The sequence below is a fragment of the Pygocentrus nattereri genome, chromosome 11 (assembly GCF_015220715.1).
Source record: "Pygocentrus nattereri isolate fPygNat1 chromosome 11, fPygNat1.pri, whole genome shotgun sequence".
NCBI classification, from domain to species: Eukaryota; Metazoa; Chordata; class Actinopteri; order Characiformes; family Serrasalmidae; genus Pygocentrus; species Pygocentrus nattereri.
The window spans coordinates 32233005-32354338 of NC_051221.1; the positions used below are offsets into that span (position 1 = coordinate 32233005).

The 121334-nt window shown below is 39.9% G+C and overlaps 4 protein-coding genes across 6 annotated transcripts; all 4 read right to left on the reverse strand.

Moving 5' to 3' along the window:
* Window positions 1–19390: 19390 nt before the first annotated feature.
* On the reverse strand, window positions 19391–27801 carry LOC108432637 (mucin-5B-like). Its single transcript, XM_037543067.1, has 5 exons — window positions 27763–27801; window positions 26822–26936; window positions 19956–20009; window positions 19768–19821; window positions 19391–19656 (listed from the first exon to the last, which is right to left on the reverse strand). The coding sequence occupies exons 1-5, from the start codon at window positions 27799–27801 to the stop codon at window positions 19391–19393; spliced, it is 528 nt and encodes a 175-aa protein (XP_037398964.1).
* A 17483-nt stretch (window positions 27802–45284) lies between these two features.
* Window positions 45285–69211, reverse strand: LOC108432664 (mucin-2-like). Of its 3 annotated transcripts, none has more exons than XM_037542949.1 (19): window positions 68083–69211; window positions 64569–67947; window positions 61169–61319; window positions 60761–61002; window positions 58458–58641; window positions 57949–58153; window positions 56553–56728; window positions 56406–56475; window positions 56178–56299; window positions 55953–55984; window positions 50611–50770; window positions 49656–49760; window positions 49481–49521; window positions 49033–49155; window positions 48637–48735; window positions 48410–48538; window positions 48231–48270; window positions 47024–47141; window positions 45285–45651 (listed from the first exon to the last, which is right to left on the reverse strand). In XM_037542949.1, the coding sequence occupies exons 1-19, from the start codon at window positions 69087–69089 to the stop codon at window positions 45471–45473; spliced, it is 6564 nt and encodes a 2187-aa protein (XP_037398846.1). In that variant the 5' UTR covers window positions 69090–69211; the 3' UTR covers window positions 45285–45470. The 3 variants fall into 3 exon arrangements, with proteins under 3 accessions (XP_037398846.1, XP_037398847.1, XP_017562145.2); XM_037542950.1 differs by having other exon boundaries at window positions 64569–65673; window positions 65809–69211; XM_017706656.2 differs by having other exon boundaries at window positions 64569–69211.
* A 63-nt stretch (window positions 69212–69274) lies between these two features.
* LOC119264432 (salivary glue protein Sgs-3-like) lies at window positions 69275–70458 on the reverse strand. The gene is made up of 3 exons (XM_037543068.1): window positions 70428–70458; window positions 69389–70150; window positions 69275–69282 (listed from the first exon to the last, which is right to left on the reverse strand). The coding sequence occupies exons 1-3, from the start codon at window positions 70456–70458 to the stop codon at window positions 69275–69277; spliced, it is 801 nt and encodes a 266-aa protein (XP_037398965.1).
* A 4218-nt stretch (window positions 70459–74676) lies between these two features.
* Window positions 74677–107445, reverse strand: LOC108432638 (mucin-2-like). The gene is made up of 30 exons (XM_037543069.1): window positions 107416–107445; window positions 107043–107304; window positions 106233–106350; window positions 103990–104077; window positions 103771–103874; window positions 103134–103347; window positions 102306–102431; window positions 99789–99906; window positions 99348–99486; window positions 99045–99149; window positions 98679–98745; window positions 97995–98129; window positions 97744–97908; window positions 97511–97605; window positions 97095–97221; window positions 91295–91550; window positions 90169–90218; window positions 89976–90079; window positions 87058–87209; window positions 86769–86907; window positions 86372–86479; window positions 86059–86232; window positions 85638–85877; window positions 85076–85232; window positions 83360–83482; window positions 77670–77817; window positions 77468–77508; window positions 77205–77348; window positions 74886–77101; window positions 74677–74787 (listed from the first exon to the last, which is right to left on the reverse strand). Exons 2-30 carry the CDS (start codon window positions 107282–107284, stop codon window positions 74677–74679), a joined length of 6006 nt encoding a protein of 2001 aa, XP_037398966.1. The 5' UTR covers window positions 107285–107304; window positions 107416–107445.
* Between the last annotated feature and the right edge of the window lie 13889 nt (window positions 107446–121334).

A 121334-nucleotide genomic window follows, 5' to 3' on the forward strand; every position in this document is an offset into this window, starting at 1 on the left:
GGATAAGCACAAGAATTAGGGGCTAAATTGAAGAGTTAAGATGAATTTACACTCAAATTTCCTGTTCATCTTCCCTTCAGCTTTAATCTTAGTGCACAGTAAATGCAGTATGAAATGAAAAGCTTAGTTGAACCATACAATTTCTAATATGTCTAAATTGAGAAAAATCACCCAGGTAACAAATCCAATTTGAAAAATCAGCTGTGTGGTTTTCTGTTATTACATGGTAACAAATTTAGCGACATGCACTAATAGAAAAATAAAAAAATACTTCAGACTAAACACATGTAAAGCAAAGTGACAATAAAAAATCTACAATTTTTACAGTTCTTTTACGTGTATAAGTCAATCATGGCTTTTTCACCTGTTTGCTGTGCTGAAGCTCCATTTAGTAATGCAGCCATGCTCAGAACCCACACTTGCAGCATGGTTAGGGTCCCCATGGGTGCAAGGCTGTATGTGAGAGGCTGCTGTTCTCTCTCTCTCTCTGTGCTTTCTTCCTCCAGAGATATGAAGCTCATGAATATTGAACAGTGATCTCAGGGTGGAGCTTTCTTGAGATTCTTGAGTGTATTGAACTTCTAGCTGTAAGTAAACAGAACAATATTGCATTTTATATTCTTTTAAGTTATAATCTTCTAAGCTGCTTCTCCCTCAGGGTCGCAGGTTCATCAGTAACAATTCAGAATCATTAAAATATTGAATGTACAGAAATTTGTGTTTGAGATCAAACAGGTTCTAAGCTTTCAATATGTGTTTCATTCCGAAAGGTCACAGATCATCAGATAACAATGTATGTCTTAAGTCAGAGTTAAACAAATATAGAATGCACATGTTTAAGATCAAACATAATCTAGGGAAACTCTATTACTCAATGTGTGACAAATGTTACATTTATCCATAGTTGGACAATCGCAGCTATAGAATGCATTGGTCTAAGATGATAAGTCAACAATTTCCTAATAATATATTATATTATTATATATATAAAACAATAAGCAATAAGAGCCCTAGGCATTCCATTATTAACTACTGATCTCAGGTAACAAGCAAACTGAGCAAAACAGAAACCAAGTTTATATGTTCAATATGAAATATACTGTACTGTGCAGATATTTTTTGCTAAAAATGCAATCCCAATTCCAATGAAGTTGTGATGCTGTGTTAAATGTAAATGAATGTAAAGAAAAACAGAATACGATGATTTGCAAATCCTTTTCAATCTATATTCAATTGAATACACTACAGAGACAAGATATTTAATGTTTAATGTTTGCAAATATTCATTCATTTTGAATTTGATGCCTGCAACACGTTCCAAAGAAGTTGGGACAGGGGCATGTTTACCACCGTGTTACATCACCTTTCCTTTTAACAACACTCAATAAGCGTTTGGGAACTGAGGACACTAATTGTTGAAGCTTTGTTGGTGGAATTCTTTCCCATTTGCGCTTCATAATGTGCCACCCATTTTCAATGGGAGACAGGTCTGGACTGCAGACAGGCCAGTCTAGTACCTGCACTCTTTTATTTACGAAGCCACGTGCAGAATGTGGCTTGGCATTGTCTTGCTGAAATAAGCAGGGACGTCCCTGAAAAAGACGTTGCTTGGATGGCAGCATATGTTGCTCCAAAACCTGTTTGTACCTTTCAGCATTAATGGTTACTTCACAGATGTGCAAGTTACCCATGCCATGGGCACTAATACACCCCCACACCATCAGAGATGCTTTTTTCCCCTCTTTGGCCTGGAGGACACAATGTCCATGATTTCCAAAAACAATTTGAAATGTGGACAGACCACAGGACACTTTTCCACTTTGCATCAGTCCATCTCAGATGAGCTCGGGCCCAGAGAAGCCAGCGGCGTTTCTGGGTGTTGTTGATATATGGCTTTTGCTTTGCATGGCAGAGTTTTAACTTGCACTTGTAGATGGAGCGACGAACTGTGTTCACTGACAGTGGTTTTCTGAAGTGTTCCTGAGCCATGTGGTAATATCCGTTATAGAATGATGTGGGTTTTTAATGCAATGCCTCCTGAGGGATCGAAGGTCACGGGCTTTCATGTTGGTTTTCTGGCTTGTCGCTTACTTGCAGAGATTTCTCCAGATTCTCTGAATCTTTTGATGATATTATGGACTGTAGATGATGAAATCCCTTTTTCTTGGTCTTCTTTTGATGTGCGTTTTATATTATAAAAAAGTACTTTAAAATATAAAGTAGTTGATTAACCTGGACATGAACCATATCTATGATGCTAAAGGAACTTCTTTCACTTAATATAACTCCTAAGAATTATTATGAAATCTTCTCAAGCAGGGATCACAGGAATAGAGTCATTTAAAAGGTCACAAACAAAAAAGTATGTAGGTGTAGTAGTTTGCATGGTGTTTGTTAAGGGAGCCAATTTCAGCAATTCTTGACCTTAGCCTTAGGGGCTATTAGCATGTTTCAAAATAAACATGCAAAGAAAAAAAATGTGAAACAGCATCTCCGACTGACTTTTTGGTGTGTAAATTTGTGTGTCATATTCTCAGAAATCTGAACTGTTAATTTCAAGCTTTAATTAATTAAAGTACTCAACAAATTATACCAACAAATCTAGAGACAATAAAGTATCACACATTTTCCTTAATATCACATGCCAGTAAAATTATGCTTAAGATAGAGAGAGGAACAAGAGATATTATTGAGGATATTCAATAAAAATATAAAAAGCTAAAGATATAAAAAGCCAAAGGAGTTCAAGACAGAAGTCAACATGTGTTTCATTGACTACAAATTCCAGAGCATCTCAACCCCTCTAATGATCAGCAAGCCACAGTCATGACAGAAAATAGACAAACATAATGGTTCAATATTGGAAAAGTGGTCAGACAAGGCTGCACACTTTGACCGTACCTGTTCAACTTGTATGCAGAATCAACAGAGAAGCAGGACTAGAGGACAATGATCAAGGCCTTAGACTGGTGGAAGAAATATCAATACTCTTCAATATGTGGATGACACCACACTAATAGCAGAAAATCTGGAAGTCCTGAAGGCCTTCATAAGGAAGGTTAAAGAACAAAGGGACTTCAGAGGGACTTCAGCTCATATGAAGAAGACTAAGGTTATGGCAACCAGAAAGACTTCTAAGGTTTTCAATGATGCAAAACATGGAAATGGTGGGCAGGTTTTGCCTACCTGGCTCAATGAATAAGAATTTCATATATATTTAATATAAGAATAATGAATTTTGAACACAGAACACAGCTGAAGGAGCTTGAAAAGATCTTCAAATGGATAGATGTGTCTCTACAAACAAAGATCAGAATTGCCCAGGCTAGGTTCTTCTCTGTGGTGCTTTATTGATGTGAAAGCTTGAGTAATTCATTCTCTCCATTGTTGATTTGAAGACATTTAATACATTTATGGTTACAAAAAGGTTCAACTTCCTAGCAGCAACAATAGCTGGTTTACTTTGTCGGCTAGTGGGAAAAACATCTCAGAAAAATCCTCAAAACAGTTATTGTTTTTCAGAAATTCTCATACTGAAGATCTTGGTGAATAATGGATAATATTACTGAATGAATAAGTGAATAATAATACTGAATGAAGCGAGTAGGCATATTTACAAAAAATGAAGTGATGGTTACATTTTTCATTTTGGCTGGAGTGTCTGTTTGAGGACACAGAAAGGAAGTCCCCTAGGGCACAACACATGACAAATGTTGTGTTTTTATTTTCTGTTTCACTCGTGTTTTCACCTTGTGGTGTTTCACCTTGTGGTGTTTATTTGCTGTTGCATTTTTTGTTTTCTGTCGTGCTTTTGATCTACTCTTCTATTTTCACATTTGTTTTAGTGAATTTGCTGTTGCGTTTTAGATATTTCTGCTGTTCTGTTCACTGATTTATTTCTTTTTTTGGTCACGTCAGGCCAGTTAATCTAGGCCCTATTCAGTCTATTCACACATTTCAATGAAATAATTCTAGCAAAATTTCCATTTTAAAGCTGTCCCCAGTTCTTTGTTTTGTTCTGAATTAGTATTCTAGAAAAACTGAATTATTAATTTCTGAATGCAACATGTACAGGTATTACAGTTACACTCATTATTACACACATTACCATTAAACCTTAACAGAGAACAATTCCTTTTTTACTAAACACACACACACACACACACACACACACACACACACACACACACACACACACACACACTGTATACACTATATTTCCAAAAGTATTCACTGGTCTGCCTTCACATGTATATGAACTTGAGTGAGATCCCATTCTTAATCCATAGGGTTTAATATGTTGGCCCACCCTTTGCAGCTATATGAGCTTCAACTCTTCTGGGAAGGCTTTCCACAAGGTTTAGGAGCGTGTTTATGGGAATTTTTGACTGTTCTTCCAGAAGCGCATTTGTGAGGTCAGAAGCTGATGTTGGACAAGAAGGCCTGGCTCTTTATGTCTCCACTCTAATTCATCCCAAAGGTGTTCTATCAGGTTGAGGTCAGGACTCTGTGCAGGGCAGGAAGTTCTTCCACACCAAACTCGTTCATCCATGTCTTTATGGACCTTGCTTTTTGTACTGGTACGTAGTCCAGGACTTTCAACTCCATCCATCCATCCATTTTCTAAGCCGCTTCTCCGTCAGGGTCGCGGGGGGGAGCTGGAGCCTATCCCAGCAGTCTTCGGGCGGAAGGCAGGATACACCCTGGACAGGTCGCCGGTCTATCGCAGGACTTTCAACTCCCTCCACAAATTTTCTATGGAGTTGAGGTCTGGAGACTGGCTAGGCCACTCCAGGACCTTGAAATGCTTTTTACAGAGCCACTCCTTTGTTGCCCGAGCGGTGTGTTTGGGATCATTGTCATGCTGGAAGACCCAGCCACGTTCCATCTTCAATGCTCTCACTGATGGAAGGAGGTTTTGGCTTAAAATCTCAAGATACATGGCCCCGTTCATTCTTCCCTTAACACGGATCAGTCGTCCTGTGCCCTTTGCAGAAAAACAGCCCCAAAGCATGATGTTTCCACCCCCATGCTTCACAGTAGGTATGGTGTTCTTGGGATGCAACTCAGCATTCTTCTTCCTCCAAACACGACAAGTTTAGTTTTTACCAAAAAGTTCTATTTTGGTTTCATCTGACCACATGATATTCTCGCAGTCCTCTTCTGGATCATCCATGCACTCACTGGCAAACTACGATGGGCCTGGATATGAACTGGCTTAAGCAGGGGGACACGCCTGGCACTGCAGGATTTGAGTCCCTCTCGCCGTAGTGTATTACTGAGGATAGCCTTTGTTACTTTTGTCCCAGCTCTCTGCAGGTCATTCATCAGGTCCCTCCGTGTAGTTCTGGGATTTTTGTTCACCGTTCTCATGATCATTTTGACCCCACGGGATGGGATCTTGCGTGCGGCCCCAGATCGAGGGAGATTACTTGTATGTCTTCTAGTTTCTTACAATTGCTACCTCAATTGATTAATTCCCACCAACCTGCTTGCCTATTGTAGATTCACTCTTCCCAGCCTGGGGCAAGTTTACAATTTTCTTCCTGGTGTCCTTCGACAGCTCTTTGGTCTTGGCCATGGTTAAGTCTGGAGTCTGACTGTTTGAGGCTGTGGACAGGTGTCTTTTATACAGATAACGGGTCAAACAGGTGCCATTAATACAGGTAATGAGTGGAGGACAGAAGAGCTTCTTAAAGAAGAAGTTACAGGTCTGTGAGAGCCAGAAATCTTGCTTGCTTGTGGGTGACCAAATACTTATTTTCCACCATAATTTACAAATAAATTCTTTAAAAATCCTACAACGTGATTTCCTGGATTTTCTTTTCTCATTTTGTCTCTCATAGTTGAAGTGTATCTATGATGAAAATGACAGACGCCTCTCATCTTTCTAAGTAGAAGAACTTGCACAATCAGTGGCTGACTAAATACTTTTTTTGCCCCACTGTACAAGCAAATTTCTTACTTGATTTTCTTCATGTAAATCCAGAACGTGACTGGACAGTCTGAGTTGAGTTGGAATCACCTATTTGCTGTCAGTTATTTGATTTTGCTGTTGTGTTCTCTGTAGTGTTTGTGAATTTGCTGTTTCTGTTTTGACATCTATCTATGTGTCAAATGTTTTCATGATGTCTGCATCATAACACTATCATGTTATGAATCTGGAAAAGAAACTGTTGACCGTCTTCTACCGCTGCTCCATTGAGAGCGTTTGGACGTACTGTATCTCTGTGTGGTTCTCCAGTTGTACCATAGCACACAAAAAGGCCATACAAAGGGTCATCAACATGGCACAGAAGGTTATTGGACACTCTCTCCCCTCCCTGGAAGACCTCTACAGAACTCACTGTCCCAGGAGCGCTTGCATAATCATCAAGGACGGTACACACCCAGGACATAGGATGTTTGAACTGCTGCCCTCAGGAAGACGTTACCGACACCTCAAAACAAGGACAAACCGTTTGAGGGACAGTTTTTATAACAGGGCCATATCCCTGTTAAACAAAAACTATACAGTTCACCGGTGGGCAGATGTTTCTGTCTGCCTACAGGGATAAGTGCAATGACCCATGCTGCTAAAAAACAAAATATAATGTGCAATAATTGATGCTGCAAATGTCGATTTCTTCACTGTGTATATAGGAAATCACTTGTGTATATAGGAAAGCTTAGTGTGTAAATAGGAGAGCTTAGTTAATTTATGCTTATGCCTGTATAGTTAACCGTAGCTCTAATCTGTTATTTAATTTGTTTATATTTTAAAACTTTTAAAAACTATTGCACCAAGAGGGGAGGTGGGGGGTGTAAACCAATTTCATTGCGCAAATGTACAAGTACAATTTTCTGTTCTTTGTCACTTAGTTTGTTTTCATTGACACCCCTTTTTCCTTCCATTTCTGCCTGCTCATGAGGTCCCCTTGGCTTCAGGCCCAGCATTCGAGTAGTTGGAACTTGCTACTGCCCAGTGCATGGCAGATTGCCGTGAGTGTATGTGCTGTGGAAAGACAGAAAAACAACTAATAGGAAACAGCACATTGTAACAGTTATGCTGATCTGTGTTTATTTACAGATATATTACACCAGGAATTATGTATTATTGCCTTAAGAGCGGCAGGTGGTCTCACAACTGCTCAGGCTCTAGTAGTATTTCATATTGCCTGGTCAATCTGCAGAGAACCTACCTGCATGAGACAAACATGAGAAAATAGTAGGAAATATCCTTCAATACTTCAATTACTGCTTTATGTGAAGATGAAACACTAATGAAAATGCAACAAAATGTGTTTCATCAACAAGTAAACGTGGTTTAAACCAGGATTAAAACCAAATGTACTGTTCAGTTAAACAGGTGACTGTTCTCTACTGTTTTAATCCAATTGTTATGGGATTGGAAAGGGTGCTAAAGAAAGAAGAAGAATTGTTTTATTTAAAAAAGTACATTAATGAATTCATAAATGAATGTAACTGAACTTCCAGCTCCACCCTCTCAAGATGTGTATGTTGTGTAAATCCACCTTGTAATTACTGTTGTTCTGTATTATTGTGTTTCTTTGGTCTTTGTCTTAATCTTATTCTTTGCCAAAATTGCTCATTTTTGTACCACTTCTTTTCTGTTCTTTGTTACTTAGTTTGTTTTCATTGACACCCCTTTTTCCTTCCATTTCTGCCTGCTCATTCTGCCAACTCAAGTCCCACTTGAGTTGGACTTACACATGCATTTTATCTCAAAGCCTTAATAAACATATTAAAAGTAACTAAAAGTCACTGAGTTGTCTTTAGTTTCCAGAAAAATTCAAACAAGATGATTCAGCTTTGTGTGAATAGGTCATCATAACAAATCCCTCGATTTTTCAAACTGTAGATAGAAATTAAGAGCCAGGACCTCGATCAAAGGCCAGTCAGATGAGATTTTTACCAGTTAATATAAAAACAACAAAAAAAATCGATTCATTTTTATTTCTTTGAATTCTTGTAAATCTGAGTTTAATAAAATTTGCATATTACTAAACACAAGAAGAGAGGGAGAAACAAGGCAAAAGGCTTTTGCCATTCCATCTACGTACAATTGCACAGTGGAGTGAAATTACATTCCTCCAGGAGCAACACGGTGCAACATGGAACAAAAAAAGTGCAAATGTGCAGACGTAAGTGTGCAAACAAACAATGAAACTAGGAACAATATAATAAATACAACAAATTAAACAGACATTGGACACAGTAAACAGACAGGACAGTGCAGCACCAGCACAGCAATGAGCACTGAGGTACTGAGGTAGTGAGAATAAGGTGCAAAGATAATTTAAATGCTGTGATCTGTGAGTAAATGCAGATTATGACACACATGACCACAGCAGTTACTGAGGTAGGATATTCACAGTACTTCAGGAAAACACAGTTTAAACACAGTCTTTGCAGCAATATTCCAGTGCAAGTAAAGCATCAAAAGAGGAGAGTGTGTGTGTGTGTGTGTGTGTGTGTGTGTGTGTGAGTGAGATTTCAGTTCAGTCCTTTTGAAAACCTGATTGCTTGAGGAACAAAGCTGTTGCAGAGTCTGGCAGTGATGGCACAGATGCACCAGTACCCTCTACCAAAAAGTCTGTGCGATGGATGGATGGATGGGGTCGTCCACAATGTTGGTGGATTTGCAGATGTAGCACATGGTGTAGATGTCCATGATGGAGGGGAGAGACACCCGGATGATCTTCTGTGCTGTCCTCACTATTCGCTGTGGTGTCTTGCGGTTAGAGGCGGTGCAATTCCCAAACCAGGGGATGATGTGGCTGCTCAGGATGCTCTCCACAGTGCCCCTGTAGAACACCATGAGGATGGGAGCGGTAGATGAGCTTTCTTCAGTCTCCACAGGAAATAGAGGCACTGCTGTGCTCTCTTAGCTATGGAATTAGTGTTAAGAGACCAGGGGAGAGTAAGAAGCTGAAGGAGACTGACAGGACTGAAGGAGCAGACGAATATAGTGTTTGTTACACCAGCTCTGTGCTTAATACAAACTATGAGGAGACAGATCTACTGTGTTCCAATTTGACCAAATAACCATTTGTTGATATGCTCAACACGGCATATATCATACTTACCATTTTCTGGTTGCTACTCTAAAAGTGCATAATAAGCATTTTGTGGCCATTACAAAAAAATTCTTTGGGGACCATTGTTACAGACCCCCATCCCCCTGTACAGGCTTAGCCCCCATCCATGAAACTTTAGCGACACCCCTGTCCTTTCTCTTACCAGTAGATATGCACGACATCCTCCAGAAACTAGAGCTTGTGCTTTATAATACAACTGTGCCGATAGGTCCAGGTACAAAATGACCAATGGAAATCTGTGTTGATAAACCAATTAACTCAAGAAAAAAGTACAAACAGTACCATATAGCTAGCCCTACTATAAAGCATGTTAATGAACTGTGTACATTCCGAAAGCCCACTTAGACCACATGCTCTGGCCAGTCAAACTACTCTCACTGTGAAATTACTGTCAGTATCTTGTAAGACATGTCAATTCTGACAGCTGGGTCAACTGAGCAAAACCATGTCTTGTATAAAACACATGTTTTATATTTATGTATTTCAGCTGTTTGTGGGTGAAGTTTACCTGTTGGGCAGAAGCAGCTATCACTGCAGACTAGGCTACCCTCTTGGTTAGAACAGGTGTCTATGCATTCCTACATTTCTTGTGCTCCAGGTTAAATGGACACTCTTTTCCTGTACAGGAGAAACACATTTTATTCTATTCTTTGGCATTGATGCTGATTTTTTTAAAGAGATTTTCTTCTCTTTAATCAAATAACTCGATAATGATTTTATACTGTGTTTCCTCCAGGTACTTCAGTTTCCCCCCACAGTCCAAAGACATACAGTCAGGGCAATTGGACATGGTAAATTACCTCTAGGTGTGAGTGTGTGAGTGAATGTGTATGTCTGTCTGTCTGCCTTGCGATGGACTGGTGACCTGTCCAGGGTGTATCCTGCTTTCTGCCCGCTTTCTGGTGACCTGTCCAGGGTGTATCCTGCTTTCTGCCCGAAGTGTGTGTTTGTGGGTGTGTGTGTGTGTGTGTGTGTGTGTGTGTGTGTGTGATTTTATACTGGTTGTACCCTTCATGGTAAAGACCACCTGTACAAACTTACATTTATTCTAATTTTATTCTAAATTTATTCTAATTATCTAATTAAATATAAGTATTTTCTACTTTAGACTTTACTGCTGTTATTAGCACATTAAATCTTTGACTTGCTGCTCTATCTGCAACACCAAACCCTGAGACCACTTTTTGTGACAGGGACATTTTTTCAGCAAGATATTATGTGTTATTTGTTAGGAAAAAACCTTCACAATACAAATCATGAGATGTTGAATAAGACAGAGTTCTTGTCACAGTTTGCCCCTCCTGGTGATCAGCAGTCTGTGCTCCTAAACCTGCTCCTGATCACTCTCACAGAGGCTTTCCCTCTTCTCATTACTCGATTGCTTAGACACATTTTTGTGCAATGTCCTCACAGAGACTTCTGCATAACTATGGGGCAGAAAGCAATAGAATGCAGCACCGTTCATGTAAGAAAGGAACAATGAAAAGTTGTTAGTTAGGTGACCCTTATTAGTCCTACGGGGAAATTCCACCTTCACATTTACCTAGTCGTGCAAAGAAACACCACATACACAATAGTGAATGCACACACTAGGGGGAAGTGAGCACACCTGCCTGGAGCGGTGGGCATTCCTATCCAGTTGTGGGTTAGGTGCCTTTCTCAAGGGCACTTCAGTCATGTACCGTCAGCTCAAGGGATCGACTCAGAAACCTTCCAGTCACAGGTCTGGTGCCGTATCCTCCAGGCCGGGCCTGCCCCCTCCAGCCGATGAATGTTCAGCTCCAAGTAATTTCTAACCATCACTGAGAACTAATTTATTGAGGTAACTGGCATGCTACCTATAGGCTTTCAGTGTGCCAGCTGTTTCCTCACTGTCCCAGACCTAGCAAGCTTGTAAACTGCGCTCAAACAGCCAATAAAGTCGCATTTACAAGTGGTAAACTTGGGATTCCTGATGATACACGAGTTTACGAGAACATCACTGTTAACCTTTTACATGAGTAAAACTTTCAGTGAATGTTCAGTGAAAAAATCTATAACTGGTTCGCTTCTGTTAGATCAATGTGCTTTTAAACACAGCAAAGTTAAAGAAGGATTGCTTTCTCCTGACCTCCATGCTGTGTTTCTCAGTGTGATGGGTGTATCTATGAACAGGTGTGTGAAAGCATGTGCAGCTCAACTGCACCCTCTACCCTCCTAACCCCTTTGCGCTGTGTTACCCGGTGAAGACTGGACACACTCTGACATAAGACTGGGAATCTTTTCTCTTGCTCACTTTCTCTCTGAAGACGAGACTACACGTCTGGCAAATGGTATTCGGTTCATTTCAGGCTGATTCCACTTGGTTTAGCTGTTCTTCTGTCACAGCTGTGACTGAAAAGCTGCTCAGTGGTGATGACAGTTTAGGAACTTAGTGCAATCTCATCTTCAGAGTCTGACCAAATCGACGGTCATTCAAATGTGATCTTAAAAGTATCCATTTTCTGTTTGTTCACAAAGTAAGAAGTAAAAACGTTCAAAGGGCTTGAGCATCTCCTACAGTTGTCAAACTTGTTGCTTAGCAACGACATCTATGCGGAGTGATCGGTGTTTGTGAAAAATCTGTCTTAGAACGGCTCTCAACCAATAAGCTTGCGTGGCCAGAACTAACTGTTGTATAAATACTAGCCAATCATCTGGTATAGACAACCTTCGCTTGACCACTGGAACACAGCATTAGCTTAGAGACACTGATGGTACCTCTATGCTCCTGACATTGTCAAATAAGGACAAAGGACAGACAGGCTCAACAAACTACAAAACCAAATTTACAGGATATGTAAGTTTTTGTGATTTGGATAGCTGCTATTAGCTAAACATTTCGTAAACAGCAAACTGGGTGGGGTGCTCACAGAGACATGATGATACTGACAGTCATCTATTGTGAGCTAAGGTCTTACATAATGTTATTAATATGCAAATGAAAGACAAACAGAGAGATCCAACTCTGGCTAAGTTACTAAAGCGGTTTTGCTCCCTGGATGCATGCTCACCTAGTAATGTTTGTAATCAGGAAAACTCATCTTAAAGACACTAGATGTGTGGCCTAATGCAGCGTTTGACATAGGCGATGACCCGGGGCCAGTAAAATTACGTCTGACGGATTGATTGGCCAGTTGCTGGTCTGGGCCAGTGACGGTTGGTCTGGCTAATTTTTGCCAGGTATAATGTATCATCAGCAGTAATGGTCTCTGGAGAAGCCTCCTCTTCAGCTAGAGCAACAAGATTTGGCATGTCAGGATTCTGAACTCCAAAAGCACCATAAATCCTGACATCTGTGAGGCCAAAGTTTTAGATGAGCAATGCAGCTGTCAAAGTAAATAAATAGAGGGGGCATAGAAACTGATATTAGATGAATTACACAAGACTTGCAGCTTGCAGTTTTGTTGCAGTTGTGGAGAGATTTAATACAAACATTGCTCCTGACCGCGAAACCACAGCTTTAGTTGAACTATTAGCACACATATTGGTGATGTCTCTGCCCCATCTACCGCCGCTTTGTTCTGTAGCTTTGGCTCATAACGTTAGCCTTATTTCACCTGTTTTATTTTAATTAAGAGCTCTGTTTGGTTCAGCTGTAAGTTAACATTGCCTCCCTCACTGTTCACCAGCTTTGCTAAGCTAACCCTTGATTCACTGACAAGTTTTTTACTTGTGGTCAGTATTTCCACCTCAGTCAGTGGTTCGACATCCATGTCAAAGGAAGCATATGAGAAGGAACTCTCAGTGAAAGATCAACAGTTGTCACCACATGTATTAACATTGAGACATTTAGGTTCTCAGGAGAAACTTAGACAACTCAAGGTTATGGTCTATAACAAGTAATTAGCAATTTGCTAATGAAGAATTTGCCAGAGAGCACAGGAAAAACAAAAGAACAGGGGCGCACTTAGGCCTCCCTTAGCTAGAAACTAAAAACACAGCAAGTGTTCTTCCCCCACAACATGTCAGTGCCCTTCAAAATAAAAGTCCTTGTGCAAACCAATTTAAATAACCAATAAACATTTCTCTCTCTTTGTTTAATTGACCTACGTACATCAGCATGGCAATGCCACTATATGAATGAGTACAAAAAATAAAATAATTGCATATTCAATCAAAACTGTTCTCAAAAATTCTTTATAATGTTCTAACAAGGGCGGCACGGTGGCGCGGTGGGTAGCGCTGTCGCATCACAGCGAGGAGGGCCTAGATTTGATTCCCCGACTGGATGACTGGGGTCCTCTCTGTGTGGAGTTTTGATATTCTCCCCGTGTCTGCGTGGGTTTCCTCTGGGTTCTCCGGTTTCCTCCCACAGTCCAAAGACATGCAGTCAGGCCGATTGGACATGCTAAATTGCCCCTGGGTGTGAGTGTGTGAGTGGCTGTCTGTCTACAATGGACTGGCGACCTGTACAGGGTGTATCCTGCCTTCTGCCCAATGACCGCTGGGATAGGCTCCAGCACCCCCCCCCAGTCAATTCTTTGGGGTGGGGAGGCAGTGGGAGAAAAATGTTACAGTGCCTAATGCCTTCCCATGTCTGCTGCCTTATCAGCTTCCTTGTAGATTTGTTAATTTCCTGTTTTTCTGTCTTAATCTAGCTTTTACTACTTAGCTTAATCTAGTTTGCCTACTCTTAGCACTTTTCTTGCCTGGACATAGATTATTCTCTTGCCTAGCCATACCTTATTATTATTGCCCATCTTTGCTTTATTTGTTAGATGCGTTTGTGTTCATGTTTTACATTTTTCCATGTCTTGCTACTAGACTAATCCTTAGCATTAGGTTTCTGTTAATCTTACTTTTCTTACCTGTCCTCCTGGAGCATTTGTATTAGCTCAGCCTGGCCTAGCCAGGCTTACATGTCTAGATTGTCTCTTACTTCGTCTTGTGATTTCCACTTGTATGTTGATCATTAAACTCTACTGCATTAGTGTCCATTTTCCTATCCAGTCTTGTTTGTTACAGTTCTTCGTCCCCTTGGACATAGCGTTTTATGTCAGATTTCAATGCTTTGCCGATGACACCAGATTTATTCAAATAATTACATACCACACTCATTTTTAGTCCTCCATCTCTGTGGCAGCTGCTGAAGGCAGGATCAACAGACAGCTGTTCACATAAACTACTATGAGAAGGACGATAAAAATAAGATGAGAACTGTTGGAATATTCTCTACAAAGTTTAACAAAATCAAATTGAAGTGTAATTTAATACTTTTTGTACAGGTATTTCAAAAGGCCAGACTCCAGGCTTATTATTAATGTGTCTCAAGGCTTATTGGAAAGGTCTCCTGTTTGGTCTCTAATATAAATTAATTGATAGAGTGCAGCAACAACAAAACTCAGCAGTCAGAGTTTTACCTCACAATCCCATTCTTTTCCATCTCCACTGGCTCTCTGTTAAACAGCTCATAATCTTCTAAATACTTCACTTTCATTTTCAGGCCCTAAACGGATCGGCATCTGGTTTTCACTCTGACCTGCTTGACCTTCACAGGCCTGTCTGTCTGTAAGATGTGTTTGTTCCATTAGTGACCAGGATTTCAACTGTGCTGCCCCATGGTTGTGGAATGCCCTTCCTCAAACCATCAGAGACTCAGATACTGTTAATGTTTTTAAATCTAAACTTGTTATGTTTAAATTTAAACTTAATATGGTTAATCAATGCTTATCTCTCTGATCAGTTTCACCTACACAGGCATGCTCATGCGCTCTGTGCTGCCCATGTGCTCTGTCCTTCAGACTCTGTTGTCCTCACTATTCCTCTCACTAACTTGTGTTGCGTTTGTGACCGGGATTTCAACAGTGCTGCCCCACGGCTGTGGAATGTCCTTCTTCAAACTATCAGAGACTCAGATACTGTTAATGTTTTTAAATCTAAACATGGCCAAACATTGGATATAATGACTTGCTGTAAGGATCAATCCAAAGTTCTCCATGCATATCGTGCACAAAAAATTGTGTGCCCTGCCCGGGAAAGGGTCACCGGGACCTACCCCTGAAGCCAGGACTGTGGGTAGTGTTCCACGGCAAGTGCCTGGTGGCCGGGCAGCCCACGTAACCCGGCCAGGCTCAGCCCGAAGAGGCAACGTGGGGAGGCCATGTGGGCCCACCACCCGCAAGATCCAGCAGGGGGGAGCGGTGCAGTGCCATTTTGGCAGATTGCGGGGAGGCACTAGGTGGCCTAGGCCCCTGCAGGAGAAACTAGCTCTTGGTACATGGAATGTAACCTCACTGGGGGGAAGGAGCCGGAACTTGTGCAGGAGGTTGAGAGGTACCAACTAGATATAGTTGGGCTCACCTCCACCCACAGTGTCGGCTCTGGAACCAAACTCCTGGATAGGGTTGGTCTCTCTCCTACTCAGGGGTTGTACAGGGTGAGAGGCGCCGGGCAGGTGTGGGGACACTCACAAGTCCCCGGCTGGTGACCATGCAGTTGGAGTTTGTCCTGGTGGATGAGAGGGTCACCTCAATGCGAATTAAAATCTGTGCTTATGCACCAAATAACAGGTCAGAGTATTCGGCCTTCTTGGAGCGAGTGGGCGGGGTTCTGGAAAGGGTCGGCCTACAGACTCCATAGTCCTACTGGGAGACTTCAATGCTCACATTGGCAATGACTGGGAGACCTGGAGAGGCGTGATTGGGAAGAACGGCCTGCCCGATCTAAACCCGTATGGTGAATTGTTATTGGACTTCTGTGCGAGGCATGGATTGTCCATAACGAACACCAAGTTTGAACACAAGGATGTTCATAAGTGTACATGGTACCAGAGCTCCTTGGGTCAAAGGTCAATGATCGACTTTGTTGTCGTTTCATCTGACTTGGGACCATATGTTCTGGACACTAGGGTGAAGAGAGGTGCTGAGCTGTCAACTGATCACCATCTGGCGGTGAGTTGGATCAGATGGCAGGGAAGACTGATGGTCAGATGTGGTAGGCCCAAGCAAATAGTGAGTGTGTGCTGGGAACGACTGTCGGAGGCCCCTGTTCGGAATGGTTTCAACTCCCACCTCCGGGAGAGCTTTTCTCATGTCCCGGAGAAGGTAGGGGACATGGAGTCTGAGTGGACCCAGTTCAAAACCTCCATTGTGGAAGCTGCCAGGCGTAGCTGTGGCCAAAAGCTTGTGGGTGCCTGCCGGGGCGGTAACCCAAGAACCTCCTGGTGGACACCGGTGGTGAGGGAGGCCGTCAAGCTGAAGAAAGAGGCCTATAGGGACTGGTTGGCCCGAAGGGCTCCCGATTCAGCAGGCTAAAAAGGTGGCAGCTGCAGTGGTGGCAGAAGCAAAATCCAGGGCATGGGAGGAGTTTGGTGAGGCCTTGGAAAAAGACTTTTGTTCGGCCTCAAAGAGGTTCTGGACAACTGTCCGGCGACTCAGGAGGGGTCAGGGTGGCTGCGCCCAAGCTGTATTCGGCAAGGGTGGAGAAACTCTGACTTTGAATGAGGATATTGTCGGTCGGTTGGTAAAAAAGTTGGTAAGCTCCTCAGTGGCAAGGCACCGGGGTGGATGAGATTCATCCAGAAATGCTTAAGGCTCTGGATATTGTGGGGCTGTCATGGCTAACACAGAACAGTACCCTTGGACTGGCAGACTGGGGTGGTGGTCCCGATTTTTAAAAAGGGGGACTGGAGGGTATGTGCCAATTATCAGGGTATCTCACTGCTCAGCCTCCTTGGGAAAGTCTATGCAAAGGTGCTGGAAAGGAGACTCTGACCGATAGTTGAACCTCAGATTGAGGAGGAACAATGTGGATTCTGTCCCGGCTGTGGAACAATGGATCAGCTGTTCACCCTCTCACAGATTGTTGAGGGGGCATGGGAGTTTGCCAACCCAGTCTACATGTGTTTTGTGGACTTGGAGAAGGCTTATGAGCGTGTTCCTCGAGATATCTTGTGGGAGGTCCTCCGGGAGTATGGGGTGCCGGGGCTATCAAATCTCCCGGAGTGAGAACTGTGTCCGTATACTCGGCATTAAGTCAGACCCTTTCAGTGTTAGCGTTGGACTCCGCCAGGGTTGTGCTGTCTCCACTCTTGTTTGTCAGGAGGGTATTATGTTTGGAGGCCGGAGGGTGGCGTCTCTGCTATTTGCAGATGATTTTGTTCTTTTGGCGGAATCACATGGATGCCTCCAGTGCTCGCTGGAGCGGTTTGCAGCTGAGTGTGAAGCGGTTGGTATGCGGATCAGCACCTCCAAGTCTGAGTCCATGGTCTTGGCCCGGAAAAGGATGGCATGCCCACTTCAGGTAAGGGGAAAGGACCTGCCTCAGGTGGAGGAGTTTAAGTATCTTGGGATCTTGTTCACGAGTGACGAGAAGAGAGATCGTGAGATCGGCCATAGGCTGGGACAGGCAGCAGCAGTAATGCGGTCACTGTACTGGACTGTAGTGGTGAAGAGGGAGTTGAGCCAAAAGGCGAAGCTCTCTGTTTACCGGTCGATCTACATCCCAGCCCTCACCTATGGTCATGAGCTGTGGGTAATGACCAAAAGAACAAGATCGCGAATACAATTGCCAGAAATTAGCTTTCTTCGTCAGGTGGCAGGCTACACGCTATGCGATAGAGTGAGGAGCTCGGTCATCCGGAGCTCAGAGTAGAGCCGCTACTCCTCCGCATTGAGAGGAGCCAGCTGAGGTCGTTCGGGCATCTGATCCGGATGCCCCCTGGACGCCTCCCGGTGGGGGTATTCCAGGCATGGCCTCCCTGGACAAGACCCCGGAGTCATCCTAGGACCCACTGGAGGGATTATGTCTCCAAGTTGGCCTGGGAGCGGCTTGGGGTCGCCGGGAATGAGCTGATTCTCTGCTCTCCCAACTGCTACCGTGACCCTGTCTGGAATAGCGGTCAACGATGATGGATGATGGTGGATGGACTTGCTGTAAGTATGATTACAGGTGCTTTTATTAAAACAACAGTTAACATAAAATCCGAGTAGCTGCTATAGAAGCAGTGGCAGTGCTAGTAAATTATTTAGAGAACAAATCATAGAATCATTACTTTATGGTTCTTTGCCAAACGTGACTTTCTCTACAGGAATTAATTGATGAGGTGCGAATGAGTTCTACGTGGAGCTGCTGGAATGGAAAAAAAGAGAGGATAAAAAAAGGAAGTGCTTGTGGAGGAGTTGTCAGACATTTCAAACTTCCCTTTTGCATTTCCCTGCATTTATCGCACATGTAAGTTCCATAACCTGTTCAGTATTTATCTTTCCTGCTCAACTTTTTATGTAAACACTCTTAACGTGATGATGTGCTGTTTGTGTTTTATCTCTGAGACTCTTAGTAAACCACAATACAGCTTTCTGTCTCGCTTAACAAGGAAGTTCTGATACTGAGCAGTCAAATGATTTTTGCTGGAGATTGAATCTTACAGTGCACCAGGTATACATTATGTACTGAAATAGAATGAAAACATAGTTCAACTGTACCAAGAGAAAGTTGTGCTGATCCCAAAGGATTTCAACTTCCAGTTTACTGGAGCTGATCTTAACGTAACTTGTTATTTTTTCAATCCGAACTCCATACTGATAACTTGGGATGGTCACTCTAAAAAGAAAACAGGAAAATATTAGAAACACCACATTCTCAAATGACAAGAAGCTTTAATTTAAGTAACAATGACATTATGGCAGCATGAAATATGATTGAGGTTTTTGTGATGAAATGAATACAAATCAATGCAACCTTTAAATGAGCATCATGTCACAAATATCTTGTTACTAGTTGCATTAATTTCATAGTAATTTGCTGTAACATTAACTGTAAATAATGACAAAATAGCAACTTGGCAATAATACAGCAACAGTAGCAGAGTCATCTGGAGCTCAAAAGGATGACAACTTGACAGGAGAAGGAAAAATATACTTTACTTTTAATGTAAGTCAATGGAACTAGACTTTTTTATAAGTAATTTTGGGCTATTTGTCATTCGTCCATTTATCATGAAGTTTACACAGAATTTAAATGCAAGATTATGTCAAAAATCTAAAAACGGCAAAAATGGAGATGGATTTTACCAGATACATAACTATTACTTTTTCTTGAAAAATGTAAAAAGTAAAAGCTAAACTAAACTAAACCAAAAAACAGTATCAGTGAACTTATTCACCATGTTTTGCAGTGTATATACACAAAATATTTCAAAAGTTGTCATTTTAAAAGTAATTTATTGTTTTATTACAAAAATGACTTAAGATGAGTTGATTTCACAATAAAATGATGAATACAGCTTTTTTGTTGAAAAATGAGTGTCATACATAATGAAATTCTGGCACTCATGCCTGGTCATTCATTGTAATGTTGCCATCAAGAAGCTTGACTACAACCCCGTCTATCTTTATGGTGAAGGAGCGGATGGTGGGGAGATTGTTGATATACTGCCTCCTCATTTGGACATTAAAGTCAGTCTTGGTGCTGTCACACAGGGTGGTCAGTATGTAGTTGCAGGTATAGGGCAGCTGGAAGAACTGTCCATCAAATGTGCTGAAGTGGAAGTTTCCCCATGTGCTGCACACCTGCATGTTGTGATTCACGTTGATTCCTGATGAAACAGTAACACATTCTCTTAAATGCTGCCATCAACAATCAATAATGTAATGGAGATTAATATGAATTCATATGACTTGGAATAATATTGTAGGAATATGTTTACCGTAAAGACTCTCATAGCTATCGGCGATGATTCCTGTTGTCGGCAGAATAGACACTTGGTGGGAGACAAAATGAAACGGCACACTGATAAAATAATAATTTGCACTTTCCTTAATGTGATCTTATCTTTGTTAAAAGCATTATTTGATTAGTTCAGGTAATTAATAACACATACACTGGAATACATACCTGTTGTTGGTGTTATCATCTCTGTTGCAGTTGCGTCCAGAAGAAAGTCATAATCTGGTCAAAATAATAAGAATAATAACAATAATTAACTTAATTTAAAATGTGGCTCAACATTGCTTTTCCAAAGAAAAGAAAAGAGTATATCAACAAAAACCATCTCTCAGAATTAGGAATCACCTATTCTGATGAGCCTAAATTGAGATAAAACCACTATGACCAACAAATCAGCGACATGGTTTGTATTATTCCATGTTAAATAATTGAATAATTCTAAAAGTTCTGAAAAGTTCTTTGATATTTTACAGTTGCAATGCACATTATAATCAACAGTTCTATCACAACCTTCTAACCTGTTTCTTGTGCTGAGAGTCCATTTAGTAATGCAGCCACGCTCAGAACCCACACTCGTAGCATGGTTAAGGTAACCATGGGTGCCAGGCTGTATGTGAGAGGCTGCTGTTCCCTCTCTCTGTGCTTTCTTTCTCCAGACACATGGAGCTTATATGATTGAGGTGAACCATGATAATGATCTTAGGGCAGAACTCATGACTTATGACTTATTGACTTATGATGCACATTGTTACCTGATCTTTGTCATTTCTGACTCAAATAAATATTGAACATACAGACATTTGTGTTTAAGATTAAACATAGTTCAGTTTACTCCTCAGTGTGTGACAAAAGTTCCATTCATTCATGATCTTCCTGGTGTTTGAGACCATCACAGACACGGGGTGTGTTGATCCACCAAGTCACCAGTTTCAATATAAAAAATAAAGCTATCCAAGGCAAGTACGGCTATATAATCCATTTTACAAATACTTTTTATGACAAAGAATACATAAAAACACTACATATCTGAGCATCATGTTTGGTGATCATTTAAAAACATTTAAAATCTAGATGTAACAAACTGAAGAGGATGTACACAAAGACTACTTTGTAGAATTGAGTTTCTAATTTTTTTATCTTGATATGTGTTTCATTTTATGTGAAATGTGTGTAAAAGAAATTCTTGTTAGCAGGGATCTACAGGCCTCCTACTGCTCCCTTTTGTGCAGTTAATGTACTTAGCTGAGCTTGTATCTCTATAAACTCGGAAATGATGATCCTTTTATTTTAGTCTTTTTTTTAGTCTTAGTTTTTAGTCTTTTTTTTTTTAGTCTTAGCTGGTTGACCAGTGCATCCAGTTACCACTTCAAATGGGCTACATATCTTTTAATTGTTTGTGACTATGTGAAAGATTATTTTTGTCATCACTGCTTGGGAAGCTCTCATAGAAATGTATCTTCTGTGAGGGCAGTTTATTTGGATTTCATACATGTGGCTTATTTCCAGGTTAATCAACCACTTTATATTTTCAATCAATCAATAGATGTTTATTTAAACGTATTAAATATATTAAACTTATCCATCCATCCATCCATCCATCCATCCATCCATCCATCCATCATCTTCCGCTTCTCCGGGGTTCGGGTCACGGGGGCAGCATCCTGAGCAATGAAGCCCAGACCTCCCTTTCCCCAGCCACTTCCACTAGCTCCCTGGGAGGGATTCCGAGGCGCTCCCAGGCCAGCTGGGCGATATAGTCACGTCAGCGTGTCCTGGGTCTTCCCCGGGGTCTCCTCCCCGGTGAACTTGCCTGTGACACCTCCCAAGGGAGGCGTCCAGGAGGCATCCTAACAAGATGCCCGAACCACCTCAACTAGCTCCTCTCGACATGAAGAAGCAGCGGCTCTACTCCAGGTCCCTCCCGGATGACCGAACTTCTCACCCTATCTCTAAGGGAGAGTCCAGCCACCCTGCGGAGCAAACTCATTTCGGCCGCTTGTATTCGCAATCTCGTTCTTTCGGTCATTACCCAAAGCTCATGACCATAGGTGAGGGTGGGAACGTAGATCGACCAGTAAATCGAGAGCCTTGCCTTATGGCTCAGCTCTTTCTTTACCACAACAGACTGGTAAAGAGCCCGCATCACTGCTGACCCAGCACCAACCGCCTGTCAATCTCCTGCTCCCTTGTACCATCACTCGTGAACAAGACCCCGAGATACTTAAACTCCTCCACTTGAGGCAAGAGCTCATCCCCGACCCAGAGAGGGCTCTCCACCCTTTCCTGCGTGAGAACCATGGCCTCGGATTTGGAGGTACTGATCCTCATCCCGGCCGCTTCACACTCGGCTGCAAACTGATCCAGTGAAAGCTGAAGTTCACGGCCTGATGTCCCCAATAGGACCACATCATCTGCAAACAGCAGCAATGTGACCCTGAGGTCACCAAACCGGACACCCTCCATCCCCTGACTGCGCCTAGAAATTCTATCCATAAAAATTATGAATAGAATCGGTGACAAAGGGCAGCCCTGACGGGGTCCAACTCTCACTGGGAAAAAGTCTGACTTACTGCCGGCCATGCGAACCAAACTCCTGCTTTGATTGTACAGGGCCTGAATGGCTCGTAGCAAAGAGCCATGTACCCTGTACTCCCGAAGCACCTCCCACAGAATACCCCGGGGAGCACAGTCGAATGCCTTCTCCAAAACCACAAAGCACATGTGGACTGGTTGGGCAAACTCCCATGAACCCTCCAGAATCCTGGAGTGGGTAATGAGTTGGTCCAGTGTTCCATGACCAGGGCGGAACCCGCACTGCTCCTCCTGAATCCGAGGTTCGACTATAAGCCGGACTCTCTTCTCCAGCACCCTTGCATAGACTTTACCAGGGAGGCTGAGGAGTGTGATTCCCCTGTAGTTGGAACACATCCTCCGGTCCCCCTTTTTAAAAAGAGGCACCACCACCCCAGTCTGCCAATCCAGTGGCACCACCCCCGATGTCCACGCAATGTTGAAAAGGCGTGTCAGCAAAGACAGCCCCACAACATCCAGAGCCTTGAGGAACTCGGGACGGATCTCATCCACCCCTGCAGCCCTGCCGCCAAGGAGCTTTTTAACTACCTTAGCGACTTCGGCCTCAGTAATGGACAAGCCTATTCTCGTGTCCACAGACTCCTCACTGGAGAATGTGTTGGTGGGATTGAGAAGGTCCTCAAAGTATTCCTTCCACCGCCCAATGACGTCTTCAGTCGAAGTCAGCAGCACACCATCTCCACTATATACAGTGCTAGTGGCACACTGCTTTCCCCTTCTGAGTCGCCTGACGGTTTGCCAGAATCTTTTCAGAGCCGACTTAAAGTCACTTTCCAAGGCCTCACCGAACTCTTCCCACACCCGGGTTTTTGCCTTGGCAACGACTGAAGCCGCAGATCGCTTGGCCTGTCGATACCTGCCAGCTGCCTCTGGTGTCCTACAGGGCAACCATGTCCGGTAGGACTCCTTCTTCAGCTTGACGGCATCTCTCACCTGGGGTGTCCACCACCGGGTTCGAGGATTACCGCCCCGACAGGCACCAACTACCTTGCGACCACAGCTACAGTCAGCCACTTCAACAATGGAGGAGCGGAACATGGCCCATTCTGAGTCAATGTCCCCCACCTCCCCCGATATCTGGTCAAAGTTCTGACGGAGGTGTGAGTTGAAGATCAATCTGACAGGTTCTTCTGCCAGACGTTCCCAGCAAACCCTCACTATACGTTTGGGTTTGCCTGGTCTGACTGGCATCATCCCCCACCACCTGATCCAACTCACCACCAGGTGGTGATCAGTTGACAGCTCAGCTCCTCTCTTTACCCGAGTGTCCAGTACACATGGCCGCAAGTCCGATGACACGACTACAAAGTCAATCATTGAACTGCGGCCTAGGGTGTCCTGGTGCCATGTGCACTTATGGACATCCTTGTGTTCAAACATGGTGTTCGTTATGGACAAACTGTGGTTTGCACAGAAGTCCAAAAACTGAACACCACTCGGGTTCAGATCAGAGAGGCCATTCCTCCCAATCACACCCCTCCAGGTCTTACTGTCGTTGCCCACGTGAGCGTTGAAGTCCCCCAGTAGGACAATCGAGTCTCCAGGAGGAGCACTTTCAAGCACCCCTTCCAAGGACTCTATGAAGGCTGGGTATTCTGAACTGCTGTTCGGTGCATAAGCACAGACAACCGTCAGGACCCGTTCCCCAACCCGAAGGCGTAGGGAAGCTACCCTCTCGTCCACCGGGGAAAACCCCAACATACAGGAGCCGAGTCGAGGGGCTATGAGAAAGCCCACACCTGCCCGCCGCCTCTCACCATGGGCAACTCCAGAAAAGAAAAAAGTCCAGCCCCTCTCAAGGAGATTGGACCCAGAGCCCAAGCTGTGTGTTGAGATGAGCCCGACTATATCTAGCCGGTATCTCTCGACCTCGCGCACCAACTCAGGCTCCTTCCCAGCCAGTGAGGTAACGTTCCAAGTTCCAAAAGCCAGTTTCAGCAACCGAGGATCAGAACGCCAAGGCCCACGCCTTCGGACACTGCCCGATCCACAATGCACCGCACCCCTACTACTGCCCCTCCCATCGGTGGTGGGTCGATGGGAGGGGGGACTCATGTAGCTCCTTCGGGCTGGGCCCGGCCGGGCACCATGAGTGAATGCCCGGCCACCAGATGCTCGCTGGCGAGCCCCTTCCCCAGGCCTGGCTCCAGGGTGGGGCCCCGGTAACCCTGATCCGGGTAGGGTACACAAGTCCTGCTTTGTTGTCCTCATAGGGGTGGTTATGGATCCCACTTTGTCTGGCCTGTCACCTAGGACCAGTTTGCCATGGGAGACCCTACCAGGAGCTTTTACTCCAGACAACATAGCTCCTAGGGTCCTTCAAGCACACAAACCTCTCCACAACGATACGTTGGTGATCCATGGAGAGGATATTAAACTTGGTTATTTATAATTTTTTTTTTTTTTTAAACATTTAATCCTCTCTGTCACCCTCAGTGTATTAAGTTATAAATATTAAACGTATTACTAGGTTATTTATAACTTAATACACTGAGGGTGACAGAGAGGATTAAATGTTTAAAAAAGTTATAAACATTAAAAGAAAAATGTAAAGCATAGGAACATATCAAAACAGTAAATAAGACAAAATAAATTGTAAACCTCTTTTAGGATTACCTCATTAAGTGTAGGTGAGATAAAAAAAAATGCTAAAAAAAAAAAGCTTATAATATTGAAATGAATGAATGGATGAATGAATAAATAACAATGAAGCATACCAAAATAAAATAAGACTAAGATCAAATAAAGGAGTTGTAGATGAGTGAAGGTGTTCAGTGATTGAAGGTTTAAAATGAGTGACCATTAGAGTGTCCTGTAATAAAGTCCAGCTTGCAGGTGCACTGTAGCTGAAAGATCAGTAAAGGTTGATTCAGTCAGTGGAGCAAGTTTGATGATTTCATTTATTTAGTGTAAGCCCTTTTTTTGCTGTGATAATTGGCCAAGTAACTAAAGCCTAACCTTTGGTACCCTAGACCACTAGCTGAAGCTAAGCTGGCTTTTCAACTGGCTTAAGGTTCTACATTAAAGCAACATTATGTAACAATCTTACCATAGAATAACAGCTTCAAAATCGCCAAAAGTCGCCTCTATCATTGCCACTCTGGGCCTGGACGCCTTCTTTAGCCTTATGTAACTTTAAAGGAGCAGTAACGAGACCTCTCATGAGGCATGCTACACAGCATCACCCATTCCCCAGACCTGAATCCGATTGAGCACATCTGGGACATCATGTCTCGCTCCATCCACCAACGCCACGTTGCACCACAGACTGTCCAGGAGTTGGCGGATGCTTTAGTCCAGGTCTGGGAGGAGATGCCTCAGGAGACCATCCGCCACCTCATCAGGAGCATGCCCTGACGTTGTAGGGAGGTCATACTTTCACATGGAGGCCACACACAACACTGAGCCTCATTTTGATTTGTTTTAAGGACATGACATCAAAGTTGGATCAGCCTGTCGTGTGTTTTTCCACTTTAATTTTGTGTGTGACTCCAAATCCAGGCCTCCATTGGTTAATACATTTGATTTCCATTGATGATTTTTGTGTGATTTTGTTGTCAGCACATTCAACTTTGTACAGAACAAAGTATTCAATGAGAATATTTCATTCATCCAGATCTAGGATGTTTTATTTGAGTGTTCCCTTTATTTTTTTGAGCAGTATATATATATATATATATATATATATATATATATATATATAATCAAAAGCATAAAAATTACAATCTAGTTTACATTCTGATGCAATTACTAACTTGATGTACTGTTTTGGCTCACACTAGATTGTACAGAAATGTAAATAGAAGTGTAATTTTCCATGTGCAAACATGAGTGTGAAAATGCAAACAAAAACGCTGTGGCTGCTGGCATACATGCTACTAACTTGGTTGCTGCCTGCCAAGCAAAATAGCAAATACCTTCATGACGCATTTAGAAAGGGATCATTTTGAAGATAGCAGGCAACACTCCAGCATACCAACATTCAACTGACTGTCACATTTAGCTGCCACAAACTAATGCTTGGTGACTTTTCGAGAAGAAATAGTTATGTTGTGTCTTGTGTGCTTGTCTTCTGATTGAAAACTGTCTTTCTGCTGGTAAAGGTAGGCTCTGAGCTGAGATTTTCTCTAGCTTAGACTCTTAGTTTCAAGGCTGTCTTGTAGTACCTAGTGCTTAACTGTAATTACTAGTTGCAGGTGTGGTTTCGGGTTAGCCAAAGGTGTGAACTGTAGGGGCCGGACTATCAGTCACAAGGCTGATAAATTGAGGAGGTGTTCCCTGCAAGAATCAGTGTGCTTGTCTTCTGATTGAATACTGTCTTTCTGCTGGTAAAGGTAGGCTTTGAGTTGACATTTTCTCTAGCTTAGACTTTTAGTTACAAGGCTGTCTTGTAGTACCTAGTGCGTAATTGTAATTACTAGTTTCAGGTTCCTCTCTCTCACTGAACATGGCTATGGATGCTTTCCTCTCTTCACTCTCATCTGCAATTAACTTTCTGTGTCCTCTCTTCTCCAGGCCAACAAGATCTTCCTCATCTGCCCCTGGCTGACGGGTGTCCTGTGCAGCAACCGACAAGATCTAAGGAAGGCTGAGAGAAGGTGGAGGAAATCCCAGCTCGACTCGGATCTTCACTCATACCAATCTCTCCTTTCCAAGTTCTTCAAAGTTACTACTGCAAAGTCATCTTTCTACAGAGGGAAACTGGAAGCATCAGCATCTGATCCATGCAAGCTATTCAACATTTTCTTCTCTCTTCTCAATCCTCCTCCTCCCCATTCACCCTGTTCTCTCACCCCTGACGATTTTGTCACCTTCTTTGAGGAGAAGGTTGATCGAATCCGCCAGTCTTTTCCCTCTGTCCCCACGCCTTCCACTAGACTGCCTCATCTCATTCGCAATCCCTTAAACTGTTTTTCTTCTCTTTACACTGATGCTGTCCTTCAACAGATCAAATCCAGTAACCCAACCACCTGCCCAGTGGATCCCATCCCATCTGCATTGTTTCAGTCAATCTCCCTTCAACACTTTTCTCATCAACAAGTCCTTAGCATCAGGCGAAGTTCCGTCAACTTTCAAGACTGCAAGAGTACTTCCCATCTTGAAGAAACCCATGCTTGACAGCTCTGATGTCAACAATCACAGACCGGTATTACTTCTTTCTTTCCTTTCAAAAATTCTTGAACGTGCAGTCTATAATCAACTTTCTCACACAGAACCAGCTCCAGGACCCCAACCAGTCTGGCTTCAAACCAGCGCACTCTACAGAAACTGCCCTTGGTGTGAATCTGGATGGCCAGTTATTATTCTCAACTCACATTGCGAGCCTGACTCGGTCATGCAGGTTTCTCCTATACAACATCCATAGGATTCGACCCTTCCTCACCTGAGAGGCCGCCCAGGTGCTAGCGCAGTCTCCTGTCATCTCAAGGCTTGACTACTGCAACTCGCTCTTGGCTGGTCTTCCCATGCAGGCCATCAAGCCTCTGCAACTCACCCAGAATGCAACAGCATGGCTCATCTTCAATCTGCCCAATCTTCATCTTCAAGTTCAGCCATGTCACCCCACTCCCACGTTCCCTTCACTGGCTTCCTGTAGCTGCACGCATCAGATTTAAAACCCTAATGCTTGCCTACAAAGCCAAAAATGGACCAGCCCCTACCTACTTGATGGCAATGGAGAAATCTGTAACTGTACCACGAGCCCTTCGAGCTTCGAGTACAGCTCGGCTTGACCCGCCATCCTTCACGGCACGTGGAAGACAAGCGTCGAGCATGTTCTCTGTACTGGCACCCAAGTGGTGGAATGAACTCCCACTGCCTGTCTGTACAGCAGAGCCTCTTGCTGTCTTCAAACGCAGACTGAAGACTCATCTCTTTATACAGCACTTAAATGAGCACTGAATTATAAGCTGCACTTATATTATATTTTATTGTATTGCACTGTGTATTGTAGTTTATTTTATTGTATTTTATTGTATTGCATTGCACTGAATGGCACAGAGTTCTGTGTTCAACCCTGTTCCTTTTTCTCTCGGTATCTACAGTGACTTTTTGTTTCAAGCAGTATCTGAGCTCAGGACTGTCTTTTTCTCTAAGCTATTGGTAACTAGCAAAGATACTGTCTCTAGATAGACAAAGCACTTCTTGTAAGTTGCTCTGGATAAGAGCATCTGCTAAATGCTGTAAATGTAAATGTGTTGAGCTCAAATAAACAAACACGATGGGTTAAATTCAGCCCCCCATACGACACCTATGCTACAAACTTACTGAATAACAAAGTCCAGACAATTGGGTCATCTACAGTGCTAAATTTTCTACTAAATCATTGTAGACCCTTCTTGCTTCAGTTAAGGTCAATGTACATGATTCCACAATAAGGACACTATGAAAAAATGGCACCCATGGGAGACTTGCAAATCACAAGCCACTGCTGACCAAAAAGAAAATGAAGGCTTGTCTCCCATTTACCAAAACTTGTAGATGACCCCAGAGACTTCTGGGATGATATTCTTGGGAACTTTTGGCAGACATTATGTCTGGCGTAAAGCTAACATCACATTGCTCCATTAAAACATTATACCAACAGTCAGACATGTAGTAGTGTGATGATCTTAGGCTGCTTTGCTTTTTCAGGATCTGGATGACTACGTCATAACTGAAGAAACCAAGAATTCTGCTCTCTATCAGAAAATCCTGAAGGAGAATGTCTGTCCATCAATTCTTAATCTAAAGCAGAAGTTCAGTTATGTAGCAGGACAATGACCCAAAGCACGTAAGATCATCTCTGAATGGCTGAAAAGAAACAAAATTATGGTTTTGGAGTGACAGAGTCAAAGTTCTGACTTAAATCCCATTGAGATGCTGTGGCAAGACCTTAAAAGAACAGTGCACACTTGAAAACCCTCTAATGTAGCCGAATTTAAACAATTCTGCAAAAAAGAGTTGGTCAAAATTCCTCCACAGTGATGTTATCACAAATGTTTGCAGTTATTCCTGTCAAAAGGAAGCACAACCAGTTAGTAGATTTTGAATAAATCTTGATCTTCAATAAATGGCATGATCATTTTTGTCTTAATTGTCATAAAGTGTTTTCTGTCTTATAATAAAATTAGTCTGATGATCTGAATCATCAATCAATTTAAATGTGACAAATTACCAAAAATAAAAGAAATCAGGAGCAAATACTTTACAGCACTGTTTAGCATTTGGTTCCAAAATCAGTGCAGGTTTCTTGTTTGCCTTGTGTTAAATTACTGTCTTGTTGAAATTACCCTGAATACATTTTCAGAGGAATTCTCCCAACCCTGTACACAAACACTCAGTGCTGCCCTGTAAAGATCATATCACAGCCGTTTTAGACAGAAGGGAGGTTGAGATGGTTTTGTCTCTATAACATGTCTCAAGGAATATGTTTTCTGCTTTCTTTCATTTCGTTTATTTTTTTTCCCCCAACACCACCCCCCCCCCCCACCTCTTTGGAGGACAACATTATTTTTTATTACACAGTTAGACTAAAAAATAATAATAATCAACATTCAACTTTTACAATTTATAGCAATTAATTAAATAATTAAATTGCCTTTGCAGCTATAACAGCTTCAACTCTTCTGGGAATTTATGACCATTATTTCAGAAGCGCATTTGTGAGGTCAGATGCTGATGTTAGATGAGAAGGCCTGGCTCGCAGTCTCCACTCTAATTCAGTTGAGGTCAGGACTCTGTGTAGACTAGTCAAGTTCCACACCAAACTTGTTCATCCATGTCTTTATAGACCTTTCTTTGTGCACTGGTGCATAGTCATGTTGGAACAGGAAGGGGCCATCCTCAATCTGTTCCCACAAAGTTGGAAGCATGAAATTGTCCAAAATTTCTTGGCCTGGTGAAGCATGGGGCCGAGTCCAACTCTTGAAAAACAACCCTACACCATAATCCCCCCTCCACCAAACTTTACATTTGGCACAATGTAGTCAGACAAGTACCGTTCTCCTGGCAACCACCAAACCCAGACTTGTCCATCAGATTGCTAGATGGAGAAACGTGATTCATCACTCCAGAGAACACGTCTCCACTGCTCTAGAGTTCAGTGGCGGCACTTTATACTACTGCATTTGACGCTTTGCATTGCACTTTGTGATGTAAGGCTCAGATGCAGCTGTTCTACCATAGAATCCCATTCCATGAAGCTCTCAATGCTTGTGGAGGTAAAATAAATGAGTTTTATTAACAAAAGGGCAAACCAAAGAGGTAGTCAATAAGCCAGGCCAGAATAGTAAGAGCAATAAACAGGTACGCAGGAAACTAGAGATTACTCTAGATCACAAAAAAGAAAATCTGATATTGAACAGTCACATACATACATACATACAGTGCAAATGAGCAGATGAAAACAGTCAGAACTCTGGGGTCAAAGGATCTGTGTAACGTGATTGGTTGGTGTCGCACTTGTGGCTCTGATGCCAGAATCAGATGAATTATGGGAGTTGGAGTTTACAGGATGGTAGGAGATTTCAGAGGAACTGGTTAGCACTACACTAATAGTCCTCAGCTCCTCTTTATTCCTTGCTCAGTCCTGTTATGTTAGTTCTGGTGAGCTGGTGTTTGTTCTTTTTGCTCTCCTTTGTTTGTCTCCTTGCCAATGTACATACACTTACTGTCAATGCGGTCGTTCAGAGTGACATTTCCACACCAGTTTATATTGACTGACTTAACATTTCTTTAGACTAACAAAGGATCAGAGGTGTTTAGGACATGAAGGCAAAGTATGCAGAATGAGAAATACTTCTGGGGCTTACATTTTTTTTTGTACTGCTGAAGCACATTTAATTTAACTAGAGACAATGGCAGCTTATAGAACATGCGCTCAGTCAAATCTACTTTCAACACCTGGGTAAGCGACAAATTGCACAATTAACTCAGTATTCAGGTATCATTAATTGCAAGCAGGTATAAAGAAGACTACATAACAGGTATGACATAAAACTGATTTAATGCAGTTTACAGCAAAGCCCCCTCCACCTAAAAAAAAATGAAAACTTCACCTTAAATATTCAGAAACTTTTTTTGTTTTGTTTCTGCTTTTTGCTTTTTCCTCATTCATACAAAAAGCAGGATTAAACAGTGAAGACAAATTTCTCAGCAGGGAGACGTGTAATAGATCAGTCTGCTATTATGCAGACACTGTTTATACAATGGCACACGTACCTAGTGAGTTTTTTATGCACAGTGAATGCTACAGTGACTCAACCTAATGTCATGTGCTCCAAGGCTACTGTTTGCTGACTCTCTGCCACAGCCAATCCCTCTAAATACACAGGCCTGAGGTTTGGCCTCATCTTTTGATAGAATGCTACCTTTTAAAGGGTTTGTGACAAAGAAACTAGTTTGGTGTTTGTTTAATTGAAGAATTTACTCATCTGTTTAAGTTCCATCAAACATTACAAATGTTTTGTGACATGTTTTACATGTTTTGTGAGGACCTGACTATTTTACAAAAAGTGTCAGCAAGTTTGTGTTTAGTTTGTGTGGTGAGGCTTCTGTTCTTGCTGATGTCTTTTAAGTAAATTCACTGTTAACACTTTACACTAAGGGTCAATAATTAATCATTGATTATATAATAATCAACTATTCATTTCCCATAGTTTAGTTATTGGTTAACTCTTCATTAAGCATTAGCTATTACTTAGTAAGCACTTATTAAGCACTTATCAATTAGTGATTGAGTACACTTAATTAATAAGTTAGTTTTTCGTAATTTATAACTTACTCATTATCTGTGTACTAACTGCTGCTTGTTACATTGTTACAAGCAATCAATGGTTAGATAAGAGGAATTTAAGAAGCAACTGTGGCGGTCTGCTCTCTAAGGTATAAGCGCAACTACACCACCCCTTGGTTTATTCCTAGAGCAAAGGGGAGCTCGGTAACAATTTGCACACACACACCACCAGTTTTGTATAGAAAAATAGACAATATTTTTATTGACACCAAGCTCAGCTGACAATTTAAAATGAATAAAATAAAACTGCAAAACTAATCAAAAAATATAATACTATAAATGATTTTTGCTCAGTATATTCAGGTCTAGAGACAAACACTTTTAATTTCAATTCAAGAATCACGTGTGACCAAAGACAAATTATGCTAGAATCTGACACTCAAAACTTCATTTCAATGCAAATGCAAGTTTTAGTGAATACGGCACTCTACAACACCACCATTAAAACAGGCACCAGAGCCCAGCACCTGAAGCTACTTCACATTCACTTGAACAACCGTTCATCAATATGTTAAAGGCTAGGGTAAGAACAAGAACAGGATCAGCTGTTAAAATATCTAGTGAATACTAGAGTACAGAGCAGTAGCACCTTCAAAAGCAATAAAACACCTTCACAGTGCATGATCTTTAAATTCAATAAAATAGATAAAAGGAACAAAAACAAAAGAAAACAGCAGCTAGTCTGAGCTATAAGTTAGTTTTCAGTACAAGCAGGGAATCCCAGTAGCCACCGTAGCACCGTGTCAGTCACCAATGCTGTCCTCGGCTCTCCAGTGAACTTCCTTGCCCTCAAACACACCGAGCAGTCCTGTCCCCCGACTGCAGCAGGTCATTCCATACAAACCTGACCGCTTCACCTTCTCTCCACACACCCCACTCGCTGGACGCACACGCTGGCTAGCTTAGCTCATGCTACTAGAACCCCAGCCAAAAAAGTTTAATTTAAGATAAAATTGAAGAAGTAATCAATGATTGAATAAGAGGGATTTAAGATGTAATCATTGTTTGAAGTAAGAGGAATTGAAGATGTAATCATTGATTGAAGTAAGAGGGATTGAAGATGTAATCAATGATTGAATAACAGGAATTTAAGAAACAATCACTGATTGAAGTTAAGAGGAATTTAAGAAGTAATCAATGGTTAAGTAAGAGGAATTGAAGAAGCAATTAATGATTACAGTAATTGTTTCTTAAATTCCACTTACTTTGATTAATGCTTTTGCGTCCCTCTAAGTAAAGTGACAACCTTTTCCATTAATTATACTATGAACTAATGTTTAAGACACAACTAATTACTGATACATTAACTGCTTTTTAATTGTTTAAATTGCAATCAATTTGCATCAAAACTCTATAGAGGAAAAAAATATTGGAATTTGAAAAAAAAAGGAAAAACTAGAACACAGCACTTTATCTTCTTTTTAAACACATATACAATACCCAAAATGTAAAACATGCAAAACTTAAAGGATCCATGCAATGGCAAATAGACTTTCTTCATTTGTTTTAAATAGAACAATTAGATGTAGTATGAAAGACTTCTGAAGTTTCAACGTGTACCATTCATTCCCAGCACATCCAATGTATTGAAAATAAACAGCAAAAAAACCCAGCTTTTTTAAATACACTTTTTGTGATGTTACAAAAACCAACATATTTACAAATATCTGACTATTTAGCCCCACCCATTCTACCCACTTACATGTAAATGACTCCTTTTAAAGAAGACGATATGCTGGACAGCCAACCAGAACAGAAATCATTTGGTAACAAAGACAGCTTGTTTAATTCTAAAATAAACAGAGAGGGGAAAATATTATCTATAACCTTTATATATGGATTTTATTGGAAATTTCTCGGGGTGGTAGGGTGATAATGGGGAGCAAATGGCAACAGGAGAGTCTCTTCACAAGCCTGAGAACAGGCTGTCTCCTTTAATTCCCAAAATCCCACTTTCTTCTTTTCCAGGTCCTGCTGTATCGTCCACAGCCATACAGATAATAGAAGAAATAATAATCAAGAAAAGTAGTCCAACAGTCAAAATATAATTTACTAGCAATCTATTTAATTCCCCTTTCATACTCATGTTTTTCAACATTTAGTATGTTTACATAAACATTACTTACTATGTACAATCTTGATATTAAAGTATTTTTTATACATTAATGATTTTGATCATATACAGTTGTCAGTAACTAGGATAAACCCTTGTATCAACTATTACATATCTACCATTTGTAACTACAGTAGCTAAACTTTAGGTGATTTTTGTATCTGACCACTAACCTCATAGTATGATCCTGAGATTAACATTTCAGTTGTTCAATTACAGCCCATATAAGTGCAAACTTAGCTGGAGTTTACAATGACAACCTTAGCCTGTTACCATATAGGCCTTTTTTAAATATAGCACCAAATAGGGTTCTTCATTTACAACCCCTTTTCTAAAAAAGTTGGGACATTGTGCGAAATGTAAATAAAAACAATGCAGTGATGTGCAAATAATTTAGACCCTGTATTTCATTGAAAATAATGCAAAGACAACCAATCAAATGCTAAAACTGAGAAAGTTTATTGTTGTTTGAAAATTATGTGCCCATTTTGAATTTAATGCCAATGACATGTTCCAAAGTTGGGATGGGGGCAACAAAAGGCTGGTAAAGTTGTGTAATGCTAAATAAACACCTGGTGGTTGATTGGCAACATGGTCAGTAACAACTTTTGGTTTTCGTCATGTACAGTCCATAATACCATTAAAAGATTCAGAGAATCTGAAGAAATGTCTGTATGCAAAAGACAAGGCTGAAAACTAATGTCAGCTGGCTGTGATCTTTGGGCCCTCAGACGGCACTGCATTAAAACCAGACATGGGCTCAGGAACACTTCTGAAAACGAAAACAGGTCATCGCTGCATCAACAAATGCAAATTAAAACTACACTGCAAAGAAGAAACCAAATGTATATAAACAGGATCCAGAAATGCCACTGCCTTCCCTGGGCTCAAGATCATTTAAAATGGACTGAGAGGAAGTGGAAAAGTGTCCTGTGGTCCGAAAATTAAAATTGTAATTCACAACTTTTTTGGAAACGGGGTTGTGAAATAGTAGCTTTATTTATAATATTTACCCCAAATAACTACCCACTTTTTGGGTTTTCACAATTTACTTTATTCCTCAAACATGAGAATTATATTTAATTCATTTTGTTTAATTTTGTATGTGCCACATTATTATCCTAAATAATTACTTAACTACGATGTCTCCTACTAGGTGTTCACTTTTTATTACAATCTAGAACTTTTTTGTGAAATTTAGTACTCAATGTTGTTGAGTTACACTTGTATGATAGTTATCTAGCATGTAGCAGAGACTAGCCTATCTTCTGTTTTGTGCTGCAAAAACAGCCTTAGTATTGATTTTTCTTTTACTTGATTGAAAGTAGAATTGATCAATTTTGAGATATTAAAGAAAGGAGGGAGGAAATATTAAAATAACTGCTAAGGTGAGAAATTGCTAGGTAACCCATGCTTTCCATTATTATTACTCAGATATAACTATGCTACTTGTCTAACTGTCTGTTAAGCAATGTAGCTTCCATGGTAGAATACACCGTTTGTAACTTTATTATAATACATATTATGAGGTAGAACACCAAGAATTATAAAAGAAAAAAGATTTATAACTCACATAGTTGTTAGTGCTGAATTGTGCACAGATACTTGATTTCAAAACGTGCTAGTCAATTATCAGGACAACATCATACATTAATATTGCCTGTGATTAAACAACATAAATTTGAACCTATGAATCATAATTAAAAGTCCAAGGTCATTAATGGTCATTTGCAGAAAGAATATTTTCTGTTATTTAATTGTTCAACTGGTGATCTTTACCTATATTAAAATTTTGAAACAAGATATAAGTCTAGCCTAAGTGCTAGATCAAATCACCACTGGTCTGAATATGTCCTATCTCAAGGATATACAATCAGCTGCGGTAGGCCAAAGATGATGAATCATGTTTGTAAAATGAAGTAGAATTTTAAATGGCAGCTGTGGCCTGACAGGAAGTTTGACACCCATGTCACAGCATAACAACCTGCCTTGTGTTTATGGCAGAAGTTGCTTTCATCAACCTTCACAAATTCATGATGTCCACCAAGCTGCTACCCCTTTTGTCTGCATAGCCTCTTCATAGCTTTAAGGCAGACCATCCGCAGCTTTCTGTTCATCTTGGTCATCTTGCATGTGCTGCGTGATAAACTATCCTGCACCATATCGATTTGGCGTAACCTCAACCCCTGTGAAAATCTGGGAAAAGTAGAGCATCAATACATTATAGCCAATGCAGTCCACCTAACTCCAAATCTTACAACTCAAGCAGCGGTACTGGATGTAAAAATCAGTTGGAGAGAATCAGATTTTATGCACCTGTAAATGTACATCAGCCAACTGCTGAGGCTTAATCAGCTCCTTTCAAACAATGATCCTAATCAGACAGACTTCTTTACAGTTCTTTGCCAGTGGGACTTCAGTGATGACATATCCTGGTGGAGTGCAGTGGAAAATAATACAAATCATTCAATATTATGCCCTGGCCAGTTACTTCATTAAAACGACCTCCTTGTTTCTACACTGACTATGCATTTTATCGGCTCCTCTGACCAGATCAGATTTCTATAGTTCTATAGTTTCTGTTTCTTTGCATACTTTGTTACCCTGTACTTCAGTGGTCAGGCGCCTCACAGGACCCCCACAGAGCAGGTCATTTTTTGGTGGTGGGTCATTCTCAGCACTGCAGCATCACTGACATGGTGATGGTGTGTTAGTGAGTGTTGCGCTGAAACAAGTGGATTTCTGTTCACCTGTTTTGTGCCTTCTTAGTGCTGTGTTTTTTTTTGTTTGTTTGTTTTTGTTTAACTGACATGTGCTTTTGTTGTCTTGTTGGCTCCTCCCCGTCCTGCCCTGTCTTGTTGTCTTCTTTGTCTCCCAGCCCCGCCCTCTCATTAGTCTCAGGTATTTCTCGTTTTCTGTTAGTATTTATACCCCTGTGTTTTCTTGCATTGTGTGTCTTTATATCCTGTTGCGTGGTTCCCCTCATTGTTGGCATTGTTTCCTTGTTTAGTTCTTGTTTGCTTTGTTTACCTTGTTCTGGATTTATCTGTCCCACTCACCTCTGCCCTGGTGTTTGTGAACTCTGCATTGTGTGTTAATAGAAGCAACTCTCACTTGCATCCTGCCCCAGTGCCTCATACGTTAAAACATGTTGCTGATCCCCAAGCAAGAAGCTTGGTTGTGTTTTTCAAAGAGACTTGCTCTTTATTGCATCAAGAAGGTTAACATGAACATAAAATTCAGACTATTAACATCTGGATTGTTAACTGCATTTAGAGGTAATGTTATTTTTTTTTTTTAAATACCAAGCTAGTGTATTAGCTTAAAAGAATGTCTGTTTTTTTGACTTGCTGCCAACATCTAAGGGTTGTTGAGGGTTGGTGTTTATGCACATTTACTGCAGTGCTTCTAAAGTGCTGATTAAGCAAAGCTGTGGTCTAAATAGCTGATTAACTCTTCCTTTATGTTCTGTTTTCCTTGATTTTGCTCTGATCTGGTTGTCAAGTAGATCCACATGCAAGTCATCTTTGCAAACTTTTGGAGTGAAACTATAAGCTACAGGTCAGCCAAAAGCAAGGAAAGCAGGTAGAAAAGTTAGTATTTTTCAACTATTGTAAACCAGCCTTGACTGACGAACCCTGCCACAATGGCAAATCAACCATAAAAGCATTGCATGATGACCAGAATTTCCTGAAACTTTGTTAATAAAAACAAAAATAATAATAATCAACAATAAAAATAATTAATAGAAGGAAATTCTTATTTCCATTAGGTATGATGGCTAATAATGAGGGAAATAACCTGACACAAGAAGAGACACCACTTGATCATCCACCTGAGCATAAAGCCCCACCAAGGCCCAGGAAGCTTTCATGCATGTAAGGTTTACAGTATTGCCAAGAAGTAGATTGTGTGTGTGTGTGTGTGTGTGTGTGTGTGTGTGTGTGTGTGTGTGTGTGTGTGTGTGTGTGTGTGTGCGCATGCATCAGGGCTGTACAGATATCAGAATTTTGATTATGATGGAGATACCATGTATAGTATCACAGGGCTCAATACCAAATAATGCTATGGCAAAAAAAGAGAATCACCCGTTGTCATCTGAGTGCTATATGTTACTTGGATTAAATACAGATAATTATTCACATTGGTCAAGTAAATTAACATTTGTTTTTATATTCTTTCTTTTAACAGTGAAGTTTTAATATAAAAAAACCCCAAATACATTACTGCATAAAAGTCTTGTTGTTATATATGCTAACAGATGTGTCTAAGGCCAAGTCAAATTGGCATGCACAATAAACTTAGCTAGAGACTATTAAAAATAAAGGTTCCTAAATCATTTTTGGACATGATTCCAGGAAAAACATTTTGTTATAGAACTGTTGCATTGTTTGTAGGTTCTTTAAACATTAAAACAAGTTCTTTACACCCATTCATCTCATTTACAAAAATAACATTTTAAAGAACCGTCCTTCAGTGACATCACTAGTAAAGCACTGATAGAGTAGGGACATTTTTGCAATATTGAAAAAGTGAAAGTGTGTTCATACATTCATACATTGTACATGGCCATGATTTCATCGTATAAAACCATATGATTTTTACTGTTAATGTTTTAAACAGTAAAATTTTATTAGTGGCGTATAAGAATGTAAGTGGTGGTATAGTTTTATAGGAATATTGAGGGGAATCTCACTCAAGAATCTCTTTTGCTTCAAAGAATGGTTCTTTGAAAAAAAAATATTTTATCAGTTGCATATACCACTTAAAGTTTTTATTTTTTGTTCCTGGAACCCAGCCAAGAACCAGTTTTCAAGAGATTTTATATTCAAGAGCCTAGATGCAAACCCCACACTACATGTTAATTTGATAAGAGTGAGCAGAGACACACCCTGTAGCATATTTAACAAACACAGTTGAAGATCCTAGAAGCAACCAATATAAGGTATAACCCATTTTGTATTTACTATAAGCATAGTGTGATGAACGATAAGCTATATTGTATCTACATCTCACCGTTAATCCTCCCTTTAAAACATGCTGAAAGAGTTTAGACTGTTTGTTTACAAACGTGTTTGTTTTAAACATTCACGATAAAAACTGATGAAGAAAAAAAAACGACTGAAGCCTGACAGTATATTTTTTTGAGGTTTAATCAAAGAAACATTTGGAGCTAAGTGTTTTTTTTGGCTTACTTTTGTTTGGTTTAGAGTGACACTACGTTTGGCATTGGTTTTGAAATCTAAATTTCACTGTTTTAAGCATTAATGTTAAATGAGTTCTCATGTTATCAGGAGACTCTGCACCAAGATTGCAGGCAGCAAATCTTAGAAATGTTAAAGAAAATAAAATGCAGGTCTGAAGATGAAGATTGGACTGCTTGAAGAAAGCGTGGCATCTCTTGAAAAGGTTTACCTTTATCAGCGACTGGCTGATCAGTAAGTAGTCTTAAACATTACTTCATAGTGTAATTAATGGAAAAGGTTGTCACTTTACTTGGAGGGACACAAAAGCAGTAAGAAATGTTTAAGTAAGAGGAATTTAAGAAGTAATTAGTGTTCAAAATGTAAAGATCTAATGGCCATTAATCATCAAAGTTTCGTAAAACAATTTTTTGCCTTTTATAAAAAAGGCATGGACTGCTCTGCGTCTGATTCATAACAATTTTGTACGATGTGGAAAACCAGGGAAGAGTTGAGCACAAATGATAAATCAGCTTCAGTGCATGAAACCAGCCTACCCGCACCTCATTTACATGAAGCACACCAATTCATGCAGAAGTGTCAGTAGCCAGCCAATAAAACAGCAGGTGTTTGGCATGAAAGCTAATGGCCTTGCTCATGGGTGGAGTTTGATGTCCAGCAGTGAGTGCACTCCTCCCCTGCTGACCAAACTTAGTATTAAAATGACAACTGGAAAAAAATAAAATGTGAAATAAGCAAAATACTCTGTGTTGTTAACATAGTGAAAATGATTGTTTAGTGTAATTAATTCCCTAAAGTAAATGCTGTATTATTGCAGTGTATGACATGAGCTGTGTGTATGACAAAAGCACAGTGTAATGTGTCTTTAAATGGAACATGAAATAGTTGCAGTATTTGTTTAAAATCAATGCACATGTAAAGTACATGCACTTTTGTACTACACTGTCATGCACACAAATTAGTATTATGGATATTTTTTATTGTTCTTATTTTTGCAATTACAGACTATGTTGACAATAGTTTTGGTTAGTTAGCCACATCCAGCATTTATGCCCAAATGTACATGCTTGAGTTAATTTGTGCAGATAGGCCAAAGATGAAAGTGATGAATAACAAAACCATCAGTGAGTTTGTGTGCACCTCATCTTACGGTCAGTAATGACCATAAGCAACTTTAATGAACAAGGACCAATGTGAGAAAAGTGAAACAACTGAATATACAGAGGTGATGGAAAGTTAATTAACAGATAATTAACGGGACTAACGCATAAGTGCTATCAAGTTATCATGTTACTTCTTTATATGAATAGAAATACTTTAGTTCACTAACAATGTAACAAGCAGCAGTTAGTACACAGATAATGAGTAAATTATAAATGACAAAAAAATAACTTATTAATTAACAGTGTACTCAATCACTAATTCATAAGTGCTTAATCAGTTACTAGGTAATAGCAAATGCTTAATGAAGAGTTAACCAATAACTAAACTATGGGAAATGAATAGCTGATTATTATATAATCAATGATTAATTATTGACCCTTAGTGTAAAGTGTTAACAGTGAATTTACTTAAAAGACATCAGCAAGAACAGAAGCCTCACCATCCATTTCTCTTTTTTTCAAAACAGTCTCAAACATTCTGCCACTGAACAAGGAAGAGTAAACAATCCACAGCTGACTTGCAGTTGTTGTCAGTTGCTTGAACACTTTGTCTATTCAGAAAACATATTTGAAACAGTTAACACACAAACTAAACACAAATTTGCTGACACTTTTTGTAAAATAGTCAGGTCCTCACAAAACATGTAAAACATGTCACAAAACATTTGTAATGTTTGATGGAACTTAAACAGATGAGTAAATTCTTCAATTAAACAAACACCAAACTAGTTTCTTCATCACAAACCCTTTAAAAGGTAGCATTCTATCAAAAGATGAGGCCAAACCTCAGGCCTGTGTATTTAGAGGGATTGGCTGTGGCAGAGAGTCAGCAAACAGTAGCCTTGGAGCACATGACATTAGGTTGAGTCACTGTAGCATTCACTGTGCATAAAAAACTCACTAGGTACGTGTGCCATTGTATAAACAGTGTCTGCATAATAGCAGACTGATCTATTACACGTCTCCCTGCTGAGAAATTTGTCTTCACTGTTTAATCCTGCTTTTTGTATGAATGAGGAAAAAGCAAAAAGCAGAAACAAATGTTTCTGAATTTTTAAGGTGAAGTTTTATTATTTTTTTTTAGGTGGAGGGGGCTTTGCAGTAAACTACATTAAATCAGTTTTATGTCATACCTGTTACGTAGTCTTCTTTATACCTGCTTGCAGTCTGCAATTAATGATACCTGAATGCTGAGTCAATTGTGCAATTTGTCGCTTACCCAGGTGTTGAAAGTAGATTTGACTGAGCGCATGTTCTATAAGCTGCCATTGTCTCTAGTTAAATTAAATGTGTTTCAGCAGTACAAAAAATGTCCTAAACACCTCTGATCCTTTGTTAGTCTAAAGAAATGTTAAGTCAGTCAATATAAACTGGTGTGGAAATGTCACTCTGAACGACCGCATTGACAGTAAGTGTATGTACATTGGCAAGGAGACAAACAAAGGAGAACAAAAAGAACAAACACCAGCTCACCAGAACTAACATAACAGGACTGAGCAAGGAATAAAGAGGAGCTGAGGACTATTAGTGTAGTGCTAACCAGTTCCTCTGAAATCTCCTACCATCCTGTAAACTCCAACTCCCATAATTCATCTGATTCTGGCATCAGAGCCACAAGCGCGACACCAACCAATCACGTTACACAGATCCTTTGACCCCAGAGTTCTGACTGCTTTCATCTGTTCATTTGCACTGTATGTATATGTAACTGTTCAATATTGGATACTTTTTGTATACTAAGTGTTGCCATTAGACCTGCCTTTTGCATGCCAATCGTTCTTCCTGTTTACACTCGCTGTGTTATTTGACCCTTTTTGTCCCTTGTTCGCTCTTCTGGATTCTCCTTTAAAATTTATATGGGATGGGATCGGTAGCCAGTGTAGCTGAAAGAGAATGGGGGTGATATTAGCTGAACGCTTAGCATGGGTGAGAACTCTAGCTGCAGAGCTCTGAATGTACTGTAGCTTTTGTATAGACTTTACAGGGAGACCAAAAAAGAGGGAGTTACAGTAGTCAATACGGCATATATTGAACACATGAACCAAAGTCTTTGCATCACTATCAAGTCAGGAATGGGTGAAGATGTTAAGTGGAAGAATACTGTCTTAGTGAGGAACTTGATATGCAGATCAAAATTAAGTGATGAGTCGAGTAAAGCACCAAGATTTCTAACAACAGGTGCAGGCTTAACAAGCAGGCCATCTATACTAACTGAAAAATGTGATGATTTTGATGGTAAAGGTTTAGGACCAACCAGTAAGGCTTCAGTTTTATCAGTGTTTAGCATGAGAAAGTTATTGTGCATCCAGAGCTTCAAATCAGAAATATAATTAATTAGTGTATTGGGAGGTGAATCTGAGGGTGTGTGTGTGTGTACTGAGATGTAACTGAATATCAATCAGCATAACATTGAAAGTTAACACCATGGCTACGAATGATCTGGCCAAGTGGTGAGATGCAGATTTAAAAAAGCAGGGGTCCAAGAACTGAGCCCTGAGGGACACCACATGTAACAGGAGAGGTGGAGGACTTGTGTGAACCTAGTGTGATAAACTGCTGTCTGTCTGTAAGATAAGACCTGAACCACTGTAAGGCTGTATCAGTGATACCAATAGAGAAGAGATGAGAAAATCATGATTAACAGCATTGAATGCTGCACTTAAACCAAGGAAAAGTGAGCGAGTGAGCAAGACAAAGTGAAGCATGTAGCTGAGAAATGCAGCCTTAATTTCTGAAAACTCAAAAGACTAAACTGGTGAATCCTTTCAAACCTTCACTCACCCAGAATCCTTCACATGTAGATCAAAACCATTTAAAAACGGCAGAATGCACTCTGTGTGGGATACAGAGAGGCGAAAACATTGCGTATGTTTCAGGCTGCAGTATGTCAAAATATTGACTGTGGTAGCATGTACATAGAGAAAACCAAAAGCCCTAAAACTGGACCTTGAGGGACTCCATAAGAAATTCCAAATCTTTTTGATTATTTCCTTTTGAAACGGCCAAAACAGCATTCACAATACTGGATTAAAAACTTGTAGTCAGCAGTATCAAAAGCTGCACTAAGATCTAAAAAAAGTATAACAAGGATTTTGTGCATCAGTGCCAAGCTTGAGGTCATTCATAATGCGAATCAATGCTGTCTCTATGGTTAGAACGAAAACCTGACAACTGAAAACTTTTTCCAAGACTTTTGGTTTGGTCTAAAATTATTTAGTACAGAAGAATCCATGCTATTCCTTTTTAGGAAACATTGAGACAGTTGACAAACGTGTTGACAGAACAATTTACAATGGTTAAAACATCATTGTAAACATCATTAAGAGCACAATGAAAACCCATCTTAAGGAATGTAGTAGGAACAGGGTCAAGATGTCTACAACTAGCATTGACCAATAAAGTTTAAATCTTCTTACTAGTGCTTTGTTAAGCCAGGCTGCTTTGGCAATATCAGCAAATTGGTATGATAGACATGGTCAGGCACTTCTCCTGGCTCTGAATGGTTGTTTTGATTTAGGTATGGTGGATTCTTGCAAATAACATTAGGAGCAATGAGTGGAGCCAGATGAACCTAATTTTCCACAGATTATCTACCTCTTGTACTACTGTTAGGGCATAGTTACAGTTTTGGCAGATTTAACAAAAAGCTATTTTTATATGGGTTACCTACTGCAGCTTTAACTGTGGTGCAGCAAAAATCATGAGCGTTGGTTGGCGTCGCAATAAAGTCTGCTTCGGTTCGCTGCATGATGCTGTCCTGGGATTCAAAAATATATATTCGTAGTGTTATTGGCAGAAGGCGGAAAACCTGTGAGAAAGTGTCTTAAATAAATTTACTGAAGCAATGGAGTGTGCACTTGGTGGTTGTGCAAGTTGGAGTTGAGGTGACCCAGAGCCAGGCTCAAACCACTGATGTATAAAAATTATAAAATTATGTGCTCAAACAAAGGCTGAACTAGAAAAGTCAAATTTAAAAAAAATGAGAGGAAGACAGACTTTATGTTTCACCTATTTACTCTTAGTGGAGCAAACACTTTTTGCTGCTCAAGCTTTCTTTAGGTCTTTAAGTAGTTTTGGGGCAATTTCTCTCTTTTGTTTTTTTTCCAGCCTTCTTTCCCTTTTTAAAATTTTTTTATTTTTTAAATACTCACCTGGGCTACATACTGTTCGAGTCACCCCTCTACAAAGGTGTGACAAAGGGCTGCTCTTTGCCACACCCTTAAGTAGAGGAGTTCACAGGTGTGCCAGGTTGGGCCTAATCAGCCCGAGGGTTTCTGGGAATTGGAGTTCCCTGAACTTATGGCACCTCATTGCCGTCGCCCTCTGCTGGAGGCCAGCGGTGCAGGCTGGGCCCTTACACATAGATAGATTTCACATGGAAATGTAAGTGGATTGAGAAAGCCTGCATGTAGGTTTTCCTGGACTTTTTGGGTAGCAATAATATGTTGAATAAAGCTACAATTTACAAATATATTATGAATTTAATCAGTTCATTTTATCAGTTGCATAGAAAGATTGTAGAAGACCATTCATGTCTAAGAGACTGTACTGCACACCATCATTGATGCTGTTTGATTTTATTTTGCTCATTGATTACAAAAGAAGAAATTACATATTTCATAAGAATGTAATATTGAAAGAAATGGAATATATGGCATGATAAATCATGATTAACACAGTAAGCAAAAACTGTTCCCTCAGAATAAAAGAAATAAATTAATCACATTTGATGTGCTGCTTGGATAAAGCTAAACAAAGTTTCATTAACAGATGTAATCACAGTTGGTGGGATGTTTATAGAAATTAGCTCTGAAAATGAAATGAAAACTGAAAATTTTATTTACTGCTTTTTTTGTCTTTGCACTCTGTCACTTGGCAGCCACACTCTTCAACATAAGTGTAGTTGTAAGTGATCTGGCGCTGGTCAGGACAGGTCAAATCCACCTGCATGCTCCTGGTACGCAGCTCCTGACAGCAGGAGCACTGGTGCATCATTCTGTTAGCTGCCATCGAGTATCTGCACAGAGAAAGAAACGCACACATCATATGATTGTGTGTGTGTATGTGTTTGTGTGTGTGCGTGTGTGTGTGTGTGTCTGAGTAAAATTCAACATCATTCGCTGCAATAGACCATTCTGTAGTTGATGCCATGCTCTTATGCCCAGTTAAGGAACTTTCAGTCGAAAAGGAGTTTCTTTGTGAGAAAAATGAATTGAGTTTTTGAAAACCGCCTCTGTCATATCATCAAAAGTAATGATAATCAAAAACGCTCTGAAGCTGATACGTTTTGTCTTATATACCAAAAATGGTACAACAGTTAGTTCCGGCCACATGAGTTGATTGGTTGAGAAGGGATCTCTTTCAACAAACACTATATCACTTTGCTGAGACGCCATTACTAAACAACTTTGACAACTGTAGGACGGTCAAACCATTTGAACGTTTTTACTTTTTACTTTGCTCACAAACAAAAAATTGATACTTTTAATCACGTTTGACCTACAGCCGATTTGGTCAGACTCTGAAGATGAGACTGCACTAAATTGCAAAACTGTAATTACCACAATTACCAGTTGGCAGCTGTGACAGTAGAACAGCTAAACAACCTGGAATTAGCCAGAAATGAACCCAATACCATTTGCCAAACACAATGGGCTGTAAGATGCTTTACAGACTGGCTGGAACAAAACAACATTGATACTAATCTAGCAAAAAAAAAAAAAGACAACACTGAGCTAAACTTGATATTGCGGCAGTTTTATGGCTCAGTCTGTACTTCAAAATGCAAGGCTTACAGCAGTCTGTGCAGTGAGTTACTCTGACATAGCAACAAGCTGCTTGTTAAGGAACTATAATGTGGTACAAGGAATCGCTAACATTAAAACATATTAAATGCCACACTCACGGCCCAATTTATTACTTTCTTACATTATTTATTTAACTGTGCCTTCGGCTTGTGCCTGAGACCAAATCACAGCTCTGATGTTATTTCACAATAACACAATCCCTCTCGTGTTCTACTGCTTAAGAGTTCTCTTTATTGTAACAAACCTGACATTCTTCAGACTGATGGAGAAAAGGGTTCTTCAACTGCTTCAATGTCAAGCTTGTAACAATAGAAGAGACATTTTTGGTGCTATATAGAACCCTTTTGAAAAAGGCCATTTTTCATACAGAACCATCTACAGCACAGACTTAATCAATCTGAAGGAACCTTTCACGATGCATAGAACCAATTAAACAGGGAAAGGGTTCTTTGACTGTTCATTCTATATAGAAGCATTTTCTTTACTATAGAACTGTTAAAGAACTGTCATTTTTAAGTATGTAGGACATTTCTGTAGGTAGCACAATTTGTCCAAACACCACCATTGAATGAATGCACTCACATTGAGCTGGTGTCACAGGAGCCGGAGCAGAAGTTTATCTCCACAGACCGTACAGATATACAGTTATTGACCATCAGGTAGGTGTTGTTGTTCTGAATACGGCAGTTCTGAATCTCACCTGAGAGCAGAAATGCGGGTGTATTATAATCAAAAGTTCTTTAAGATGCCAGCATAAAATAATACAACATAAGAAAAGCAAGACACTTTCACACATACTTAATGCTTCCAAAGTAGTTTAATAAAGTGATAAGTCACAAGAAGCCATGAGATTAGAGTTAAGGCATGTTGTTAGGTGTTGTGTGCATCTCTGAAAAATCATATTATTGCAAGGCCTCAAGTGCCTTACTGCTTTACTACAACAAACTACAACAAAGAAAATATGCTAGATGTCTAGATCTAGTTTTTATTCTTTTTTCATTTTGCTTCACTCTTTCAAGATTTACAACAAGTGTGCACATTTTGCTGTTGACATTTTGGGATGTTTTAAATAAACAATGGCCATTTTGGGTTATAGCAAAGCATCATTTTAATATGACTAAACACTTGGGCATTCTCTGGCCCACATTTCTTAAATGACCCTTTTAGTGCTTGAATTTGACACTTCTGTTCTAAGAGCATAAACTTTAATATATCTTTGACAGAGAACAAACGTATGTACATTTTAATGCACAATTACAGTTACTGTTTATATGGTGAACTTCACATTTTGGGAAAACTAAACATCTGAACAAATAGGTGGCCTGTGCAAAAGTTATGGCACATTGTATATTTTAAGCTGTTAAGCTCAAACATTAATGCATTTATAACGTGGACTATATTTTGCAGGTAAACGTTTATCTGTAGACAATATGAACTTTTTTTTCCCTCAGAAAACAAAACATGTCCTTTGACCAGGGGTTTGAAAATACACATACAACTGCATATTCAAATACACACAAACATTAATGATATAAAATTGTACACATTCTGTTCTAATATTTGATTATGAATTATTCTCTTTCTAAACTATGGATAAAAGCTATCTGAAATAGCTTCAAAGTGTGGTCTGGAAAATGTACTGTGTTGTCAATAACATTCAGAATTAGGGTTAGGACCATATATACTATGGAGAGTTGGATATGGATATTTCTTATTACCATTACCATTTAAATACCTGGTTAGTAATCAGTGATTGAGAAATGGAGACAAAGAAAGTTTATCATCTTACAAGTTTTGCAGCATCCATCTGGTGTGGTTGTCACGGTGCCCTTGAAAAAACAGTGTAAAACATTGTAATTATTGATTACTATGCATTATTATTACATTCCTTACAGTTCTGGAAAACCTAATGCAGATTACCCATGAGAAATTGGCTTTCATATAACTAATTAAGTGGATAAAACTCACATTTATGCAGTTTTCTGGGTTAAATGCTGGGCAGGAAGAGATTGTCACCACCAACTCAAATGCGTTACTGACTTTAATGCAATTATATTTCACACACTTTTCATTTGGAGGGCTAAAGGTCTTTCCAACCTGAAACAGTATTAGACACAGAAAGACAGGAATGATGATGCCGCAATAACAAGAAAACTTTTTGAATTTAATGTAAAATCTCATTCTGTTGACCGTACCTCAATCGTGTATACTGTGCTGTTTGGATCTGTATAAACACAACGTTGTTGTTTACATTGTCCACAGCATTTCTCTGGGTCACGTTCATAGATAAAGCCCTACATAAAAAACATGCAACAATTTTAATACAATAAATTTAGTACAATTATTTATTGCATACCAGAAGATGCTTAGGGAATGATATATAAATATTTGAATTTCATGCCAGCTGAATCTAAGACAAAATAATAGATGCTATTTTGCCTCATTTGGCTGCATAATACTGGCCTGATTCTGAGCATAAACCTGGCTATTATTCAGTAATTTCTATTGCCTCAGGTAAAATTTCACTTACAAAACAGATACAGTAAACTAAATGTTCTGGTGAATCTGAACTCATAGATTAAGCCCATTACCTGAGAGCAGGTCGTATTGCAGATCACAGGAGAGCAGTGTGGAGTTAGTAATCCAGTCTTGGGGTCCACGGTGGAACCACAGCTGCAGTCCTCACAGATGTCTACTGGGATTTTAACTCCAGGCTATAAATGACACAGTCAACTGTCAGTGATAGAGTTTTGTAGGTGTCTTTACTGCATGACTGCGCCTCCAGTCTGGAGAGATTAAGACTCTCTGCAAACCACATAATTTTGCTTAACTGCACATCATCATATGTAAATGAGGAATCCAATCCATATGTTACTGAATCCATGAAGGAAACATGATGACCCTAACCACACAGTTCGTACAATCCAAGAGCGGACACAGAGGACTACATTACCCAAGAAGCTTATCTTATGATTCGGATGCACAAATGTCACTATGTTAGTGTGCAAAGTGAGAACAACTGACAAAGATAAATCTTACCCAATATTCTGTGCCATTGAATACACAGACAGGCTTGGGTCCTAATCAAACAAACAAGTTGAAAATAATTGCAAATATACTTTAACAAATGTTTTTTAAAAGATGAGATTACTTAAGTGCTCAGTAACTAAAGCTGTAGGTGATATGAAGCAGAACTTGTGAAACTGAGACTTACTGCAAGAGAAAGTAGAGCAGCAGTCACCCACAGTCTTGTTCTGTACCAACTCCAATCCAGTTTCACATTTTACTGGGGCACTGGGGCAGAGAGTAGGATCACACTCTGAGAGAGAGAGAGAGAGAGAGAGAGAGAGCGAGAGAGCATGCATAATCAGCTTTATTAGTATAAGTAACACTTCATTTGGACAGCAGCCTGTAGATGCTTAACTTGCATTTAACTTACATTCAACGAATTATCAGTTATCCATTAATCTATTATTATATATTCAATTCAGCTTAATTTTCTATCAGAAACCCCAACTAAAAAACTTTAACCCTGATCGTAATACTGTAATCACTTACACTTCTGAGTTTATATGTAATGTTGATGATGGTTGAATAATTTGAACAACTATAAATCATCTATTTGAGGCTATGCAACCAAAATGGGACTGCATTTACAACTTATTTCCAAATATGTATGTTTGAACTTGGAAACAACAAATAGGTAAATGTATACACTTAAAAAGATATGTGTATTTATGAATTCTGCATTTTGTTAAATATAAATGTGAACTGTAAACAATTGACACTCATCATTTTGATGTAGAACTTATGAGAAAATACTAGTTACTAACTACCCAAACATAAAAACAAAGTATGGTGAAATTATATGAATTCTTTTTGATAAAGACTAACATCCAAAGATATTATGTAAAAAAAGGGAATCATTTTTTCCTGTTTTGATTTTTTCCTGTTTTGATGACTTTCTCTTTATTATGATAGCAGGCGCATAGCTTGATGCTGGTGATGTGGCTAATAATGACAATGGGAAAAGTACACGTACTTTAACATTCAGGGCAATCACAATGTGTATTATGGTATATACTGTATCCGTAGTATTATCAGTTTATTTTATTTAACATCAAAACTAGTTTTCACTTTTTTTAATAAAAAAATAGCTAATCACCCACCACATGTTTCACAGCAGTGGTCGCTGGTCACTCTCTTGATCACATAGCCAACTTTGTTACATGGTCCTACAGCTGGACACTGGACAGGTTTACACAATGGACCCATGGTCTCTGCACTGCATTCACAGTCTGCACAGTTCATGTTCCATTTGTCTCCCGGCTGCAGGAGAAACACGTTAAGAGAATATAAAACGCTCTGTTAAATGACTGTGTTTCTAATTTACAGTGTGTGAATTTAAGGAAAATGTATGTAACGTGAAATGAATTTGACATATTGTTCATGCAGGGAAACACTGAACCTGGGCACAGATTATTCCCTTTATTGTTTACCTTAAACAAAAAAAAGAAATAAAATAATCCAGTGTAAAGCATAGTCCAATTTCTTAGAAAAGCAGTATGGTCTAAAAATTCCACTAAGAAATCCAAGAAAGATAGCTGGACTTTAGCTCAGAAATCAGATTTCTCGGTGCATGTATGCTTTCACTCTGATTTCTTTTTAATTCTTTTTAATTCTTTCTCAGTCTGCGCATGTTCGAATACAGACCACAAATAAGAAAGCAGTGTTTAACGCATCACCTGCAAGACGGCAACAAAACCCTTTAGGAATGAAGCTAAAACCAATTATGTGTCTGATGAAGTGAAGGATTTAAATATTCTTCATCTTTTAGAGGACGCATGTTCATATTTTCAGGCCTCAATCTCAATATTTAAAAAAAGCTTCAGCATGAAGTTGTTTGCCAGGTGCAAAGCATAAATCTGATTACTGTCTGACTCATATATACCCAGGTGTTGGGGGGAGGAGCATCAAACAATGGGAGTTTAGAAACACTGCGATTTAGTAATCGAGGCTCCCACACATACCCGCGATATTTAAGCAGCCAGGACTGAACTGGAGAAATAAATTAATTTAGACTAAATAAAGTGCCAATATTTAATATTAAACTAATATTTAGTCATTGCTCCTGTGAAATGATGGAAACATCATGTGTAAACAGCATGTGTAAAATACACATGGCAGGAGGTGAAGGTGAAACATAAAGAGAACATTATGTATTGATGGATATGACATTGCATATTACATCTAACCAAAAGGAAGGCTGTTACTGCCCCTAGTGGGGAGGGGGAACCTGTAATAGTCCTGATACATACTCTAGGCTTTATTCCTGCCATAAGCTAAACAAAATTACCAATAAAACATTTTTTTATTCCTTTTGTCAATAAAAATGTTCTTGTTTTAAAAATGTATGCACATTTATTTTAGGGAGTGAGTCAAACGTCCCTCACATGTTCACCATCCACACTGTAGAAATGCACAGGCTGTGTCACAGTCTCTCTGGTGAGTGAATAAGAGATGCTGCATTTGGTTAAATCTGGACTTTAAGTGGTTAAATGCATGTTCTGAACAGAGTATATGCAAAAAAAAAAAAATGATATATGTGTTTAATTATAGACATTCATGTTCCCCGTCTATATATATATATATATATATATATATATATATATATATATATATATATATATATATATACACAACAGTAACCATTACAGTTACATTTGCACATGTAATACCACCTAATATTTTGAGGATCTGTAATGCCTTTACCCTGAATAATCTACTGGTTTAAATCACATGTACGCAGTTTAAGACTTTTTATAACTTCTCCTTTGTATTGTTAGTATTGTTTTAACCCAGTAAGCCCATGACATCAAGCAGATTGTTCAATAGAATTGAACAGGCTGTGCTAAACCTCAACATTAGCCTAGTAGCAGTCGTGGGCTGGAGGTTAGGGAACTGGCCCTGTGACCGGAAGGTTGTCAGTTCAGTGCCGACAGTCCATGACTGAGGTGTCCTTGAGCAAGACACCTAACCCCCAATTCCTCCCCGGGCGCCGTGGATAGGGCTGCCCACCGCTCAAGGCAAGTGTGCTCACTGCCCCCTAGTGTGTGTATTCACTAGTGTTTATGTGGTGTTTCAGTACGCCTCATCTGTACTGGACCACATCTCCACCACTATAGACAGTGTCACCACCCAGAAACAGATCACCATGTACCCCAACCAAAAGCCTTGGATGAACCGGGATGTTCGTCTCCTGCTGAAGGCCCGCAACATCGCCTTCAGGTCGGGAGATGCACAGGCCTACAGTGCAGCCAGGCCTGAGCTGAAGAAGGGCATCAAAAAGGCCAAACACCACTACAAAGGGAAGGTAGAAGAACACTTCTCCAACTCCGATCCCCGGCGTATGTGGCAAGGACTCCAGATTATGACAGATTACAAGACCACCAACCCCTCCCCCACCTCCTCTGATGTTTCCTTCCTCAACGAGCTCAACAATTTCTATGCTCGTTTTGAGGAAGGGAACCCAACAACTGCAACCAAGGCAGATGTGTCTGCAGACCACCAACCACTGACTCTTTCTCCCACCGACGTAGGAGTGGTGCTGGGCAGGATTAAAGCCCACAAGGCTGCGGGTCCTGATGGCATCTCTGGACGTGTTCTCAGAACATGTTCTGGTGAGCTGGCAGGAGTGCTGACGGACATATTCAACCTGTCCTTGGCCCGTGCTGTGGTACCAAGCTGCTTCAAAACCACCTCCATCGTTCCGATACCCAAAAACTCCAAACCATCACGACTGAATGACTACCGCCCGGTAGCCCTCACCCCCATCATCACAAAGTGCTTTGAGCGGTTGGTCCTAGCACAGCTCAAATCCTGTCTCCCCCCCTCCCTGGACGCCCACCAATTTGCATACCGCCAGAACAGGAGCACAGAAGATGCAGTCTCCATAGCATTGCACTCTGTCCTCTCACACCTGGACAATAAAAATACCTCCATCAGGATGCTGTTCGTAGACTTCAGTTCAGCATTCAACACAGTCATCCCCTCAAAACTCATCACAAAACTCACAGACTTGGGTATTAGTTCCCTCATGTGCAACTGGTTACTGGACTTCCTGACCAACCGACCCCAACATGTCCGGTGGGACAACCACTGCTCATCCACCATCACCATAAACACCGGTGTACCACAAGGCTGTGTGATGAGTCCCTTCCTCTACTCCCTCTTCACCCATGACTGCAAGCCTGTCGATGGTTCCAATACCATCATTAAGTTTGCGGATGACATCACGGTGCTTGGCCTCATCAAAAACAACGATGAGACAGCCTATAGGGAGGAGGTGGATCGTCTGACTGAGTGGTGCGACACTAACAACCTTCTGCTCAACGCTGAGAAAACTAAGGAGCTCATTGTGGACTTCAGAAGGAATGCTGACCCACATCCACCCATCCACATCAAGGGGACGGCAGTGGAGCGTGTGAACAGCTTCAAGTTCCTTGGTGTCCACATCTCCAAGGATCTCACCTGGACGACCAGCTGCTCCAAGCTGGTAAAGAAGGCTCACCAGCACCTCTTCTTTCTGAGGAGGCTGAGGATGAATCACCTGTCCTCAGACATCCTGGTGAACTTCTATCGCTGCACCATTGAGAGCATCCTGACCAACTGCATCACAGTATGGTACGGGTGCTGCTCTGCCTCAGACCGGAAGGCGCTGCAAAGAGTGGTGAAAACTGCCCAGCGCATCATTGGTGCACCACTTCCTGCCATAGAGGACATCTACAGGAAGCGGTGTCTGAAGAGGGCTGGGAAAATCATCAAAGATCCCAGTCACCCAGCACACAGACTCTTCACCCCCCTGCCCTCTGGGAGGCGCTACAGGAGCCTCCGGACTAAGACCACCAGGTACCGGAATAGCTTCTTCCCAACAGCTGTCACACTCCTGAACTCTGCCTCCTGACATCTAAATAACAATGGACTGTACACACAGACTTACACACCACTCAACACCACTTACCGGCACTTACATCTGCTGTATATACTGCCCATTATTGTATATACTGTGTAAATACTCTACCTGTTCATAAGTACATACTTATCCCCCTTCATATTTATAACCTGTTCATAGTACTTTATACCCCCTCATATTTATAACCTGTTCATAGTACTTATACCCCTCATATTTATAACCTGTACATTCTTGTTTATAACCTGTATAACCTCCTTCATGTTCATACCCCCTCATATTTTTTTTTTAACCTGTATATACTATAATTACTGTACATTGTAAGATATATATATATTTATATTGCTGCTAAGCACTTCTGGATGGATGCAAACTGCATTTCGTTGCTTTGTACCTGTGACATACCCAATGACAATAAAGTTGAATTCTATTCTATTCTATTCTATTTTAACTTAAAGTATCCCACATGTACCTCCCTGCCATGAAGATTTTCACAATAATAAATTTTAGGCAAAACCTTTATCTCATACCTATCATAAAACAATGTGTCAATCATAAGGTAGTGTAGGTAGTAAAGGTCTGGTTCCTATCATTTTCACTGTAAACTATTCTGACTAAGTTTCTTGAGAATGGAGCATTTCTCACCAAACCACCTTGAAGAGCTATGTCTAAAAGCTGAAATATTGGTGAAATTCCCCTTTAACTGAAGAAGCTATGTGGTCACTGTTTTCAGGTGATTATGGCTATGGTGGCCCACAAGACTCTTTGACTCAGAGTACAATGAAAAACACACTGCAAACTCATTAATGCGATGCAATTCAGAAAAAACTCAAAATGTCTACACCTGAAGTTCATTTCACAAACATGCCGTAAATACAGAAAACACACGCAACACAGGAAATGCTGCAAAGACACAACATAAGTGAGCCACAGCACTAAGGAAATGTTTCTGGAAGACTCTCAAAGAGGATGAAATATCTATGATGAAAATTGCTGACAGACGTTGATGAGTTAATAAGACCACAGAGATTTGCATTCGGTTCATGCTTCACTTGGATGGCTAGTTAGATATATGATGTGTTTCAGTTGTACTAAAGTAGTTATCAGTCCCATCTGGTACTGGTATTTGAACATTACAGTACAGCTAATTCCCATCATGATACAATGGTGTTAGTTATCTGCTCATATAAAAGTTACCTTACTTTTACTAGTGAATGTTTGTGCTGCATAGATTTTAAATGTCTGAATGGCTCCATCCTTGAGTTTTGTGACTGACTCTGCAGTGTTTCTGAAGTTGCATGTGTTTTCTGTATTTGCAGTGTTTTGGTGAACTGGTGAACTTTTGACAAGAGTCTTCTGAGATTGCAGAGCATATATGAATTTGCAGCACATTTACAGAGCATTTGTAAACTGCATTACTTATCATTTTGGTGGAAGTGTTTTCTGCGTTTGCAGCTGTTTTATATGTGCAGTTTATTGGATCTTCTCAGCCACCGTACTGAGCTTCACAAAAGAAAAACCCAAACTGTGTAGTTAACTCACCTTCCTAGGCAGTCCATCAGGACCTACACAACCTAAGACACAGAAGAAATACATTTATAGGAACATCTATAGATAGCTGTACTAGAGAAGTTTGAAAAAGCCCAGGATGAAGATTTTATGTTCAGAAATCAGTCTAGAAACATAAAAGAGAACAAGCTGATTTTGTATTACAGCTTATGGACCTCTTATATTATGGATCAATTATGAGTCACAGTGTTAACTTACCACAGGTGGGTGTACAAAGGCCTGTAACAGTGTTAAACAGAGTGGTGCCGTTAGGACAGAAGCATCCTTCCTTGAATCCTTGACACGTTGGAGACTTACAATCTATAAACTTGTCATTGTACCTGGATTAATGGCAAAAAAGAGAGTATGATGAACCATCAACATCAAAATATGAAGCATTCAAATAATACTGTAGTGATTAACTGATTATTATAACTGCTCTATTACTTTGAATTGCAGGTTTCTTCCACAACGGGCCCACATGCCTGGTAGACTTTAGGACTGGAACACTTGTATTCTATAAAAAGAAATGAACATAATCATCTATATTTTGCAAGCCAGTATTTAATGACAATTGTATTTACTGCTCCTTACCACAAAGTCCATTAGTGAAATTCCTCCAGTCCACACATACAGACATCTTAGCGCACAAGGTAGCATAGCTCTCCAGGCTGTGACAACCAGTGGCATCGTGCATGTTGCACACGTCATATTTACATGCTTTATAGAAGTCATCAGAAGGATAGAATCGGCGGCATTGATCAAACACACTAGAAGAGGAAAAAAAAATGAGATACAGAAATAAAACAAATCTAGTTTGACTGTTAACCAATTTAATTATAAATATTCTATAGACATATTGTATTCAGGGTTAGCCCCTTAAATGACCAGGGCCCACTGGCAGGGCCAAAGTTTTATTAAATACTTTTATAACCTAAATTCAGCTTAGCCAGTTTGCACCGAAGTTCCTTTAGTTACTTAGTAATAAGCCTTAGTATGTAATAGGCTTGAGATTTTAAGGGGTCAAAAAGGATCACCATATTAAAGTAACATAATCTGATTACTTTCCATTAGTTTTGGATCGCTTGTCTTTATAAGTCACTAATATTTATAAATAAGTAAAGAGGAAAACAGCTGTAATGTAACACAAAAGGAACACTGTTTTATGAAGCAGATGTTAAATAATAGGTAATTTAATTATCTGTGTCTTTGTCACAGTCAAAAGGTCAATCTTGAAACCCGTCATCAATAATTATTAATAAATAAGGGTCACTTGATGGAATTTATAATAGAACATAATTTGTTCTGTCTGCTAAAAGGTCTACACTGGCTCCTAATGCTTCATACTGGAGTGTCATGCTCAGATTTTGATAATTGTTGTTTGCTAATTTGTTTCGGCAGTCCACACAAATCAACATGTCCTATGAGTTTTAATGGCATTCATTTCACACCAAAACAAACAAGTAGTAGCTGATTTTTAGTTAGCAATCATGAACATTTAAATATGTTAACATTTTGCACTCATCTTTTCAATGTCCTGAAAAAAAAAATCAAACATGTGAAAATGCAACCAACTTTCCATACGGCCCTTTCTTTTGGTTCATTATTGTTGTTCCACACTGGTCTTCTATGTTAACAATAACGTTAGTTTACTTCAGCATGGTAGCAAAAGTGTGATCTATATAGTCAAATTATATCTTCAGGTAGGAATAAACAAAAACAAATGAATTTACTTCCACAGTTTGCTGCTGTAAAATCAAGCATAGCGCAAAACCAGTATAAATGCATGATTCACAAGAAAAATACAGGAGATCTTAGCTCTGCCTGCTTTTAAAAAAAAAAAAAAACATAACAAAATGTCAAAAGATGTGAACTGATGCATGTTAGGAGGCTTGTTCTTCAGATTTCTTTGATGGCAGTAAATATATTTATTTGGACCTTTCACAATCTTGATCTCTAAATGTACATCATATACAGCTGAATATCTTACTTGCTGAAGATGACTTTGCAGATATCAGGGTCACATTTTCCAGTTGTGGTTGAGGGGGTTGTGGTTGAGGGGGTTGTGGTTGTGGGTGGAAGACAGGGTTGTGTGTAGTTGTTGGTCACATTCCAATTCTGTGCTGTTGTTTTACACGCCTGAGTTTTACCACTACGTAGTCTACAGTCATTTTCCGTGATGTTGTCACAAACACCTTTCAAGACAATTCAATTAAAACAGTTAAAAATGTCATTTGACATCTTTACATTTATATGCATGACAATATTTAACAGGAAGATAGTACAGAAAATTAAATGACAAATGACAAAAAGTACAAATAGCTGTAGATTAATAATAAAGTGTCACATCGGATCCCACCCAGTCCCATAATAAAGTGTCACACCATATCACATAAAGTACCATGATTAGTTATATCACATAATCCAGTATACTTGCTATAAATTATGTGAAAAACTTTTACTGTACATAGCATGTTGCAGATCTGTAGCTATACTTACCACATTGTCCCTCAGTGTTGTTGGAGAATAAAGAAAATGGCAGGTTGATTTCAAAATTCAGGCCTGCAAAGTCAATCTGAGCTTTTATAGCAGGGATGTCCACAGTCATCTGAATCTCAGTCGTGCTTATTCGAAAGTCTGAATTAGAGTAAGCTGGGATTGTCTGTGCACCATTGACAAATACCTGGTACAAAAAAGAATTTCAGGTTACATGGTTTTATGTTCTAACATACTGCAACAAAAGATTATTTGATTCAAGACTATAATGACTAACGAATATTTCTCAAATTTGCAAATACATACAAGCTAATTCAGAAATGTGTCATCACTGTCATGCAAAGCCCTCTATTCACAATTTTGTCACTTTTTTGTGTTATATAAAAAGCTCCAGTTATTCTTTGATTGTGTCAGTTACTTGGCAAAATCTTGTCATTTTCTACCAGCATTTTTAGCCTCCTATTTCTCATTCGTTGCACATTCCTAGTTTTCATATTTCTGCCTATTACATTTTCCAGTGATAATCCTATCTGCCTGTTTCGACCATGACTCCTGGAAGTCCATTTATATAACTGCAGGATGAACACAAACAAAATTAAGGTTCTGTATTTCCTTTTTTTAAAAATAGTTCTACTTAGTGTTCCTTACAGTCAGTTACCATTTGAGTGTGAAGTTAATGCAGTTCTGATGCCTTGTTATATATATATATATATATATATATATATATATATATATATATATAAAACATATTGTATTGTATTGTATTGTATATACAATAAATTGTGACTTAATGTATGTGTTTTATTCCAAACCTTTCTTAGAGGAAGATTAGTATTTAAAGTTACCATCCAATACTTGTTTCAGCTTATAAATCCTTCATTAAATTAATCAGGTGTGCTGCGAATGAAATGTAACAAAACCATACAAAAGAGTGCATGTTTGATAAGATATAAATAACCTTTAAAAAAGAAATTCAGGGTACTTATTACTGTATTTATGTTGATTTGTATTTATTCTAATGTTATATAATACTAGTACATGTAAAATAAACAAACACATGCAGTGCTGAGTATAATAGTTCTAAATGGTTTTCATGACTGCCTCATGGCTGAAGACATTTGCATAGTAAACATAACAAAATTTGTAGTGACACAGGGTTCAGTGTTAGGACCTTTGCTTTTCTTTTTATACCCGCTGTGTCTAGGTCATATCATCAGGAAACATGAGATCAATTTCCATAGCTATGCTTATGAAATGCATTACATTTCCATTCTCTCTAAAAAATCTGTAAATAAAAGTAAATGAAAAAGTAAATTAAAAAAATCTGCTTTGTATGCCAAATCTGAAGGAAGAAACCTGGGTGTAATTTTAGAGTCTAATCTTTGTTTTTCCCACATGTAAATGCAATCACTAAAATTGCATTGTAATTTGAATATCATTGCTAAAATTTGGCCTACAAGAAAGATAGTGTGCATTATCCCCATTTTGAAAGGACTGTACTGGCTGCCTGTATCTTTTGAAGTTCTTTTACTTGTTTTTAAAGCTATAAATGGCCTAGCACCTGCATACCTCACAGAACATCTCCCTGTTTACAAGATCAAGATGTGATCTTAAAATTGCAGATACTGGCCTTCTGCAAATACCCTGCAAAATTACAAAAAGTGTGGAAGGTTCTTTCTGGTTTTCCTAAACTGTGGAACTTAATTTCACCTTTTCATTAGACAATCAAGCTTAGCACACTTTTAAGAAACATTTCAAAATGTAAATTTTTAATTTAGCTTTTTAAAATTTACATTCTACTATGCTTTTGTATTTATCTTTCAAATTGTTATAGTCTGTATTTATTTTATATACTTATCATTTTCATTTCTGTCTGTCTGTAAAGCACTTTGAGTTGCTATCTGAAAAGTGCTCTATCAATAGTTTATCCATATTATTGATATCATTATTAAATGACACATACATAAATCCATTAATCTCCTGTCAATTTACAAAAAATATCTGGCTAATATGTGTCCTGTGGTCAGATTAAGGTTGTTCATGAACTGGATGTAGATGGTATGATGGCCTGTTAGGTGGCTTGTTACACCAATGAGGTTGATGTCCCCATTGTTGTACAGTGTAATATATCAAGCAGTATTTCTCAAAACTGGGACCCCAAGGCAGGCTTAATTGTTTTCCTCCCTATGTTTTGCAAGTAGTGCTGAAGCAAAAATGTGGCCCATCAGGGGAGCTTGAGGACCAGTTTCAGAAACACTGAAAAGAACTCTCAGAAAGGTTATCATCAGTTTGAGTGAGAAACTTACTTTGTTCACAGTTGGGTTTCTTGTCTGTGTCAAGTCGATTTTAAATGATTTATAATATATGGTCAAACTCTTAGGACAAGCCAAGTTATTGACAGCATCACAGAAATAGTTATTGATGTGGACACTGAAGTTGTACTTCTTGATGATTTCCTGGACCAACACATATGTGCAGTTTCCTTGGAAGTCATAATACTGTCCATCAAAAGTCACGTAATGTGAATCTCCCCAACCCATGCATCTACCTGTGGTTTTAGAAAAAGAAAAGTTACAATGAATTCAAAGTGCTACTTGTTTCCCCTTACAGTCTATATTCAGTAATTGTACTTGCTTTCACACTTACTTTCACTTCATATTTTTCTTATATAAAAACGCATTTAATGTTTTAGTGAAAGATGTGAAGAGACTCACATGCACATTCAGAAATTCTGTTCTCAAATATCACAGGAGGCATTTTATTTGCACACACAGGAACAGATGAAATATTGGGATATACTATGATGACTGAACCATTTATACACTTCTTAACAATCGAACAGTTCTCAATCCAGGTTTCTTCATTCTGTTATGGAGGATAAATATAAAGAACAAACAAATACAGTCAAATGATGTGCAAGTCAATAAACCCTATATTTAACTGAAAATATTGCAACACATCAAAATATACAAACAACATATATACATAAACAATGTATGAAATGTTAAAACAAAGATATTTGTCGTTTTTCTGATATAAATATACATCATCTCACAAAAGTGAGTACATGACTCACATATCTGCAAATATTTTATTATATCTTTTCATGGGACAACACTATAGAAATTAAACTTTGATATAACTTAAAGTAGTCAGTGTACAACTTGTGTAGCAGTACAGATTTACTGTCCTCTGTAAATAACTCAACACACAGCCATTAATGTCTGAATAGCTGGCAACACAAGTGAGTACACCTCACAGTGAACATGTCCAAATTGTGCCCAATTGTCCGTCCCTGGTGTCATGTGATTTGTTTTAGTTACAAGGTTCCAGGTGTGAATGGGGAGCCGGGCTGTTAAATTTGGTGTCTTGGGTTCAATTCACTCACACTGGCCCCTGGATATTCAACATGGCACCTCATGGTGTCATGCCCATTTGAATATGAGGCCAGCAACATGTTTCAGAAAAGTTGGGAGAGGGGTGTGTTTACCACTGTGTTGCAACACCTCTTCTTTTACCATTAACAACACTGTAAGTGTTTGGGAACTGAGGAGACCGATTGCTAGAGGTTTGAAAGTGGAATGTTTTTTCATTCTTGTTTGATATAGGATTTCAGCCTCTCAACAGTTCAGGGTCTCCATTGTTGTATTTTTGTTTCATAATACGCCAAATGTTTTCAATGAATGACAAGTCTGGACTGCTGGCAGGTTAGTTTAGCACTCTTTATGGAGCCACGCTGTTCTAATACGTGTAGAATGTGGTTTGTCATAGTCTCACTGAAATAAGACCTTCCTCGTAAATTGTGTTGTCTGGATGGCAGCACATGTTGCTTCTAAACCTGTCTATATCACTCAGCATTAAAGGTGCCTTCACAGATGTGCGAGTCACCCTTGCCAGGTGCACTAATGGACCACCAAAACATCATGGATGCTGGCCTTTGTACTGTGTGCTCATAACAAGCTGGATGGTCCAACCTGGACAGCCGGGACTTCCACAAAGAATAAAAAAATTTTTGGCAGACCGTAGGACACTTTTTCCACTCCGCCTCAGTCTATCTTTCATGAGCTCTGGCCCAGAGGTCAAGGTGACGTTACTGGGATCTTGTTTATACATCATTTCTTCTTTGCATGAAAGTTTTAACTTGCATTTGTGAATGCAGTGATGAACGATGTTCACAAACAGTGGATTTCGGAAGTGTCCCGATGCCCATGCAGTGATTTCCACTACAGAATCTGTCTGTTTTTTAAGGAGTGCCACCTGAGGGCCCAAAGAACATGGCCAGCCAATACTATTTTTGGCCTTGTCCCTTGTATACAGAGATTTCACCAGATTGTCTGAATCTGGAATCTGAATTATATTTGAAGTGTAGGTGATGAAATCTCCAATTTCATCATTGTTATTTTTGGGGTTTTTATTAATGTTATTCTTATGTTGTTGCACTATTAGCCCATGCAGTCTGAACCCTTACCCAATCTGTTTCTGACCTGTTGCAAATTAACTTAATTAGTTGTGCAATGTGCTACCTGGTGGTTTATTTTCAACACTGCCAGGCTTTCGTTGTCCCTTGCTTTGTTCAACTTGTTTTGAAATGTATTATTCAAAATGGACATTTATTTATAAAAAGAGTCAAATTTCTCAGCTTTAATTTTTTATGTTATCATTATATTTAATTGAAAGTAGTACAAAGTTTAAATGATTTACACATTATTGCATTTTTTATATATACATTTTGCACAGCATCCCAACTATTATGAAAATTGGGTTATAATATTTTTAATGAAAATATGTAAACAAAAAAAAACCTGAAATGATGTAACCTTCAGATCTATCACCAAAAAGTGACAGATTATTAGCTCCCACATCTGACTATTGTTGAGAAGTTACATATTTTTAATGTGCGAACCCACAACTGATTGGGAAACTGGGATACATGGAATACACTGTGGATCTCATACTGCAAGCTGTCTGCCCAAAAGAATGCCTAAATTAAAACACAACTGTACAGATTTTCTAAGTGAAAATAAGCTAACACACCCTCTACAGAAAAAGGCATTTTTCTGCTCATTTTAGAGCACGGTTTTGATTTCTTTGCTAAACTCAAAAGATACATAATATGCCATGATTTCTGCACAGGCCAAATTTTAAAGACCCACTGCACTGAAAAATGTTTTGTTTGGGTGGTTTGTTAGGGTTATATAGACTGCGTTTTGTATGAAATGTGTTAGCGTTCAGATTTTTCATCATCAACAAAAATCTGAACAAAAACATTTATCTACCTAATAAACTGTCAAATATGGTATCTACTAGCAGGTAGAATTCTACTGCAGTAGCTTAGCAGCTTATAACTGCAGCTATACAAAATCTATGATCATACGACTATATGTTGATAATTCTAGCAAGTGAAATTGGGGCTGTTCAGAGAGGTGTCTAATGCTTCTTTAGGTCACAAACTGATGTCTGTCCATAGTTTGTGACCTAAAGTTTGGAGTGGCTGAGTCAAAGTTCTGACTTAAAGTCCATTCAGATGAGCTTTTAAGCAAGAGCTTAAATGGAATGAGCATTTAGTTGGATCAGTTGGATGATCTGAAACATTTAAATGTGACAAATTACCAAAAAAAGAGAAGAAATCGCATGAGGGGTAAATAGTTTTTTCTTAGCACTGTATATAGACTCTGAAATGTTCTATTTTACTTGATTATTGAGAAAATAGGAAAAAAATGTGAATACATCAAATTATTCTTCTAAAACTGTAAAAATATGATTGGTTTTATATTGTGACAGGCCAGGACAACCCTACGAGACTTCTAGGCCTTCAGAGAATGTCTAATGATGTTTTATAAATATTTGACTTTTAGAAGATTGAAATACCTGTGTTTATAATGGTCAAAAAATATTCATGTAATCTGACAAAATACTAGGATTTTGTAGAGACGCTAACAAAAATTTGGATTATCACTGAAGTGTTATCCCCTCAAGTTTTGACCGAGTCTTAACTCTAATAATCTCGATTCACCACTTTTGTCAGAGCATATTCAATTCATATAAAGAACTGCAATATACACTCTACACCAAATATGCATTGAACTGTAAATAAAGTTTCAAGTTCTGAATTACCTGTCTTGGTGGTCTGAGGTATGTGCAGTCAGGAGTAGGCATGGTTGTTGGAGTACTTCTAGCAGTAATTGTTCTTGGAGAAGTAGTGGTACTTGATGTAATTGTAGTGCTTTTAGTGATAGATGATGTAGGAGTGGAAGGAGTACTTCTAGTAGTAGTAATTGTAGTAGTAATACTCCTAGTAGTGGTAGGTTTTGTTGTTGAAGGTGGAGTACTTGTAGTAGCAGTAGTTGTAGTAATATTCTGAGTAGTGGTCAATTTTGTTGTAGAAGGTGGAGTACTTGAAGTAGCAGTTGTAGTAATATTCTTAGTAGTGGTCAATTTTGTTGTAGAAGGTGGAATACTTGAAGTAGCAGTAATTGTAGTAATAATACTCCTTGGAGTGGTAGGTTTTGTTGTAGAAGGTGGAGTACTTGTAGTAGCAGTGGTAGTCGTTATATTCCTAGTAGTGGTAGATTTTGTTGTAGAAGGTGGAGTACTAGAAGTAGCAGTAGTTGTAGTAGTAATGCTCATAGTAGTAGGTTTTGTTGTCGAAGGTGGAATACTTGGAGTAACAGTAGTAGTAGTAATACTCCTAGACGTGGTAGGTTTTGTTGTAGAAGGTGGAGTACTTGTAGTAGCAGTTGTAGTAGTAATATTCTGAGTAGTGGTCAATTTTGTTGTAGAAGGTGAAGTACTTGTAGTAGCAGATGTAGTAGTAATATTCTTAGTAGTGGTTGATTTTGTTGTAGAAGGTGGAGTACTTGTAGTAGCAGTTGAAGTCGTTATATTCCTAGTAGTGGTAGATTTTGTTGTAGAAGGTGGAGTGCTTGAAGTAGCAGTAGTTGTAGTAGTAATGCTCATAGTAGTAGGTTTTGTTGTTGAAGGTGGAATACTTGGAGTAACAGTAGTAGTAGTAATACTCCTAGTAGTGGTAGGTTTTGTTGTAGAAGGTGGAGTACTTGAAGTAGCAGTGGTAGTCGTTATATTCCTAGTAGTGGTAGATTTTGTTGTAGAAGGTGGAGTACTTGAAGTAGCAGTGGTAGTCGTTATATTCCTAGTAGTGGTAGATTTTGTTGTAGAAGGTGGAGTACTTGAAGTAGCAGTAATTGTAGTAGTAATACTCCTAGTAGTGGTAGGTTTCGTTGTAGAAGGTGGAGTACTTGTAATAGCAGTTGAAGTCGTTATATTCCTAGTAGTGGTAGATTTTGTTGTAGAAGGTGGAGTACTTGAAGTAGCAGTAATTGTAGTAGTAATACTCCTAGTAGTGGTAGGTTTCGTTGTAGAAGGTGGAGTACTTGTAATAGCAGTAGTTAAAGTAGTAATGCTCCTAGTAGTAGTGGGTTTTGTTGTAGAAGGTGGAGAACTTGTAGTAGCAGTTGAAGTCGTTATATTCCTAGTAGTGGTAGATTTTGTTGTAGAAGGTGGAGTGCTTGAAGTAGCAGTAGTTGTAGTAGTAATGCTCATAGTAGTAGGTTTTGTTGTTGAAGGTGGAATACTTGGAGTAACAGTAGTAGTAGTAATACTCCTAGTAGTGGTAGGTTTTGTTGTAGAAGGTGGAGTACTTGAAGTAGCAGTAGTTGTAGTAGTAATGCTCCTAGTTGTAGTGGGTTTTGTTGTAGAAGGTGGAGAACTTGCAGTAGCAGTGGTAGTCGTTATATTCCTAGTAGTGGTAGATTTTGTTGTAGAAGGTGGAGTACTTGAAGTAGCAGTAATTGTAGTAGTAATACTCCTAGTAGTGGTAGGTTTCGTTGTAGAAGGTGGAGTACTTGTAATAGCAGTTGAAGTCGTTATATTCCTAGTAGTGGTTGATTTTGTTGTAGAAGGTGGAGTACTTGAAGTAGCAGTAATTGTAGTAGTAATACTCCTAGTAGTGGTAGGTTTCGTTGTAGAAGGTGGAGTACTTGTAATAGCAGTAGTTAAAGTAGTAAAGCTCCTAGTAGTAGTGGGTTTTGTTGTAGAAGGTGGGGAACTTGTAGTAGCAGTTGAAGTCGTTATATTCCTAGTAGTGGTAGATTTTGTTGTAGAAGGTGGAGTGCTTGAAGTAGCAGTAGTTGTAGTAGTAATGCTCATAGTAGTAGGTTTTGTTGTTGAAGGTGGAATACTTGGAGTAACAGTAGTAGTAGTAATACTCCTAGTAGTGGTAGGTTTTGTTGTAGAAGGTGGAGTACTTGAAGTAGCAGTGGTAGTCGTTATATTCCTAGTAGTGGTAGATTTTGTTGTAGAAGGTGGAGTGCTTGCAGTAGCAGTAGTTGTAGTAGTAATGCTCATAGTAGTAGGTTTTGTTGTCGAAGATGGAATACTTGGAGTAACAGTAGTAGTAGTAATACTCCTAGTAGTGGTAGGTTTCATTGTAGAAGGTGGAGTACTTGTAGTAGCAGTGGTAATCGTTATATTCCTAGTAGTGGTAGATTTTGTTGTAGAAGGTGGAGTACTTGAAGTAGCAGTAATTGTAGTAGTAATACTCTTAGTAGTGGTAGGTTTCATTGTAGAAGGTGGAGTACTTGTAATAGCAGTTGACGTTGTTATATTCCTAGTAGTCGTAGATTTTGTTGTAGAAGGTGGAGTGCTTGAAGTAGCGGTAGTTGTAGTAGTAATGCTCATAGTAGTAGGTTTTGTTGTCGAAGGTGGAATACTTGGAGTAACAGTAGTAGTAGTAATACTCCTAGTAGTGGTAGGTTTTGTTGTAGAAGGTGGAGTACTTGAAGTAGCAGTGGTAGTCGTTATATTCCTAGTAGTGGTAGATTTTGTTGTAGAAGGTGGAGTACTTGAAGTAGCAGTAATTGTAGTAGTAATACTCTTAGTAGTGGTAGGTTTCATTGTAGAAGGTGGAGTACTTGTAATAGCAGTTGACGTTGTTATATTCCTAGTAGTCGTAGATTTTGTTGTAGAAGGTGGAGTGCTTGAAGTAGCGGTAGTTGTAGTAGTAATGCTCAAAGTAGTAGGTTTTGTTGTCGAAGGTGGAATACTTGGAGTAACAGTAGTAGTAGTAATACTCCGAGTCGTGGTAGGTTTCGTTGTAGAAGGTGGAGTACTTGTAGTAGCAGTAGTTGTAGTAGTAATGCTCCTAGTAGTAGTGGGTTTTGTTGTAGAAGGTGGAGAACTTGTAGTAGCAGTTGAAGTCGTTATATTCCTAGTAGTGGTAGATTTTGTTGTAGAAGGAGGAGTGCTTGAAGTAGCAGTAGTTGTAGTAGTAATGCTCATAGTAGTAGGTTTTGTTGTCGAAGGTGGAATACTTGGAGTAATAGTAGTAGTAGTAATACTCCGAGTCGTGGTAGGTTTCGTTGTAGAAGGTGGAGTACTTGAAGTAGCAGTGGTAGTCGTTATATTCCTAGTAGTGGTAGATTTTGTTGTAGAAGGTGGAGTACTTGAAGTAGCAGTAATTGTAGTAGTAATACTCCTAGTAGTGGTAGGTTTCGTTGTAGAAGGTGGAGTACTTGTAATAGCAGTTGAAGTCGTTATATTCCTAGTAGTGGTAGATTTTGTTGTAGAAGGTGGAGTACTTGAAGTAGCAGTAATTGTAGTAGTAATACTCCTAGTAGTGGTAGGTTTCGTTGTAGAAGGTGGAGTACTTGTAATAGCAGTAGTTAAAGTAGTAATGCTCCTAGTAGTAGTGGGTTTTGTTGTAGAAGGTGGAGAACTTGTAGTAGCAGTTGAAGTCGTTATATTCCTAGTAGTGGTAGATTTTGTTGTAGAAGGTGGAGTGCTTGAAGTAGCAGTAGTTGTAGTAGTAATGCTCATAGTAGTAGGTTTTGTTGTCGAAGGTGGAATACTTGGAGTAACAGTAGTAGTAGTAATACTCCGAGTCGTGGTAGGTTTCATTGTAGAAGGTGGAGTACTTGTAGTAGCAGTTGTAGTAGTAATATTCTTAGTAGTGGTTGATTTTGTTGTAGAAGGTGGAGTACTTGTAGTAGCAGGTGTAGTAGTTATATTCCCAGTAGTGGCAGATTTTGTTGTAGAAGGTGGAGTACTTGCAGTAGCAGTAGTTGTAGTAGTAATGCTCCTAGTAGTAGTGGGTTTTGTTGTAGAAGGTGGAGAACTTGTAGTAGCAGTTGAAGTTGTTATATTCCTAGTAGTGGTAGATTTTGTTGTAGAAGGTGGAGTGCTTGAAGTAACAGTTGTAGTAGTAATATTCTTAGTAGTGGTTGATTTTGTTGTAGAAGGTGGAGTACTTGTAGTAGCAGGTGTAGTAGTTATATTCCCAGTAGTGGCAGATTTTGTTGTAGAAGGTGGAGTACTTGTAGTAGCAGTAGTTGTAGTAGTAATGCTTCTAGTAGTAATGGGTTTTGTTGTAGAAGGTGGAGAACTTGTAGTAGCAGTTGAAGTCGTTATATTCCTAGTAGTGGTAGATTTTGTTGTAGAAGGTGGAGTACTTGAAGTAGCAGTAATTGTAGGAGTAATACTCTTAGTAGTGGTAGGTTTCATTGTAGAAGGTGGAGTACTTGTAATAGCAGTTGACGTCGTTATATTCCTAGTAGTCGTAGATTTTGTTGTAGAAGGTGGAGTACTTGAAGTAGCAGTAGTTGTAGTAGTAATGCTCATAGTAGTAGGTTTTGTTGTTGAAGGTGGAATACTTGGAGTAACAGTAGTAGTAGTAATACTCCTAGTAGTGGTAGGTTTTGTTGTAGAAGGTGGAGTACTTGAAGTAGCAGTGGTAGTCGTTATATTCCTAGTAGTGGTAGGTTTCATTGTAGAAGGTGGAGTACTTGCAGTAGCAGTGGTAGTCGTTATATTCCTAGTAGTGGTAGATTTTGTTGTAGAAGGTGGAGTACTTGAAGTAGCAGTAATTGTAGTAGTAATATTCCTAGTAGTGGTAGGTTTCATTGTAGAAGGTGGAGTACTTGTAATAGCAGTTGAAGTCGTTATATTCCTTGTAGTGGTAGATTTTGTTGTAGAAGGTGGAGTGCTTGAAGTAGCAGTAGTTGTAGTAGTAATGCTCATAGTAGTAGGTTTTGTTGTTGAAGGTGGAATACTTGGAGTAACAGTAGTAGTAGTAATACTCCTAGTAGTGGAAGGTTTTGTTGTAGAAGGTGGAGTACTTGAAGTAGCAGTGGTAGTCGTTATATTCCTAGTAGTGGTAGATTTTGTTGTAGAAGGTGGAGTACTTGAAGTAGCAGTAATTGTAGTAGTAATACTCTTAGTAGTGGTAGGTTTCATTGTAGAAGGTGGAGTACTTGTAATAGCAGTTGACGTCGTTATATTCCTAGTAGTCGTAGATTTTGTTGTAGAAGGTGGAGTGCTTGAAGTAGCAGTAGTTGTAGTAGTAATGCTCATAGTAGTAGGTTTTGTTGTAGAAGGTGGAGTACTTGTAACAGTTGTAGAAGTTATATTCCTAGTAGTCATAAATTTTGTTGTAGAAGGTGGAGTATTTGAAGTAGCTGTAGTATTAGTAATGCTCCTAGTGGTAGTAGGTCTTGTTGTAGAAGGTGGAGTACTTGTAGCAGTAGTTGTGGTGGTAATACTCGTAGTAGTAGTAGGTTTTGTTGTTGAAGGGGGAGCAGTTGAATGGCAAGGTTCTCTAGTTATACGGACGCTGCACACTGCATCACAATAAGCAGTGATACACCACCCTGTTCCATCTGGTACATTATACACGGAAGAATCTAGATATAGAATTGGATAAAAATGAAATGATTGACAATTCATTTGTGCCAGAAAAAAAATGGAGTGACCACAGTCTTCATTCATCATATTATTTGAAATACTTTTAAAATACAAAATTCTTGTTTTTCAGTAATTTTCCATTAAAAATTAAAGACTTTTGCCATCCTGTAACCAACATCTATTTTTTGGCCAGATAGATAAGATAAAATAATATTAACCAATTACATACTATTTGTTTAGCCCCGCCTACCAAGCAGTTATTATTAATTTATTCACATCCAAATCCCTTGGTGTCTTTCCTCACCATAGCCTGCTTACAGACCTGGTCTCTCGTAACGTTGTAACGTTTTATTATAAAATCATATACTAACAGATACAATTAGTAATAAGTATTAATGAGTATAACAAGTATTTTTTACTCAGAAACATGCCATGTTATGGGAAGAAAACTACCTGGATCTACACTGCAAAACCTTGATTTTCGTTAGAATATTAAGACCTTGATTTACTAAAGGTCTGTGCGTGAAAAAATGTCCAGACTGATCTACTAACAGGCAATGTGTACAATACCCCCTGGTATTCTGGGGATCCTGATTTGGCTGGCTGCTAACTCACTGTCAGTAGTGGTGCTGATGCTAGCTTCAATGGCAGTAAAATGTTTGGCTTGAGAGTTTTTTTTAGAAATGCTTTCTTCTAGTTTGATAAGATGCTCTACCCCACATTAACTGAGATCTTACATGTCTCCTCTTTTGTCTTTGGCTTGAGAAATGAGCAACAGTTAATTCACTCTTTCCACCAAACTCTTGAGAAATTGGAGACATTTTCAGATTCACAGATATGCTGCAGTATATTGTTATAGTTTATCAGATGTATCCCAGGCATAGTTACAATTGCTAGGCTATGAAGGACCAACCGATTGAACCAGTTTGCTGCAGCGCCACCCTGAAGCAGACTAGTGCTGCATGAGTTGGTAAGACTACCAAAGACACTGACTTTGGGTAAAGCATCTAAACAATGACCTTCACTGAGGTTGTATTTGAACATATGGACACCATAACATAACATCCACACACAGGGGATTCAAGAGGTTAGTTAGGGGGTCCTGGATCCCTCAGTACCTTCTGTATTTTACACCTTGCTAACAGGGTCTATGGAAGATTACGTCTTTCAAAAAGAGCAAAATGACAGTTTTGAGGTTTTGCCTACAAATAGGCAAATATATCTCCTCTAGAGGTGAAAAATAAGAGGTGCTAATGCATATAGATAAGCTCCAAAACTTCAAAGTAATTTTAAGATGAGCATGTGTGTCAATTAATAGCGGTGAGGGGTAGGCACCAATTGCATGAGTGTTTCGCAGCATGGCTGTTTGTGTTTTTGGTGTCTAGCCTATTATGTTGTTTTTAGTGTTTTGGTTTAAAATGATCATTTCTATCTGTAGTTGCTATGTTCCAGATGAGGAATTATACTAGCTTGCTTACTGATAAAATGTGGTTTAAAAAGTCAGGCTTGTGAAACAGATCAATCGTGGAACGTCCCGAGAAATTCTAAGCATTGTAAGCTTAAAAAAAGAAACAATTGTTCAGAATGGAAAAAATATTGCCACTTTCATATCTATTGTAAGTAAACTTCATCAGTCATGAAATCAGATTAATTAAAAAAACTACAGCCCTTCTGTTCAGCAACTGCTTACAGTTGATCAACACACTACTGAATAATTTCCAAAGTTTTATTGCATTCTGTATTTCTTTTTTTGTTTTTTCAACTGTACTTTTTCTATCTCCATCAAGTTTTTTAGTTTTACCTCTTCTGCTGACTCAAGAACTTCAATAAAAACGTCTTTGAAACCCAAACTTGTCCTCACTATCGATAATAGTAAATGAGGCATAAGCCTCATTTAAATATTGCTTTCACTTGTTTTTGCATGTTCCATCTATACAGTTATCCACACAGAATCTACTACAGTTCACATGCAAATTAGTACTCTTTAGTTGGGATCTGTAAAAGAGCATTATTTAAGCCTGATTAAATTATTTGAAATTCAAACATTACTTGTGCAGCGCAGGTCACAAACCGATTGTCATGATTGGGCCCTCCCAGTCCTGTCCATGTGCTCCTATTGTGTTTACTTCCCTGTCCTGTCCATGTGCTTCTTTGTTTTGGTTTTTAGTCCAGCCCTTGTTTTGTGACTCCGCCCCTGATTGTTTCCATATGTGTTTCTGCCTGTCTTGTTAACCCTTGTATTTAAGCCCTGTGTTTTCCTGAGTTTCTTGTTGGTCTTTGTTTGTTCTGTTTGATTGTGCTGGTTGTTTTATGTTTATGCTGTTTGGAGTTCTGTGTTCATTTTTGTCATGTCTGTCTGTCCTGCTCTTCGTATATGAACCTGGATTTGCCAAAAATAAAAGTCGCTTCTGCCTCATTGCTCCCCATCGTCACACTGATCTATAAGCACTGTAGTTTTTTAATTATTGCATTTAGGCACTGATAAAACAGAGTTTAGGTCAGAGTTTTAATCTCTTTGCTTTTTTTTATTAGATGTTTAAAGGAAGAATGTGAGCAATATAATTCTCACTGTAGATACAATTTCACATGAGTTATAACAGTTTTTGAACACTGAGCGAGACAGAACGAACTGTTTGGCACTAGTCTTTATATGTGCTTGTGCAATGCGTGCCTGTGCGTGGACTGGCTTGTTTCTGCTTAAAACAGGCCGATTCTCCAAGTTCAGACAGACCCAAGGTTACTGCCAATAACATGAGCTTTCACTGTTATTATTGTTCACTTCTTGAATAGAGCTACTTTCACACATTTCATGTTATTGACAGAGCTAATAAGACTTTAGGCCATATCTTGATATCTGGGATCTTTTTCTTCTCCAATTGATTTAATAATGTTATTGTTTTTTGTTGTTTTATTTTTTAATTTGCTGCATTTTGGATCTTTAATTCATCTCAGTATGAAGCAAAGATTGGGAAAAAGTAAAGCCACAATAATTTCATTTTATTAATGTGTCTGGTTTAGTCATTATGCATAATATACAAAAATAGGGTATTGTTGTTTTGGTGTTTGAGTTATCATTATACCTTTTGGTGCTTAGAGGGTATGAGTACTGTACTTGCCTGGAGGAAAACTGTTGTTTCCGTATGTGCAGATACAACTTGTAGTTGTGTTGTACACATTTGGTGCTGTTTCAGGTGTGTACACAGATTTTGTCCACACTCTAATTTCAGTTGAAGTTGAAGGGGTTAATGTGGTGGTTATTCTTGTTGTCTTCTGTGTTGAAGAACTTCCCACGGTTGTCGTTGGACTAGTTCTTGTAGCTGACGTGCTCGCTGTCACTGGTGTAGTTGAAGGGGTTAATGTGGTGGTTATTCTTGTTGTCTTCTGTGTTGAAGAACTTCCTACGGTCGTCATTGGACTAGTTTTTGCAGTTAATGTGCTCGCTGTCACAGGTGTAGTTGAAGGGGTTAATGTGGTGGTTATTCTTGTTGTCTTCTGTGTTGAAGAACTTCCCACGGTCGTCGTTGGACTAGTTCTTGTAGTTGACGTGCTCGCTGTCACTGGTGTAGTTGAAGGGGTTAATGTAGTGGTTATTCTTGATGTCTTCTGTGTTGAAGAACTTCCCACGGTTATCGTTGGACTAGTTCTTGTAGTTGACGTGCTCACTGTCACTGGTGTAGTTGAAGGGGTTAATGTAGTGGTTATTCTTGTTGTCTTCTGTGTTGAAGAACTTCCCATGGTCGTCGTTGGACTAGTTCTTGTAGTTGACGTGCTCACTGTCACAGGTGTAGTTGAAGGGGTTAATGTAGTGGTTATTCTTGTTGTCTTCTGTGTTGAAGAACTTCCCACGGTCGTCGTTGGACTAGTTCTTGTAGTTGACGTGCTCACTGTCACTGGTGTAGTTGAAGGGGTTAATGTAGTGGTTATTCTTGTTGTCTTCTGTGTTGAAGAACTTCCCATGGTCGTCGTTGGACTAGTTCTTGTAGTTGACGTGCTCGCTGTCACTGGTGTAGTTGAAGGGGTTAATGTAGTGGTTATTCTTGTTGTCTTCTGTGTTGAAGAACTTCCCACGGTCGTCGTTGGACTAGTTCTTGTAGTTGACGTGCTCACTGTCACAGGTGTAGTTGAAGGGGTTAATGTAGTGGTTATTCTTGTTGTCTTTTGTGTTGAAGAACTTCCCACGGTCGTCGTTGGACTAGTTCTTGTAGTTGACGTGCTCACTGTCACTGGTGTAGTTGAAGGGGTTAATGTAGTGGTTATTCTTGTTGTCTTCTGTGTTGAAGAACTTCCCATGGTCGTCGTTGGACTAGTTCTTGTAGTTGACGTGCTCGCTGTCACTGGTGTAGTTGAAGGGGTTAATGTAGTGGTTATTCTTGTTGTCTTCTGTGTTGAAGAACTTCCCATGGTCGTCGTTGGACTAGTTCTTGTAGTTGACGTGCTCACTGTCACAGGTGTAGTTGAAGGGGTTAATGTAGTGGTTATTCTTGTTGTCTTCTGTGTTGAAGAACTTCCCACGGTTGTCGTTGGACTAGTTCTTGTAGTTGACGTGCTCGCTGTCACAGGTGTAGTTGAAGGGGTTAATGTAGTGGTTATTCTTGTTGTCTTCTGTGTTGAAGAACTTCCCACGGTCGTCATTGGACTAGTTCTTGTAGTTGACGTGCTCGCTGTCACTGGTGTAGTTGAAGGGGTTAATGTAGTGGTTATTCTTGTTGTCTTCTGTGTTGAAGATCTTCCCACGGTTGTCGTTGGACTAGTTCTTGTAGTTGACGTGCTCGCTGTCACAGGTGTAGTTGAAGGGGTTAATGTGGTGGTTATTCTTGTTGTCTTCTGTGTTGAAGAACTTCCCACGGTCGTCGTTGGACTAGTTCTTGTAGTTGACGTGCTCGCTGTCACTGGTGTAGTTGAAGGGGTTAATGTAGTGGTTATTCTTGTTGTCTTCTGTGTTGAAGAACTTCCCACGGTTATCGTTGGACTAGTTCTTGTAGTTGACGTGCTCGCTGTCACTGGTGTAGTTGAAGGGGTTAATGTAGTGGTTATTCTTGTTGTCTTCTGTGTTGAAGAACTTCCCACAGTTGTCGTTGGACTAGTTCTTGTAGTTGACGTGCTCGCTGTCAGAGGTGTAGTTGAAGGGGTTAATGTAGTGGTTATTCTTGTTGTCTTCTGTGTTGAAGAACTTCCCACGGTTGTCGTTGGACTAGTTCTTGTAGTTGACGTGCTCGCTGTCACAGGTGTAGTTGAAGGGGTTAATGTAGTGGTTATTCTTGTTGTCTTCTGTGTTGAAGAACTTCCCACGGTCGTTGTTGGACTAGTTCTTGTAGTTGACGTGCTCGCTGTCACAGGTGTAGTTGAAGGGGTTAATGTAGTGGTTATTCTTGTTGTCTTCTGTGTTGAAGAACTTCCTACGGTCGTCGTTGGACTAGTTCTTGTAGTTGACGTGCTCCCTGTCACAGGTGTAGTTGAAGGGGTTAATGTAGTGGTTATTCTTGTTGTCTTCTGTGTTGAAGAACTTCCTACGGTCGTCGTTGGACTAGTTCTTGTAGTTGACGTGCTCACTGTCACTGGTGTAGTTGAAGGGGTTAATGTAGTGGTTATTCTTGTTGTCTTCTGTGTTGAAGAACTTCCCACGGTCGTCGTTGGACTAGTTCTTGTAGTTGACGTGCTCGCTGTCACTGGTGTAGTTGAAGGGGTTAATGTAGTGGTTATTCTTGTTGTCTTCTGTGTTGAAGAACTTCCCACGGTTGTCGTTGGACTAGTTCTTGTCGTTGACGTGCTCGCTGTCACAGGTGTAGTTGAAGGGGTTAATGTAGTGGTTATTCTTGTTGTCTTCTGTGTTGAAGAACTTCCCACGGTTGTCGTTGGACTAGTTCTTGTAGTTGACGTGCTCGCTGTCAGAGGTGTAGTTGAAGGGGTTAATGTAGTGGTTATTCTTGTTGTCTTCTGTGTTGAAGAACTTCCCACGGTTGTCGTTGGACTAGTTCTTGTAGTTGACGTGCTCGCTGTCACTGGTGTAGTTGAAGGGGTTAATGTAGTGGTTATTCTTGTTGTCTTCTGTGTTGAAGAACTTCCCACTGTTGTCGTTGGACTAGTTCTTGTAGTTGACGTGCTCGCTGTCAGAGGTGTAGTTGAAGGGGTTAATGTAGTGGTTATTCTTGTTGTCTTCTGTGTTGAAGAACTTCCCACGGTCGTTGTTGGACTAGTTCTTGTAGTTGACGTGCTCGCTGTCACAGGTGTAGTTGAAGGGGTTAATGTGGTGGTTATTCTTGTTGTCTTCTGTGTTGAAGAACTTCCTACGGTCGTTGTTGGACTAGTTCTTGTAGTTGACGTGCTCCCTGTCACAGGTGTAGTTGAAGGGGTTAATGTAGTGGTTATTCTTGTTGTCTTCTGTGTTGAAGAACTTCCTACGGTCGTCGTTGGACTAGTTCTTGTAGTTGACGTGCTCCCTGTCACAGGTGTAGTTGAAGGGGTTAATGTAGTGGTTATTCTTGTTGTCTTCTGTGTTGAAGAACTTCCCACGGTCGTCATTGGACTAGTTCTTGTAGTTGACGTGCTCGCTGTCACAGGTGTAGTTGAAGGGGTTAATGTAGTGGTTATTCTTGTTGTCTTCTGTGTTGAAGAACTTCCTACGGTCGTCGTTGGACTAGTTCTTGTAGTTGACGTGCTCCCTGTCACAGGTGTAGTTGAAGGGGTTAATGTAGTGGTTATTCTTGTTGTCTTCTGTGTTGAAGAACTTCCTACGGTCGTCGTTGGACTAGTTCTTGTAGTTGACGTGCTCACTGTCACAGGTGTAGTTGAAGGGGTTAATGTAGTGGTTATTCTTGTTGTCTTCTGCGTTGAAGAACTTCCCACAGTTGTCGTTGGACTAGTTTTTGCAGTTAATGTGCTCGCTGTCACAGGTGTAGTTGAGGGTGTTAATGTAGTGGTTATTTTTGTTGTTTTTGACGTTGATTTTCTTTCTATAAAAGGTGTGGTTGAAATGGTTAATGTACTAGTTATTGTTGTTGAACCTTGTTTTTGTGGTTGTGTATTTGACTTTTTTTTTTTAACTGCACTACTTACCAGTTGTTGTGACTGTAGTACTGGTAGTTGAGATGGTGGTAGAGGTGTAGCATATAAACATATAACTGATAATTTCTCCATTGGGCCCACATTCAGCAGAGAAACATGTTCCATTCCCATTTGTTGTGGTGTTTAGTACTTTTCCTAAGTCAACAGGATGTTGACAGTGATAAAGCACAATTGAGTCAGTTCAAAGCAAAAATTGCAATGTCTCTGGTATTTGCAAAGTCATAAACATTGTGTTATTGGTAACGTTTACTGACCTTTTTCATTGTAACATGAAGGACCCTCTAAGGAGCAGTTGCTTTACAAAAAATGGTTGATTATTGTTAAATATCAAAAGTGACACTGCACATCACAAACATTAACATGTTAACATTAACATTATACATGTTAACATTTGTGCTTACACATCACTTATATAGATAAAGAAGGATCAGAAAATATTTTAATTTTGTTTTATACCATTTTTTGCAGACATCTTCTGAAGGAATTTGTTGGCCAACATCGTAATGCTGATTGTTTATATTGCAACCACAGTAAGGCTTTGAAATACACTTCATGGTTTTCTCATTCAGGTATGGACGTTCTGAGGGGCAGTTGGGAAAGCATCCTAAGAAAAAAAATCACAATATTAAGAGATAATGATAATACAACCCTAATTCCAATGAAGTTGGGACAGGGGCATGTTTACCACTGTGTTACATCACCTTTCCTTTTAACAACACTCAATAAGTGTTTGGGAACTGAGGACACTAATTGTTGAAGCTTTGTAGGTGGAATTCTTTCCCATTCTTGCTTGTTGTACACCTTCAGTTGCTCAACAGTCCGGGGTCTCCGTTGTCGTATGTTGTGCTTCATAATGCGCCACACGTTTTCAATGGGAGACAATTTTTAATTTTAGGAATTGTATTTAAGAATGTGATTTAATTTATCAATTCAATAATAATCTAAAAATCATACATGTATTATTTTTTATAATAATTGAAAATTAATTAGTGCTGAAATTCTAAATAATATGGCCAGCTCTTTCACCATTTACTTCTTATTTATTCTTGATCTCAGGAATTCAATTTGCACAAGTTAAAATTTGATTTCAGCTGGTAAATATTTCATTTTGCATGCCAGGAATTTGATTTGGACATTTACGTTTGACCAGTAAAAATCACTTTTATGAATTTTGAATGAATTTTACTAGTAAAATGTCATTTTCATATGTGTAATCAAATGCTTTGTGAAATTGTTGTGAATTGAAACTAATATTAAAGGTCAAAACAATTATTTTTATAAAAATCAAGCATGTAGTTAGAATCTCAGCATATCACATTCCTTTTCACTTATTTGAATTACAAGCTAAATTACATAGACAGGAAGGGGATTTGAGAAGCATAGTATTTGCTGCAGGAGGTTGTTTTAAGTACAGTTCCAGTTAAATCTGCCGATCTGAAATCCTGCTCTAGCAAGTTTTTCTTTTCTCCTCTGTTCTCCAACAACAGCAGTCAGAAGGTTTGTCATGTGGCCAAAAACGATTATATAATCCTTGTTTATAAATAAGCAAACGTGTCACTGACACGCTATTTACTCTTAATGTAACAATAAATCTGCCATTGTGTTCAAACTGTGGAATTTTTTGCTGATGCATTTTGAGCCTCGACCCATCCTCACTTATAAAAGGACTCTGCCTTTCCTGGATTCTACTTTCATACCCAAACATAATTGCACCTGTTTAGGATGTTTTCTGAACAATTCACAATGTTTCTAGTCTTAAACTACCTGAGAACATTTTGAAAATATTGCAGGCATCAATATCAGAATTAATATGTATTAACAAAGTTACAAATATTTGACTCTGTTTGTTTTTGCATTTCACATACTGTCCTAACTTTTTTGGGAGTAATGTTTGTATGTTCTTGTAGTTTTTACACTTTTAATTACTAAAACCTGTCACCTACAACAAAATGCGTGTGCCTTTAAGAACTTGATGATGATGAGACTTCAGCTAACTGTTTAAATCAATAACACTATGATTGCATTGAGAAAGAACAGCATATTTTCTAAGCACAGACAATGTCCTCTGACTGTGCATTAGGAGCTATTTGAGCACAAGTCAAACTGCGCTAATAAAGTTACCTTTTCAGTTTTTCAAGGACACAGAAATGTATGTAATTTTGTGTCGTCAGCATGGTGCAACTGCCTGGCACAGTCATCTGTGGTTGGGAGTGCAAGAAGAGGGAGCAAAGCACCCCATTGAATCCTTGCAACTGAAACTATATTGTTTACACCTAAATGAGATGCAGTACTAAAAATCTGTTGTATCATTAGATGAAGCCTTTTCAAACATGAGGTGCACTGTGTCTCATACTTAAAAAGTATCAGAACATGCTTCTTAGGGTTGGGTTAATACTAGTGATGCACCAATAATGAATTCTTATGGCTAATTTTGATTTGATTTCTGATTCCTTTATTAGCCTTTTATTTATCTAAAACTCACACAATGAGTATGAACATATGAACAACACACTAGCACATTTCCAAATATAAACAAACCAAACTTCCAATATAAACAATTGAATTTGTTAAGATATTTATTATTATTCATTCAAATATTTGAATTTTAAATAAGATGCCTGTTAAAAGAACATGAATCCAAAAAAGCGCTACACTGAAAGTAAGCATGCTTATCTCTGAGCATGGAGGATGAAACAGGTACTGAAACTTGCACAGCACTAGTCTATGTAATGTAATGTCTATGTAAAAGACCTCTGACTTTTTTCTGATGCACAAAATCCTTTTATTTTGGTCTTACTAGATCTTAATCCACCTTTTGATACTGATGATAAAAAAAAAAATCTTATTCACCGTTTTGAACATTGAGTATGCCTTTCAGGCACAGGTTTACACTAGCTTAAATCATGTTTGATGAATAGCCAGGTTTTAGTTTCACTGAAAAAATCATTCACCACAAAAAGTTAACATTTCTTGTGGAGTCCCACAAGGTTCACATCAGGAAATATATACATTTTTATAGCTAAACTGATGACATGCAATTATACATTTCCATTCCTTCTGAAAATTAAGACGGTTCTAAATCAAGAAAAAGCTGAACTGAACTGAAACAGTGATCGTTGATGCTTAAATTCAGAGAAGGCTGGTTTGTGTGAAGCTAGGCTGTTTTGCTTTGTATACTAGTGTTGGGCACTATTCCCTTTCTTAATACTTTCAAATCATCTCCAAATATTAGCACGGTAATGTAACACACACACACACACGTATACACACACACACACACACACACACACACACACATATATATATATATATATATATATATATATATAAAATATGTATTATATGGTATTTCTGGTGTTAAGGTTCTATTCAGCCTAACCAAAGGAGCAACACCTGTTCTTTAAACCTTTTAAATTCTTTCTTTTTGTTCTTTTCTTTTCAATTTCTTTTTGAAATTGTTCTTTAAATTTAAACCTGTTCTGTGCTGTTTGGGTCTGCATCCTGGATGGCTAAAATAACAATAGCTTAGCAAGCAGGATACACACCCGAACACTGCAGTGAACTGATCCTGAAAAGTGGTGTTCTGTTTACATAAATTTAAATGACAAATCTAATGTTTAAAGTGAGCAAATTGGTAATCTGCTTTTTCTATCTCAGAGCAAAGCAGAGAAACTTGTTCATGCATTTGTTACAAGCACAGTTGATGACTGTAATGCTCTTTATACTGGACTACAAATAAAAATGCCGTAGCACAGATCCTAACAAAAACAACAAAGAGAGCTCATATGACACCATTTTGAAAGAACTTCAGGCTGTCTGTGTCTTTCGGGATAGAAGTTCTGTTACTTGGCTCTAAATGGCTCCAACATGTGAGCTTAGGTCTGCAGATACTGACCTTCTGCAATTACCTTCTGTAAAATCCCCCCCAAAAAAGTGGGGAGGTCTCTTTCTGTTCTGATTCTAAACTATGAAACTCAATCCTACCTTTTATTAGACAGTCAAGTTCAGTGCACACTTTTACAAATTATTTGAAAATGGCTCTTTTATTTAACTTTTAATTGAAATTAATCAGTTGCTGTATCTCTTTAATTTAATCTATGTCATTTTCATTTAATACTCATATATGATGTATATGTCTGTCTGCCTGCCCTGCGACAGACTGGTGACCTGTCCAGGGTGAATCCTGCCTTCTGCACACTGACTGCTGGGATAGGCTTCAGCTCCCCCTCAACCCTGAGGGTTGAAAATGTTTTGTGTGTGTGTGTGTGTGTGTGTGTGTGTGTGTTTGTACTTACTAGTTTTATTAATTTATCCACTCAAACAGTAACTGTAATAGTTTCTTCTATTTCTAGTGCTGTAGACCTCAAGTCTCAACCTCATTTGGACTTGGTCTTATTTCCATCTCACAGTAAGGTGTAATGTTGTCGAGACAGGCAGAGAGCAATGCCTTTGTTTGAGGTAACTGGAAGTTGCATTATTGGCTATCAACAGAACCTGAATAAATAGATTAAAACAGTCCATTCTCTACATCAGGGCTCACCAAACATTTGGAGCTCACAAAAATGGCTACAAAAGCTGCTGCAGATATAAGTGATCAGATTGCCTTTTTCTGGCTCACCTAATGAGAAGCCTGTTCAGCTACACACAGAGTGCTGGATGTCAGGCTGAAGAGAAGAAAGCTGAAAATGGAGTTCTGGCTCAGTTCAACAGGTTTAGATACATACTGACTACGTTTGATCTTTAAGTGGAAGTTGTTGGGTTTCATTTGTTTTCAGCTCCTTTGCACATGAAGCCCAGTGCTGTATGTTCACTCCTGTATTAATAGCTAACATTTTGCCAAAACAATAACAAGCTCAATATAAATATAATGCTTTATTTTTGCAAATAACAAACAACATTTGAATGTATTTGAAACTATGTCGGATGAAATGTTTATATTGTGACAAATTTTTGTTTTTAAAAAAACTGCAGTACCAGCCTTGGCCCACTGGGGTTGAACATTATGATGGTGTATATATTTTTTTGTTATTTGTGTATAAAAAAATCTGTAGGTTGATCCTTTCTTAACTTTATTTATTTATTATTTCTTTGTTGATGTTTATTGGTTTGAAAAAAATCTTAATCTACTCTCGGTCTCGGTCTTGACTACTAAAAGTCTTGTTGTTGAAAAATGATGTGTCCCAGTCTTGGGCTTAATCTGTTACAACAACAACAACAACAACAACAACAACAATCATAATAATAATAATAATAATTCTGTTCTAACAATAATAATTCTTTATTATTATTGTTGTTGTTGTTGTTCTTTTGTTGTTGTTGTTGTTGTTGTTACTAGTACTAGCTGCATTGCCTACATCTTTACAGAATGCAAGTCCAGTGTACCTATCGTTATCATTGCTAATTGGCAGGTTAGCAAGATAGTGACACAAACCGTTGTGTATATTTGATACTGAACTACTTCAGAACTTCTGTGTATGTAGCAGCGATATGATATTGATATGAAATTCAATCTAGTTTGTTCACCTGTATTAAATACTCTTTTTTTAGGTGAAACACGGAAGTGGCTTGTGCATGCAGAGGTGTGCCTTGATTTATTGCATCTTTCTAGGAGCAAGGATATTTAAGGGATACAGAACTAGGGTGGCAAGAGGGGTCAGCTCAGATTGAGCTAATTGAGCTAATCTGAATAAAGAGCACTGGATATGACTCTTAAGAAAGGCAGGGTTACTCTGGTCCTAGAGAGCGACCCAGCACAGTTTGATCATTTTACTGCTTTAATATACCAACTACACTAGAAAACTAACAGATGAGTTGAAATGGGTGTGTTTGTACAGGGAAACCATCAAACCCTCCATGACTGGAGCAGGGAACTCCCTATGCACTATAAGCTTAATACAGACTATGAGCTAAAAGTGTGTTTGTTCAATTTCAAATTTAATCAAAACACATTAAAATGTTGTGTTGTAGAAGCCAGTTTAATACACTATAGTTATTTATATACTGGTATGTTCAGACTTACTAAAACGACTTTCACAATGATCTGTCCTATTGTTGGTGCTGAGACTAAAATCAAGTAATCGAGTAAAAAGAAAGAAATTATAAAGAGTGTTTAGGACGTTAAAGATTGATGGCTAGCAAAGTCTTACCTTCTACTAGAGTTTGATTGAAGCAGTCTCCTGAAGGGTTACGGCAGGTTTTCACACACTGCCCACAGGGTTTATAGTGCCATTCACAGCCATCAGGTGAGTTATAGTAGTCACAAAACAAAGCTGCAGGAAGGATTCACACCAGTTAGTTGCTTGTCAAGTAAAGACAATGACACCCTGTGCCAACATTGTATAACACAGTTTTAGTACAGTTTCACTACCCACTTTATTCCATTTGCCCTATAAAACAAGTTTTTGCATCCTAAAGGAAATTCAGTGCTTCCAAGGCAAACATGATCAGAAAATAAAATTCAAAGCAATGAGTCAAAGAATTCAAATATAATAAAATAGAAAGAAAGAAAAACAGGAAAGAAGAAAGGAAGAAACATTTTAAAACAAGGAACAAGAACAAGGAAGGAAGAAATAAAGGCAAATATAACAACATACTAACGAGAACACCAAAAGAAAGTATGGAAGAAAGAAAAGAGATAAAAACCAGAAAACTGAACAAACAAACTACTACAAAAATATTTCTCATCGAGGAAGGAAGAAAGGAAGAATAGAATGGATGAATGGAGAATGGAGGAAGGAACACAAAGAAAGAAGTTAAAGAAGAAAGATAGAAAAAGAGTGAAAAATACAAATAACCTATGCAGAATAATAATTTTGGTGTATATCACTGCTGTTAGAACAAAAGCTTGAATCTCAACTTTTGTCAGAATTACAGAACTAAAAAAACTGCTCTTTACAGTGTGCTAAAACGTCATGATGAATAGACCAGAGGAATGCTCCAAAATGACTTACATATTTTAGTTTATTGATTTACATTCAAAGTTGAGAACTTTTTTCCTTCTCCTGCAAAGTTACCACTTTGACCGAAGTTTTGACCGAACAGCGACAATATGTTTTATGCTGCATTAATTCAGTAAAGCATGTGTTTTAGAAGAATTATTTAAGCATGAAAGATCAGTGAGGAGGTTTAAAAGTCATTAAAAGACTGAAAGCGGAGAGCAGCGTGACACATTTTGACCTTAATATGGTGTAAATACCTTAAACTACTAAAATATGTTGTTAAGTATTTGTAGAAATTTGCATTTGCAGAAATGTGAGGGGTGTACTCACTTTTGTGAGATACTGTATATTCACATATTTTCATATGTGTGTGTGTGTGTGTGTGTGTGTGTGTGTGTGTGTGTGTGTGTGTGTGTGTTTGTTTAAAAAAACACATTCCATTAACAATTGTGTTAACATGGTATGAGTGATCTGATCATAATCCAGTCACAATCAGTGCTGAGGTTGTTTACACTTGGCTTTTCATGTGGTTAAGTGAAATCCAAATGTGATGTAAAGTACAAAAAATAAATCAGCTGCTCTAAATGAGGGAGGAATGACAAAAGGGACAAAGAAAGAACTGTGGAGGTAAAAAAAGAACAGGGCTGAATGGGAGAGCAGTGTACAGTAGAAGTACTTTAAATAAGCACAGCCAATCAGGTTCAATTGGAATTTAAATAGTACATAAGTAATGAATTACTTCAAGTTATGTCTAAGATATGTATTAATTGCATTAGAAAAATAAAAATAAATATAGGGATAACAATACAGCTGTTGCCTTATAAGCACTGTAATAATAGGCATGATATATTTATTGTAATAAGTGTATTTGTCTTATAACTCTTTAAGAGAGAGGCTATGACTGATTTCTTTATTGAGACTCACGGCAGATGGTTGGGGTCCTCCACGATATGCAAGCTCCCTTCCCATTGCATGCTGCAGCATACGCTGCCACGGCAGTGCAGAAACACTCACAGTCTCCACCGCTGTCACATGCACACGTGTCTTGCACACATATATCATAATATTGAGCTGGATTCACCTGAGAGGAGAAATTAAAAGTAGAACAACTTACAGATTAAGATAATCAGCACCTATAAAATTGTATACATTTTAATTATCTTAATATAAAAGTGCATTCTTTGCTTCAAAGTAACCAAAATTGTATGTGGGTTATTGTATTTGCTTAAAAATCATTGCAATTTGGTGTCTAACATGAAAGAATTTTAGCTTTCCATTACTTTTTGCATTTCTACATGTATTTCTTAAAGGTTCTTTCTATTTCCTGTTCTATTTATTAAATGTATTGTGGCTCCTTGATTCCTTGGTATTATTCAATGTATCATTCAATGTATCACTTATTTATCTCTCTCTCTCTCTCTCTCTCTCTCTCTCTCTCTCTCAGCAACAACATTAAAAGGTTTATATTAACATTAAAAGTACTCACTAGGGAGTGACAGGCACTGAAGACATCACTCTTGATAATGCTGCAGTGCTTCACGGCCCAGGTCTGGCGGTGTGGTCTCATATCGCAGGGGCTGCTGACACTGCTGGTTTTGGGGCATGTAGGAGAAACTCTCCAGCTGTTTCCAAATTCGAGTGGATCCACCACTTCCTCCCCACCACGAGTCACAAAGTCATTTTTACCGTTTCCATCATAGTTACCACACAGGCCGCATACTGTGCCCTGTTATGGGGAAAAGAGTGGGATGGATAAAACAAATAAATATGAATGACAGAATAAAACACTTTTTATAAAGTACTAATGAAAAAATAAATAATAAGATAAAGAAATGAACAAAATAAGTTTAAATGCATAAATGAATGAAGGAAAACAGGCATATCCTGTTGATGTTTTTCTTACTTACCTTAAACCAGGGCTCGAGTTTGATCATCAGGCTTGTCTTCTTGTCCCAGAACAAAACCAGACCATGCTTGACCTCAATTACAAGGTAAATCCCCACAGTGTAGAGCCTCTGTGGAAACTCTGTGCTATTATCATAAATAACAATATTTTCTTCTGACAGCAGCAACTCTTTGTTCTATAGAGATAAAAAAAAAAACAAAGTTTAATAATATTTCAAGGTTACTGGTTTACAGTTCAGAAGGCTTTCAGTGACTACTGTTAACGATAATACTGAAATGCAATTATGCTAAAAGGAAGCTGTGTGATAACCTCACCCCTAAAAAGATTTTAATAGATTTGGAGCAGGTGGTCCCAGTTGTGCCACAGGGGATATTTTCTGTGATGACACGGAATGAACCATTGAGGGTGTTACTGCAGTAATCCTGCAAGGAGCAGATAATGTCTGATTTGTTATTTTGTACGGCATACTTTACAAAATGAATTAGTCAAAGTACAGTACACTGCAACAATTTCAAATTAAGATTCATTCAGCAATTTTCAAGCCAAGTGAATTTGGAAGCTTACTCTCCACAGCTGTCCTGCTTTGTTGCAGGATAACAGCAGATTATTATGAAGAGAGTATTAAAATATATTTTTAACAAACCAAGTGACACAGAACTTGAAATACCATAAAACTGGAGAAATGCAGGAGCAAAATCATAGGGGACACACCTGGACCAGAGTATATTCACAGTCTCCACTGAAAGAGTATCTTCTACCATCAAAAGTTATGTAATGGCCATCACCATAGATGGTACACGTGCCAGGACACTTATTACGTGTGCAGTTCCATGTTCCACCCTTGCAAGTGCTGAAAGTCCATAACACAAACAGTATGTTACAGAGAGGCTGTAACATAGCATGTAACATGACCGACATTCTTTTATAATATGATTTTTGCAAGATTAGTAAGATCAGCAGTAAAACAACGCATCAAGGGCACCACATTAGTTTTGCTCACCATGTGTTGCAGTCTTCTTTAACAGTCTGTCCAGGTTGGTAGAAGACTCCGTTGTGAACACATGTACAGCTCTCTTCTTTTACACACCCTTCTTGTCCATCAGCCAGTAAACCATCTGGACACACACACCCTGATATACACTGTGCGCTCACCTGTGACCGACAACATACAGAAATCCTTCAATTGCTGCAAGTACATTTCAACCTAAAACTAGGATTTAATATGTTATTTGTCATGGATTTATAGCACAGCATTGTACCTCTTGGCCTTATCAGTGATACTGAGCATGCATTACATCAGGCATTCGTAATCACAGTCCTGGCAGCCCTACACTATGCACTGTCCCTACCACACTTCCACAACAATAATGTCTCTGATTCTAATGGTAAAAGTGGTGGGTATCAGGAAACTGAAGGTTCATTGTTATGATGAGTTAATGATGCAGAGATGATTACATGGCTCAATGAGGGTAGTAGCGCAGTCCAGCCCAAATGTAGCTCAATAATAATAAAAAAAAAAACAGCCTGCATACAAATGTTTCATTCAAATGTTCAGTTCAATCACTCGTTCAGCACTTATATATAACTATAACTATATAATTAAGGTTTGCAACCAGCTAGGCATTTGGAAGACCTGGACTGCACTGCTCTGCCCACAGAGTGATGCTCACATAGAGTGTTTCAACCAAATGCTCACTACTCAGCTGGCCATTGTCACTGACCAGCACCAGCATAAATGGTATTGTTGTTTACCCCAGGTTCTGCTGGCTTGCAATTGCACTGTAAAGGATTCAACCAAGGTTCACTCTGGCCTTTCTTATGTTTGGCTATGAGCTTAGGAAGCCCACAGAGCTGGTCACTGGGATTGGAGGGGGACAGCATTACCGAAGCAGAGTATCCTGAGGTGCTAGGAGCTCTGCCTTTGTCTTCACACTGTGTACCAGCTTGCCAGGGACCATCTGAGCGCGACTGTGGCAGTACAACTCGCACCACAGGTAAGGGTATTGCCAATAGCTGCAATTACCACAGGGCCCCTGTGTGGTAAAAGAACACCTGGGCGAGATGGTGTATCAAGTCTGGACTGTCTCTTGTAAGTCTCAGGGACTGTCTAGTGGACTGTTGCTGTACCAGCCCTGTGAACGAAAGACCATGCTGGCCATGTGCCATCATATCAGGGGCCTAGCCCTGAGGAGGAGTGGGAAGCACCCTGGGTGCTTGTGCTGACCAAGACAGTATACATGCCTTGCAGCTCACCTAAAAAAACTTTGTTCAAGCAATATGGATCATTGAAAAAACTAACCTCTAAGCTGTGTGGTGTTCCGCCACTGGCTGTGCATTTGGCATTTTGGGGCTATGCTAATAAGGCTCAGGGGAATCCCTGTGGTGCTCAACTGATCCTGATAGTAATTTGGGTTACTGCATCACTGATATGTCCAAGAAAGCAGATTGTAAAGAAAACAGCAATTCTGTCTTTATTTAACAGGAAATAGATGTCAGAGATACATTTTTAACCCTTTCAACCAGAAAAAGGAGCCAAACTAAGGTAAGCTACCTTTAGCCTGTTGTCCTCCTCATCTGACAAATCATTTCTCTCACTTGAGAAATTCATTGTCTCTATTGCTATGATGATTTTAACAAAGTAAATTTATTTATGGTTACAATAAGATACTAAAATTCTTAACAGCGACAACAGCTGTTTCCCTACGCCAGCTAGTAAAAAAAAAGTCCTACCATAAAAGTCCCCATTACAGTTCTAGTTCCTCTGAAATTGAAGAAATGTCAGTATAAATCTAGTGAATAATTGAACACAGCTAAAGGAGGCAAGTAGACATGTTTCTGATACATGTAGTGATAGTTACACTACATTTTGGCTGGAGTGTCCCTATAAAGACACTGAAAGAAAGCTGCAAGTGCAAAACACATGATTTAATGTTGCTGTGTTTCTGAAATTGCTATTCTTATGGGGTTATTTTTTCTATATAATTATTATTTACTGCAGCGTTTTATGTGCTGCTGTTTGTATTTGTGTTTTTGATTTTGTTGCTGTGTTTTTTTATTTTTCATATTATTATTAGTTATTGGTTGCTGTTGTATTTTTTATTTTGATCATGTCAGGCCAATAAATCTAGGTCCTGTCCAGTCTATTCATGGATTTCAATTAAATAATTCAAGCAAAAATCAAAACAAGCCATCATGCACAAATTTAAAGCTGTCCCCAGTTAATTGTTTTGTTATTAGTATTGCTACATTTCTGCTTCAGTTCTGAATTTTCAGTAAATACACACATGCAGCATATCACCATGAAAACAGCAACTGTGTGGCAAATTGCAGTGCACTCTCTGTCCAAATACAATGTACAGCAACCACTGAATAAACATGTTACATTTTCAAATCACAAAATTTGATTACCCATAAATTTTAAAATTTCCTCAAATTTTCTTTACTGTACGGTTACACAATGTACAGTATGCTAAAAACCAAGACAAATATAAAATGTTCCTGTACATAAAAAACCTCCTCAACAAATTGGCATGCCCAGAATGACAGACTCATGTCTGCCCTGACTCCTGAGTGAAATCTTAACCAAAGAGTTTGACAAGACCTAAAAAACTCCTACAACAAATTTGTATAATGTTTAAACTTGAAGTTCTTGCTCAATTTTCTTTTCATGGAAATCCATGATGTGACTGGACAGGGCCCAGGTGAGTTGCAAGTAAATGTATGGTGGATGGTCACAAACACAAAGCACTGTTACAGATGGTAATATGAGACTATTTCAGGTGGTTTTAGATTTGTGTGGGATGGACACAATGCTACAAAAAAACAGCATAAATGATTTATCCATCTGTTCACACACCTGTTTATCTACTTGGCAGTATATTCATGCATTCATCCCCCACTGTCTGTGGATTTACTTACACACTGGTCAGAGTCCAGCGTCTGGCAGCTTTTCTGGCATTCTGTCCCTCTGGCTTCAGGTCCAGCATTCGAGCAGTTGAAGAAGTACATAGGAGCTTTGCAGGCTGAAAGAGAAAATAAAAATAAAACATCCAGTCAATTCCAGGAAACACAGTCCATTAATAAACTTCTACATTAGGAAATTAGTGCTCACTTGGAACTTGCTGCTGCCCGTTGCAGTATAGCTTCCCACGAGTGCATGTGCTGTGGAAAGACAGAATAACATCTAATTAGAAATAACACATTCTAACAGTTAAGCTGATCTTTATTTATTCACAGGTATATTACACTGGGAATTGTATATTACATGTGTTTTACATCTAAAATGTATATTTTTTGCTTTCTGTGCTCTAGTTTGATGCAAGTTAAAGTGTAACAAGTGTTTAACAGGGATGCCTCAATAGAGACTTCCCTGGTGGAAATGTGTAATTGTAGACAATTCACAGAACATTTTGTAATGTCGGCTATGCTTTAGAATAGGGTTGGTTGGTATGACGGGTATAAGGTATACTGCAGTGGTTTAAAATGATGAATGGTAGATGTTTCAGAATGATGTGTAAAATATTTATTCCATGCCTGAACAGCCAAATGAACACATTCTGCCCATTTATATTGGTGTGGAAGTTCACAGATAGGTAGCACTGATAGAAAGAGGGAAAACCTCAGAACTTGAAAAATCTTTAAGCATAGTAGCAGCTCTGTGATAGCAAAGACATACACTCACTACAGAATACAGCTGCTTTCTGTTTTCAATCTCATGCCAGTCACTCAACTTTACATTCTCAGATATCCTCTAAATAGGTAGCAGTGCCCAGGGTTTAGTGCTCAATGCTTCTTCTGACCCTTTCCCCAAGCCAATGAATCTGGTAATTGTGAGTTGAAAAAGTATTTTAAGAGAACTTGGTGAAGGATATCTTTTCTGAGGATATAAGTGAATTATCCACTATTGTCATTATATCCTTATCAATATAATGTTTATTACATATTTGTTACAGTTGAAATATAAACTTCAACATGAGATATAAAGTTCTTTTTGAGACTGTGTGCATAACAACGCTAATATGTAAAAACATATGATATGGTCACAAAATCTGACCCAGCACCTCTGATTTTGAATGATTATTTCAGGCTTTACAGGGTGACTCACAGTAGCGCACATGCACACATATATACACACACATGCGCGTAGGATGTTCTTTACCTCCTGACTCAGTAATGCTACTTCTTTTAATTTTACCAAAAAAACTCAACAAAGTGCAGCTTTATATTCATATTTTTACCATTTAGTTCCGGCCTTGCTGATGACCTGAGAAGGGGCCACAATCTGATTGTTGTAGTAACAGGGGCAGCTGGAGTCAGGCACACACTTGCCCTTGTCATCGAGGTAGGTACCCTTGGCACAGCCACAGCCGTCCACAGGTGTGTGAGACACCTGACAAGTGTAGTCATATGCACTGAGGGAACGGCAGGTGGTGGCACAACCGCTCAGGCTGTAGTAGTACACCATATTGCCTGGACAATCTGCAGAAAACCTACCTGCACGAGACAAACGTGAGAAAATAGTAGGAGAAATTCACAATGACTGCTTTAAGTGATGATGAAACACTGATAAAAATGCAACAAAATTTGTTTTATGAGCACCTAGTTAAACTGGGTTAGAATGGCACTTAAGTTTAAGTTTAAGTGAGTTTAAGTGACACTTTTTATTCCCACAAACGGGGAAATTTCACTTCCGCATTTAACCCATCCATGAAGTGAAACAACACATACTAGTGAGCACACACACACTAGGGAGCAGTGAGGGAAACATTTCAGTGGATTTGTCATTGACAGTAATATGTATAGATGTTATCTGCTTTTGGTTTTGCTCGTAATTATTATTGTGTTTCTCAGTTATTGTATGTGTGTAACACGGAGTGATGAGGTGGATGCATGCACTGAGAAAAGCAAGATTTATTCTGGGCAAATCCAGGGTCATGGTCAAAACTGTCCAGGGTCATAGAGCCAACACGGAGATAAGGTGGGACGGACATAACAAGGAAAACAGAACCAAACAAACAACAGAGGCTAGCAGAGAAACAATACACGAAACATACAAAACATTCAGCACATATCAAAAATATCCAACAAAGACCAAGCAAAACAAGGGGCAAACACAGGGCTTAAATAGCACAAGGATGATGAGGGACAGGTGGAAAACAGGTGGAAACAATCAGGGGCAGAGTAACGAAACAAGGGGGCTGGACTTCAAAGAATCAAAACAAAGGGGCACATGGATGACCAAAAAGTTAACAAAAAAGCACATGGAGGAGTGGGAGGAGCCAATCGTGACAGTGTTCATCTTTGGTCCTTGTTCTTCATCTTATTCTTTTCCTAGCATCACTATTAATTCATACCATTTGCCTTTCTGTTCTTTCTAACTTAGTGTTCCTTGTTAGATACCAGTTTCTGTTTGTATTGATACCCCTGTTCGTCGTCCTGCTCCTACTCGTGAAAGATTTATATACGCATCTCACTCCATGCCTTAAAACAACAAACTTATGGCCTTATAATTAACACATGAAAAGTAATTGTCGTGTTGGGTTCTTTAGTAAAACACAAAAAGGACAAGACCGGGTTTTGGGTGACTACGCTTTCTCGCATACAGTCCAATAAAACATCCCCCGAAGTGCATTCCCCTCTCGGACATATCGGAGTTCCCCCACAAGACATCCCCCTCTAGTGTCTTGCCATGTGATTGCACATAGATTACACCACATCTCCCCTCCTGAGAATTGTTTAACTAAACATTGAACTCTAGCTTAATTTGTATTAACCTTACATGTAACCTAACATTATATTTATCACCAATGTGTTTACTTCCTATAGGCTTCTGTCCTGGATGCTTGCACAATATGCTGACCTCTGTGAAACACATTCTTACTGAGGGAAAGTAACCATATTAGTCCCTCATATTTAAGACCGTCTTTAACTTAACCTGCAGGCCACTGAAATCAACATGTAACAAATTTCTGGTTAAACTTCCCCCCCTTACATCGCCATGTCACCTAGACCAACATTCAACATAACATCATATAGCCTTTCTCCTTTGTTTTGTTTTTCACTTTGGTTTATCAGTTTTTTTTCACTCCAGCTTCACAAGTCCAGACTTTCCGGCTTGATGACAGGTCTGCCTGACCTGGTGCCGATGATTGGAGGAGACCCTTGTGACTTCTCAGTGGACACCGCAACAGTGTCTCGGGCAGGGTCTGCTTTGGCAGCTTGATCCTGTGTCCCGTCACTGTTGTTGGACGCCATGGGCACCAGGTGTCGGCGATTTCTCCTGATGGTGCCCTGGGGTCCACCGATCAAGTAAGATCTGGGTGTCGCGTGTGCAGATGTGACGGTACCTGGTGTCTTGGAGTCTGTAATCCACACGCGGTCCCCTGGAGACAGGTGGGGGAGATTTCTCGCCCTGTGTCTGTGGTCGTAGCTGTTCGCGTCCATCCATCTTCTCACTCTCTCTCTGCTTTGCACTGCTCGTAGGTCTGGGATGGCTGGATCGAGCATAGCAGGAAATGAAGGCACGGTGGTGCGTAGCCGCCGGCCCATTAGCAGCTGGGCTGGGCTGAAGCCGTTGCTCAGGGGAGTGCTCCTGTAGGCCAGCAGTGCACGGTACGGATCAGGCGCTTTTTCCAGCAGGTTTTTGATGGTTTGGACGGCACGCTCTGCCTCACCGTTGCTTTGAGGATATCTCGGGCTGCTCGTCACGTGCTCGAACTCATACTCTGCTGCGAATGCTGTCATTTGGGCACCTGAAAACTGCGGCCCATTGTCTGTGATTAGTCTCAGGTATGCCATGCCTGGCAAAAATGGACTTGAGGTGCACTATGACATCAGCACACCTAGTTGGCCTCACCTGCACGATCTCTATGTACCTAGAGAAAAAGTCCACAACAATTAAGTAGTTGGTGTTCTTCAATGAGAACAGGTCGGCCCCAAGCTTCTGCCATGGCCTGTCTGGCAGCTTGGTTGGCATGAGAGCCTCAGTTGGGTTAGTTCTTTCTTTGACGCACGCAGCACATTTCAGCACCAGCTCTTCAATCTGGCTACTCAGCCCCGGCCACCACACTGACTGCTTAGCCCCCTCACGACACTTGACTATGCCCTGGTGCCCCTCGTGAATCTTCTCTAGCATCCAATTCCTCATCACTGAGGGGATCACTAGTCCAGTGCTCTGCAGTAACAGTCCATTGTGTGTGCTGAGGACAGCTCTTTCAGCCCAGTAGGGTCTTACCAGAGAGTCCAGTCTGTTGCGATCTGGCCAGCCCTCCGCGCAGTATCTCATCACCTCGGAACAGATGCTGTCCTCACTCAGCTGTTTGCGCAGTTCTGACAGGTAAGCCTTGCTTGCTGGCAGGTTTGCCAACACAGAGTCTACGTAAATGTTCGTCTCTTCCATCAGGCCGTCGCCATCTGTCGCTCCACCAGGCTTCAGCGGAGCCCGGGAGAGCGTGTCTGCAGTCGTGAGGCTCTTCCCTGGAACGTGTGTGATGGTGTACTTGTATCTCATGAGTCTCATCCTGAATCTCTGTATTCTAGGAGGGAGTGTGTCCAATGCTTGTCCACCTAGCAGGCTCACGAGGGGTTTGTGGTCGGTCTCCAGCTTGAAGTGAAGGCCGATGATGAAGTCTCTGAATCTTTCGCATGCCCAGGTCAGGGCCAGCTCCTCTTTTTCCACCTGAGCGTACCTCTGCTCCGTGTTCGTGAGTGCTCTGGATGCGTATGCCACTGGCACCGAGTTGCCCTGCTGTTCCTGAAGGAGAACGCCACCTAGCCCGTATGATGAGGCGTCGGCAGAGATTTTCAGGTTTTTGTTTGGGTCGTACAGCTGCAGCACCGGGGTGGACGACAGCTCGTTTTTGAGACTGGTGAATGCTTTGCTTTGCTCTGGGCCCCAGTACCACTGGTTCTTTTTCAACAGCAAGTCCCTCAGAGCTTTGTCTTTTTCAGCATGGTTTGGCACGAATTTGCCTAGCTGGTTCACCATGCCCAGGAAGCTCCTGAGCTCGCTGATGTTCTGTGGCGGATCCATCTCTCGCACGGCGCGTGTCTTTTCAGGGTCCGGGGTCAATCCCTCTGGTGAGATGACGTAGCCGAGGAACTTCACCGTTGTCTTACTGAATTCACACTTGGCCATGTTCAGAGTGATGCCTGCCTCTTGTGCCCTCTGCAGAACTGCGTGCACGCGGGTGTCGTGCTCCGCTTGCATGGACCCCCATATGAGGACATCATCCATGTGGCAGATGACCCCTTCCTGCCCCTCGGTCACCTTCACCATTTGGTTCTGAAAGTGTTCCGGCGCAGACGAGATCCCGAATGGTAAGCGGTTGAAGAAGTAGCATCTGAATGGGGTAATGAATGTAGTGTAGTGGGCACAGTCTTTGGTCAGGGGGATTTGCCAAAACCCCATGTTGGCGTCGATCTTCGAGAAGAACTTTGTCCCTGACAGCATGCCAAGGGTCTGGTCGACTGACGGGAGGATGAACTTTTCCCTGCATACAGCTTCATTCAGAGGGGTGTGGTCGACACAGATTCGGACCTCGTCTTTGTCCTTCTTTGGTGCCACCACCATGCCGGAGCACCACTCAGTTGGTTCTTTGATCTGGCTGATGACTCCGAGCTTTTCCATGCGCTGGAGCTCCTGCTTTACTTTTCCCATCAGAGGCAGTGGGACACGTCGTGGCACTTTCAAAGACACAGGCTTGACGCCAGGCTTGAGCTTGATGGTGTACGGCTGTTGTACTAGACCTAGCCCATCACACAACTTCGGGTATGTCTGCTTTACTGAGTCCAAGTCTATGCTGTCTATCCTTGCCACCAGTCTGAGGTTGACTGATGCAGGTCTGCTCAGTAGAGCTGTGTTCAGGTGTTTAACTATGTACAAATCCTCTGTGGTGTGCTTGTCCCCACTGTGCAGCACTTCTCTGGTTACTCCAACTACAGGCAGTGGCACGTGCCCAGGCCCAAACAACACTTTGTTGCCTGTTGCGAGGCTGCTGGATACTCCTCCATATATCTGCCTGTACGCCTGCTTGGGTATGACAGTAACGGCAGCCCCTGTGTCTATCTTGAATTTCACATTAGTGTCTCTGATCTTTAGGTCTACTGCCCATGCCTGTTCGTCTGCATCTACAATGCCAAGGAATATGTTTTTATCTGTGTCTTCTGAGACTGCACTCACACGCTTGGCAGACTTACACACTTTGCCGTAATGCCCACGTTACCCACAGTTATGGCAATCTGCATTCTTTGCAGGGCAACTGAATTTTGTATGAAATGGTGTCTTACCGCATCTCTGGCATGGCTGTCCTGCCCCCTGTGTGTCGTGCTTATCCTTGGTCTGCTTCGCCGGCTGCTTTTTGTTTTCCCAGGCCGGTCTTTTCCCTTTGTCGCTGTATATAAGCGTGTTCACCTGTTTAGTTTCCGACGACTTGTCCAAGTCGCTCGCCACCCGGAAACGTTCGAAACGTCTTATCCATTTTTCCCAGTCTTGTGGCTTCGAAAAGTCGAAGGATTCCGGTGGATTTATTGAGAACGTTGCTGAGACGTTCACACGTGCTTGAGCCTGTGGCATGGCTTGCTGCTCCCGCACTGCCACTGGTTGCTCCTCTTGCGACATGCTAACTTATGTTTAATAAACTACTCAACTAACTACACTAACTGGACTTCTGTACTACTATCTTCTCATACAAACACACTCTTCCCTACCCTTTTCCGACGAGCCACTTCTGACACCATGTTGTGTTGGGTTCTTTAGTAAAACACAAAAAGGACGAGACCGGGTTTTGGGTGACTACGCTTTACTCGCATGCAGTCCAATAAAACATCCCCCGAAGTGCATTCCCCTCTCTGACATATCGGAGTTCCCCCACAAGACATCCCCCTCTAGTGTCTTGCCATGTGATTCTGCTATAAGATTTGAACCTCCTCTTCATAGTAAGCTGTGCTCATGGTATTTCAAGTTCTGTGTCACTTGGTTTGTTAAAAATCTTTAATGGAGGCTTTGATTGATTCTTTTTAAACAGTTTGGAATCTCACCGCAGGTGGCGTTTCTCCAGCCATGGAGCTGAACACGTTTGGCAGCACATGCATATACGTAGGAGGACACAGCTGCACACATGCACTCCTCACTTTTGGCACAGTTGCATGTATCATAAATACACCTCTGCAAAAAATAAGCAACACAGTTTAGTTCAGTAATAAAATTCCTCTAATATCATCATCATGTAATGTAATGTATTAATATGCAGAGGCGTAGGAGCGTTAGGGCCTGAACCCATGGCCCATTTTGCATGGTTATGCAAACATAACAGCAAAAAAATTGTTTGTTTTTCCCCTTAAAAATGAATACCATACTTGATCCCAGACAAAGATTTGAGACTACTGAAAACATGTTTCAGGCTACAGAACAATATTGGCCTGCGCATATGATGCACAAAAAAATGTACTCTTACATCTTTGTAGTCATTTGGGTTGACTTCAGCATGACAGGGTGAAAAGACTCCCCTTGGGTTAATAAGCATGTTACACCATTCCATGGCATATTTCTCTGAAAGGGCACAGAATTTGAAACTTTAGAATGAAATAATTTCATGTAAATTTAATACAGAAGCTGCTGCTTTAAAAGTGATGTCTTGTACATTTGTAAACATGGACATTAAAATGTTGAACAGGTTAAAGCCTGTACCTTTTTCCACACTCATACTACAGGGGTTTTCTTGACTGATACTAATGTCAGGACAGTTGGACATAGCCTTCCATGTGTTGGCAAACGTTGCACCTGTGCCCTCCGTTAGTCCTAATTTTGTTTTGAAGTCGTCTGCCTGGACATCATTAAAGTTCCCACAAAGACCTTAACACAAAGATATGCACTTTCACCAGAGGTTTCACCTTCTGAGACAGATGAAAGATTTTCATAGTGCTTCAGGAAACACACACCACTCAATGTTCCTTTCTTTTTAGAGCTGGCCAATATGTACACTTGCATGACTGGAACCATTTGGATCACCAATAGAAGGTCTGGACTGCGAGCGATGATGTAGAATGTAGAAGGCTTAAAGACTGTGACATCATCTGAGACAAAAATAAGAGAATAGCACTTCAAACATCACAGCTTTTGCACAGTCACTGAACTTTCCTGACTAGCATTACTTCTTAACTTAGAAATATGCATTGCATTATGCATTAACATACATTATGAACTTATCATGTGGTAAAAACAGAAGACAACCATTGTAACGGACGGGAGCGAGGAGGCGGACGCATGTGCTGAGGTAAGCAACATTTATTAAGGGCAAATCCAGGGTCATTGTCTATACAGTCCTGGTTCAAACATCCAACACGGAGAGCAGGAGCGACAGATATGATGAAATGAACACTTAATCCAACACCAAACACCACAAGAATACAACACATCCACCAATTCAGACAATTCAAACAACAGAGACCAGTAACCAGAGAGGGGAAAACACAAGCTTTAAATACATAAACGAGGAACAGGTGGAAACACAGGTGGAGACAATCGGGGTGGAGTCATAAAACGAGGGGGCTGGACTAAAAACCAAAACAAATGCACATGGACCCTACTGGGAGGGGCCAATTGTGACAACCATGAAAACTCACCATTTAAAATGGGAAGCTTGGTTGTAATCTCATTCACAAGCACAGAGCCAGTGGATGAGACAGTAACCTGTTCATTTAAAAGAAATAATTATGAAATATTTGTAATTTATACCTTGTCTGATGTTAAATATTTTTTAATACATCAGTTCTCATAGACAATATTCATTGTATTTATTAGTGCAAGGACTACCCAAAAGACACAATAATTTGTTTACTTTGGCACCCTAGTTTCTTTTAAAAATACACTGAATACAAATGAGTCATTTAAACATTAGTGCAATACACAATACAATAAGCAATTTTAAAACTTTTTTTTCCTGTTACACCTAAAGTTTCACATGTGAAATTACAATTCTGGATACTTACAGAAGTTCCTGAAACAATGAACTTCACATCAGTCAGACAAGTTTCAGTTTCTGTCTGCCCACACTGCACCAGATGCCCCAATACTGTCACATCATTTATGCTGTCCTGAAGAGGAAAGTACATGTCAAACATCAGCTATCACTAGTATTTGTTTTACAGCTTAGCCACATACCTTTAGGCTGTATTAGTCGTAAGGCTGCATTTGTGACAACACCACAGAGGTCATTTTGGCATCAAAACCAGTCACCGGTTTAAATGCATAAAAACGTCTCCTGAGTTTTACACACATTTAGTTATAGTAACCTTGGAAAGAACGTAGTAGCAGTTTCCATGGAAGTTGTAAGCTTTGCCGTCATATGTGGTGATATGAGACCCTCCTTGTATAGAGCAACTGCCAGGACAGTCCAGGTTCACACAACTCCACCGGCCTTCAGAACACTTACTGACACACGAGTGTTGGGGTGTGGGGTGGGGGTGGGGGGGTGGTATGGGTGAAAATAAAGTAAATTCAAGTCAATTTCTCCTATGATCTCTGATCATAACATGATTTCTGGATGCTGTTGTTTCATTTATTTGACATGTATGTAATCCATTAAAATTTAATATAAGAATCTAATGTAATCTTCAAATTAATAGATTTTCATAGATATTTAGCTTCTTTCACAAACTACATACCACAGACACAGTCTCACACACACACACACACACACATACACATACACATACACATATATATATACTTACCATTTTTGACAGGTTGTATTGTATGACTCTCCAGGCTTGTACACCTTTCCACTGTGGATGCAGGGACACTGAACAACAGGGATGCAGCCATTTTCCTCAATATCATTAAACACGGTTCCTATACAGTGAGATACATAATCAAGAATTTATACAACTTTCTGGACAGCATTTACAGATGCTTGCTGTGGCATGTAAACTACATAAAAGAAAAGCACTTCTTTGTTGATTCCAATGTTGATTACCTTCACTGGAAAGAGCATCACCAGTTGAAAAACCAAACCACAAACTCAAACTGATTTCATTTTGTCAAATTGCTGTTGCACTCAAAAAAATGCCTGTAAACATTTTAAATAAAGTAGAATAGTAATGATAGGCACCTTGCTTAAGAACAATATCAATTTACAATAAAAATAAATCATTATTATTATTAGTAGTAGTAATAGTAGTAGTGATTGTTCATTGCTTTACACACTAGCTGAAGACAGGCCCCTGCGCACAAATTTAATGTTGGTCTGACCTGAACTCGTGTCTTTTTTTTCTCATCCCTCTTTTCTCCCACCGACTCTCATTTATTTTTTGACCCCACACAAGCCTTAGTATATCTTTGCCTGAATGCAACCAAACTTACTCAGAACAGGCCCCCAAACTCTGATCCACAGTCTTTCTGACACCCAAACCCTATGACTGTGTTTGTCTGACAGCTTACAAACTTCATTTACTCACTCAATGCAGATCCCCAAGCTCCAAACCACAGCCATACTGACCCAAACTCCTCCATGTGTTGTTCTCTCAACCCTTGTTCCTCCCATAGAGTCCCATTAATTTTCACTACAACACAAGCCCTATTATTCTTTTCGCAACACCCACCAAACTGCTTGTACTTACTCAGGGCAAGTCCCCTAACTCTAATCTACAGCCATACAGACCAGCACTATGTGCTGTTTTCTCATCCCACGTTCCTCCCATTTATGTCCATTAATTTTTTGCCAACAACAAGACATATACTTTCCTTTGACTGACAGCCACCAAAGTACATGCACTCATTAATTTTTTGCCAACAACAAGACATATACTTTCCTTTGACTGACAGCCACCAAAGGTGCACTCATTTACATGCACTCATTTAGGGCAGGTCTCCAAACTCTAATTCACAGCTATACTGAACGACACTCCTCTATGTGTTGTTTTTTCATCCATCATTCCTCCTATAACAACGACTTGGCAACCACCTAGTAACAACTTAGTAATCAGTACATATACCATGGCAACTGCATAGCAACACCTTGGCAAATGCCTTGCAAGAAGTTAAAGCTGTGCAATCACTCAGCACTCATACACTGTTCTTGTTGTTGTTATTATTATTATTATTAGTAGCACTGGTAGTATTGGATGATGAGATACAAAAGATTATGTAATACATGTATTATATTTTACCATATGTTTTGTATTACATTATTATTATAATTTTTAAGAAAGACTATGGCTTTTTGGTGCAGAACTGCAACCAAAATTGAAATAAAGAAGCACCTTGTGAATAATTAATTGTTCATCTAAGCTGTTAATTTAGTTTACATAAGTTTACACTGTACTGTAATTAAGAAGAGTTCTGAAAAGCATTCAGTTATTAAAAAAATCCTCAGACCAAATTAACAATGTACTAAGTGCTGTGAAGCTTTGGGGGAAACAAGTTAGTTTTTCCACCAATTACTTGCATAGTAGCTTTCTGCTTTATACTACAACTGTGCCAGAAACCTGAGGAAAAGGTCTGTCTTCAAAATGTGCCAATGGTAGTCTTTGTTCATAAATCAATTAGCTGAAGAAAAATTAGCTACCCTTTACAGCATGTTAATGAAGTGTGCAAAAGCCCACTTAGATAATATGTTCAGATTAGATAGATAGATAGATAGATAGATAGATAGATAGATAGATAGATAGATAGATAGATAGATAGATAGATAGAACTATAATTGTTATGGTGCCAGTTCACTTTCATTGTACGATGAAAATTAAATATATCAAACAAAAGTCTTTGTAGTACCAATTAAAGGGATATGGTAATCAAATTAGATTTTTTTTATTACAGAATATTTTTTGAAGAATATATTTCTTACAATTAGGAATACAGCTGTGCCCTTGTGTCTCTGTGAGGTTTGTGGCGCATTCTTTGAGAAGGCCACTGTGACATGAGATATGGACTTGTTTACATACAAATATTACTGCTTTCAGGGGTCGCGGGGGGGTGCCGGAGCCTATCCCAGCAGTCTTGACCCTGACGGAGAAGCGGCTTGGAAAAATGGATGGATGGATGGATATTATTGCTTTGACCAAGTCCGTGTTAGACGGGGAAGACCACTGCAGATGCTCTATACTTTTTTTTTCTTTTTTCCCCCAAAGTCTTATTTTATATTTTAAATCGTATCTCTGCAGCTGGGTCTATTGAGCAAAACCATGTCTTATACACAATACAGTTTCCCCTTTTTTATTTGTGTATTACTGCTGTTTGTGAGTGAAGGTTACCTGTTGGACAGAAGCAGCCATCGTTACAGTGTGTACTGCAGACTAGGCTCCCCTCTTGGTTAGAACAGGTGTCTTTACATGGACTCCCACATTCCCTGTGCTCCAGGTTAAATGGACACTCTTTGCCTATACAGGAGAAACATAGGAGATAATATCAACTCTAAAAAGGAAGGAAATTAACATGGTCTTGTCAGTACTTGTCAGAAACTTGTCAGCCACTTTACTGAACTTTAATTTGTCACTTGTTTAAATGTTCTTAGGCTTTGATTTTGAATTTTTCTAAGAATTTTTTTTTTAATATATCAATAATTATTTTATACTGGTTGTAAACTTCATGCTAAAGGCCAGCTATTTAATCTTAACCTAAAACTGTTCTCTACTTTAAATCTATGACTTACTGCTCTACTATCTGCAGCATCAAACCCTGAGACTACTTTGTGTGACAGAGACAAATCATTTGTCTACTAAAACAGAGCCACACTAATATTTCAGCAAGATATTATTTGAATCAGAAAAGGTTCTTGGTTCAAATGTTAACTATATATATATATATATATATATATATATATATATATATATATATATATATATATATATATATATATATATATATATTAACACAAATGAGTAAGATATTAAATAAGATTCAGTGGTGATCAGCAGTCCTTGCTCCACCCTTTAACCTGCAGCTTGTTTCCCCTTTTATTATTGAACTGCTCATAAGCCACTTCATCTGAGACTCCAGTTGCATAGCCCAGTTCTTTGTCCCCTTGGTTAAATAATTTCCTGCTATGAAACCAGGTTTATGTTAATTACTATAATACTTACCACACAACTTGCTGGTCCTCCAACTCTGCGGCTTGCCCCCAGCATGCGCACACTGGCGAGAGAACTCCGATATTGTGTCACACATGCACATAGCGTGGCTGCTGTTACACTGACACATATCTCTAACACATGCGTCCACAAATGCCTTAATGGGCAGCAGTCCGTAACAGCTACTGAAGGCTGGATGAGAAAGCAGCTGTTCACATGAGGTTTTCTGAGAAGGATGAAAAAATTTGGTACGTTAAAAACTGCTGGAAATCAGATTTAAGGTTAACAAAAGACTTCTTTTACAGACGGTACACAAGGCCTAACTCTTTAAACTCATGAATTAATAATAATGAATCTCAAGGCTTCAGTTCAGGTCTCTTGTTTTGTAATTTTCAGCTCTTTCATTATTTTACAGAAGCCCCTGACAAAAATAAATATCACATGCAAAAGTCTGAACACTCCAAGTAATTATGTGTTTTATTCAATAGGTTGAGCTCAGCACATAAACAGTAACTGTGCATGAAAAAAGTTCAGAAGTGTGTTCTCTGTAGAGGATGTGTTCACTCGTTTTTCATGTCATTTGACCAGTAGCACTCAAACCTTTGCATGTGAGTGTATAACAACCATAACAATTTCATGAGGGTCATACCTGGGACTGGCATCCATTAGTCTGGGGCTCAATCTCCTCACATGTCTCCGTAGGTGCATCCATCTTCCATTTAATCCCAAAATTGTGTTCTGTTAGTTGCACATCTTTTAGAGTGGATATGAGAATCAATGGATCATGAAAATAAAGCTGCAAGTATACATTTTACACTTGCTTTTTTATTTATTATTTTTTTCTTATTTATAATATGATTTGACTCACCATTGTCAAATAGATCATTGTCCTTCAATCCATTGAAGTCCCCACACAGTCCACAGGTCTGATTCTTGTACTTTGTGGGGATCTCAACCTGAGCAGACATAGTATTGCAAATCATTAATGTCTAAATACAAAAAAGCATAGAACTCACATAGAACTTTACAGTGTTCTAACAATGTACGTGCATACCTCACAGTGTATCATAAACATGAATAAGTACTTATATCAGCTTGAGTACTAACAGCACATGTATGAGCACAAGTGATATTAACCCCTTAGTTTGATTCAAAACATTGTGATGATAACATAATATTGGTTTACACACTATAATAATCTAAAACGTATGGTATTTCACAAAATACTATTTCAAGACTTTACTATTCAAACATGGAGACACACATTTTCTCATCAACACGAAAGCAGATCATTGAAAAATGGGATCTGGAAAAAATCTAATGTCATATTTAACACAGACAGTAAATATGTGTCCCAGTGCCTTGTATATCCCTCTAAAGTTTCCCCAGTTAGAGGGCCAAATAATTATCTTTGATACATTACTAGTGCATTTTAAGGGGACCTGCTTTGTGGCCCTTAGATCTGTAGGATCAGAAAGTTTTGCAAGTTAGAAGTAATGAATGTTCAGACAGAAAACAAACTAAGGCTATATTTATTCAAAAGATAATATTTTTACATAATTATGTGATTCACATTGATGGTACCAGAGAAAAGAAGAAAGGAAGGATTGACTATGGATATTTAAGGGTCAGGGCAACAAACTACAGGGTCACAACAAGTAGGGTTGTGGATACAATGATTTAAGTGTGATTAGAGGTGCAGTTCTGAAAACAACAGTCAACAAAAAACCCTAGTAGCTAGAAACAGTAGCAGTGCTAGTAAATTATTTATAAAATATCAAGCAGGATCATTACTTTATGGTTCTTTGCCAAACTTTAGATTTGACCTTCTTTACAGGAACACAAGAGATGCAAAGTAGCTCTACCTGGGGCTGTATACTGCAAATACAAAAAAGAAAAAAAAAGGATGCAGGCCTGCGGAGAAATGGTTCCAAACATTCCAGGCTTCCCTGTTAAACTCCTTTGGGTTTAACGTACAGATCCAAACAGCTCAGCTTTTGCAATGTTTATTATCTGTTTGAAATGTTTCCCTATTTGAATAGATTGTGACATGTAAGTTTAATATCCTGTTCAGTGTTTAACGTTCCTTCTCACTGTTTGTATGTAAACACTCTTCCATGGAAGATGTGTTGTTTGTGTTTTATCTCTGAGACTCTTGGCCAATTTTACTCCACTCCCACTCCACACCACTCACATACTCTGTTTTCTGATCACTCACAGTATGTGAGTGGTGTGGAGTGGGAGTGGAGTGGCGTGATTTTGCCTGGAGAGTTTTTTTCAGATTGTCAGAGTGTCAGTATTCTTTCTTGCTTTGAAAATGCTCCAGTATCGCTCCATCCCATGTCCCAGACAGTGCTTTTTCTCCTCAATGAAAACAGTTTGCACACCACAGCCATTCATACACAGCGAAGCAGTTCAGCAGACCTGCACTGGAAATTCTCACCGATCGTAACAATATACACTCTACAGATATTACATAAAGTAAGTCTTGTGTTATCCATTTTCCTGCACAAATGAACAGAAGATGATGCTAAAAGTATGTACGTTTTTGTCTAGCTTGTGACTATACCGTCACTTCAGACCTGTCGAAAAAAGCTTGTGTATCACAAAATGTTTACCTAGTTTTTAATTCCTTAATAGTTAAATAATTACTGAAATAAAGTGTGTAGTGGCTTGTCCATACATTCAACACAAAAATATCACAAGAATGAATCATATGGAGTGGACATGAAACAGGGTTTCCCTGACATGTGAGCGAGGAGCGAATGAGGAGCGATAAATAAATGATGCGGAGTGCTGCAGGAGCTGAATGAGTACGCAAACGCTTTGAGCGAAGAGCGACTGCCACTGCACTCCACTCACATGCTCTGCAAACAACTTTTAGTGCATCAAATATACTTGCAGACATGTCTATACATTGGCCTCGCAAGGAAATATTATGCATGATTAAACATAGTTGAGATTACAAAATATAATTTTCCTAGATCAGATTGGAATTAGGTGCTAAAGTTAGGAGCATTTGACTAAATTGCTGTGTTTAATGGACTTTTAATCTTATTATGCACTATGTATATGGTATGTGCTGAAATGGAAATGAAAACATCAACGTACCGAGAGAAAGTTCTGTAGATCCCAAAGGACTGTAATTTCCAGTTTACTGGAGCTGATCTTAATGTAACTTGTCGTTTTCTCAATCCAAACTCCATACTGACGAATTGGGATGGCCACTCTAATAGCACAAGAGAAAAATATTACAAGCATCACATACTCAAATTAAGTAGCTCAGTTAGAGAAATTAATTTCAACTCTTAACTGAGGGCTTTATATTAAGCAATAAATGCATGTGATAAATGCATACAGTGATTGTGATGAAATTCATATGAATCAGAGCAACTGTTAAAACACCATTATGTCCCTAATAATCTGAGTTAAAGAAAACATACATTAATTTTCAGGACAGACACTTACAAAAGACATTGCTTATTATTCTTCACTATACTATTTTTTATTATGTACAGTGTAAAAAAACCATATTTACAGCATATTGTTGGCTACTAGTTAGATTACTTTCATAGTAATTTGCTGCACCTACACCATAGAAGTAAGAGTAAAAAAACAACGGCACTGTTCACAGTCAGCTGTATTCAACAGGCAGTAATTTACTGTATATTTACGAATGAAAAATGACCGATTAATTTATCCAGATCATTAGATGCTATTTTTCTTGAAAATCCTTAAAAAGTACAAGATAAACTAAACTAAAAGACAATATCACTAAGCACACTTATATAATTTGCTGTGTTATAACAAACAATATCTTAAGATGAACTGATTTCAATACATTTTTCATTAATTTAAATTACTGTTAAACATAGTTAAATCCTGGTAATAATTAACAGTCTAAGTTTGGAAGACACTCACGCCTTGTCATTCATAGTAATGTTGCCATGAAGAAGTTTGACCACCACCCCGTCTATGTTTATGGTGAAGGAGCTGATGGTGGGGAGATTGTTGATATACTGCCTCCTCATTTGGATGTTAAAGTCAGTCTTGGTGCTGTCACGCAGGGTGGTCAGTATGTAGTTGCAGGTATAGGGCAACTGGAAGATCTGTCCATCAAATGTGCTGAAGTGGAAGTTTCCCCATGTGCTGCACACCTGCATGTTGTGATTCACGTTGATTCCTGATGAAACAGTAACACATTCTCTTAAATGCTGCCATCAACAATCTATAATGTAATGGAGATTAATACGAATTAATATAACTTGGATTAATATTGTAGGAATATGTTTACCATAAAGACTCTCATAGCTATCAGCTATGATCTTCATTGTTGGCAGTATAGACATCTGGGACACTTGGTGGGAGACAGAATAAACCAATATACTGATAATATAATACTTCACATTGTAACCTACTTTAACATGATCAATCTTTAAGTTGTAGTGTGGAAGCATTATTTCATTAGTTCAGTTAATTAATAACACATACCTGTGATCGGGATTATCTCTGTTGGAGAGCCATCTGGAAAATAAGTCATAATTTGGTCAAAATAACCACAATAGCAACAGCAATAAAATTCATTTGAAATGTAGCTCAACATGCTTTGCCAAAGGGAAAAGACAAGGACAAGACAAAACCAGGGCATCAACAAACATCATCTCATCATTAAACATTTTAAGCAACTATGTAAATCACTTAATGCATAACAACAGAAAGATAAGCTGGCACACTATATCCATCATGAGTAAATACTTATATAAATACATAAAACAGCACATGAACGATATTTGATATTTTAGAGTTCTGATGCAAATTATAACCAACATTTCTACCCTGCATTTCTAACCTGTTTTTTGTGCTGAAAGTCCATTTAGTAATGCAGCCACACTCAGCATCCACACTCGCAGCATGGTGAGGATACCCATGGGTGCCAAGATGTATGTGAGAGGCTGCTTTTCCCCCTCTCTGCACTTTATATGATTTTGGTGAACAACGATGATGACCTCAGGACAGAGTGTTGACTTTAGACACACGTTGTTATCTGATGATCTGTCTTTGAATCAAATAAATATTGAATGTATAGAAAGTTGTGTTTAAGATTAAACATTAACTAGGTAAACTCAGTGTTTGACCAATGCTCCATTTATCCATGATCTTCCTGGTGTTTGAGACGATCATAGGTACAGGGTTTGTTGGTCTAAGACACTAAATCACCGGGCTCAGAAGAGGAACCAGGTGTTCCATCATTGTCAACTGATCTTAGCTAATAAGGAGAACTAATTAAGAAACTGTATTTATATTTTCTGTCTGGAAAGTTATTCAAGGCAAGTATGGCTTTGTACAACTACTTTTTTTGCACCAATAAATAAGTAAATTAATAAATAAACAAAAAAACTCACTACATACACACAACTGTGCATACACACAACTGTGCATCTAATTTTATTATAGAGTGAGCTTATTTAAGCAACATGCTAATTAATCAAATCATTTCAAAACATTTTAAAACTAAATGTTATAAACAAAAAATAGCAAACACAAGGATTATTTTTGTGACTTTTTTATTAATCATCTCACTTCTCTTTTATGCAGTCGATGACTTAACTGAGCTTTTATTTCTATACACAGACTCAGAAATGTCCCATGCTGATCCAAGGCTATTTTAATCTTAACTGCTTGACTAATGCATCTGAAATATGTGGTACCCTCACTCTCTCACAACTCATTACATAACAACAATCTACCTTGATCTATTTAATTTTATTCAACAAAATGACAAAATTATTTCTGTAGCTGCATTTGACCTCAGTTTTGGTGATCTCCACCCAATCAGATGCATTAGAAACACGTGCATGAAAAAGTCATGCTCTCGGATGGTGATTATGAAAAGAATTTTTTAAACCAAGCTTTTCTAAATGATCTGAGCAGGGTCAACGGATGCTGTGGTGCATAGCGCACAGAGGTTGCCAACTTTCTGCAGAGTCAATCGCTACAGACCTCCAAACATCATGTGGCCTTCAGATTAGCTCAAGAACAGCGTAGTGAGTGTCATGGAAAGGGTTTCCATGGCCGAGCAGCTGCATCCAAGCCTTACATCACCAAGCTCATTGCAAAGCATTGAATGCAGTGGTGTAAAGTACCGCCACTGGAATCTAGAGCAGTGGAGACGTGTTCTCTGGAGTGATGAATCGCGCTTCTCCGTCTGGCAATCCAATGGACAAGTCTGGGTTTGGCGGTTGCCAGGAGAACAGTACTTGGTGGAGGAGGGATTATGGTGTGGGTTTTTTTCCAGGAGCTGGGCTCGGCCCCTTAGTTCCGGTGAAAGGAACCAAGAGATTTTGGACAATTTCATGCTCCCAACTTTGTAGGAACAGTTTTGGGATGGCCCCTTGCTGTTCCAACATGACTGTGCAGCAGTGCACAAAGCAAGGTCTATAAAGACATGGATGAGCGAGTTTGGTGTGGAAGAACTTGACAGGCCTGCACAGACCTGATCTCAACCCAATAGAACACCTTTGGGATGAATTAGAGCGGAGACTGTGAGCCAGGCCTTCTTGTCCAACATCAGTGTCTGACCTCACAAATGTGCTTCTGGAAGAATGGTCAAAAACACTCCTAAACCTTGTGGAAAGCCTTCCTAGAAGAGTTGAAGCTTTTATAGCTGCAAAGGGTGGGCCAACATCATATTAAACCCTATGGATTAAGAATGGGATGTCACTCAAGTTCATATGCGTGTGAAGGTAGATGAGCGAATACGTTTGGAAATCTAATGTATGCTGCCATCCAGACAGCATCCATTTCAGGGAAGGCCTATCTATCAGACCACAGCCACATTCTGCACTTATTATAATAGCATGACCCTGCAATATTCTCTGGTGTTAATCATCATTCATGTACACATGGTAACCTTAACACCAAATGTTGGAGTTGTTTTTTTCACATTAACAAATCAAATTTGGATCTTCAGCAGACCCTAGGCAGTTGCCTGCCTTTGCTTAGTGCTGTTGTTTAACTTATATGTAAACAACTGAAGTTCCCTCCTCTTCCTGGAATCCAGAAAACAAATTAAAACCAAGCTGAAATTATTATTAATATTTGTTTTAATTTAAAGTAAATTAAAATGAAGTTACAGTATATTGCTTCTTTTCATTTGTAAACACAAATATACTCATTAAATGTTTGGAACACAGACAGTGAGTCAACAAGTCACACAGTCCTTCAAGTATCCTGGTTAAACCACTGTGCAACCCGATTTAGTGGTAAGTGGCTTTGGAGTGTCATCTGTGTCTGTTCCTATCTGGGACACAATGTTGTGGGTCAGATCTGAGAGTTTGGCTGTGACTGGGATCCACTGACTCTGTTTGGGATTGTATTTGATTGCATCTGTTTGGGGTGCTGCGATGGACTGGCGACCTGTCCAGGGTGTATCCTGCCTTCCGCCCGAAGACTGCTGGGATAGGCTCCAGCACCCCCCCGCGACCCTGACGGAGAAGCGGCTTAGATAATGGATGGATGGATGGATGTTTGGGGTGCTCGCCTCAGGTATCTGCAATTTCGCCAAATAACACCAGCAGAGTCTAACTCAACTAACTATTGGACCTTGAGTTAATGGGCTTCACCACCTTACCATTTCTCCAGATGATGTGAAGTTGAACTTGTTGGGTTCTCACACAGTCACCCTGCTGTAGCATATCCAGATCCATAGCTGATCTCTTGTAGTAGGCTCTTTGGCATTGGTGATTGTGTTTCAGTTCCTGCTTTCATGGCCAATTCTGCCTTGCTGTTGCTCTGTGTTTGCATTTCTCATGTGAATTTCCACAGAACCTGCATGAGACTGCATCTTTGGGCTGGTTTTAGAACACTGCACTTTTCACTGGATATATCTTCCTTGGATCACCACCTTATCGTGGTGGAGGGGTTTGCGTGCTTGAATGATCTTAGGAGCTATGTTGTCTGGAGCAAAAGCTCCTGGTAGGGTCTCCCATGGCAAACTGGTCCTAGGTGACAGGTCAGACAAAGTGTGATCCATAATAACCCCTATGAAGACAGAAAAACAGGACTTGTGTACCCTGCCCGGAACAGGGTTACCGGGGCCCCACCCTGGAGCCAGGCCTGGGGGAGGGGCTCGCCAGCGAGCGTCTGGTGGCCGGGCATTTACTCATGGTGCCCGGCCGGGCCCAGCCCGAAGGAGTTACATGAGTCCCCCCTCCCATCGACCCACCACCAATGGGAGGGGCAGTAGTAGGGGTTCGGTGCGTTGTGGATCGGGCAGTGTCCGAAGGCGTGGGCCTTGGCGTTCTGATCCTCGGTTGCTGAAACTGGCTTTTGGAACTTGGAACGTTACCTCACTGGCGGGGAAGGAGCCTGAGTTGGTGCGCGAGGTTGAGAGATACCGGCTAGATATAGTCGGGCTCACCTCAACACACAGCTTGGGCTCTGGGTCCAATCTCCTTGAGAGGGGCTGGACTTTATTCTTTTCTGGAGTTGCCCATGGTGAGAGGCGGCGGGCAGGTGTGGGCTTTCTCATAGCCCCTCGACTCGGTGCCTCTATGTTGGGGTTTTCTCCGGTGGACGAGAGGGTAGCTTCCCTACGCCTTCGGGTTGGGGAACGGGTCCTGACTGTTGTCTGTGCTTATGCACCGAACAGCAGTTCAGAGTACCCAGCCTTCTTAGAGTCCTTGGGAAGGGTGCTTGAAAGTGCTCCTCCTGGAGACTCTATTGTCCTACTGGGGGACTTCAACGCTCACGTGGGCAATGACAGTGAGACCTGGAGGGGTGTGATTGGGAGGAATGGCCTCTCTGATCTGAACCCGAGTGGTGTTCAGTTTTTGGACTTCTGCGCAAACCACAGTTTGTCCATCACGAACACCATGTTTGAACACAAGGATGTCCATAAGTGCACATGGCACCAGGACACCCTAGGCCGCAGTTCAATGATTGACTTTGTAGTCGTGTCATCGGACTTGCAGCCATGTGTTTTGGACACTCGGGTAAAGAGAGGAGCTGAGCTGTCAACTGATCACCACCTGGTGGTGAGTTGGATCAGGTGGTGGGGGAAGATGCCGGTCAGACCAGGCAAGCCCAAACGCATAGTGAGGGTTTGCTGGGAACGTCTAGCAGAAGAACCTGTCAGATTGATCTTCAACTCACACCTCCGTCAGAACTTTGACCAGATATCGGGGGAGGTGGGGGACATTGACTCAGAATGGGCCATGTTCCGTTCCTCCATTGCTGAAGCGGCTGACTGTAGCTGTGGCCGTAAGGTAGTTGGTGCCTGTCGGGGCGGTAATCCTCGAACCCGGTGGTGGACACCCCAGGTGAGAGATGCCGTCAAGCTGAAGAAGGAGTCCTACCGGGCATGGTTGACCTGTGGGACACCAGAGGCAGCTGGCAGGTATCGACAGGCCAAGCGATCTGCGGCTTCAGTTGTTGCCAAGGCAAAAACCCGTGTATGGGAGGAGTTTGGTGAGGCCTTGGAAACTGACTTTAAGTCGGCTCCGAAAAGATTCTGGCAAACCGTCAGGCGACTCAGAAGGGGAAAGCAGTGTGCCACTAGCACTGTATATAGTGGAGATGGTGTGCTGCTGACTTCGACTGAAGACGTCATTGGGCGGTGGAAGGAATACTTTGAGGACCTTCTCAATCCCACCGACACGTTCTCCAGTGAGGAGGCTGAGTCTGGGGACATGGGAATAGGCTTGTCCATTACTGAGGCCGAAGTCGCTAAGGTAGTTAAGAAGCTCCTTGGTGGCAAGGCTCCAGGGGTGGATGAGATCCGCCCTGAGTTCCTCAAGGCTCTGGATGTTGTGGGGCTGTCTTGGCTGACACGTCTTTTCAACATTGCGTGGACATCGGGGGCGGTGCCACTGGATTGGCAGACTGGGGTGGTGGTGCCTCTTTTTAAAAAAGGGGACCGGAAGGTGTGTTCCAACTACAGGGGAATCACACTCCTCAGCCTCCCTGGCAAGGTCTATGCAGGGGTACTGGAGAAGAGAGTCCGGCTTATAGTCGAACCTCGGATCCAGGAGGAACAGTGCGGGTTCCGCCCTGGTCGTGGAACACTGGACCAACTCTTCACCCTCTCCAGGATTCTGGAGGGTTCATGGGAGTTTGCCCAACCAGTCCACATGTGCTTTGTGGATCTGGAGAAGGCATTCGACTGTGTTCCCCGGGGTATTCTGTGGGAGGTGCTTCGGGAGTACGGGGTACATGGCTCTTTGCTACGAGCCATTCAGGCCCTGTACAAACAAAGCTGGAGTTTGGTTCGCATAGCCGGCAGTAAGTCAGACTCGTTCCCAGTGAGAGTTGGACTCCGTCAGGGCTGCCCTTTGTCACCGATTCTATTCATAATTTTTATGGATAGAATTTCTAGGCGCAGTCAAGGGATGGAGGGTGTGCGGTTTGGTGACCTCAGGGTCACATCGCTGCTGTTTGCAGATGATGTGGTCCTATTGGGGACATCAGGCCGCGAACTTCAGCTTTCGCTGGATCGGTTTGCAGCCGAGTGTGAAGCGGCTGGGATGAGAATCAGTACCTCTAAATCCGAGACCATGGTTCTCAGGCGGAAAAGGGTGGAGAGCCCTCTCTGGGTCGGGGATAGGCTCTTGCCTCAAGTGGAGGAGTTCAAGTATCTCGGGGTCTTGTTCACGAGTGATGGTACAAGGGAGCGGGAGATTGACAGGCGGATTGGTGCTGGGTCAGCAGTGATGCGGGCTCTTTACCGGTCTGTTGTGGTAAAGAAAGAGCTGAGCCATAAGGCAAGGCTCTCGATTTACCGGTCGATCTACGTTCCCACCCTCACCTATGGTCATGAGCTTTGGGTAATGACCGAAAGAATAAGATCGCGAATACAAGCGGCCGAAATGAGTTTCCTCCGCAGGGTGTCTGGACTCTCCCTTAGAGATAGGGTGAGAAGTTCAGTCATCCGGGAAGGACTCGGAGTAGAGCCGCTGCTTCTTCACGTCGAGAGGAGCCAGCTGAGGTGGTTCGGGCATCTGGTTAGGATGCCTCCTGGACGCCTCCCTCGGGAGGTGTCACAGGCGAGTCCACCTGGGAGGAGACCCCGGGGAAGACCCAGGACACGCTGGCGCGACTATATCGCCCAGCTGGCCTGGGAGCGCCTCGGAATCCCCCTTGGAGAGCTGGTGGAAGTGGCTGGGGAAAGGGAGGTCTGGGCTTCATTGCTTAGGATGCTGCCCCCGCGACCCGAACCCCGGACAAGCGGAAGATAATGGATGGATGGATGGATATCTTCCACAACTGTTCCTGAAATAGTTTTGTCGTTTTCTCAAAACAAATCTGCAGTGAATCTGTAATACTGTTCTGGCCACCACTCTGTCACTGTCAATATATTCACCAGCTGCCTGATTCCTCATAAAAGACTGTTAACGATCAACAGTTTCATTCATGCCGGGGTTGCAGTTTTTGTCAAATTTTTCAATTAGCACACACACTGTTGCTGGCTTAGATATCTAAGAACTCCTTTCTGCTCTCACCGAAGAGGTAGCAGAACAATTTTACTTTATTTGACTCCTTCCATGGTAAGATCCAAGTAGGGGAGAGATTCAACCCACCATAACTTTGACAAATTATCCAAAAACAACATTGACAGAGGTTTCGGTCTTTGCCGTGAGCTGCAAGCTTCCCTGTGCTACTTGATACTAGCTGACAATGTCTTCATTCTTTGCACTCCGGTCAGCTGAACCCCCCCCCCCTTTTTTTTTTTCTTTTCCTCACTTTTCCTCAATTGTCTTTGGTCTCTTCTCAGCCTCTGCCTTGGTGTCCATGCTGCATATACTGAGCTATTTTTTTTTAGTTAACTGAAGACCCACAGTTGTTTATGTGTGACATGGTGCTGTAAAGTGCTAGGCAGTTCTCATGTGAGGTTTCTTAATGGCAGAAAGCAGCATACCACAACAATGACAAGGATGTTACAACTGCAGAGAAGATATTTGGAGAATGTTTAATAACCTGAGGGTAGCACAAACACTGCAGAAGATTATGGGTCCAGGCCATCAAAAGGGCAGATTGGGGTACCGAAAGTCTGTGCAGTGCTGAATGTGGTGTCTTTTTGACAGGGTGATTGGCTATAAACACATCTGAACTGTCGTTTTAAACCTGGTAGCATTTTCTGACACCGTGATTTAGACAAGTCAGATACCTATTCACCAGTTTCCACCTTAAATGGTGCAGAAGTTACATTCTGGCACCTCCAGCCACTGACTACTCAGGCACCACTTAAGGTGGAACAGAAAATATTGAACATGAAGTTGGTGAACAAAAAACTGGCTTCAGCTTTTTGTGATTTAGGCTAACATTAGCTAGTTAGGTAATGGCTATGGAAGCACTGCGTAATTAATTTCAATGATAGTTAAATTAAATAACTTTCTAACTAACTAGCCAACTAAACTGTCAGTTGACCTAACTTAGTGACACTAAGGGCTATCAGCTGCTTATGTCCCTATCTTCTGTCTACATAACACAGTTAGCAAAAAAAAAAGATAAAAAATAATGCATTTATTTTTTATTCCAAACTATATCTACTCTACGAGTTATGGCTTATTTGAATGCTCGATTAAGGGCACCAAACTATTTCAAGCCATTTTTCAAATGGATGTACGCATAGCATATACAAAGTGCAAACAATTAGGCAATTTCTGTCATTCTTCCTGATTGTCCTCTGTTTGAGGAACACCATCTTGTAGACTTTGTAGGCCTGTCCAGGATACGTTTTCAAAGAAACCACAACTCTTTAAACATCAGTCACCACTGCCATGAAATGATGGTATTGCAGTTGTGATTAGGCAGAACTTACTGTAGCGCCTCTACACCCAAACTGAAGCAGGAAAGAGACACTAACATTTTCTAGGTTCGAGAAGCAGTATTGATTAACTCACAGGAGTTAAGGCGAAGTTGACCAGTTAACACCTTCATTGTCTCCATACAGCGCTGAATTTGAATATACAAAAAAATAGAGCTCTTTAAATACATATAACATTTAAAAATGGAAAGTGGAATAAACCTCACTTGAGAACCCTCAACAATGGTCTCTTAATTTGAGGCATTCAGGATCCAAAGAGTTCAGTTCTTGTTCTGGCGTGTGTCACTTAAATGTATCACTAACACGACTACTTCTACCCAGGCTGAGTGAATAGTGTGTGCAGGTTCTTATCCGGTGTTGGATGTACAGTTTGAGCACTGCAGACGTCTTCTCTGAACAAGTCCTATAGTAGCCAACGCCGTTTCCAGGACCATTCACAGTCTCACTGGGCTGAGCTCACCATCACAAAACAAACCAACCTACAGAAATAGTGCAGTCATACATTTTCAGGTTCAACTTCTTTTCCTTATTTAAGAACATTTTGTAACACACTAAGGATGTACTTTGATTACAATAAGCTGAATTCTCTCTTACCACAACATTGATGTTTTATTTTTAAATGGAAGAATAACTACACATGACAACACCATTGGAATTTTAACACTGACAAGTGAATAACATTGATTTTTCCACTTTGTATCTGTAAAATGCCCATTTTTATCACATTTTATGCATCAGCTTTAATATATTTCATTTTAACATGTTGTCACGATTGGCTCCTCCCACTCCATGTGCTTTTTGTTTTGATCTTCCATGTGCATTTGTTTTGATCCAGCCCCCTTGTTTAGTGACTCCACCCCTGAATGTTACCACCTGTTTTCCGCCTGTCCCTTGTTATCCTTGTGTTTTATAAGCCCTGTGTTTGCCCTTTGTTTTGGTTGGTCTTTGATATTCTGTTCTGCTTGTTCTGTTGGATTCTGGTGTCTGTCATGTCTGCCCCCTGATCTCTCCGTATCGGCTACTTGAACCTGGACTGTTACGACTATGACCCTGGATTTGCCCTTAATAAATGTCGCTTATCTCCGCTTATGCGTCCGCCTCCTCGCTCCCCGTTACACATGTACTGGAATTAAATTACTACCAAAAACATTTTAACATAAACAAAATCCATTTAATCACAATGTAGCTGTACTACAGCCATTAAGTATGTCAATCCCACTAAAACTGAATGATTTTAATGTAAACAAAGTAAGTGTAGTGTATTTTTAATGCCTTGTCATGCCATCAGTGGTTCTTCTAACCAAACTAGCCAATAGCTTAGTGATTAATGCTAGCTAGCAATTAACATTAGCATACTTTTCAGAGCACTGTTACAGTGATAAGATGCACATTTGAACCATTATACCAAACTCACAACTCTGACTGATCTTTATATCATGCCTTTTCTTTAAAAACCATCTGAACTTAACACTGTGGTGCATTCTCCCTTCACAGTGAGTAGCTAAGACTAGCAAAACAGAGAACTTGTGCTTTAATTTTCCAAGTTTCACTTAAAACTCAACAGAAAACTGTGTCCCTCACATTTACAGCTGAAATTCTAATATAAGAACAACTTATTGACTTTTATACTGGAAATACACAACATTTTAGGACTATTTCTTGGTATTTCATACCAAGAATTGCTCAGTTAGTCTGCAGCCCGTTATAGGAAGAGCTGACAATAAAAAAAAATAACCGATGTAGTCCCCCTACACAGGCTCTACTGCTTTAGATGCACAGTGTGTGGCACCCTCATTTGGTGACATGAAACTACACCTCTAAATGGCATAGGGGTTTTCTGCTTTTTCATCATTTTTGTTATTCCTGTATTTGAGGAGGCTATGTACAAGTCACAATGTACAAGTCAGAGCTGTTGTGATGTTCTTGTGGCTGAATCTACTCACAGTTTGGATGCAAATGTTTTGGATGTAGACTGTATAGCTTCTCAAGATTTTCTTATTGAGGCTCAAAAAGCAGATCCTTCTTTGGTTAAATGAAGGTAAATGGGTGTAGAAAAGTTCTACTGGTGACTTCTACTGGCCTGTGGCTTTTTTTTTTTTAAATAAATGTGTGCTGCTATGTAAATGGACTCCCCTCCTGCTGATTTAGAATGTAATCCTGTCTGTCAAACTGTTGTTTCAAAAGTGTGTTGACAGTTTTAAGTTTAGCTCATGAACATTGTCTAGCTGGACATTTCGTTATCACAGAAACTTAAAAGCATATACTACAACATTTCTTTTGGTCAGGATTGAAAACTGCCATAGTTAAGTACTGTCAATCTTGTCATATGTGTGAGGTTTTGGGAAATCCCAACCAAACATAAGGAAAATGATTTTTATTAACCATTATGTCTGCTTTCCTAAAGCCATTTTTAAGTTTTATTTTCAACTGTTTTTTTTAGGTTTTGCTCTACCTTTGGGACCCCAAAATATATCCAAACTGACCTGAGGCCAAACTTCATGTTCACAATTTTTGCCCAGATTTTGCAACAGCTTTCATTTAAACATATGTAGGACCCTTAAAAATGTCCTGTTTATTGTGTTATTTTCTTTGTCTTTCATTGTAAGTGTAATAGAACTCCATTTCCCAGAAGCCTTTTCTGTTTTCGCGCCATTTATCTGTTGGTTTCCTGTTCAGCTCAGCCAATCATACGAGGGGAAAGCTTGACAGACATTTTTCTATCCAATCCGCGCTGGAACTAAGAGGGGGACGTTACTGCCTGTGAGGGGGTGAGACGGAGAGACAGTGGAGGAGAGAAGTTTGTGTTCTCACTCTCCGGAGCGTTTTATAGATTTTCCTTTGTTCTAAAACAAAGTTACGGGCGTATTACTCTATATAGTGGCCCAAACCGCAGTGTTTCAGATCAGTTTTATTGCGGAACAGCTGGAGAAGCAGTTGAGCCGGACTGTGGTGTACTGGGGCACAGCAACGGACTGAGAGCTGGGGAGCTGCGTTTCCTAACATGTCTTGAGCGGCGCGGCCGGGTTTCGTGTGTCGATTGAACATGAGCGTCCTGAACTTCGTGCCATGCGGGGACTGCGTTGTCGCCCGCTGTGAGTGCTGGGACTGCTGCGTTTCACCGGAGAGCTTCGTGAACCGTGAGTGCTGTTGTCATGGTTACCGGAGACGCCACCTCTGTGAGCTCTGTTGAACAGTGAGTAACGAATCAACTGACTCGGTTGACTCAGTCGAGTCACTTTCGCGTTCTGGAGTGAAACTAAAGTGCACCAACGTACTGGACCCCAACAAAAAGCGCGTGAACTGTTTCATGGGTGTTTTACCTTCTATTTATTTTGTGTTTGTTTACTGAGTCGAGTGGTTAATACAAACGAAGGGTAGTTTTATTCCTTTCTTTTATTGTATTTTATTAACCAGAGTTTAAAGGATATGTGTTAGGTTGGGGTTTTTATCTTTGAGAGTTGGGCATCTGATTTATTTGAGACTTGATTTGGAATTATTTCTTTTCTTTATTTAATTTCATTCTTATAACTGAGGGATAAACTCAGAGAGCTAAATAAATAGCTCCTCATTTATTTTCTCTAAATCACGTGTTGGCTGTTTCTTTTTAATTTCACCCTTTACACATTGTTATTTAATAAGGTAATTGTAACGTTTATGGAGGCACCATTGTAATATTACTAAACATTAACTGGAACATTAACTGGAAATTTTCAGTGGCTGGTATTTGGAGATGTGCGCCCCCTAAATTTATATTGGGCGCCTTTAGGGAGGTGTTACACATATAGTTTCACATGCTCACCATCCCAAGAGTCAATGAGCTTTAGAGTGCAACCATCAGACTTTTAAGTACATGTTGTACAAATATTGTGCTGAGTCAGGAATTGAGTGTGATGGTGTGCCTCTAGTCTTATTTGGTCATTCTGTTCAAGGTCCGCTAAAGGTTTTGAAAAATAAATGGTTGTCAGAGCCAGAGACGAATACAGTTGTTCTTGATTATGTCAGTCAGTTCAGGGCATGTCTACGTGATGCTTGTACAGTGGGTAAGTCAATGCTAAGTACTATTAAGTAACATATTGATAGGAAGATCGTTAGATCTTTTTAGCCTGGAGACGATGTACTGGTTTTGTTACCTCTTGTAGGTTCTTCTTTGCAAGCTTGGTTTTCTGATCTCAGGTAGAGTCTAAGCTTAATGACACAGATTATATGATTCGTTCTCCTGACCGTAGCCATAAAACGCATGTTCTAGCCTTCCTGTTCCATCCGTTTCTGTGCCATTTCCAAGCCATGATGATGATGATGATGATCGTTTGGATGTGTGTTTAGCTCCTGCACTTTGTGCGCACTTGTCAAAATCTAATAAATTAAAGGTCTTGTTTTTCTTTCTATCCAGCCTTGTTGTCAGGGAGCGATTGGAGATACTGAGTTTCATTACTGAGTTTCCAGATCTTCTTTCAGATGTTCCTAAGCATACTCATGTTATTGAACATAACATTGTTGGAGATTGTCATGATTCACTTAAACAACATGCATATCGAGTAAATCCAACAAATCATGCTATTTTAAAGTCTGAAATACATCTCCAGTTAATGATTTGACAATTTCCATGGAGCTCACCTTGTCTTTTAGTTCCTAAGCCTCACAGTACTTCGCGTTTCAGTTTAAGTAAGAAAAAACGGCTTCTTTAACTCTGAATTTAGTGTGAGTTTGGGAAGGCCACAGTGATGTACGTAGAGAAGGAAGCTTCTGTCGTAATTTTCCTTGTATCACATGTCCTCTGACAGATCTTCTGAGTTCCACAGGTTCTTTTATTTGGACTCCTGACTGCCAGTCAGTATTTGATGCTATTAAGACCCTGTTCTGCACCTAATTTTGCACTGCCTTTTACGGAGGACGTGTTGGTGCTGTACTATTACAGGAAGACAGTTCTGGAATCGACTATTCTGTGTGTTATTTTTCAAAAAAGTTTAATCAGCATCAGTTTAAGTATTCAACAGTAGAAAAATAATATTATTGGCTTTATTGCTTGCATTGTAACATTTTGAAGTTTCTGTAGGCTCAAGGTCACAGCCTGTTCAGGTGTGTACAGATCACAATCCACTTGTTTTTCTCATGTATAATACTAATCAAAGGCTGATGCGGTGGCCTTTGCTAGCTTAAGGTTACTCACTGGAGATTCAACACAAGAACTTTGGGGGGTCATTAGATGTTTTTTGACAAAAGCGAGCCTTTGTGTTCTTTTTGGTCAGCAGTGGTTTGCTCCTTGCAAGTCTCCCATGCATGCCATTTTTGTGCAGTGTCTCTCTCATTGTGAATGTGTACAGTGACCTTAACTGAGGTAAGTGAGACATACAGTCCTTTAGATGTTTGTCTTGGTTATCGTTGCTGCAGGT

What these genes read in the sequence shown, in the direction of transcription:
- LOC119264432 (XM_037543068.1), bottom strand. Translation starts at nt 70,458, where the DNA reads ATGGTGAGGAAAGACACCAAGGGATTTGGAT. An exon ending in AGACACCAAGGGATTTGGAT is followed by an intron (nt 70,151 to 70,427) that starts GTGAATAAATTA and finishes TTCTATATCTAG; the next exon opens with ATTCTTCCGTGTATAATGTA.
- LOC108432637 (XM_037543067.1), bottom strand. Translation starts at nt 27,801, where the DNA reads ATGACAGGAGACTGCGCTAGCACCTGGGCGGCCTCTCAG. An exon ending in GCACCTGGGCGGCCTCTCAG is followed by an intron (nt 26,937 to 27,762) that starts GTGAGGAAGGGT and finishes GTTGCTGCACAG; the next exon opens with GACACCCGTCAGCCAGGGGC. An exon ending in GATGATAACACCAACAACAG is followed by an intron (nt 19,822 to 19,955) that starts GTATGTATTCCA and finishes TCTCCCACCAAG; the next exon opens with TGTCTATTCTGCCGACAACA.
- LOC108432638 (XM_037543069.1), bottom strand. Translation starts at nt 107,284, where the DNA reads ATGCAGGTGTGCAGCACATGGGGAAACTTCCACTTCAGCACATTTGAT. An exon ending in CAATGATCTATTTGACAATG is followed by an intron (nt 103,875 to 103,989) that starts GTGAGTCAAATC and finishes CCACTCTAAAAG; the next exon opens with ATGTGCAACTAACAGAACAC. An exon ending in GAGGACCAGCAAGTTGTGTG is followed by an intron (nt 102,432 to 103,133) that starts GTAAGTATTATA and finishes TCTCCTGTATAG; the next exon opens with GCAAAGAGTGTCCATTTAAC.
- LOC108432664 (XM_017706656.2), bottom strand. Translation starts at nt 69,089, where the DNA reads ATGAGCATTACTACTACAACTACTGCTACTTCAAGTACTCCACCTTCT. An exon ending in CAACACTGAGGGACAATGTG is followed by an intron (nt 58,154 to 58,457) that starts GTAAGTATAGCT and finishes TTGTCTTGAAAG; the next exon opens with GTGTTTGTGACAACATCACG. An exon ending in CTGATGGACTGCCTAGGAAG is followed by an intron (nt 50,771 to 55,952) that starts GTGAGTTAACTA and finishes TTTCTCCTGCAG; the next exon opens with CCGGGAGACAAATGGAACAT.